At 40.1% G+C, this 144,179-nt stretch overlaps 2 protein-coding genes across 11 annotated transcripts; both read left to right on the forward strand.

Moving 5' to 3' along the window:
- The first annotated feature begins 426 nt into the window (after positions 1–426).
- TACSTD2 (tumor associated calcium signal transducer 2) lies at positions 427–2,308 on the forward strand. The gene has a single exon (XM_026497991.4). It carries the CDS (start codon positions 595–597, stop codon positions 1,564–1,566), a length of 972 nt encoding a protein of 323 aa, XP_026353776.1. The 5' UTR covers positions 427–594; the 3' UTR covers positions 1,567–2,308.
- Positions 2,309–17,918: 15,610 nt separating this feature from the next.
- On the forward strand, positions 17,919–108,090 carry OMA1 (OMA1 zinc metallopeptidase). 10 transcript variants are annotated; one of them, XM_026497992.4, is made up of 9 exons: positions 17,919–18,002; positions 26,087–26,602; positions 29,266–29,494; positions 31,880–32,053; positions 32,155–32,262; positions 35,137–35,265; positions 39,569–39,643; positions 76,303–76,452; positions 95,256–95,709. In XM_026497992.4, the coding sequence occupies exons 2-9, from the start codon at positions 26,103–26,105 to the stop codon at positions 95,466–95,468; spliced, it is 1,578 nt and encodes a 525-aa protein (XP_026353777.1). In that variant the 5' UTR covers positions 17,919–18,002; positions 26,087–26,102; the 3' UTR covers positions 95,469–95,709. The 10 variants fall into 10 exon arrangements, with proteins under 10 accessions (XP_026353777.1, XP_048076328.1, XP_048076329.1 ...); XM_048220371.2 differs by lacking the exon at positions 95,256–95,709 and adding an exon at positions 96,089–108,090 and having other exon boundaries at positions 17,924–18,002; XM_048220372.2 differs by lacking the exon at positions 95,256–95,709 and adding an exon at positions 85,464–86,918 and having other exon boundaries at positions 17,924–18,002.
- The last annotated feature ends 36,089 nt before the right edge of the window (positions 108,091–144,179 follow it).

A 144,179-nucleotide genomic window follows, 5' to 3' on the forward strand; every position in this document is an offset into this window, starting at 1 on the left:
AATGCTTGTGAACTGTAAACTATGTAACTGCTACTAGGAGAACTAGCGGGTAGAGAAGGGATAGCAGTGGGAAAGGGAACTTGAAACGGAGGGGGTAGGGGACAAAAGCCTGGCGATCTCACGCGCCTTACTTTTCAATGATATTCTTAAGAATTCCAGCTCAGGACAGCAGATACCAGGCCACCCACGGTCCTCAAGCTGGCGGCCGCCGGGGGCTGCTCCTCCCCAGGTGAGGCCGGGCGGGCCGGGGGCGGGGCCCCGCAGCCCGCAGGTCAGTATCGGTTTTCTTCTCCCGGGCTTTCGGTCTGGAGGAGGCGGGAGCAGCTCCGCTCCCCCGATCCTATCGCGGGCGGCGCAGAGCGGGCTGTGCCTTCCGTGGGACGGTGACGGGGCGGGGGGTGGGGACCGCGGGATGTGTCACCCAAATACCAGAGGGTGAGTCCGCCCAACCAGCCGGGCAGGTCCGGCGGAGTATAAGAGCGAAGGGAGCGGCCAGCGGCAGACTCCCGAGACTGTCCCAGCGCGGAGCCGGAGCCCCGCAGAGTCCCCAGCGCCTGGTCTGCCCGCGTCCCGTCTGCGCTCCGCGTCCCCACCATGGCCCGGGGTCCTGGCCTCGCGCTGCCGTCTCCCCCGCTGCCACTGCTGCTGCTGCTCCTGGCGGCGACGATCGGCCCCGCCGGCGCACAGGACAACTGCACGTGCGCCACCAATAAGATGACCCTGTGCCGCGCGGACGGCCCCGGCGGCCGCTGCCAGTGCCGCGTGCTCGGTTTGGACTTCCCGGTGGACTGCTCCACGCTGACCTCCAAGTGCCTGCTGCTCAAGGCGCGCATGAGAGCCCCCAAGAGCGGCCGCGCGCTCGTGCGGCCCAGCGAGCACGCGCTCTTGGACAACGACGGCCTGTATGACCCCGACTGCGACCACGAGGGCCGCTTCAAGGCCCGCCAGTGCAACCAGACGTCGGTGTGCTGGTGCGTGAACTCGGTGGGCGTGCGCCGCACCGACAAGGGCGACCTGAGCCTGCGCTGCGACGAGCTGGTGCGCACCCACCACATCCTCATCGACCTGCGCCACCGCCCGGCCGCCCGCGCCTTCAACCACTCGGACCTGGACGCCGAGCTGCGGCGGCTGTTCCGCGAGCGCTACCGGCTGCACCCCAGGTTCGTGGCGGCCGTGCACTACGAGCGGCCCACCATCCAGATCGAGCTGCGGCAGAACGCGTCGGAGAAGGCCCCCGGCGACGTGGACATCGCGGACGCCGCCTACTACTTCGAGAGGGACGTCAAGGGCGAGTCGCTGTTCCCGGGCCGCGGCGGCCTCGACGTGCGCGTGCGCGGCGAGCCCCTGCTGGTGGAGCGGACGCTCATCTACTACCTGGACGAGAAGCCCCCCCAGTTCTCCATGAAGCGCCTCACGGCCGGCCTCATCGCCGTCATCGTGGTGGTCGTGGTGGCCCTCGTCGCCGGCGTGGCGGTCCTGGTGATCACCAACCGGAGGAAGTCGGGGAAGTACAAGAAGGTGGAGGTCAAGGAACTGGGGGAGTTGAGAAAGGAACCGAGCTTGTAGGTGACGGTGGGGCAGAGGGTGGGGCGGGGTACCGGATTTCAGCCCGGCCCCAGACCGAAGTGAGCCGTGCTCCTTGACTCTTGGCCTACAGGAGAACTTGCTCTTTCCCAGTCCCTGCCTCTCCCCACCCCCACCAAGTTTAATAGATCCTGGGCTCAGGGTCACCTCTCTTTCTGACTTCTGGCTTCAGAGGAAGCATTTCTAAAATTCCTTCCCTTTCGGTCCAACAAGAAACCTGACTGAAGAGTTAAGGAAAGTTTGGCTCAGGGTTATATGTAAGAATCACCTGTCTGTATTACAATCCCGCATCGTTTGCCATTGACGCCATCGGTGTTGCAGGCTTACAGGCGCTTAGATGGAGGGGGGGGCAGCGCTTTTACCGTCTTGGGTTAAGTTATTTGATTACCTCCATCTGTATCCTGGCCTTGCTGGTGAGAAGAGGAGTTCGCCAGCTGAGCCCGCGTAGTGTCCGCATTTGCTGTCGTTTGTATTACCAACCACATATGCTTGTCACCGGGAAAGAAGCCTGTTTGAGCTGCCTGAACACATTTGAGATGTCTTTGTTTGAGGGCGGACTGTGCCCTGGAAACTCAGCGTCTGTTCTTCAGCCTGCCCTTATTATAGCTGATATTAGTAATGTTTCTTTTGTAAAATGTTTGTACATATTTTGTCTTTGATAATGCTGCTGTGATTTTTTTTAAAACACGAATTTAATAAAATATGGAAAAGGTACAGACCAAAAGATGGAGTTTGTGAAAACTCACTCCAGATTTATATCTCTTGGGTTTCCTCTCATTTCCCATGACTCAGATTTCTTATTTCAAATTCTAACACTTTTTTTTTTTCCCTTGCAGGAGCGGGCATTTCATTTTGCCACTCCAGTTTTTCCTGAGATGACTTATACAGGCTGGTATAAATACTGGTCTTTCTAAATAAGATTGTTTGGAAACTTCCCCCAGAGTGCAGGAGGGTGGGTCTGGGGGAGGAGGCTAGAACTAGGTGCTGGTGTAGGGAAAGGGTACCAGTTTCAGGTTCACTGAAGAATCTCCAGTGGAGAAAAAAAGCACTACCCTTGTTTCGGGAGCTGTGTCTCCTTTGACTCCCAGCCCTACTTGGAAGCAGTGCTGTTATTCCCATGTAGCCCCTGGCGATTTACTTCATGTCAAGTATCGCGGTTCCCCAGACAGGTTCAAGGACTTTCCCATGTAGTTACAACTAGTCTGTAGTAGGCCCGATGCCCTGGCATGTGTGTGTGGGGGGGGGGGGGGCAGCACGCACCCAAGTTGTTTTCCTAAAATTTCACTAGTAATACGCTTAAAAGCTTTTACTTCCTATTAGCTGTAAAAACTGGCAACCTATCGCTTCCTGGCCTCTTGGCTAAGATCAAGTATAAAACTGGCAACCTGCCTTCTTCGTGCTTCTTTCCTCATTTTCACTCCTTTGGTTCATTTATGTGGAGTGTGCTAGAAGGTCTCTCTTGGGTAGCCTACAGGTAAAGAAGTTTCGGCAATTACCGGGAAATTGATGCAACAATGGGTGTGCACAAAGGAGGGAGTGGTTGGTACACCTGATGTCAAATAGCTAAACGCAGGGCTTCAGTTTCTTCCCCTGGAATCCATCTCTTGTTCCTCCTCCCACTCCTACTCTGTACTTTATGCCTACCCCTCAAAGGCTGAAACACCAGTTAAGAACCAGGGAGGTGGCTTTCAGCTGTGGCTTTCCCATCTTGGGGTGGATCCCTAAGTATATAAGCCGTCCTGCTAGGGCACCACTCCCTTCAGCCACCCCCCCAACCCCCCAAAGTCTTCTGGTTCAAATGGGGCTTAAGGAGGGGAGTGGTGTAGGCTGGCTTTCCCAAAGTACAAGTGCCCGAGGCCAGAATGGGAGCTGTAAAAGTGTGAGACTCCACTCTCGTTCAGTCCCCTCGAGTCCCTGAAGTGCCTTAGCTAACAGGACCTTGGGCATCACCTCTAGCCCAGGCCCTCATTTTACAGACAGCACAGGTGAGTGATTGCTAGAGACGAATGTTCCTGTGGCACAGCTGGAACTAGACAGTCTCACATTCCCTAGTCCAGGATTCTTTTCACAACCCCCAGGCTGCCATTGTTTCAAGAGTCCCTTCAAAAAGCTGGCACTTGACTGCCTACAAAATAAACAGATTAAGGATTGAGTGGGCAGCTGAGCACTGGGAAAGGCCCTGAAAAAGCCTGTTTCTCCACAGAGCATCACTTCCGGATACCTTGTAAATTCTTGCATTAATTTGGGCCTAAGAGTCTTTGCACTTTATTACACTTAATACTTCACAAAAGCATTTTTTACACCTGTCATCTTGGCGACATTGACTTACTGGAAATAACCCCAGTGATGACAAACCTGAGTTCAAATCCTACCCCACTAGGCAAGCAAGTCGCTTACCTCTGTGCCGTTTCCCCATCTGTTGAATGAAGCTTTCAGATCTTTTTCATCAATGCAAAGGTTAAATGAAGTAACTGGTAAAAGTGCCTGGAATGACCTGGGCACTTAGAGTTCAGGATATCTTAAATTTCCTCCTCTCTTATAGATGGTATCCATTTCACATGTCAGAAAACTGAGGTCCAAAGAGATGGGGTAACTCAGGATCATATAACCTCCATGTGCCAAAGCCTGGGTTTAGAACCTTTGTCCTTGGCTCCCTAGCTCAGGTCGCTATTCTGCGCACCAAGCAGGCTGAAACACTTGTCTTAGCCACTTCCTCCAAGGAAGAACCCTTCACCTGTGTGTTTCGAGACTCAGCTTGCATTTGCTGAGGGCAGTATTAACCAGAACTAGCTCTCTCCAGGGGCTTAGCCTCTACCTCCAGGATTTCCCCTAGAACACCCATTCACTGTCTTGGGCACAGTCCTGGGACTGCCCTCAGAAGGAATGTGAGGACCAGGTGTGGCTCACCAAGCAGGTCGCGGCTTGTCTTCTGAGCCCTGTGGGAGGCTCATCTGATTTCCTTGTTTCGGTCACTGGGGCTTTCTCCACTCTTGCTGTTTCCTTAAATGGAGCAATTAAAAAAAAAAAAAATCACATTATTCCCCCCCTCCCTCGCTCACATTTTTTGGCTTCGCTGTTTTCCAAATAGAATCACAGAATGTCAGAGGTGGAAAAAAGATCATCGAATCCGTGACTCCATTTTGCTGATGAAGAAATGGAGGCCCAGAAGGGAGAATGGGTTTACTCGAGTCAGGCACAGAGTGGTAGTGTTAGTAGAGCGCCAATACCCTGATTCCTCTCTTGTCTAATGTTTGCTCCACTTGTCTCCCTGGTTAGTCTCCTGCTTGTTTTTATTTTTAACTTGATCATTTCTGCTCTTAAATTGCGTGGTGAGGACCTTTGTGTGAAGAACACGGGGCCCCCTCCTCCCTGATGACACAGCCTCACCCCCACACCAGACAAGAGCATAGGGAAATCATTGAAAAAAATATCATATTTTTCAGAGGATGACATAATCACATTGTGTTCTAAAAAGACCACTGGATGAGATATGGAGAACAGACTACAAAGGAGTGAGAGTAGAGGAAAGGAAACAGTAGAAGACCAGAAGAAGAAGAATTTCAGGTGAGAGATAAAGGTAATTTGGACCAAGAGCAGTTGTATAGGATAGTGGTTGTGATGGAGAGAAGTGGGTGTATTGGAGGGATGGTTAGGATATAAAATCAATAGGACTTGGGGATGGATTCAGTATGGGGGTGGTAAGGAGGAGGGAGGTGTCAAGAATGGTTCCTAGGTTTCTGGCTTTCATGACTGATTGGTGGTACCAATCATTCCCTGTGGCAGAGAACACGGGAGTGAGAACATCTTTGGTGAGAGTGGAATGATGAGTATAGTTTTCAGACATGTTGGATTCAGCTAGGAGTTGGATATAGATGTCTGGTGTTTTATGGGCTGGAGCTGGGAATTCGGGAGGCACTGGCATATGGGTTTTGAAAGGCACTGGAGTATAGGTAGTAGTTCAAAACCGTGAACTGGGATGCGATTGCCTATGGAAAAGTAAAAGACTGAAAAGGGAAAAGAACTAACACCATGCCTCAAAAGGCTCCAGCACTTCAGGGGCAGAAAGAGGAGAAGGAATTGTAGAGGAAATCAGGAAGGGTCAAACCTAGGAATGGAGACAGAAGGACAAGTCCAGATTAGTACCAGGAGACAAGACCAAGTCAGAAGTTGGGGGCCACTGACCACATTGAGAGGAGAGTGTTGGTAGGAGCAAAGCCCCAGACCAAGACAGACTTGACTGTCTGCCATTTATGATTACTGTCCACTCACTGCCTGCTGTTTGGGGGCAACTATCTGGGGACAAGGAGAGGGTTGGCGTAGGCAGCTCAAGTGACCAATCTGTGAGCGCTGTGGGAAGGCAAGTGGCTGAGACTGTCTGGGTGCAACTTCTGGCAAAGCTACCTGTCAGTGTGTGATCTTGGATCCAGTTATTTAAACTTCTCATGCCTCAGTTTCCTTACTTATAAAATGGGGACAATAGTATACCTACCTCCTCAAAGGGTTGGTGAGATAAGTAAATATGCTAGTACACGTGGGTGCTTAGACCAGGGCCTGACTCACTGTGAGCGCTGTAATGTCAGCTGCTGTTGCTAGCTACGTTAAACTTGAATACGCATGTCTAGTGCAAGCTCGTGAAGGAAGGGGCTGTTTGTTTTTATGCACCTCTGCATTTTCAAACCCTAGCATAGTTCCTGGAACATAGCAGGTGCTTGATAATTAATGCTGATTAAACGGATGGATAGATGAAGTGGATACAGATATCTCCCCGCATGGCTAGCTCTGCCTGGGAGTTCAAACAGAGCCAAATACGTCCCTGTGACAACTGGGGTTAACCATTGAAGCAGGTAAATTCCTATGCTTCTATTCATATCTCACCACTCAAAATAATATTCAGAAGCAAAAGGAAGAGAAAGAAAGCCACTTAGAATTCCATGAAGGTTTTATTAATGAAAAGCAGTGTGGAATGCATTTAAATAATTTATGAGTGGAACAAACACAAAACAATAAGCAAGGAAAATACAGCAGGAAATGATATGCAGAAAGTTAATAGCTTTACTATATAAAGAACCGAGACAAATGGATTAGAAAAACAATGCTCTAATCAAGGCCTTAGCTAGGTACCTTGGCGCAAATGAGAAAGGGCGCCCCCCTCTGGGCAGATAAATTAGAAAAAGGCCCCCCATGTAGTTGGACCCAGTCTTGCAGTGCAGGCTTGCCAAGCTCACAGGCATGCCGGTAGCTTCGTAGGAAGAAAAATGTGCCCCTCCTCAGCTGAGGGTGCATAGGGAGATGACTGCAGTCAGACCTGATTTTGACCACTGTATGCCCTTGACCTGGGTGCAGCTCATACACAGAACAACCTTACGAGGTGGTCCTGACGTCAGTAGAAAATGGACAGAGGTCACAAATAGACGACTTCGAAAGAGGAACTAGAAATGATAATAAGTATCTTTTTTTTAAAGTTTTCTTTCTTAAGTAATCTCATCACCCAACACGGGGGCTTGAACTCACGACCCCGAGATCAAGAGTTGCATGCTCCTCCGACTGGGCCAGCCAGATGCCCTGATAATAAACATTTTTAAAAAATATATCTAACATCACCAGTAATTACAGCAGTTCAAAGCAAAGCGGGACAAAAATTTTCCCCTGTGAAATGAACGCAACTGGTAGTATTCAGTGCCGATGAGGGGGGTGTGCATTGGTATAACCTTTCTGGAAAACAAGTTGACAATATCCACCAAGGACCTTAGAAGTGTTTATTTTCTTTGATTTCCTAATTCCATGTCAAAGAATTTGCGTTAAGGAAATAAAACAGTAATGCACACAAAGGTTCACATATGAGACGTGTTCCCTGCAGCGATTTTATCATAGCAAAACGCTCGAAGCAACCTGTTATCCAACGACACGGAGATGGTTATACAGGTCCACAGCTCCTTGGGAGAGAGTTTCAGAATTCAGAATTCTGGAATTTTAGGACAATTTGGGGCATGTTATTTAGCCCCCTCTGTGGGTCTGTGGCAGCATTGTCCACAGGTCTAGGTTTCTGCCATAAAACTTATTTATAGTCACACTAATTGGTATAAATAGACCAGAAATAGCCCTAGGCCACTTCAGGTCAACTTTGCTGCCAAATGAGCTGGCGCTGAACTTTTAAAACAGCTTTTGGTTTTCCGAGCGATTTGGACTTGTAAGTAAGGGATTGTGGATCTGTGTACGTTATAGTATAATTTTTGAGGACTTTCTAATATGGGGTGGGGTAAGCGTCACAAAACTGTATAATAATCCCGCTCCATTTTAAAAAAGAAAAATGGGAACACATTTGTTATTTTAAATGCACCATTTGCTGTTTTGCATCTAAGCCGACCACATCTGCTTTCTTTTCCCTCTTTTTCTGTTCTCCCCGCCCCCTTTTTTTTTAAATCTTCAAGCGGAAAGGTATAATTTTTTATCAGGGTAGGACTCAATCTTTGGCCCACTCAGCTTTCTCTGAACAGCCTGCTGAGGGAGGCAGAAGAAAGGGAAGGCCTCCTAGGCCACCTCCCACCTCCCCGTTTGGTGAAGCTGAGAGTGAGCCTTTGCGTATGCAGAGGGAGGGCCCCTTGCTTGGGGGAGGAGCAAAAGAACCTAAATCGCTTTGTGTAAAGAAACCAGAGGGAATTTTTTGGGTGGAAGCTGGGGGATAGGGGAAAGGAAGGATCACCTCGTAGGGGGTTGGAGCCTCTCTTAGTTTCCTGGAGCTACCACGATCAAGCACCACAAACTTGGTGGCTTAAAATAACAGAAAACAATTTCTCAGGGTTCTGGAGGTGAGACGTTCAGAATCAAGGTGTCAGCAGGGCCATGTCCTCCCCCGAAAGCCCTGCGGAAGCATCCTTTGCATCCTGTAGCTTGTGGTGGTTGCAAAGCAGTCCTTGGTCTTCCCTGCCTGTGGCAGCATAATCTCAGTCTCTGCCTCCTTCCTCAGTGTGTGTCTGTGTCCAAGTTCCCCTCTTCTTATAAGCAAGAGTCATTGGATTAGGACCCATGTTAATCTAGTAAAACCTCCTCTTAACTTGACTATATTTGCAAAGACCTTATTTCCAAATAAGGTCACATTTACAGGTTCCAGGTGGACATGGATTGGGGGGGGATACTGTTCAATCCAGTACAAACCCCTAGTGTGAGACTTGACTGAGAAAGGAAGTCTAATATTCCATTTTTTTAAAGAGAAGGTGAAGGGGGAGGGGCAGAGGGAGAGAGAGAATCTTAAGCAGCTTCCACATCCAGCAGGGAGCCCTACTCAGGCAAGATCTTACAACCCTGAGATCATGACCTGAGCCAAAATCAAGAGTGGGACACTTAACTGACTCAGCCACCCAGGAGCCCCTTATTATTCCATTTTTTTTAAAGGCCCTTTCTGCCGAATGAAAGAATGATGTATATGGACCTGTGAAATGAATTTCCTCCTTGCCTTGACCCCCAAATTTTCAGTATAAGTTGGCTATGCAAGTGTGCCGTATGGGCAATGTCATTTGTATGGAAATCAAGAAAAAAGTATTTCTTTGTATCTGTGAGATAAGAAGGCAACAACCATGAGAAGTGAAATCAGGAACCCCACGGGAGCCTAAGGTAAGAGCAGGAGCATCCCTGGGGGTGAGAGCCAGGATCTGAGCTGGTATCTGGTTATGGACGCACACAGAAATAAAATGCAAAGATTCACCGATGGAGAGAATAGGGCTTTCTGTTGTTTCCAACTATGCTTTTATGTATTTCCAAATTTTCCATAATGATATAATTTATTTTAATAATCAGGAAAAAAACCCCAAAAATTATTTAAAAGAAGAACAGTTCATGGTGATCTATTATTTAGACTTTAATCCAGATTTTCAGAAAATGCTTAAAGACCTGGTAAACTGGGTTCTTCCTTTGTTTAGTCTAATCAGACCACTAAATACTATTAAAGCAATAATTTTCATCCTTCATGAGTATAATTATCCTCTTTGATCAGCGTGGGGAGTTTAAAAAAATTATTCTCATTATTTCATTAAGAAATCCTAAGTAAAAGCAATTACTAGCTTTTATACTAAAAATTAATCAGCTCGTATTACAACTGTCTAGTAGCCACACAAAAACACTTATACTTGGTCATCGTTTATTCTATACTTTTGAAAAACAAATGAAGATTCAAGATTGTGAATGAATAGACATTAGGCACTTGCTGTGTTGCATCACTGTGCTAGAAACAGGAGTAGAGCAATAAACAATTTCTGCCCTCAAAGATCTTACGTGTCAATGCAGTAGTGGTGTTGGGATTGGAGGATCAATTAAACAGGTAGTTGCAATAGTGTGGGGCACGTGTTACTGATATGGGAAACGGAAGCAAAGGAAAAAATTGCATTTCCTTCCTGCCTACAGCCCATTGACAAGCCCTTGAAACGGGTAGAGTGACCTTCCTCCCAGAGCTCAGCTGCCTGGATGTTGACACTTTGCTAAGGGCAAAAGGCAATCTTAGCTTAAAATTATCCTGACCCTCCTCCCCACCTCAGGACCCTTTGAATCTAGTTTCACATATAAAAATTCCTTTGGAAACTTCCTTTATATTTATCTCCCCTGAAATATATGTTAGCAATTATCCTCCAAGCATATGGCCCACTGATACACATCTGAAGGGTCTCATGACTAAGGTTTTATTAGGCAGTAATAAATAACCTTTCCCCAACAATGGCTAGCCCTGTCAAGGTCCTGGAAACCTTGCTTCCAAAATACCTTAGAAACTTAAGCTATTCCTAACCCCCTTGCCACCTGAAAGTATATAATGGGCCACTCCTCATGACCCCAGTGCGGCTCTTTCTGCCCACGGTCCTGTCCCTGTGCTTTAATAAAAACCACCTTTTTGCACCAAAGACCTCTCAAAAATTCTTTCTTGGCCATCAGCTGCACACCCCATTTCCACATCATTACAATGAGGGAGTACTGGGCTCTGACGACATACATCAGGGAGAACTGATGAAATCTGAGGTGGAGGTGGGTATCATCTTAGGGAAGATTGCTCGAGGAAGTTCTATTTGAACTGAGACCCCAGGATAAATTGGGATTCATCAGGTTTGAGAAGAAGAGGAAGAGGAAATGGATTGAGGACGAAAACAATAATGCAATACTTGAGTCCATCAGTGAGGACTGTTTCCGTTCCAAGTGTTAACAATTCAACTCAAACCAGTTTAGGCAAAAGAAATTTGTTAACTTGTAAGTGGAAAGTGAAGGGGAGATGTTCGCTTCAATCATGGCTGGATGCAAGGGCTCAAACAATGTCAGGTTTCCATTCCTCTCATCGTATCTTTATTCTGGTTTTGGTTTGGTCTCATTCTTTAGTCCAACTTTCTCCTCATCATGGGCAAGATGGCTGCCAGCAGTTCCAATCCCATATTCTCCTAATTTAAGGGCCACTGAAGAATGTTATCTCCTTTAACTTTCCTTTGGAAATAGAGTCATTGTAGATGTTAATTAAGTTAAAGATCTTGAGAGGAGATCATCCTGGACCTAGGGTGGGCCCCCGATTCAATGACTGGTGTCCTTATTACAAAGAGAGGACACACAGAAACACAGAGCAGATTGTGACATGAAGCAGAGGCAGAGATTGGAGGGATACATCTACCAGTCAAGGAGCTCACTTGTATGGAAGCATGTTGGTGATTTTGACCCCGGGGTTTTGTGTGAGGCCACCCTGGGTCTCAGAGCCACTATTTACAATCTCTTAGTAGGAATGACACAAGCACGAAGTGCTGCTGGTGCACAGAAAGTGGGGCAACTTGCCAGGCCTGGTGCAGATGCAAGACTGTCCCCGTGAGTGATTTCTGCCCTGTGTTTTGAAGAATAAATCAGGCAGGTGACAGTAGAAAAGGCATTCATAGCAGTTGCCACCTGTGCCCACTCATATCTCCCGGCATGTTGGTGCCTGGCCCATATTTCTGCACATGCTGGTCCAACTGGCAACTGCCAGCATCTGAATCCTTTTGCTTGAGGCTTTCTCTGAGCTCCCAGGAGCACATGAAGGAGGCTGGAAGTGCTAGAGAATTAATCATCCCCAGGACAGCCCTCAACCAATGACTAGCTGCAATTAGTAGATAAATAAATAGACCAGCAACTTCAGCCTTCACTTTGGAAACTCTGAGGTGTGTGTTACATGGTCTTCCCATGTTCTTCAGAGGGATTCCTCTCCATCAGCCCCCATTTGTAACTAGTTTGTTAATGCATCATTTACTGGCTTCCTTTCCTTCACTGTCTCACTTCCTTACTCCCCAGCTGGTGCTTCCTGGGATCACCTCCCAAATGAATGTCTTGCATTTGAATCCTTGTCTCAGGGTATCCCTCTGAAGGAACACCAATTTACACAGCAGCTCATACAGAGAAAATGGCTTGTCCAAGAGCCTGGGGATGGAAGCATGGAGATCTCATGACACATTTAAGCAACTGTCCAAATTATTTGAGAATCTGCTGTCCTGGTCTCTTGTCTACTATGTGGACTTGTCTGGGGCTTAGAAATCAGTGGGTACCATGTTGTAACAACTCCTGTTTTATCTTGGGAATTGTTGGAGTTTAGAACAGCAGAGGATTGTTAATTTTCCCACGACTTCTCAGACCAACACCGTGCTGGACGTGTAGTGTGCACTCCATAAGTGTTTTCGAATTAATGAACTTGTTTGTTTATTTATTTATTTATTTATTTATTTTAAAGATTTTATTTATTTATTTAACAGAGACAGCCAGCGAGAGAGGGAACACAAGCAGAGGGAGTGGGAGAGGAAGAAGCAGGCTCATAGCGGAAGAGCCTGATGTGGGGCTCGATCCCATAACGCCGGGACCACGCCCTGAGCCGAAGGCAGGCGCTTAACCGCTGTGCCACCCAGGTGCCCCGATGAACTTGTTTATTTTATTGAAATTAGTATATAAAAAAATTCCAGTGCCTACTATATAATGCATGTTCAATAAATGTTTATTGAATAGAACCAAAGGACCCTGGAAAGTCAGACTTTTTTTGAACAGGCATTGTGCCACCTAGTGGTGATTTTGAGGAGGGGGCTTTGCAGGCACTGGTCTTGTGTTCTATTATTTTGGGGACTTTGATTTTACTTAGGGTTCAAGGTTGGCAGCTGACTTATTTGTAACAGCAAAATGACAGAAATAGCTTGAATGTCCAGGGACAGGGGGATGATAAATCAAATGATGCGATATCATCTTCATAAAACACCATGCAGTGATCAAAATGGATTAAGTTGATGCGTATTCACTGATACAGAACTTTTTCCAAGACCTGTTGTTCGAGTGATAAACTGGAAATCACAGAAAATACTTATAGTGTGATGTCATCATGTTGAAACAAACACGAAATACCCCATATATCTTTGGTTGTTTGAGAGGTGGGCTCAGCAACAGACTGGGTAGGGTGACAAGATGGTTTTCCAGTCCCTTCCAGTTCTGAGATACTGTAATCCTATGAAGTCAAAGTTTATAGTTCCTTTAAAAAATATACTGCTTTGACCCATGTAAGAAAACTGTAAAACTTTATGGAGGGACATAAAAGAAGACCTGGCTAAATGGAGACACATGTCAAGTTTCCTGGATTGATAGAGTCAACCTTGTGGAAGCATAAAATTCCTCAAAATTAATCCAAGTTTAAAAACAGCAATAACAAGATTAACATCCCAGTGCATTTTTGGGTAGGGAGGACTTGAAAAATTGTTCTAAACTTCATCCTGAAGGTCAAATGTATTAAGAAGAGCCAGAAAGTATTTGAAAATGAAATCTATATTGTAAAGTTAGAATAGTAAGCCTCATGCACGAGTGCCAGAACAGACAAAGGAACAGAAGAGAAAACCCCAGAAGCAGAGAATTTAGTATATACCAAAGTGACCCTTCAAGACAGTCAGGAAAAGATGGGTTATTCGATAAACTGTTGGGACAGCAGTAGCTTGGTGGTGCTTCCCACGGGCACAGTACCCGCACGTGTCTTTTGTAAAAGCTCCAGTAACCTGATCATTCAGGAAATATTTTAGGTTGTATTTTTCTGTCTGACCTTGTACTGAAATAAACTCCTTTTTTTCCCCATTTGAAATGAACTCCTGATAAATTAAAGATTTAAGAAAGAACAAAGTCATTAAATACCAGAAGAAAATATTGATAAATATATAATGTTGGGCTTTGGATAGAGTATAAATATAATCTCAAAGGCAGAAACCACAATGAAAAGGTGGATAGATTTGTTTCTATCAAAAATTTTTTAAAGTTTGTGTCTCTGCATACATAAATTAACAAAGTTGAAAGACAAATGCCAAACAGGGGAAAAGTTCATTACATAAACGACAGAAAATTCTTAAATATATAAAGTACTTTCATAAGATAATAAGAAGGAAAGGAATATTAGGTAGAAAAATGTGTAAAGCGCACAGACAAGTATTTGCCAAAGAAGAAATCCAAACAGCACATAAGCATGGAAAAATGTTTACATCATTGAGGAATCAAAGGAATGTACATTAAAAGGACAGTGAGAAACCTTTCATCCCGTCAAAGTTTTAAATATTTAAAGTAATTTTAATCTTGCCTTTCAAGGGGGTTGCATATCAGAGTGTTAACAGTGATTAATTATCTGTGGGTAGTGGATTAAGGGTACTTTTCTCTTTTTTGTTTTTCTTGGTATTAATAGTTTACTTTTCTGACCCTTACAAAAGTGCTAAGCTGAGATCTCTGGAGAACTCATCTCTGGGGAATGACCGGAAGGATGTGTCAAAGCAGTGGCCTTCTTCTCTGGCCTGGCTTGCAGTTCGTGACCCATATTGCACCATCTGGACCCCCAACTTCTGGACCTGAGGCCAGGTGGTTGCTATTTAGACAAGAGGCATGAGACCAAAGCAAAGAGACCACTCAGCAAGCTGGAGCCTAACAATCCAGGTGGTAATTTATAAAAATAACACACTAGAACTTGGTGTGACTATGCTCTTCAAGCCAAAAAAAATAAATAAATAAATAAATAAAAAAATTAAAGGCATGCCTGTTCATGTTCCATGGGAAGAAAGGCTGGGTTGCCAGAGGAAAAGTAAATCTGTCAAGCCTGTGGATGAAGAAAATGCTGGGCTAGTATCTGTCGAAGTATAGCAGGCAAATGAACGTGTTGCAGTTGTCTATACTGGGGTGATTTCAGATGCAGAACCAAATGTTGAAACAGTCATGCCTGGCACATGTTCAAGAAAAATGGAAGGTCCCTTCAGTCAAGGTACCACCCATCCATTGCGGCCCACCCAATGTGTGACCCTTATCAAATCCTCTGGCCACCTTGCCCGGCTCTCAACCTGAATCGAGATCAGCAGAGTTGCCTTGACTGTTGAGCTTCTGTCTGCACCTGGCTGTTTTTGTTTTTGTTTAAAGATTTTACTTATTTATTTGACAGAGAGAGAGACAGCCAGCGAGAGAGGGAACACAGGCAGGGGGAGTGGGAGAGGAAAAAGCAGGCTCCCAGCGGAGGAGCCTGAGGTGGGGCTCGATCCCAGGACTCTGGGATCACGCTCTGAGCCGAAGGCAGACACTTAATGACTGAGCCACCCAGGCAGCCCTGCAGCTGGTTTTAAAAAAAGCTGAGCCTCACAATTCAGAGTTACTCTCCCTTTAACTCAGGATTCAGCTTCTGGTACTTCTGGGAGGTGTAGATGAAAGTCTTTCTAGAAGCCAGGCAGCTTCTACTTCTGGAGAAAACTGAGTTACCTTGGGTTGGGTTCCCTGGAAACAGACTCTGCGATACGTCTTTGTGTGCAAGGTTGTTGGGGTGTGGTGGAGGGGTCCTTGGGGACACCACCCATAACTAAGGGGCAGAGGACTGGGCAGATGGAGAAGTGTCAGCCAATCCTATGGAGAGTTCTGGAGCTGGGGTGGCCTTGAAGTGTCCTCAGTTGGGGGCCTTTGTATCTCCTAAATTAACCAGTCACTGGATGCTTGCTGTTCCCGGGGAGAAAGCACACTCTTGGATGAGGCAGGTTATATCAATTTCAGCCAAGGGAAGTCTCCAGGGAGGAAGGCATTGAATTGCCCTAGCAGACTGTTGAGGAAGAAAAGAAGGTCCCGAGAGAAGTGGGCTTGCTGGGATGATTTATCATGGAGCCAGAAGACCAGACAAGGGTTATGCTCCACAGGAGGCCCAAAGGACAGACCACACACAATGGCAATGGGAAATGCACTAGTGAGAGAAGTACCAGCATCACTAAGAAGTTCAGAGGGGGCTGTCTTCAGCAGGCCTGGCATGATGGGAAGAGAAGCAATCACAGGACTGGGTTGTAGTATCTTGGTTGGTAATGACAACATCCTGGAGCCATAGAAGCCAGGTGGTGGCTTTAACCACCAGAAGCCTGGAGGCTGTAATTACTAGATAGCTGGCAGTTTAAGAGAGTCCCCACAGGGGACCTGATCCTCAGGGGCTGTGAAGGTATTTAATAGTACAAGGTGTCCCTAGGGGAAAAATAGATGGTCAGCCAGCAGGGTGCTGCTTAATATTTATAACCAGAAGAAGGCAAGAATGGGGGAGCAGGAGTCTGAGTGTGGTTGCCCTAATAAAGAAGTCATGCTTTTTGCTCAATTCTCAGATCTGAGTCAATCTTCAGACCAAGACCACAGAACCCATTGACTGAAGAGGTGGTTGGGTCCTTAAGAAGGACCCTGCAACACTGAGACAAATATTTACTACAATGATTACTCTATGGCCTGTGACCACTTTCACAGCTAACTATATGTTGGGGAAAGAGAAACACCCAGAAATTTTGCAGGGTCTGAAAGGATTTTGTTACCCAGAAACTCAAAGTGTTATCATGGTCCCTCTCTAAGAGTGGGGATTTGGGGGGGGGGTCACATCGTAAGCAGGATCCTGGATGATATGCAGCTTACAATGAGTCAATGGGAGCATAGACCCATCCACTGGTTTTTCCTCCGTCCCTGAGTGTATCATTGGGACTATATATTGAGAGCAAGCTCCACATTAGGGCCTCGGCCTTGAGTTCTTGCAGTGGGGAAGACCAAGTGAAAGCCACTAAAACTGTCCCTTCCCTACCAAGTTAAGATAATAAATCAAAACCAATATTTCATCCAAGCGGATAGGATGATGACGGTAGAGATTAATGCCACCATTAAAGACCTGAAAGATACAGAGTAGTTGTCCCTGTCATATCTCCATTTAATTTGCCAGTCTGGCCGCTTCAGAAACCAGGAGAATGGTTTATAGACTGTAGATTTAACCATGCAGTAGCCCTGATGGTAGTCATTGTACCCTCTTGCTGATCTGTCCTAATATAGTCCGAAAGGATCTGAACACCTGGCTATCCCAGAGAACCCCACTCTGTTATATTGATAGCAGCAGGCTCACCAGGCATGCTGAGCAAGAGATAGCTAGTCCACTGCAACCCTCTGTAAGACACATGCACTTCAGATAAACCCATGAAGATTCAGGGTCCTGCCGCTTCAGGTTTTAGGGAACCAGTGGTCAGGGATCTGCCAGGATAGTTCCTTCAAAGTAAAAGGCAAATTAGAAAACGCAAATAAACAAGGCAAAAGAAAATATTGCTCATAATCTTGTAAAAGCTTATAATCCTCTAAAATTGTTTATAGTGTTTACATCTTTTAAGATGTTTTTCATCGTGCATAGAATTAAATCTAACAAACTAATATAGAATCGTACCACTACCTGATACCGTGCTTATTTACTTGTGTGCTTGCTTACTGCCTAGATTTCCTCACTGCGATGCAAGCAAGCTCCATGAAAGTCGTGTCTTTATCTGGTTCACTGCTGTATCCCTGGCACCTAGAATGCACTTGGTGCTGGATAAATATTTTTTGGTGGCATAAACGATAGGTACTAGACACACTGTTTTGTAGCTAGCTATTTTCAACTAACTTCCAGATGCTTCAGGTTTTCTCCACTTTTCTTAAAATGTGCCGTTCCAGAAGTCATGTAAAAGCAGAGAAGTCTCTCACTCCAAAGACTACTTCTATCAGTGCAACTTCAACACCAAGAAACCTTAGTCCTTTGGCAGCCCTCGATTCTCTTTCCCTTTGACCCGCACTGCCTTAGAATCTTGAGACCTCACAGCCTTGCTTGGATCGTTCTTTAGAGGTCTCAAATCCGTTTCCAAGGACGTAAGCGAAGACTTGCCAGGCAAACAGCCCAGCCCGCAGCCACGTCCCTCCTCCGGCCACGCGGGGGCGTGAGAGCGCCACCGTGTGCTCCGGGTCAGCCGCCCACCGGGAGGACGACTCTGGGCGGGAGTGGCGACTGCCCGCTGTGGGCGGAGCAAAAGGCGCCCGGGCACGGACAGAGGGCAGGAAGTGAGGAGGCGGGGCTTCTGCGATGGGGTATGCGCTTGCGCAAAGGTCCGACCGGAGGAGTCGTCTTCGTTTTCGCCACTGCTAGGGTCTGTCCTGGTGGGGAAGTCTTCACCCTTGTTTTACGAGTTGGGCCGGGCCCAGGGGCGGGGGCAGAGTGCGGGAGTTGGAGTGGAAGGACTTCGAGGGGCGCCGGGGTGAGGGGCTGGGCTCGTGAGCACCGCGGAGGAGGTTGGGGTGGCGGAGCCTGGGAGGAGGGACGCAGGGGCATCCGGGCGGGAGTGGGTAGGGCCGGCGTCTGCGGCCGGGGGAGAGGGGCGAGTGGAAAAGGAGTACGGGAGAGTGAAGCTTCAGCCCTCCTTCCCCTCCCGGCGTGAAGTGCAGGGACCCCAGAGTGCCCAGCCAGCCGGGGAGGTGCAAGTTGGCAGGTGAATGTGGTTTCCGGAAAGATAACCCTGCCTTTCCCCCGGCTCCTTTTTTTCGTTCTTTTTTTTTTTTTTTAAAGTAGTAGTATTAACGCAGCATGGTTGCGTCTCACATCTACAACACCTTAACCTGTGGCAAACCGCTTAGCCGCCTAAAGCACCTCGAGAGGCAGTCCCTCTCTTTCCTCCTCACTCTCAAAGTAGAGAACATAAAAGTTTTCCTACCTAAACCCTGCCATGAAGAACTGAACATTTCCTGTCTAAACAATTGTCGGGAGTTGTGATAATTTCTTCATAAACTTGTCTACAAAAATAACTTTTTATACTCTTTAAATAATGCCACTTGCCTGTGTAAAGCGGAGCAACAGTTTTACTGTGCTGTGCAGTCCTCAGTGAGAAATTTTAGTCCGGGGCGATGAAAAGAGCTCATTTGGAATTCAGGGATTGATCAGCTAAAGTGACTCCAACCAGTGCTGTTTAACCCTCACGAAAATGATGTGGGTTTATATCCATCATCTCAGCCATGGCGAAGGGGTGCAGGCTGGCATTTGGAAGCTTAAGAACCAAGTCTGTTGCCTTCCAATTTATTTTTTTTTTAAGTCTTCCATCATGGGTGTACTTTGCTTGAATGATTATTTTAAAGTACACGTCCTATTTTTGCCAATCTGACAGCTGTTTCCATAGAAACTAGAGAAGAAATAGTCACTTTCAGCAGAGTTGTTAAAACTGTCTTCCAGGCTTCAGCTGTGAGTGTCAGTGAGTGCTGTACTTGCTCATTCTGAGATGGTACTTAAAGAATTAAGGTTCTGAAATGTTGTTAGAGGCTAACAATCCAAATTGTTTAATTTTCTCACATTATTAATTTAGTAATCTTAAAAGTTTGCCAGCTATGTTTGTTGACCTGCTACAGTTCTTTGAAGAGGATTTGTCAGCCGTGATTGTTTCTTAGGTTCTGTGTTGTCTAGTGTTGGCTCTTTGAAAGTGTATAAATACATTTCCTCCCCAATTTTTTACCCGTTCTTAAGGATAAACCAGGCAAAATATCAGGCATTATTTCTGTTCTAAATGACACCTGATTGTCAATGATACAATTGATAATGTTTTTAGTTATGTTCATGTGATGTTTGGGGCTTTTGCCTATACCTTCTGTGTCAGAATATTTTTTAAAGATTTCACGTAAGTCATGAGAGATGAGCAAGAGTTTGCTTGCCATAATCACAGAGTTAAGCAGCGTAATAGAGGTGCACAGAAATAGAGATGAGAGCTTTTCTGAGGGGCGTAAGTAAATCAGTGGGTCTGGAGCTTTGGAATGGGTGAGAAAGGAGAGAAGGTGCCTGGAGAAATAGTGGGGGGTGGCATTATGGGAGGCCTGGTCTTCTATATGGAGGAGTTTATGGAAGCCTATGGAAACCATTGGAAATAGCAAAAATAGTTGCCTTTATTGGTTTTGGAGCTTACAAGAGTAATAATACATCCTGTAAAAATTTAAACAGCACAGAAATACATGAGATGAAAATACTAAATCACTTACATCCACCATTCTGCCTCCCAAAATAACCATAATGAATAGTTTGCTATGTTTTGCTTTAGATTTATTTATATTTATATATACTAGCATATTTTAGCATTAATATTTTTGCAAATTGGGCAAAGATTTTTGTCTGCTTTATTTTCTGTGGTATCTCCAGAATCCGGAATGCTCGGTGGTATGGCATGTAGGAGGCACTCATTAAATATTTAGTGAATGAATAACATCATTCAGAGATCAAAAGCTGAATAGGGTCTTGTGTATGTTTGGCCATGGTGGTTAAAAAGGGGTTTTTGTTTGTTTGTTTCTTGTTTTTTTAAGTTTGTTGCCAGCATTTTAAATCTGAAACTTTCACATAAAGTTTGAATTTCTGGCTTTTCTTGAAAATACTGAACTGTGGTAACGCTAAGCTCAAATTCCATTAAGCTTGTTGCACCTTCTTTGTATGGACATGAACCTGCATTTACATCAGTATGGCTTTGCCTGGACTCTACAAACTTGCTGTGTTGAATACAGTAGCCACTAGTCACCTATGGCCATTTTGTTTCAAATTAACTAAAATTAAGTTCATTAAGATTCCTATTCCTCAGTCACACCAGCCACATTTCAAGTGCTCAGCAGCCATAGGTAGGAGCTACCACATTGGACAATGCGGATATGTTTCCCTCATTGCAGAAATTTCTGTTGTGCAGTGCTGGTTTACACATCTGGGTTTGCCATTCCTGATCTAAGGAATTTTTGCAAGTAGCATTTGTTGTTATTTTTAAGATTTGTGTCTCTTTTTCTCATTACACAAATCTCCATTTTTTAAAATAGCTAAATAGTATTTAGCAAAGTAGGACTTTTTTGAGTTGTAGGATGTTGTCTTATTTGCATTTTAGAAAGATTGCTTTAGTTCTAGTTTGGGGGAGATGAACTGGAGGGGTAGGAATTGGTGGTTTAATAGGCAGAGAGATTGGAGGGTATATAGTAATCCACAACCTAGGCCACAGAACCCTGGAAAGGCTAGATTGAGATGTTGAGGAGGCAGAATTGACATGACCAATTTAATGTAGATTGAGATCTTTTGTCACTGCAGAGATTATCCAGAACTGATTATCTGGAACTGATTCAGTGCTGAAAATTGAGAATTTGGCTTAGCAAAGTCTAGAAGGAACTCTTAGCTAATTCTGACAAGCAGCACGTGTAATATTTAAATGTTATCAGCTTGTATATGAAACGTGTAACTTTTACACCATGTAACTTAAGTCAGAGATGACTTATTTACAAGGTAGAGAAACTCTTTGAAGAGAGGGAGTTGTTTTAGGAAGAAAGTAAAAGCTCGTGAAGCTCAGTTAATTTAGGAAGTACAGTGGACTCTTGGGAACCAGGACGGTATGAATCTTGCCCCCTCTCTCTTTTTCTGTCCCTGAGGCTTCATTATCTTTTACTTTTGGCACCTTGATTCCATTGTCCTTTCTGTCCATCACTTCTTTTGCAAAGGTTTTTGTTTGCAGTTCTTGCTTGCGTATTGCTCTGTGTTGCCATAGCACCAACTGTAACCCCAATTTATACACCCCCTTGCCCCTTTGCCTGATACTGTCTCACCAAAAGTCTTTTCTGTGTGAGATATCCACTCCTAGCTCTGTGACCAGTGGCAGGGGTCACTGGGAAAGATTGACAGTCTGGGCCTATCCCAGAAGTTGAGGCTGTAGGATGCCCTTGTAAAGGGAGTGTGATCAGGCAAGTGTCTGAAGCTTATCTCCTATAGTGAAGGATCTAAGAATGTAGGTTTGTGTTGTTTTTGCAGTTTGACTTCTAGCAAATGACTTTCTATTTTTAAACCTTAAGTATACTTTCCCATTTGAAACATTTTTTTTCTGGATCTGCCTAAATGGCATAAAAAATAATAGTTGCTTTGAACTCTTCTGCTATTCACGGATATCTTTTCTTTTTTAAAACTTCATATAGTGTATAACACTTAATGAGGAACTATATTTTATTATCTCTTAATAGTTTTACTTAGATACATTTTCCCCCGTCAACTCCATAACATCCGTGAGGGTAGAGACTAGATTTTATGCTGCATCTGTAACTCACAAGCCACCTAGCCGATGAGGAACCTTACTAGCTACTCAGATACTAATTTTGAATGATTTCTAGGCTTCAGTTATTTTATTACTTACAGCTTGGTTCAAAAAAGAAAAAAAAAATCTAGAAGTATCTTGTTGATACAGATTATTATGTATCAAGTCTGGACCTTGATTTAAAATGTATAGTAATTCCAAAAGGTTAACTTGGAGTTAATGTTTGCTTACCATGCCCTTTTTTTCCACATTATATGTTAGTAATGCAAGAGTGGAATGTATTAAGTATATAAAAATTTTGAGTGACTTTCAAATAGTTTGATATATACGTAATATGGTTTATTAAAGCTGATGTTCTGAAGCATCTTTCTAGATAATATTAGTCTAGTTTGAGTTAGATTTACATATTTTCCTCCAACTTTTATTATGAAGATTTTGAAGCAGAAAAATTGAAAAAATTTTAATGAACACATATATAACCATGACTTAGATAGGATTGTTAATATTTTACTGCACTGGCTTTATGCCGTCTGTGTGTGTGTGTGTGTGTGTGTGTGTGTGTGTATGTGTATGTATTTGTTATATGATTTGAAAGTAAGTTTTATTCATCATAAAGAGATACTTCAGCAAGTACTCAGGTAAAAGATATTCACCTATATAACCACATCATTATCATCTAATAAGCAGTACTTACGTAAGATAACCTAAAAGCAAATCCATATGCAAATTCCTCCAAGAGTCTCGGTTGTCTTCTAAAGCTGGTTTTTTCCTTTCAAACTAAGATCTAATCAGAATTCACACATTGCATTTGATTGTTGTCTCTTTTTAGTATCTTTTGGAAAAGAGCTTAACTGATGTATAATTGATATAAAATAAATTGTACATATTTAAGCTGTATAGTGTAGTTTTGACATATGTGTATACCTGTGAAACTAATACCACAGTCAAAATAGTGAACATATTCATTGCCTCCAAAACTTTTAATCCCTTTCCTGATTTTACCTTCCCATCCTCAGGCAATCATTGATCTCTCTGTAACTATACATTATTTTGCATTTTCTACAGTTTATATTATAGAGCTGGAATCATAGAGTATGTACTTTTTTGGAGGGAGTAGGGGCTGGCTTCTATCACTTGATAATATATAGAGATAACATCGTTTTTGTATATTGCTTTTGTATCCTGCCCCCTAACTAAACTCATTGGGATATCTTTGGATTTTTTATGTAGATGATCATGTTATGTAGGCATAAAGACCATTTAGCTTCTGTGTTTCTTGTCTGGATGCCATTTGTTTAGGCATTTATTCATTCTGTTGTGTTGACTAGGATCTCCAGTACAATATTGAATTTAAGTGATGAGAGTGGGCATCCTTGCCTCAGTCCTGATCTTTGGAGAAAAGTATAGTCTTTCACCAATAAATATGTCGTTGGTTGTATTTTTCTGTGGATGTCCTAGTTTACTTAGTTTTTTTTAATCAGGGTTGGATGTTGGATTTTATCAAATGCTTTTTCTGTATTGAGATGATCATGTGGTGTTTCTTTTTCAATAAATAGGGTGGATTACATTGATTTATGAATTTTTACTCAACCTTACCTTCCTGGGATACATCTCAGCTGGTCATGATGTAGTCTTTTTATATACTGTTGAATTCGATTTTCTAAAATATTGTTTCGTATCTATGTTCATGAGAGATATTACTGTATAGTCTTCCTATAATTTTTTTTTCTGGCTTTAGTATCACAGTAATGCAGATCTCATGCAATAAAATGCAAACTATTAATTTCTTTTCGATTTCCTGGAAGAGTTTGAATAGAATTATTGTTAATTCTTCCTTAAATGTTTGATAGAATTGCCCAGTGAAGCTGTTTGGGCCTGGAGCTTTCTTTGTGGGAAGGTTTTTAACTACAAGTTCAATTAAAAAAAATAGATATAGGGCTCTTAGATACATCCATTTTTTAGTTAGCTTTGGTAGTTCGTGTTTTTCAAGGAATTGGTCCATTTCATCAAACATGTCAAATTTAAGATTTTCTTATTGAACACTACAACAAAAACTTAGGATGTACTGTATGCTGGCTAACTGAATATAATAAAAATTTTAAAAATTTAAGATTTTCTCTTCCACTGGTTTTAAGAAATTTGATTAGGATATGTCTTGAAGTATGTTTCCTTTGTGTTTACTGTGTGTGTGGCTTTTTAAATTTCTTGGTTTTGTGGGTTTACAGTTTTCATGAAATTTGGAAAATGTTGGCCATTATTTTTTCAAGGGTTTTTTTTTGGGGGGGGGGTCTACCATCCCTCTCCTCTTTTCCGGTACTCCAGTTATACATATATTAGGCCACTTGAGTTATCCTACACCTCACTGATGCTCTGTGCCTTTTTTTCACCTTGGTTTTTTATTTTGGTTTTCTTGGTTTCTATTGATGGGTCAAGTTCACAAATCTTTATTTCACTGTTAAAAATCTAGTCTGCTGTTAGTGTCATTCAGTGTAATTTTCATCAAAGACATTCTACTTGTCTAGAAGTTCAGTGTAGGTCTTTTTAAAAAATGTTCCATGTCTCTACATAACATTCTCAGATTTTCTTTTAAGTTCTTAAACACATGGAATACAGTCGAAATAACTACTTTAATATCCTTATCTATCAATGCTGTCATTCCTGTAATTTAGGAGTGAGTTTTTATTAATATTTTTCCTAATTATGGTTCACAATCCTGCATCTTTGCTGTCTGGTAATTTTTAATTATAAATTATACTTTATTAAGTGGTGGATATTTTTATATTCTTACAGCAGCTGTTTTTGAGCTTTTTTCTAGAATGTGGTTAAGTTCCTTAGAAACAGTTTGATCTTCTTGAGTCTTGCTTTTAATCTTTGTTAGGTAGGGCCAGAGTAGCTTTTAGTCTACGACTAATTTTTCTCCAATGAGATAAAACGCTTCGGAGTACTCTCCCCAACGCCCCATGAATTCAAAGGTTTTCCACTTTGAAGTGTAGATAGAAATAGGCACTCTACTCTGCCCTCCATGAGCCCTGAATATTGGTCCTCTAATCCTGTCAGGTGATTCTTTCCCATCTCTAGGGACTTACCTCACATGAGTGCCCTGTTTAGAGCTCATCTGAGTACCAGGCAGATTTCCCTGCATAGCACCTTCTGGAATTCTTACTCCGCACAGTTGTCTTCTCTTGTACTCTGCGCGATCTAGTTACTGTGGTCTACTTGAACTCCCAGCTTCATCTCTCCAATTTAGGAACATTGTTGGGCTGTGCTAGGTTTCCCCTCTCTACATAGTGGCCTGGAAACTTTCCAGGCAGGAAGCTGGGGCAATTGTAGGGCTCATCACATTTGTTTCCCATCTCTTAGGGATCACTGGTCTTCATTGCCTAATGTCCAATGTATTAAAAGCATTGTTTTATTCTGTTTTTTTCAGTTGTTTTCAGTGGGAGGATAAGTCTGGTTCCTCTTATTCCATCTTGACCCCAATCAGTAGTACAAGGATTTTATTTGAAAGGATGAGATTTGTATTTTTAAAAATACATTTTAAAAGTTAGATTTTACTGTTCCATTACATGCTTCCTCCCTACTTACTGCCAGTTGTTAAAACCTGTTATTTTTGCTTAATCCACTTCTTATTCCCCAATAATTTAGCTATTAAAATAAAAACAGAGTTCCCCCAACTAAAACTAAAAAATGAACAGAAAAGGAAAATCCAAGTTTCTTCTTCTTCTTCTTTTTTTTTTTTAGATTTATTTATTTTGAGAGAGAAGGGGGTGGGGAGAGCACAAAGGGAGAGTGAGAAGGAGTAGCATACACCCTGCTGAGCTGGGAGCCCGCTGTGGGACTCAGTGCCAGGACCCTGAGATCATGACCTGAGCTGAAGGCAGATCCTTAACCAGCTGAGTCACCCAGGTGCCCCAAGATCCAGGTTTCTAAAGTATGTGTTACAGAGTAAAAAAAAAATGAGTAAAAGCTGTTTGGTTTGTATTGCTGAGGGGCATTGCTATGGGGGTGGTGGTAGAAACCTAAGGTATTCAGTCTGAGATGTGTCAAGGGGAAGAACAATTGACATACTTATTTCATAAGTGTTATGTTCCCAGTTTTGTAAGTAAGTATTTTCCAGAGATGTTTATAACTTATTTTTTTTGTGTGTGTTCCAGATAATCAAGAAGAAAGATGAACTTCATCAATGGACTGCAGTCTGCTACTAGAAACTGTGTTTTCTTCCGATTTCATTTGCTGGCCAGCTGGAGAAAATGTAACACACTAGCTGTAATCTCACCAGACTGTCATCAAGTACAAATTAATCATACAATTAATAAGTATCAGGGTCTGGGAGTAAATCAGTGTGATAGGTTGACTTTTCTGCCTGAAAATTTTTATTTCTCTAAGACTGTTAGTAGCAAAAGACCAGGATGCCTCTTGAACACGAGTTGTAAGGAAATTGGGATGGTTACCCCCAAATGTACTGTGTGGAATGACTCTTTTTCAAGACAGCTACTGTTGAAAGAAGTTACAGGAGTTCCTGCCCTTTCACAATTGCATCCTCTAAACTGTCTTCATGAAAGAGACATCAGGAGTTTCCACACTTCTCCTCGGTTTCAAGCTGCTCCAGTTCCTCTCTTGTTGATAATTCTTAAACCAGTGCAGAAACTATTTGCAATCATTGTAGGCAGGTAAAAAGTTTTTTTAAAAAAATAACCTTTTATATTAAAAGGTATTTGTAAAACTATACTTTTAATGAAAACTTGTTAGATTTCCTACCCATATTTAGCTCAAAATTAAGTTTCTAAATAGTTGGTTCTACACAGTTTTGTTAAGTATGATTTAGTAATCTTGGAATGATTTACTGCGTACTATTTTTTTAAGATTTTATTTATTTATTTATTGAGAGAGAGAGAGACAGTGACAGCGTGGGGGGAGGGGCAGAGGGAAAGGGAGAGAATCCTAAGTACACTCCGCACTAAGCATGGAGCCTGATGCAGGACTTGATTTCACAACCCTGAGATCATGACCTGGGCCGGAATCAAGACTTGAATGCTTAACTGACTGAGCCACCGAGGTGCCCCAATTTACTGCATATTATAGTATAAAAATATGATCTTTAAAAAATTAAATAGATACTTTTTAAAAGATCTTGCATTTATGATTAAAAGGATGAGAAATGTTGGTTACAGCTTGTGTATAAGAACAGTACTTACAAACATACGTGTTCAGTTTACAGAATCTGAGGCAATGGGTCATGAAACTGAAGAACTTCACTTACTTAAGAGTGGGCTCATGCCTAGCCAAGTTAACACTTAACTAGTATTTTATTCACTTTTCTATTCTATTTCCAACACATCTTTGTTATTTTCTCTTGGGTAGTCCTTCATAATAATTATGTTTTTATAGCTAAATAGTACCTTATGTTTAATTTAAACCTCCCTCCATATAATCTTGTTTTCTCTTATTTGCTCCATGAAGATTGAAAAAAGGTCAAGTTAGGCATTGTCTGCTCATTAAGCTTTCTTACCTTTGATGACTATGAAGGCCCTTCTAGCCCTCCTACTCCTATACTAACCAAACAAATTTTCTTTCTATCAGAAATTGAGAACTTGTACTCTCTAGTGTATTGTGTTCTTTATGCTTTCACATTGGCACCCAGAAAAAAATAACAGCTGTGTTAGCTCTTGATGTAAGTAACGGCTGTCAGAGAAAACCAGAGCTAGACAATAGTTAAAGCGGTAAACACAGATTTTAAGCAGGACTTTACAGTAGGGGAAGCGAGACCTAAGTATAGAACCAGAGTTAATTTTGAATACAGCATGGGCAAGTGGGAATTTATAGCTGAGCAGCAGGGTGAGGTTTGGTGGATGGAAAATTACTAAGAGGAAACATTAGGAGTAAGGGGGGAGTTCTCCCTAACCTGACCCTACTAGGCTTCTTGCTGAAGGCAGGTGAGGGTAATCAGACATCACTTTGGGGCTGGTGAATGGTGAGGAACCTAATCGGATACTGAGGGTGATCAGATATGGAAGATGGGGGATTCTGGCTAACCTGATTTAGCAGGATTCTTGCTGAAACTGGACAATGAAGAGAGAAATACAGAAGTCCAAAGGTGAGGCCTAGTTGAAAAAAGTTTAGGGGAGCCTGAGTAGAGTCTGGTAGAAGAGAAAATCTTTGTCACAACTCAGCCCAGGTTCTTAGGCCAATGGCTCTTTTTCATCCTTTTTAATCGTTATTTTTAACTTTTTGTTTTTGTTACTATTGTAACAACTTAACATTTTCTTTTAAACCGTGTTTTCATCATAATTTTAAGCAAAGAATAATAAGTCACGTAAAGTTTTAAATAGGAAGTAATCTGGCCTAAGTCTCTTCAGGTTGAAACACTTTGAGGCATTTTAGGTGGCACTTAATAAAATTAAGATAACTTAGTTATTTTATAAGAATAATTTTGTCAAGGGAATGATATATGTATCTTAAATTTTTGTTGTGATTTCACAGATGAACTTAGGAGGAAAAAATTTGTCCCAGTGTTGAAAACATTGTTTGTCACAATGTCTGTGAACCCTGATAACCAGCAGAGAGTATTGTTGCTTGGTAGAAAGTAGACCTCCTCATGTGCTAACCATACAGTCTCTCATTTCCTTATTTATGGTGTTTATGCTCTTATTACCTCTCCTTTTCATGTTCTTGAGGGGATAGCGGACTTTTTGCTAGTGAGCAATATTTACTTCTAACATCAGTGCCGAGGTGGTTTCCCTTGTACCTTGCCGAAGTGCTGGCAGGTTGTGCCAGCAGTTTGATGAGCGGTTGGGAGGATAACCCCCTCCCATGTTTATTGGGACAGTTCATCCCTACTAAGTGGTTAAATGTTCGGACCTGGGATCACACTGTCTTCCCTGCCTGGTTTTCCCTCATCACTTCTGCAACCTTGGGCAAGTTTCTTCACTTCTCTCTGTCTCAGTTCTCTGTCCTGTGACCCGGGGTTATTGTGACGGTTAAATGAGATGACGTATGTATAACGATTAAAATATTCGTTTGCATGTGGTAAACAGTCCATAATTGTTAATTAATAGAAGTTGTGTAAAATAACTTCTCATGTAGTGTTCACCTTTAAAATAACTGAAGAAAAAATTTAAATGAGCTTTAGAATTTTAAACTATAGTTCTATATATATAACTGATTACTTTTTCATCATTTAGTTAAGAATTTTATAAATTGAAAAACTTTGTCTATACAGAGAAATATACCACAAAAATTCCATGTTTGATGACATAAAATCCTAGCATAGATTAAGTTTTGGTGATACGTGCTGATACTATTGTCAGAACTTTGAATTTTCTTTTTGCTCTAGGGGCATAAGGAAATGGTGGCAGGCACTTCCTCCTAACAAGAAGGAACTATTTAAAGAAAGTTTAAGAAAGAATAAATGGAAGTTACTCCTTTGTTTCAGTAGTTTTGGATTGCTTTTTGTAGTGTTTTATTTTACTCACCTGGAAGTGAGTCCTGTCACAGGAAGGAGCAAGCTACTATTATTGGGGAAGGAACATTTCAGACTTTTATCAGAACTGGAATATGAAGCAGTAAGTAGTAAGAATTGTTTATAATCAGATTGCTTAATATAATACTCAAAGCAGGAAAGTTTCTTGCGTATGAAAGATACACTACTTTTTTATGTTAGTCTTTTTTCTTAATGTTTTTTTATTATATTGTTAGTCACCATACAGTACATCCCTGGTTTGTGATGTAAAGTTCGATGATTCATTAGTTGCAAATAACACCCAGTGCACCATGCAATACATGCCCTCCTTACTACCCATCACCAGTCTATCCCATTCCCCCACCCCCTCCCCTCTGAAGCCCTCAGTTTGTTTCTCAGAGTCCATAGTCTCTCATGCTTCATTCCCCCTTCTGATTACCCCCCCTTTCTTTATGTTAGTCTTTGATAGAAAATTAGCATTTTCCCAAAAGGCCTCCAACTTTTCATACTTAGTATTCCTACCGCCTATGTTGCTTTTCTCATTTACCCAACTAGTTCCTGCTCATCGGATGTCACCTTAAATGTCACTTTCTCAGGAAAGCCTTCCTTGATTATCTAGACTGGGTTAGGCAGGTTGGCTACATTAGGCTCTAGGAGGTATCCTTCATACAGACTAAATTATGAATGAGCTCATTTGTAATTGTGTCCATGTTTGGTTCTGTTGGGGTCAGGTCTCCTACTTTCATTTTCTCTTTGTATACTGTACTCTTCCTTTAAATCATTTATCATGAGGGTAACATAATAATTATTTGCATAATTATTTTTTTGCTGATCTGTCTCCTTTGTTAGACTAAGCTCTATGGGAACACAGAACCTGTCTGTTTTATCATTTTATCTTAAGTATTAGCACAATGTACAAAGTAGTGCTTAGTATATATATTTTTTGGATAAGTAGGTATGTAATAGAATTTTGTACCTGGAAAGTAATGTAGAGTAGGATTTTTCTTTTCTAAAACAAAATTTTTGGCAATTATATTTTTTGAATGCAAAATAAAGTTGGAATTCAGAAGCCTTAACTCCTTAGCAAGTATAAGGTAAGTTAAGCATTTTATACCACTAGTGAGTTTTTGAGGACAGATCCTCTTTTTCCAGGTCTTAGCACACACATAGTATGTACTCAGTTGGTATTTGTTGAATTAAAGTCTCATAGTCTCACTTGACAGCTTTGGCATGGCTAAATATATCTTTTATTTCAGTTAAGCTTCTGAGTTTATTGGTGGAAAGTTACCATTTAAAAAGAAGTAACAATGTTTTTTTTACTAAAAAGGTTGTTCTTAGTAAAGATAAGATGCGTCTCTTCTAGTAGAATTTATACAGAGATTGGAGGTGTTTCTTAGGATAATCTTGTCTGAAGCAAGTTTGAGGAAAATGTTCTGGAAAGATTGAGGCAGGTCTAGTGTTAAATTAGTATGTCTTCTACCATTCATATCACTTAGAATCTTTAAAAAATTATATGTATGTTCATATATATTCTTTTTATTTTTTAACCTACGAATGTAATAACCTGCTTGATACGAAAACTCAAGCACATGTTCTTATGGAGATATTATAAAGTGCTATTATTATATATAATTTTGCTTGTTTCATCTACTTCAGAAAGGTTAATAATGCTTTTTGTTGTTCCAGTTTATATTGGTGACTTGGGCTTTTTAAAAATGCTACTGATATTAAAGACTTTCAGATTTCAATTCTACAAAACATCTATTTTTAATATATCTCAGGGAAGGTTATAAGCTTCTTGATCCATATGTGAAAGAAGTTATACATTTTATGGAAATTAAAGTAATATTTTCAGAACATCCTTAATTTTCCTACACTTGAAAGGGTTTCTCATGAATATAGCTTCAGAAAGTGTCTTCATATGGTGGCTAGTCTTACTCAACATAGTGTAGAGAAAGTGACATGCCCCTTTGTTCTAAAATTTCAGTAATTTCCTTTGATTCTGTGTGAATAAAACACTAAAATTAATGAAATGTCCTCTTTTTGGTAGAAGTTTTTTTTCATTGAGTATAGGGTGTTTTTCTAGTCAGTGGATTATGAAAGTAATTTTCTTTTGTATTGTGCTTCCTTGTGTGAAATCTTTGTTCCCTAGGCAATCTTTTGTTTTCCAAAATATTTAGGAGAGTAGAAATCCTATTTAAGCATTTTATTTGTTTATAGGCTAATAGAAAAGATAAAAGTTTTATGTCAGCCAATTTACATGAAAAATCTTAGTTATTAGAATTCATTCCATTTGTGAGAAACCACATTGCCTTTGCATGAATAATTCAAATTTAAGGTTTTGAGTGTTTAGTATATGTAGATTTTTACATAATTAAAAATTAAAATGTTCAACAGTAAGTAGCCATATAACTTCTCATGAAGCAATATAAACACTTTGTAGAGCTACAACTCGCTTAAAATAAAGATGACTTTTTTAATCTTTCAGTGGATGGAAGAATTTAAAAATGATATGCTCACTGAGAAGGATGCCCGATACCTGATGGTTAAAGAGGTGGTTAATCATTTGATTGAATGCAATAAAGATATTCCAGGGATCTCTGAGATCAATTGGATTATTCATGTGGTCGATTCCCCGGATTTAAATGCCTTCGTGCTGCCAGTAAGTGAAAGTTCTCACACCTAATGTTTAATTGTTCAATTTAATGTCCTTGGTTTTTTTAAGGTGTTCCGCTTGCTTACATTATTTTCTTTATGGCGCAGAATGGACAAGTGTTTATCTTCACTGGGCTTTTAAATAGTGTGACTGATATCCATCAACTTTCCTTCCTTCTGGGCCATGAAATAGCACACGCGGTACTTGGGCATGCTGTAAGTACCTAAAATGAATGTTCAGTTCTTGCAATACTGCTTTGAAGTTAGCAAGTTACATCTTTTAAAACCTAATCTTTCCATTTTCTTTTTCTTTAAAAGATGGAATTTTAGTTTTTAGTAATTGATTTATTCTGTTAATTGAAAAAAATGTGATTGGCTAATTGTGAGAATTTTTATGGTCTTTAGTATTTGATACCTGAATAATTAGTGTTTCTCTTAAATACTATTTTTATCACCTGTGTCTTTTGCTAAAAAGTAATTATTCCCAACCTCTAATTATTTCAAATTAGATTTTAAACTTTCCATAATTATTAACACACTTGTAATCTGTTCAGAAAATTAACTGTATGAAAGTGATATTACTATTTAAGTGGGTAAATCAGTTTTCTTGCTTTTTTATTCATTCTCAGAGGATGGCTTGGAGCATCTCTGAAAATCTCTGGAATGATATGCCATATATAATTAATGCAGAGTAATAATAATGATACCTTGCCATTTTACAGTTTGCTGAGCTTTTAAATACATACCTTCTCAATTATAAATCTAATACCATCCTCATTAAGTATGTATGTAATATCCCTGTATTCTATATAAGGAAACTCATGTTTAAAAAGACTCTAAGTAACATGAGTAATGTGGCCAACTGGCAAATTGGGACTTTAACCCTGTTCTTTTGTTTGCAAATCCAACATTGCTTCCTTCTACCAATTACCTGATCACCGGCAGCACTTTTTTTAATGGATCATAGATTTCAGGTTGATTTATACTCCTGTGAATACACATCTGTTTGACTTGGTATGAGTCAAAAAAACTAATGTATTTGACTACTCATATATTTATTTTTATTCATTAAAAATAAGCAAGTCTCTTTTGTCCACGTTAATTGGAGAGACATATATTTTCTAATTGAAAACATGAAGGTAAATAGTGAAAGGATCGTGAAATGCTATGTTGGAAATGCAAGTAATGCTAATTTTAAATGGAAATGATAATGCTATTAATCTCTCTAAAAGTCATCTCAAATTCTGTCTCTTCCTTAAAGTATTAATAAATTCAAGTGGGCCACAGTTGTGCTTTTCTGAAGCACAGATAGTAATTATCTCCTTCATTTCTTCTGAGTTACAGAAAAATATAAAAAACATTTTCCTTGAACAGATATATACAAGAATAAATCTAAGCAATCGAAATAGATTGTCTTTCATAAAGGGCTTCGTAAATGCAAAATCAATCAATTTTGGTCATTTTTAGCATCTAAGAGATGTTCATATTCTGTGCCTTTACTTTTCTGGCCTCTAGTTCAGTGCCTCATTCAGCATGTTGTTGCCATCTCTGTCAGCACGGGAATGCTAATGAGATAAGATATAAAAAGAAAAAAGTCTTAAAAATTGAAAATAGTTATTAATATTTTTGTAGAGGTCTTACACATTATCAGCACTGTATTTTCTCTTTTAGCAGTCTCCGTTTTGATTTGATGTAGCCTTTAATGTTGCTTTCTTTGTTCCACAAATACATATTTAAAAAAATTTTCTAGTTTTCTAAAACTCTGTAATAGCAATTATATTCTATAATAATAACAAACATTTTCTTTTCAGTAATGACTTTCATTTGTAGTTTTACTCTTTTTTGCTAAAATAATTCCATTATTGTTTTGCATGATATACAGTTCGTATAATAAAGCAAAGAATGCTTTGTGAGGGCAGATTATATCGTTAAGAGAAGTGTTCTATGTGATTATTTTTAGTCGTCAGCCATGTTTCATACATTCAGGTAATGATTCCTATACTACCAGTGTCAGCATTACATTAACATTTATTGATCAGCTTTAGTAGTGAACAATGAACAATCCAGTGTGTTAAACTTGTACTTAGAAATTACTACCCATTGGGGCGCCTGGGTGGCACAGCGGTTAAGCGTCTGCCTTTGGCTCAGGGCGTGATCCTGGCGTTATGGGATCGAGCCCCACATCAGGCTCCTCTGCTATGAGCCTGCTTCTTCCTCTCCCACTCCCCCTGCTTGTGTTCCCTCTCTCGCTGGCTGCCTCTATCTTTGTCAAATAAGTAAATAAAAAATCTTTAAAAAAAAAAAAAAAAAAAAAAAAAAAAAAGAAATTACTACCCAAAACAACTATTTTATGTAAAGTTGGTTACTGCTATAAATAAATACAAAAATTTATAGAACTTGATTTCCTAGTGAGAAATACCAGAGTGATAAAATTGCAAACTTGCATAAATGAATCATACTTCATATATTCGGTCATAAAGCCCAAAAGACTTTCATTTAAAATAAATTTCCAGTCTTTTTCTGATTTTTCTGTGTTTTAACTATTTTAACTATTTCGTATGGTAGGTGGTATTTAGTTTGTCCAAAGGTATAAGCATAATGAGCACACTTTTTGCTTTAAAAATTAATGCCTACATTAGAAACTAAAACTTCCTGGGTTTGATTCCTTGTCATTTTACTAATAGCTCTGTGAATTTTGGCAACTCTCTTAGCTTTTCCCCATCTTAGTTACTTTATAAAATAGGGTAATTGTATCTATTTCACAAGATTATTATGCTTGTTACTATAAGAAGTGTAGGTTAATGAACTTAATTCGTATCTATGAACCTGTCATTGTGTCTAAATGATGTTAGTTGGCTCAGTGAATGAATGAATGTATATACACGTAAGCAAGTATGTAAGCAAGGGATGGAATGAATTAAAGCACACAGAAGAGAAAGAATATGCGATTTTAGTTGGTGAAGGTCAAACATGTAAAGTCTTTAATGTGATTACACATGAACTAGAAAATGTAGGTATACATTGTCTTTATTTTTTGGTATATACTCTTAATTTATTAAATGTAATTTTCATTATTTTGATTATTCTCAGGCAGAAAAGGCTAGCTTGGTTCATTTATTGGATTTCCTAGGTCTGATTTTTCTCACAATGATTTGGGCCATTTGTCCTCGAGATAGTTTGGCACTTTTGGGCCAGTGGATACAGTCTAAACTGCAGGAGGTAAGTGTGAGACAGTAAGTTGAATTTGTAATGGCCTGTGATGAGGATATTTTAAATATTACTGTAAAGTAACAGATACCAGAGATGTTTTCACATACCATGAAAAACAGCTACTTAATTTTAGGGTCTTAATGGTTTCTCATTTTTAGGAGATATTCTTTTTTTTTTTTTTTTTTAAGATTTATTTATTCCAGCGAGAGAGCACACGCACACATGCACACGCACACAGGCATCCACAGGGTGAGGGGGCAGAAGAAGAGGGAGAGAGAGAGAAGCAGATTCCCTACTGAGTGTGGAGCCGGCGGGGATTGACCTCACTACCCATGAGACCATGACTTGAGCTAAGACCAAGAGTCAGCTTAACCAACCGAACCACCCAGACATCCCTTTAAGGGATATTCTCAATAATGAGCACTCAAATGAGAAAATACTACATCTTCTAAATGATCGGGGATAGATGTGTTACGAGGGCTTAGCAACTTATTGTATGTGAGGGGATAGTTATTGGTCTTAGGAGAGAAAACCTGGTCACCAATCCTTTCCTTCCGTCACTTTATCTTCAGACTTTCAGTTTTGTCTCTCATAGTGACTGTGGTGTACTTACTATGACTCTCCCTTTCCCCAAAGATTTGCATTCTGATGGGGAACTTTTAAAACCTGTAAACTTTTATGGGCACAGTGTTCCTGAAGCTGCTTTACCACCCTTCTGTCCTTACTCCCAGTTAAACTAAAATTACCTGGAAAATACCAAAAGGATAATCTTATTAGGTGTTTGTTAACTTTCATTTTAGTACTTAGGTATAATGATAATCGTTGTAAAATTTATTGAGGTCCTCATTTTGTTCAGAACACTGCACTACTGAAAGTAGGTCTTGCAGTCTTGATAATTGTTTTGTTAACGATGATTAATCATTTTATTTTACATCTTTATTCACATATTTCCTCTTGTCCTGGGAGGTTTGGTTATTCAGAAACAATCTGTTATTTGTTTATTTAATGATTTGTGGAGCACCCATCATTGTGCCATCTGGGTGCTGTTTAAATCTAATGCGTAAAATTCTTTGAGACAAATTGCTTTTGAAGTTGGATAACTAAGTCTTTTATTCAGTGTTACCATATCGTCTGGCTGCATTTATATTGAAATAAAGGTTCTTAAAAGGAAAAAAAAAAAGAATGGTTATTCCATAGGTTACAGGATCTCATATTTTGAATTTTATTTCTGTTACTGATATGCTGGGAAGTCAAAGGAGTTAATGTAGTTTTTTCCCCATTTATCAGTACATAGCTTTTTTCTGCAATGTAATCTGAAGATTTTGTCATAAAAAAGATAACATGTAGCTGTTTCTCCCTTGAAATACTTGATGAATCCTGCACCTTCATATAATTCTTTAATAATTAAACTAAAAATAAAGTAGGGATTACTTCTCTTTGGAATCTTTTTCCCTAAATCAAGGCTCCCCAGTAATTTTGGTGTTGAGTAAATGTTTGTCTAGAAAGCCTTGCTCCTTATGATTGGAGGGGATACTGATAGTGAAGTCATAAATGAGGGGGAATTGCTGACATTCATTTGCCAGAGAAAAGAAGAAACAGGGGCCTTCACATAACCATTGGGGCATCCTGTTTTTGTAATCTTAAAAGATTTGGGTATAATGTAGCAGCCCTCATTGAGTGCTACCAGGTAGGGTTTTGAAACTATTAGTAATAATTATAGTAGCTAAGATTTATTGAGTACTTACAGTATGTTAAGCACTAGGATAAACACTGTACATTAATTATGTACAGGGGTTAAGATTACAAGCTGTGAACAGGTGGACCTATGTTTGAATTTAGGCTCTGTTAGACCTAAATTCTATAGAACTTGGGCAGATTACTTCACCAGTTATAGGTCTCAGTTTCTTCATCTGTAAATTGGCATAATACTGGCTAACTCAAAGCACTATTATGGGTTTAATGATGCATTTTAAACTAGGATCCCTCAATCTGAGCACTATTGACATCTTGGACTAGATAATTCTTTGTTGTGGGGAATTGTCTCATGCATTGCAGGATGTTTAGCCTCTAAGCATCTACTCTAAATATCCGACCTCTACACACTAGAGGCCAGTAGCACTTTCACCCCCATCTTCCCTCCCCCGCAGTTGTCACAGTCAAAAATGTCTCCAGGGGTGCCTGGCTGACTCAGTCAGTTGAGTGTCCAACTCTTGTCCTGATTGGTTCAGGTCATAATCTCGGCACAGGGCATGATCTCAGGGTTGTGAGGTTGAGCACCACATCAAGCTCCTTGCCGGGTGTGGACCCTGCTTAAGATTCTCTCTCCCTCTGCCCCTATACCTCCTGCACACGCTCGCTCTCTCTTAAAAAAAAAAAAAAAAAAAAGTCTCCAAACATTTCCAGATGTCCCTAGGGGACAAAATCATATCCAGTTGAGAACCAGTGATTATAAAGCATTTAGCACAGTACCTAGTACAAAGCAAGGACTCATTAAATAGGAGCTATGATTATTATTTGCTCATTTTATCCTGTCTGCAACCCTAGGAGATTGGTGCTCTTGCTACTCCATTTTACATTAAATAGGAGCTATTATTATTATTTGCTCATTTTATCCTGTCTGCAACCCTAGGAGATTGGTGCTCTTGCTACTCCATTTTACATATGATGCTACTGGGCTTAGAGGGGTTAAACAATTAGCCAAGGGTTCACAGTTAATAAGTGTCAGCATTTGAACTTGAGTTTAAGTTTTTGTCCTTTTAAAACCAATGTTTTTAACCAATTATGCTATCAGTAGACTTGATGGACCCCTGTAGACTGCTCATTGAGAGTGAAGACATGGTATAATACAGTGTAGCAACCTAGAAAGGATATGATCAAGAAGGAAGAAGGTCATATCTAGTAGTCATGTACTGTGGATCAGATTGATTATATTATTTCTAGACATCACTGACATGTAGCTACCTCTGAAACAGTGTTTCCTCTATTAATAACTCTGTTCTCAAAAGTCCTGCCTATTGATCCATCTCCTACAAATTTTAGTACTTACTGAAAATTAGAATTTAACTGGAAAGCATTCACATAAATACAAGTAATTAGGAAAGTTAAAATTACTATATCTATTTGTATTTTTTTAATTGAAGTTGGAAGAAAATTTCATTTCCCTAACTAATCAATACTTAGAAAAGAAAGATGGAATTAAGATAATTTATCAAAGGAAGAAAATTCTGCCCTATGGTTAATTTTCTAACTGAAATAAATTCTCACGTAGTGTCAGTGGTTATTATCTAGCTATATTTTTTCAATGTTCTTTTAAAACTACAAGATCAAAATGTTCCTTGGCTGTATTAAAAGCTTGCATTAATGAACTTTCTTAGGGGATCCTCTACACAGTAGGTAGAGATTGTAATTGGGAAAATAGAAGTGCAGGTATCCCCTGCTTTCTGAAAGTTTGTGTTATGTCACTTTGCTTTTAAGCTTTTTTCATAAAAGCAAGCATACGCTTTGGATTTCTTTTGGTTAGTGAAAACAGGTACTAATGTAGGTCTTTTGTAAAAGCAAAGTAGTATGAGGCGAATTTTTGGAAAGTGGGGGATACCTGTATAGTAGTACTCCTCCCCCATTATCCATGGGATGGGGGGAAGGTGGGATATATTCAGGACCCCTAGTGGATAGGCCTAAAGCCCCAGATAGTATCAAATCCTATATATACTGTGTTTTTTCCTGTACATACATATCTGTGATAAAGTTTGTAAGTTAAGCACAATAAGAGATTAACAACAATAATAAAATAGAACAATTATAACAACATACTTGTTATGTGAGTGTGGCCTCTCTCAGAATACCTTATTGTACTGTACTCACCTTTTTCTTGTGATAATGTGAGATGCTAAAATACCTATGTGACGGGATGAAGTGAGGTAAATGACGTAGGCGTTGTGGCGTAACGTTAGGCTGCTATAGACCTGACCATGTGTCAGAAGGACCATCTGCTCCCAGACCCCTGTTGCCTGCGGGTAATTCAGACCATGGAAAGTGAAACCATGGACAAGGGGGACTGCTGTACTCCATGTGATACTGTAGACTCTCCAGAAGTCTGTAGGCATAAGTTTTTTTAATATTATTTTTATGTTTTTAAAATAAAGGCTGCACTTAGTGTTTTATATGATGGTGTTCTTTAAATGTTAATCATGGAGAGCATAAAAACTTTATCCTAGATGCTCCATGATATTAATTTTAAAAATCGCACTTTGTTACTCCTTTTACTGTGAAATAAATACCCTTGATGGAGCTTCTCTTTCTTATTTCTTCTTAGTATATGTTTGATAGACCATACAGTAGAACACTGGAGGCTGAAGCTGACAAAATTGGACTACAGCTTGCTGCAAAGGTAAGATGCTTGGTAGTTGAGAAAACACAGTGCCCTTCACATAGTAAAAGATAAATGTACATTGTCTTAATGAACTGTGACATGGGTAGAGAATGAGAGTTGGACTGTATGAAATTTTTCATTAGTACCTTTTTACATTTGTGCACTCTAGAAGCTGATATACTCTCTTTATTTTACCCCTCTTTTTTGCTGATAAGGGGGCTTTTTTGAGTAAAATAAAGTGTAATTGTTTTTCCCCACTCAGAGAAAGGTTTGTTCTATTGTACCTATGATCCTAGATGAATCACCTGAATTTTTACAATTTAAATAAATGGAAGAATAGGCTTATTACTTCGTATCTTTGAGATTATCTTTGTTGCAGCAAATGACTGACCTTGGCTAGCCACCAAGAGCAGCTCTGGGCCTTTACTATGATTTAAGTTGGCTTTTGCTCATGTCTCCTTTACAGGGCACTGCATGCCTGCCTGATATTTTTATCATCTGTGATAATTGAGCATTTTTAGTAGAATTTAATATTAGAGGTAAAACTGCATTTTTTAAAATGAGTAAAAAACAACGGCACTTTGTACATAAAATTCAAATTGTACTTGATTCTTTGTTGGGTTTCCAGTAGTTATTAAAAGTCCTAGCTATTAGAAATCACTATTATTTGAAGTTCTTATTATGAGTTTTATGGGTTTAATCTCATAAATGAAGATATTGCTCATTCACAAAAACGAAAGTAGTTATGTGAATGTCACATAATGAGAATTGAGTGAATTATCTGACTGTAGATTGAGAGTTTCCCAAATAGTGGGCCACAGATTGGCACAGTTTCCTAATTTCAATATACTACAGTCTATGAAATTTTCCTTTTAATGTAAGTGTGTTTTGTGTTCTGGTTAAGAAATCTTTGCCTATTTCAATAAATGGTTACTGTTTTATTTCCAAGAAGCTTATTATTTTATTACCATTTAAAAATATAATACGAGGAAGAGGTCAAGGTAATTTTTTTCCCGTGTGGATATCTAATAGCCTCAGCACTATTTATTGAAGAATTATCTTTTCTCCACTATACTTCAGTGTGTCTTTGTCATAAATGTGGGAGGCTATAGAGAAGTCTATTTGTGGACTCCCTATTGTATTCTGTTGGCCTGTTATCTGTCTTTGAGCCAATACCACATTGTCACTGTAGCTTTGTAGTAAGCGGTGGTATCTAATAACTTCTGTCCTCCAGTTTGGTTCTGCAAGATTGACTTGGCTATTCTTAGTCCTTTTCCTTTCCACATAAATGTCAGAATCAGCTTATCAAATCATGCCTGAGAAAAACATGCTTGGGATTTTGATTGGAATTGCGTGAATTTAGGAACAGTTGACTACTGTCAATAATATTGAGTCTTCCAGCCGATGAGTGATTTATTTGTCCATTTATTAAGATGTTCTTATAATTTCAGTGTTGTTTTCAAATGTTTTTTTTGTGTGTGTGTGTATATAGGACTTACATATCTTTTGTTAAATGTACTGCTAAATGTTTGACATTTTTTGATGTTACCATATCATTTAAAAAGTAAACTTCCTCATATATAGAAGTGAAATTCGTTTTTTATAAATGACCTTGTATCCAACAACCTTGCTAAAGTCACTTAATTTTAATAGTGTGCAGATTCTTTTAGATTTTATATATACACGTTTGTGTCGCCTGTGAATAATGACAGCTTTAGTTCTTCCTTTCCAATCTGTGTACTTTCTTTTTTTACCTTATTGCAATGGCCAGAAACTTCAGTACAATGTTGAGGGTGGGCGGTGAGCACTTTTGTTTCTTTATGACCTTAGGGGGAAAATATTCAATATTTCACCATTCTGATGTCTGTTATGAAGGTTTTTTTTTTTTAAATCTGACTTGCTATAAGAATAGTTGCCCTTCTATTTCTAATATGGTAAGAGTTTTTTTTTAAATTATGAATAACTGCTAAATTTTATCAGATTCATTTTTTGTATTGATGAGTATATAATTTTTCTCCTTTAATCTGTTAATGTGGCAAACTACATTGATTTCTATTTTACACATTAGGACAACTTGTTATTTTTTAAATAAATCCACTTTTATCAGTTATATTATCCTTTCATTATATTATTGAAGTTGGTTTGCTAACGTTTAGCTTAGAATGTTTATGTCTATATTCATAAAAGATACCGCTTGGAATTTTCTTTTCTTGTAATGTCCGTCATGTTTTGGTATCAAGATTATGCTGGCCTCATAAAATGAGTTGGGAAGCATTTTTTTTCTTTTCTCTGGAAGAGTTTGTGTAATATTAGTGATATTTATATTTTAAATGTTTGAAGATTTCATGGGTAAAGCCATATGGGCCTATAGATTTCTTTGTGGGATGGTCTTTAGTTATGGATTCAGGCTTTTTAACAGATACAGAACTATTCACATTTTTCTGTTTTGTGTCAGGTTTTTTTTTTTTAAAGATTTATTTGAGAGAGAGTGAGTGAGGGGAGGGGCAGAGAGAGAGGGGGGCAAAGAAGCCGACTCCATGCTGAGCGCGGAGCCCGATGTGAGGCTGGATCTCATGGCCCTGAGATCATGACCCGAGCTGAAATTGAGCTTTGGAAGCTTAACCGACTGAGCCTCCCAGGCCACCCCAGTTTTGTGTCAATTTTTATAAGTTTTGTTTTTCTAGAAACGTATGTTTTGTTTAAATTCTCAATATTACTGGTATAAAGATTTTTAATATACATATATATCTATATTTGTATTTTGGGTTTTTTTATTGAAATATAGTTGACACACAATATTACAGTAGTTCCATGTGTACAAAACAGGGATTCGATAACTCCATATGTATGCTCACCGTAAACGTAGCTACCGTCACCGTACAACGCTGTGACGGTACCATTGACTGTATTCCCTATGCTGTAGCTTTCATCCTGTGGCTTATTCATTCCATAACCGGAAGCCTCTGTCTCCTGCTCCTTTATCTGTTTTGCCACCCCTTCATGCTCCTCTCTGCTGGCAATCATCAGTTTGTTACCTTTACTGTATTTTTAATGTCTGAGAGATCCTGCATTCTACAGATACATTGTTTATTTGTTGAAAAGTTAATACAGTTTTATTTAAGGAGTTTCACATGTTGTGATTCCTTCCACTGCTAATCACCTTAGTTATTCTAAAGTTTAAGTCATAATCTTCAAGGTAGCCCTTTTTTAAAAAAGTTTTGTGGGGTGCCTGGGTGGCTCAGTTTTTAAGCATCCTACCTTGACTTCAGCTCAGGTCATGATCTCAGGGTTGTGGGATCAAGCCCCATGCAGGGCTCAGTGGGGAGTTGGCTTGAGAGTCTCGCTCCCTCTCCCTCTCCCTTCCCCCGCCCCGGGCCTTCCCCCAACTGCTCATTCTCTCTGTCTCAAAATAAATGAATCTTTAAAAAAGTTTTGCTCAGTCCGCAGTTCTTTTGGTTTGGCTTCTTTGATCTCCACTTGAATATGGACATACTTCAGAAATTCACCAGCTGTAATATTTGGGATCCGGTTTCTTTAAGCAGTTTACTTTAGGGCCACGTTTAGGGTCTGAGTAGATGGATCTGCCTAGTTTTCAATTTCAGACACCCTCTAGACATGAGTAAGTTCAAACTGTATTCACGCCTCAACTCTCACACCCTAGAATAGTACAGATTATTGGGACATGCCAATACCTAAGATTAAAATAATTTGACTGTTAGTTCTTCCATGGTTTTAGCACATCTGACTTGTTCTTTCCCACAGATAACACACATTTCAGCGTGTATATTTTCTGTCACTGTCTCGTAGCTGTGTCCATTCTGCCATTAAACTCATCTTTCACTTTTAAATTTTAGTTATTGTATTTTCCATTCTAGAATTTCCATTTGATTCTCTTATAAATTTCAGTTCTCTGGTGAAATTCTCTGTTTTGTTATAATTTTATATATTCTTGATTGTGTTACTCATAATTTTTTTTTAAATATTCATGTTTGTTAACTCTGTTTTCACTATCTCTGGCTCTGTTTCTGCTGTCTGCTTTTTGCCTTTGGTCTTGTTTCTGTGCTTTTTTATTGAGTTCTGGACATTTCATTTAAACAGTACTATTGGCTCTGAATGATAATTTCTTCCATTTTAGGGGATTCTCCCTTTAGTCTGGAGGACAACTAGAATAGAGCAGATTATTTCAGTCAGTCAGAGCCTGAGCTGGGTCTTCATAAGTTTCAATTTACCTCTACTTCACCTTCATTCATAAGAGTATTGCTGTTCAGGGAAGTCTCTAAGTTCCTTCTCTGTAGTGGTTTTTGAACTTCAGTTTTTGATCTGCCAGCACCATGAGACTGTTGAAATCTCTATTCAGTTTTCATCCACTTTTTGTTTAAAAAAGTGCACTGTACAGCTTAAGAATCAATAAGATGCCTTGGTGAACTGGCATCCGGTGGTGTGTTTGCCCTCCTATCTTTCACATCTTAGCTTCTCAAATTTGGCTGCCTTGTCAAGCCTGACTTGTAAATTTTGGCTCTTTAGTCCTGCTAGACAGCTGAAAACTCTCCTTAGTCACCTCTTTCTGCTTGGGTTTCTTTTGAGTTCTGCTTGTATTCTCAGCCTCTGGCTCTTTAGTGCTTAGAATTTAACAGATTTCACTGAAAGCAAGAGCAACACACAGATCAGACTCACCTTCTTGAACTTTCCTTCTTCCTGGAATTTTGGCTTTTCTAGTCTTAGCTGACTCGGTAACTCTCCAGTACCTTTGAACAAATATTATTTATGTTTTATCCAGATTTTCTGATTTTTTTTGTTGAAGTATAATTGGCATACAATATCCTTTTAGTTTCAGGTGTATGATATTGATTCAGTATTTTTATACATTACGAAATAATCCCTATGATAAGTGTGGTTACCATCTGTCACCAAAGTTATTACAATATTATTGGCTATATTCCCTATGCTGTACATTACATCCCCATGACTTATTTATTGTATAACTGAAGGTTTTTACCTCTTAATCCCCTTCACCTATTAGATTTTCTAATTGTATTTGATAGGAACATTGTTCTGCTATAATTATTTACTCTGTCGCTGCTAGAAGAGGAAATCTCTAGCTTAGTCTTTTTAATAGCTACCTAATATTCTGTAATGCCAATAATTCATTTAATTATGTATCTATTATGTACTTTTGGGTTATTTCCAGAGTTTTTTGTCATTGTTTAAATTGCAAATAATTCCATAGTTGGAATCCTTAGTCACATATCTTTATGTTCCTTGCACTTTTATAACAGTAGGTTGGGATTGCTGGCATTGCCATGTTTATTTTTAAAAGATACTCCCAGTTATTACAGAATGTTATGGCAAATCTTAACCAATGACATATCAGAATACCCTTTTTAAATACTTACATCAGCACTGTTTTCAATATTTTTAATTTTTGTTAATTTGGACAAAAAAAGGGAATCTCATTGGTTTTAAAAATGTGAATTTTCTTGCCTAGTAGTAAAGTTGAGAATATTGTTTCATTTTTATTGAACTATTTTATTTCTTCTTTTGCAAATTGCCTTTTTAAAAATGTTTTTCTGGGTAGATTTTAAAAATACATATTCTAGGCCCCACGCTTGGAAATTCTGAGTCGGTAGTTAGATGACGAAACCCTGAATCTAAATATGTTTAGGAACTTCCAAGTTATTCTGCTCTCTAGGCAGGTTTGGGAATTACTACTTTGAGTGATCAAATGCCAATTTTATGTTTTTGGGTGACTTGGTAAATTAAATTCTCTATTTAAGAAAGAAGAATGAAATTAGAGAGGTTAGTAAATACTGATACTGCAAGCCATCTATTTTTTAAGAGAGTATATCTGGATAGATATAACTATGATTTCATTTACTAAAGCACATCTAAATATTGTGTTGTGGACGAGGTGACCTTTTGCCAGTTGTGGTATCATACTGGTTCAAAGGAGAAAACAATACTGCTACAGATATTAAGTCATGAATGCATAGTGATACAGGTAATATCTTTGTTATGGAGCACTTAGGATATAATGTTCTTTTTTTTTTTTTTTAAAGACTTTATTTATTTATTTGAGAGAGCTGGAGAGGGAGAGCATGAGCACAAGTGGGGGGAGGCAGAGGAAGAAGCAGACCCCCCACTGAGCAGTGAGCCTGATGCAGGACTTGATCCCAGGACCCTGAGATCATGACCCGAGCGAAGGCAGACACTTAACCAACTAAGCCACCCAGGCACCCTTGGAGCACTTAGGTTATAAAAATACCATGTCTGAATACACGTATTTATTTCCTACCAAAAGGGAGGAACACTGTAAGAACCTCAGATATTATATTGTTACTACCATTCATTCTGTGATATCACCTGTTTAGATGATAACGCCATTATCTGTCATTTAACACTGTATTCTAATATGGTGCTTAGTATGTTATCTGTATTGTCTGATTGAATCCTCTAGTAACTCTTTGAAGTAAAATTAGTATCATTATTGATAAAGGAACTAAAGCCCAGATAGGTTAAGTTACCTTCTTACAGGTATAAAATGGTAAACCCAAGTGTGTATGATTTCAAAGTCTGTTGCTCTAGTTTTGTTTCTGGTCTTATCCCTCTACCACAGTTACATTTCTCAAGATCAGCCTGTTGTCTCCATGTTGTCATATCCCAAGTGTGCTTTTCTACTTTTATCTTGTTCTTTCTCTTAGTAGCATTTAACACTATTAACCATACTGCCCTTTAAAAATATGTATATATTTGTGTGATTAGCTACACGTTTCATTATAGTATAGAAAGTTGTTTAGTATTGTAAACTCATAAGGGGAAATATCAGCCCTTACTGCCCCTGTGCCTTATACCCCAGAAGTGAAAGTCACCTTAACTTCTTTAGCTGTTTACCTCTGTATTTCCACATAGTGTGTTTATTTTGTAATTTCTTGACTCATTAGGTTTAGACGATTGATTTCTTGTTATAGCAGGTTTAAACTTTTATAATCTGACTAATGTTTTTATTTGCTTATTTGCTATTTGTATTCCTTCTTGGTTAAGTATTGTTCAGTTTTTTTCCCCCCTCCATACTCTAATAAAATTGTCTATTGGCTTTGGAGTGTTCTTTTGGAGTGTATTCTGGATACAGTCATTGTTGGATATGTGATTTGAAAATGCTTATACCTTATCTGTGGCTCATCTTTTCTTAACAAAGTTGTGTGCGTGTGTTTTGTTTTTTCGTTTTGTTTTGTTTTTGCAGAGCAAACATTTTTTAATTTTGATGAAATCTAGTTTAAGGTACCCCCAAGGAAACTGCCAATTTCTGGACTGAGCTGCTTTCTGATATCTTAACCAACAAATTCCAACTACCCCTTGCAGCCCTATACTGTTATCTTCTAACTCCTTAGCTTAGCTAAACTTGCCATGTTCTGCTTTGGTTCTACCCCCTTACATTGTGGTCAGGAAACTACCTCCAGGCAGAGAGCAGGAGCAAATCTGGGGATCGCACTGTGAGAGAAATGTTTCTCTCAAGAATCACAGTCTTATCTTGCTTTTTGTCCAGTACCTGAAAATGTATACCTCATGTAGTCTTCCAGTGTTATGGTTATTAGTGGTGGGAGGACAAATCCAGTACCAGTTACTCTCATAGATGGAAGTACATACATCCCCAAATTTGTAACTTACAATTGTCCATATTTTATAAGAAGGCACTAAGAAACTTTTCAGAAGCTCTGTATACCTAGGTTGGGATAGTGGACTCCACTGTAAAATGATAAGGCAGTGAGCTAGCTCTCTCTTTGAGAACTTCCACATGGAATATATGTAAGCCCTTTCTCTGTGCCTGTTCAGGTGTCTTTGCAGAAGAATCCTGTAAAACTGGCTGTTGTTGTTAAGGGTTGGAAAGGGAGAGGGAGGTGGGGTTATCCCATTCATTATGGAGACTCTTCTTTAATTCTCTATTTGAATCTTAAACCTCAGCCTTTTTTTCTTGAGTATCAAATGCAGAACCCTTTCTGGAGTGCCCATGCTGTGGGGGTATCAGTCGGCTGCCAAAGAAGCAGTGTAGTATAGTGATAATGAGCGAGCTCAGGAACTTGACTGCCTAAGTTTGAACAGCTGCTTTGCCAGCTCTAGAGTACTAGCTATGTGATCCTGTGTGAGTTTTTTATCCTTTCTTTGCCTCAGTTCTCCTCATCTATAGGATAGGAATAGTAATTGGACCTATATTATAGAATTAATACAATTAAAATCCTAAGAGCACTAATCTTCTAATCATTTATATTTAAATGTATGCCTGTGTTTCAGCTATAGTCAAAAAATTAAAAACAAAACAAAAACCAAATATCTGCCTGTTATTTCCTCTTTCAATTTCACAGATATCTCAAACCTAATATATTCAGTATATCCCTGATTTTCGCTCACATCTACTTCTCGTCTTCCTTTCCCCAGTGAATATACCACCTTCTATTCAGTTTCTTTTGGAAGAAATCTGGAGTCCTCCTTAGTACTTCCTTCTCAATCATTCACATGGAATCTTTCACTAAGTATCAGTAGTTATATCTGTAAAATATATCTCAATATGTTTCCATCTCTACCATTAGCATTTTACCTGAACTTCTGTGTCAGCCTCATTACAGCTTTCATTGGCTCCAATCATATTTCCCTCCACTTTGCCATAAATAATAATTAGGTCCAGTCAGCTAGGATAGTCACTTTCCCAAGGTAAGACTTAAGTGGACACTGGCCAGCATTTGTCATCAGATTTTTTCAGATTCTACTTTTGATTGGCACATTCTTTTTCATATTTGTTAATACACGCTGTTAGAGACATCTTTGAGACCTAGGTGACACTCTTTAAATTAATATACATAGCCCTTCTCTGACCTATTACATTGATTTCCATTTATTAATTCAATGTATATTTAATGTGTATTTATCATATTCCAGGATGTAGAGATACACAATACCTCTATGGAGGTCAGAATTTGAGTAACAAGCAGAGACAGTCAATAAACAATTTTCGTAGTTTAAAGCATTGTGATAGAGATACACAAGATCCCCTGAAAAAGGAGAGCAGAAATGTAACAGTAGCTACGGTTGAGAACTTGGCCTGGAGATTAGACTGAGAAAAAGATATTTACAGCAGACATCTGAAAGCTAAGTAGTAATTATCCTGATGAAGATGTTGATGGGGGTGTTTTTGGCATGGCGGACAGCATGTTCAAAAGCAAACTTAGTCCCGGAGTTAAAAATTCATGTGCTAAAATGTAGAGTTCAAGAGCACAAATGTCAGGAGATAAAACTGAAAGGGAGACTTGTTAGCAATTGTGCGGATTTTATATCTTACCCAGCATAGTGGTTGGGACCTTGGACTCCAGAGTCAGACTAACCTATGTTTGACCTCTCGTCTGTTTCCCATGATTGTAGGCAAATCACTTACCCTTTCTAAGTCTCTTTTCTAGTCTGAAAAATGGGAATAATGATAGTACCTACCTCAAAGGGTTATTTTGTATGTCCGCTACTTGATTCTTACCTGTGGCTTATATCCTCTTTTTGGACATTGATGCATCAGACTTTCTTGACTTACTGCCATTTAATATTCAAATCACAGAACATAATTATCTTATTCCTCATTCTGTCCTTATTAGGCAACCTCATTATAGCCTGGCTTCCTTTGGACCATGCCTAGAAGGGAAAGAGCATAATGATTTGAGGACGCAGATGCCCTGTGCCCTTGGTAGTTTTGGCAGTTACAGTTATTGCCACACATTAATAAGTTGATATTCTGCTTTTATATCAATTTTGTGAACTTGGTAAATGGGAACTGTTTCTGTGAGATGGATTTATTGGTCATGCGCTGTCCCGTTAGATTTATGAGATTTTAAGGCCAAGGACTAAACAGAATATGGAAAATTCTTTAAAATCAAGTTACTCAGGAGGCGTCTTTGAAAATAGGCAGGTTGCCTCCCTTAGAGTACTCTCTAGTTGCACTTTGTTATTGGGTGTGAGTTTATTTTGTATATTTACATTTTTATAGTTTTAATTTTTCATTTATAAGACATTTAGTTTATCATTATATAAATTGTCAGACTAATACAGGGTTGGTAAAAACTGGTTGGACTAAGGTGTGACTTACCCACAGAATAATAACTAGATGTCCAGTTACCAGCAGACAATCAAATTCAGTATTTGATTTGTGTGTGTGTGTGTGTGTGTGTGTGTGTGTATGTGTGTGTATTCATTTGTCACTGTAAAGATAATTTGACACTTTACAGTCATTTACATAAATGGCTGATTTTACTAACAGCTAAATCATTCTTATTTTTTAGTATCTGTTTCTTAAATATGAAAAAGGAAACTAATTTTGTTTCAGTGATTTTAATGCAGGAGCAGCCTTTTTTTTTTAGTAGGGCACTGTATATGATTGTAGTTGTCACAGTGATTAGGGTAGTAGAGATTACTGGTGTTTAATGGGCATGCGGGGGGTGGGGGATGGGGACAGAGATCTTAAATACCCTAGACTGGCCTGGAGAGTCAAAGTTTATTAGTGTTCCTGTTGAGAGATGTTGCCTGATGGTTTCTTAAAGTAGCCTGAATTACTATGTAGATAGCACCATCTAGTGACAGAAATAGGTAATAAACAATCTACTTTAATCAGAAATAAAATCAAAATTCTAAAATTTCTGTAAATAATAGGTTAAAATCATAGACTTTTGGAGCAGGAAGGAAAGTTGGAGATAATCCAATCCGCCTTCTCCTTTTACAGATAAGGAAATTAGGGTCCAAAGAGGTGAAGTGATTTGTCCCATAACATGCACCTCTAGTTAGGATGAGCTCATGTCCAGGTCTCAGAGTTTTCCAGGTTGGTAATCTGAGCCTTTGTCATAACAAACTGACTGTTTCTGTGTTCTATCTATATCTTAGGTGCTTTGCTTAATGATTTAAGAATAAAAAAACGGTAAGTGGGGAGAACATCTCATTTACTAGGTGCGTTATAATGTAAATTTTCATAAAGCATACATCATGTATTACATCTTACTTGAACCTCATTGTATCACTTAGATAAATGAGACAGGCTTTTGTGTTTTCACTTCATTTTTTAGTTGCAATGATTTTAGCTCTAAATGTTGAATCTTATAAAACTTTAGGATAGGGAAAATATGTACATGAAAGTTTATTAAAACTTCATTGTATTGATTAATGAACTGACATGTTGGCAATCAAAAGATGCAAAAAACTTTAAAATGAAATGAATATACAAAATGATGCAAGTCTTCTTATTTCTCTTTGTTAGGGCATATAAAATAGTTTTGGTAAGTCAAGGTTTTTTGTTTTATTTTGTTTTTAATGGGAGGGATTGGCAGATATTGAGAATGGTTTAGCTAAAACCATCTTGAGACTATGTCACATTCATTTGGGAAAGAGCGATTTTTAAGTATTGGCTAGAAAATGTTTAGACAAGAAATGGGTTCCACAGTAAAGTGAGCTTTAGTAAGCGATGCCATCAGAGGTAATGGGAAAATGAATATATGAAAGTGAGAGACTGGGAGAACCAGTTTCCTGGCAGATGATGGTTATAGTGATGACAGTAGTGCTGATAACACTGATGATGATATTGACAGCAATGACAATAATGTTAACTAACATCTGTATGTGCAGGGCACTGTTCTGTTTGCATGTGTTAACTCTGTAATTTTCATAACAACCCTGTGAAGTATAGGTGTTGTTATTATCATCCTCATCTTGTAGATGAAACTCAGGGATAGAGAAATTAAGTAACCTGCCAAAGGCCTCATAGATAGTAAGATTTTACCCTCCTATGATAAAGGTACATTTGTTTCTGAAGTGGAACTTTCTGTAATATCTTAATGCACCAGGAACAATTTTGGTTTTCTGCCACACTGCCCCTAAGATCACCATTTTTAAAAATCTGTTTGGTCCCTTTAAATTGTATCTTTAAAATAGCCTCAGTGTATTCTTCTACAGTGTATTCTAGGCGTCACACTACCCTTCAAAGGACTGCCATAGTCCTTCGTAGTATTATCTCAGATGACTATTTTACCCACCACTTGTCTGTGTGAAATACAGGAGAGGATGTCACAAGGACTGAGAGAAGTGTAGGCTGTTAATGGCATTCTGAAAAATGACTCAGAACTGCTAATGTCAGACTTTACCTCTTAGGGTTACGGCTGGCAGTTTTGTTGGAGAGTCTAGGTGAATAGAAAGCAAAATTCAGAGACACTATTATCGTTACATTTTTAATGAAATTTTGGCTACTGGTAGGATATACTAGGTCTGAATTTATACATTTTTTTTCTGGCATTGTTTTGGCATTGGAAAATGTTCAAATATAAGAATAGCTCTTCTGTTGTACTCTTATGAATATCATATCCCACTGAGTTTCTAATTGAATAGTAGCAAATTCTTTTTCGATTAATATGTCCCTTAATGCATATTCATGCATGCTGATATTATAGTCTGAATTAAACTAAATCCTTCTTTAGTTGTAAATTTGTGGTATCATCACTTACGACCAAACCTAACATCTTGCAATATTGGTTGCTCACCAGGGGAATGTAGGAGTAGAAATAGTATCCACTGTGTTCTGGATCTGGACTAACTACTTTACAAGAGTTATCACATTTAATCCTAATGATCCCCTGCTTTCATTTCATTTTTATAGATGAATCTGAGACTCCTGGAGACTAAGTTATTGGCCCAAGGTCACAAACACTTCACCCATTCTATTTGTGTTTAAATCCTGAATCTGTCACTTCCTAGTTATATTATTTTCAGCAAATTGCTTGACCTCTGTGGGCCTTGGTTTCTTCTTCTGATCTTTAAAATGAGTGTAATAATAGTACTTACTTTGAAAGTTTGTTATGTTGATTCAATGAGTTGATATTTGTCATACGCTTGGAATATTACCTGGCATTTAGTTCCATGTAAGTGATTATTAGTTAAATAAAATAAGTGGTATTTTGAATCCAGTCTTTCTATTTCTGCACCTCCCATTGTCCCAGTACAATGCCTCAAAAAGTATTCCAGGACCAATATATTTTGCTGAGACATATTTTCTTATATTTCCCTGGTCAACTCTGACCATTACTAGTTCTACTTTAAGAAGAAAACCTTGTCTGGAAATTATCGCACCTTTTCGTAGTGTACTTGCAGACACTTGGTAAACACAGGTTCCTTACTTTGCCATAATTGTTTAAAAAAGATTTTGTTAATTTTAGAGAGAGAGGGAGAAGAGAGCACGCAAGTAGGGGGAGGGGTAAAGAGAGAGGGAGAGAAGAATCTCAAGCAGACTCCATGCCAAGCGCAGAGCCCAACAGAGGGCTCAATCCCAGGACCTTGAGATGATGGCCTGAGCCAGAATCAAGAGTTGGACACTCAACCAACTGAGCCACCCAGGCACCCCTAGTATAATTCGTATTGAGGCAAGTGAGTTAGGCTTGTGATGGGCTGAATATTTATTTTCTAAATATGTCTGTTTTGATCTATAATTATTTTATCTTTTTTTAATGTGGCAAGAATATTTAACATGAGATCTACCATCTTAACAAATTTTTAAGTGTATAATACAGTACTATTAACTAGGCACAGTGTGGTACAGAAGATCATCTTTAGAATTTATTCATCTTGTATTACTGGAACTTTCTACCTTTTGAATAGCAACTTTGTGTCTCCCTATTCCCAGCCCCTGGCAACCACCATCTATCCTCTGCTTATGTGAGTTTGACTATTTTCAGTGCCTCACGTAAGTGGAATCATGCTGTATTTGTCCTTTTGTGACTACGTTCATTTCACTTACCATAATGTCCTCAAAGTTCATTCATGTTGTTGCATATGGCAGAGTTTCCTTCTTTTTAGAAACTAATATTTCATTGTATGTAAATACTACTTTTCTTTATCCACTTTTCCACTGATGGATGTTTACAATGATTCCACATCTTGGTTGTTATGAGTAATGCTGCAGTGAGCATAAGAGTGCTGATATCTCTGAGATCCTGCTTTCAATTCTTTTATAGAAGTCCCCATAAGTAGGAATGCTGGATCATGTAATAGTTGTATTTTTAATTTTTCGAGAAACCTACATACTGTTTTCTCTAGTGGCTGTATTTTACGTTCCCAATGACAGTGTACTAGGGTCCACTTTTCTCTGTGTTCTCACCAACACTTAACCCATTTATTTATTTATTTATTTATTTATTTATTTATTTATTTTTAAAATCATAGCCATCCTGACAGATATGTGGTGATCTCTCGTTGTGGTTTTGATTTCCTTTACCCTGATGGTTAGTGATGTCGAGGATTTCTTTTTTTTTTTTTTTAAAGGTTTTATTTATTTATTTGACAGAGATAGAGACAGCCAGCGAAAGAGGGAACACAAGCAGGGGGAGTGGGAGAGGAAGAAGCAGGCTCATAGCAGAGGAGCCTGATGTGGGGCTCGATCCCATAACGCCGGGATCACGCCCTGAGCCGAAGGCAGACGCTTAACCGCTGTGCCACCCAGGCGCCCCGATGTCGAGGATTTCTAAATATGCCTATTGGTCATTTGTATGTTGTTTTTGGGGGACTGTCTATTTAAGTTTTTTGCCCAGTTTTACTCGTTTTTTTTTTGTTGTTGTTATTGCGTTATAGGAGTTGTTTGTATTAAATATTAACGCCTTATTAGTTGTATGGTCTGCGGGTATTTTCTCCCATCCTGTCGGTTGCCTTTTCACTGTGTTAATTATTTCCTTTATTGTGCAGAAGCTTTTCAGTTTGATGTAGTCCCATGTGTCCGTTTTTGCTTTTGTTTCTTGTGCTTTGGGTGTCATATCCAAGAAATCATTGTCAAGACCAATGTTATGAAGCTTTTCCACCTATGTTTTCTTTGAGGAGTTTCACATGTTTTAGGTTCTATGTTTAAGGTTTTAATCCATTTTGATTTGATTTTTGTCCATGGTGTAAAGTGAGGGTCCAGTTTCATTGTTTTACATGTAGATATCCAGTTTTCCCAGCACCAGTTAATGAGGAGACTATCCTTTGCCCATTGTATATTTTTGGCACTTTTGTCAAAGATCACTTGACTGGATATGCTTATTTGTTGGCTCTCTAATTCTGTTCAGATGATCTGTATGTCTGTCTTTCTGCCAATATCATTCCGTTTTAATTATTGTAGCTTTGTGATATATTTTGAAATTAGGAAGTATGAAAGGAAGTACCTTTTCTTCTTCTTCCTTAAGATTATTTTGCCTTTTTGGGATCTTTTGTGGTTCTTTGTGAATTTTAGGATTTTTTAAAGAGAGATTTTATTTATTTATTTGAGGTAGTGAGAGAGCATGAGTGGGGGGCAGAGGGAGAGGGAGAAGCAGGTTCCCAGCTGAGCTGGGATCTTGATGTGGGGCTCGATCCCAGGACCCCAGGATCATGACCCAAGCCAAAGGTAACCACTTAACCAATGGAGCCACCCAGGTGCCCCTAAGATTGTTTTTTCTATTCCTGTAAAAAATGCTATTGGGATATTGATAGAAATTTTATTGAATCTGTAGATTGCTTTGAGTGCCATGGGAATTTTAACAACATTAGGTCTTCCAATCTATGAGCACAGTGTATCTTTCCATTTATTTGTATGTTCTTTAATTTCTTTGATCATTGTTTTATAGTTTGTAGTATCCAAGTCTTTGATACTTTTAGTTGAGTTTATTCCTAAGTATTTTATTGTTTTGATGCTAAGTGGGATTCTTTTCTTAATTTTCTTTTCAGACACTTTGTTGTTAGTGTATAGAAACACAACCGAATTTTATATGTTGATTTCGTAACTTGCAACTTTGGTGAATTCATTTATTCCAGCAGTTTTCTTTTGTGGCATCTTTAGTGTTCTCTACATATAAGATCATGCCATCTGCAAACTGAGATAATTTTACTTCTTTTTTCTTTTTGTGTAATTGCTCTTGCTAGTTCTGGTACTGTGTTGAATAGAAGTGACAAGAGTGTTCTTGATTTTAGAGGAAAAATTTTTTCACCATTGAGTGTGTTGTTTGCTAGGGTTTTTTTTCATATATGGCTCTTATTATGTTACAGTAATTGACTTCTATTCCTAGTTTGTTGGCGTTTTTCTTTTTTTATGAAAAGGTGTTGAAGTTTGTCAGATGCTTTTTCTGCATCTATTGAGATGATCATGTAGTTTTTATCCTTCATTTTGTTAATGTAGTATATTGTATTACTTGATTTTTGGGTGGTGAATCATCCTTGCATCCCAGAAGTAAATCTTAGTCATAGTGTATGATTTGTTTTTTCAGGCTGAGTACAATTTATTTTTAAAATTAAAAAAATTTTAACTGAAGTATAGTCGATATTAATTTCTGGCATACAACATAGTGATTCAGCGGTTGTATACATTACACAATGCTCATTGTGATAAGTATAATTACAATCTATCACCATACAAAGTTATTACACTATTATTGACTATATTCACTATGCTGTACTTTTCATCCTCGTGACTTACTTATTTCATAACTGGAATTTTATACCTATTCATCTATTTTTCCTATTCCTCCAACCCCTTTCCACTGGCAACCATCAGTTCTGTGTATTTATGAGTCTGTTTCTGTTTTTTATTGTTGTTGTTCATTCGTTTTGTTTTGTAGATTCCATGTTAAGTGAAATCATGGTATTTGTGTTTCTCTGTGTGACTAACTTCACTCAGCATAATATCCTCTAAGTCCAACCATGTTGCCATGAATGGCAAGATTTAATTCTTTTTCATGGTTGAGTAATATTCCACCATGTGTATGTATGTGTGTGTGTATAGATATACACGGTTCTTTTTTTTTTTAATTTTTATTTATTTATTTGACAGAGATAGAGACAGCCAGCGAGAGAGGGAACACAAGCAGGGGGAGTGGGAGAGGAAGAAGCAGGCTCCAGCGGAGGAGCCTGATGCAGGGCTCGATCCCAGAATGCCGGGATCATGCCCTGAGCCAAAGGCAGACGCTTAACGACTGAGCCACCCAGGCGCCACTACCCTGTTCTTTATTCATCTGTTGATGGACATTTAAGTTGCTTCTGTATCTTGTCTATTGTGAGTTAGTGTTTTCATTTTTTTTGAGTGAATCCCCAGAAGTGAAATTACTGAGTCATATGGTATTTCTATCTTTATTTTTTTGAGGCATCTTCATACTGTTTTTCATAGTAGTTGCACCAGTTTACATTCCCACCAAGAATGCACGAGGGTTTCCTTTTCTTCACATCTTTGCCAACATGTGTTATTTCTTACCTTTTTGATACTACCTATCTGACTGGTGTGAGGTTGTATCTTATAGTGGTTTTGATTTGCATTTCCCTGTTGATTAGTGATGTTGAGCATCTTTTCATGTGTCTGTTGACCATTTGTATATCTTCTTTGGAAAAATGTATATTCAGGTCCTCTGCTTTTTTGTTAATTGGATTTTTGTTGGTGTTGCACTGTATGAGTTCTTTATATATTTTGGATATTAACCCCTTATCAGTTATATCATTTGAAAATATCTTCTCCATTCAGTAGGTTACCTTTTCATTTTGTTGATGGTTTCCTATATTGTGAAAAGCTTTTCAATTTGATGTCATCTCAATAGTTTATTTTTGCCTTTGATTTCCTTGGAAGAGACATATCTGGAAAAATATTGCTAAGGAGATTACTGCCTATGTTTTCTTGTAGGAGTTTTATAGTTTCAAGTCTTATATTTAGGTCTTTAATCCATTTTGAGTTCATTTTTGTATATGCCGTAAGGAAATGGTCCAGTTTCCTTCTTTTGCATGTAGCTGTCCAGCATCATTTGTTGAAGAGACTATCTTTTCCCCACTCTGTATGTCCTGTGTTGAGTGCATAGGTATTTACAGTTGTTACATCCTCTTATTGGATTTATCCCTTTATCATTATGTAATGCCCTTCTTTGTCTGTTATTACAGTCTCTGTTTTAGAGTCTGTTTTGTCTGATATAAGTATTGGTAACCAGCTTTTTTTTTTTTTTTTTTTTTTTTTGCTTATCTTTGCATGGAGTATCTTTTCCATCCCTTTACTGTCAGCCTCTATGTGTCTTTAGGCATGAAGTGAGTCTCATAGGCAACATACAGATGTATGCTTATTAAGTATATGTTTATTTTTACCAGTAAAATTCTTTTCTTCCATAATTTCCTTCTAGTTGTGGCCTTTTGTTTTCCACTTAAAGAAGACTATTCAACATTTTTTGCAAGGCCTCTTTAGTGGTGATGAACTTTTGTTTGTTTGGGAAACTATCACTCCTTCATTTCTGAATGATAACCTTGCCAAGTAGAATATTCTTGGTTGTAGGTATTTTCTTTTTAGCATTTAGAATATATAATACTACTTTCTTCTGGCCTACTTCTTCTGAATAATCACTTCATAGCTATAGAGGTTTCCTTGTATGTAACTGTTTGCTTCGCTTTTGAAGCTTTTAAGATTCTCTATCTTTTAATTTTAATTATTATTTTTCTTGGTGGACCTCCTTGAGTTCATCTTGTTTGGGGCTCTCTTGGCTTTCTGTACCTGAATGTCTGTTTCCTTCCCTAGCTTAGGGAAGTTTTCAGCTATTATTTCTTCAAATAAGTTTTCTGCTCCTTTCTCTCTCTCTTCTTCTGGGATCCCTATAATTCAAATGTTAGTATGCCTGATGTTGTCCCAGAGGTGCCTTAACCTATCCTCATGTTAAAACTTTTTATTTTAATTTTTGATTTTTTAATTTGAGTGTAGTTGATGCACAATGTTATATTAGTTTTAGGTGTTCAACATAGTGATTCAGTTTCTATATGTTATGCCATGCCCACCACAAGTATAGCTACAATCTGTTATTTTACAGTACTCTTATAGTAGCATTGACTGTATTTCATGTGCTGTGCCTTTTATTCCTGTGACTTATTCGTTCCATAATTGGAAGTTATAACCCTCATTCTCCTTCACCTGCTTGTTTATTCCTCTGTCTGCTTTCCTCCAGCAACCATCAGTTTGTTCTCTGCATTTGCAGATCCGATTCTGCTTTTTGTTTATTTATTCATTTGTTTTAGATTCCACATTAAGTGAAATTGTATGGTATTTGTCTTTCTCAGTCTGACTTTTTTCACTTAGTGTAGTACCCTCTAGCCCTTTCTGGGTTGTCACAGATAGCAAGATCTCATCCTTTCTTATGGCTTTGTAATAGTCCATTGTGTATATATACCACATCTTCTTTATCCATTCATCTATCTATGGACATTTGGGCTGCAAACATAGGGTGCATATATCTTTTCAAATTAACATTTTTGTTTTCTTTGCATAAGTACCCAGTAGTGGAATTATTAGATAATATGGTATTTCTGTTTTTAATTTTTTGAGAAATCTTTGTACTGTTTTCCATAGTGGCTGCACCAATTTGCACTCCTACCAGCAGTGCATGAGGGTTGCTTTTACTCCACATCCTCACCAACACTTGTTATTTCTTGATTTTTTATTTTATCCTTTCTTAAAGGTGTGCAGTGATATTTTGTTGTGCTTTCTTTTTGTATTTCATTGATGATTAACGATGTTGAGCAGTTCTTCTTGTGTCTGTTGACCATTTGTATGTCTTCTTTGGATAAAGGTCTGTTCACGTCCTCTGCCCATTTTTTAATTGGATTGTTTGGGCTTTTTCTGGTGTTGAGTTGTAGAAGTTCTTTATGTATTTTGGATATTAACCCCTTATCAGGTATATCATTTGTAAATATCTTCTCCATTCAGTAGGTTGAGTTTTTGTTTTGTTGGTGGTTTCCTTCTCTATACAAAAGCTTTCTGTTTTAATGTAGTCCCAGTAGTTTATTTTTGCATTTATTTCCTTTGCCTTAGGAGACATATCTAGAAAAATATTGCTGTGGCCAATGTTAAATCACTGCTGTGTTCTAGTCTAGGATTTTTATGTTTTCAGGTCTCACATTTAGGTCTTTAATCCATTTTGAGTTTACTTTTGTGTATGGTATTAGAAAGTGGTCCAGTTTTATTCTTTTGCATCTTGCTGTCCAGTTTTCTCAGCACCATATATTGAAGACACTGTCTTTTCTCCATTGTATATTTTTTCCTCCCTTGTCATAGATTAATTGACTGTATAAACGTGGGTTTGTTTCTGGGCTTTCTATTATTTTCCGTTGATCTGTATGTCTATTTTTGTGCCATATCTTCATTTTTAAAATTCTTTTTTTTCTTTTTCCTGGTCTGTTCTTCTGCATCCTCTGATCTCCTTTTGGTTTCCTCTAGTGTATTTTTCATTTCAGTTATTGTATGCTTAGCTCTGATTGGCTCTTTATGTTTTCTATTTCTTTATTGAAGTTCTCACTGAATTTATCCATTTTTCTCTTAAGTGTGGTGAAATGTTTTTATGATCATTACTTTGAACTGTATCATGTAAGATAGATTACTTATCTCCATTTCATATAGCTCTTTTTCTGGGGTTTTGTTTTGTTCTTTTGTTTGGAACATATTCCTCTGTCTTCTCATTTTGTCTGACTCTGTGTGTTTGTTTCTTTGTATTAACTAGGTCAGATATGTCTCTTGGTCTTGAAAGTAGTAGTGTTATGTGAAAGGTGTCATGTAGTGCCCAGTAGCTCAATCCCCCGGTCACCAGAACCAGGTGCTCCATGGGTATCACCTGTGTGAGCTGCATGCACTCCCCTGTTGTGGCTTGGTTGTGAGTACTGAGGATGTCTTGGTGGCTGGAGCTGGCCTTTAGCCTGCCTGCCAACAATGACCAGCTGAAACTACTGTGGGCACACTGGTGGACATAGCTTGCCCCTGGTGCAGCTGGCTGAGGATTGGCTGTAGTCACCATGGGTATGCTGGTGGATAAGGCCAGCCCTCAGCCTAGCTGTCTGCTACGATTGCTGTGGGTGCATTGGTGGGCAGGGCTGTGGCTGAAAAACCTAGCTGTAGATACTCTACGCATGCTGGAGGGTGGCATTTGCTTCTACCCTCCCCTAGACAGTAGCCACTTTAGAGGAGCACTGCTCCTGGCCTGGCTGCTTACCATGTGGCAGGGCTTGTGCTGCTTTGGAGTGGTGCCTGCTGGTATGGGTCTATAGGGAAATGCTGCAATGGGGCAAATGGTGCTAGCAAGGTGATGGAGAGTATCAGAACTGGCTCCTGCAAGCATCCTGCTAGCTAGGCTAAAGGATGGCAAGAAGAATGGAGCCTGTTGTCACTTCTATTCCCAGAGAAATCTGCAGATTCCTGCCTCTCTGGCATACATCCTAAAATTAGACAGTAAATCTCCGTCATGTATATAAAAGACTTTTAAAATTGGTGCTTCTGTGCTGGGTCTCTGACTGAGTGATATAGTACACTGGCCTTTTAAGCACAGAGACTTGATTTCCTGTAGCCTTCTGGCTCCCTTGGAGTTAAGCCCCATTGATTCTCAAAGCTAGATATTATGGGGATTTGTCTTCTTGGTTCAGGTCCATAGGCTTGCAAATGCCCAGTGTTAGGCCTAACCACCTTCCTTTTCCATACTTGTTATTATTTCTCCTCTTTACTGGTTGCTGTGCCAGAGGTTTGGTTCCCTACGGTGTCTGTATCCCTCCTTTGCTTCTTGTTGTGGCCTTCTTTTTATGTCTTTAGCTGTGAAAGATCTGTTCTGCCAATCTTCAGGTCATTTTCACAGTGACTTGCAATACCTGTAGTTGTTGCCTTGATATATCCGTGGCAGGAGATAATCTTAGGATCTTCCTACTCTGCCATTTTCCCCCTACTCACCCTGTTGTACAATTCTTTCAATGTGCTATTGGGTTTGGTTTGCTAGTATTTTGTTGAGGGATTTTGAACCTGTTTATCAGGATATTGGGCGTGTAGTATTCTTAGTGCCTTTGTCTGGCTTTGGTATCAGGATAATGCTGACTTTGCAAAATGATTTTGGAAGTGTTCCCTCCTTGTCAACTTTTTTGTGTGAATTTGACAAGAATTGGTGTTAATTCTTCTTTAAATGTCTGGTAGAATTCATTTGTGAAGCCATCTGGTCTGGGCTTTTCTTTTTTGGTAGATGTTTTATTCCTGATTCAATCTTCTTTCTTGTTTTAGGTCTTGTCATGTTTTCTGTTTCTTCATGATTTGGTCTCAGTAGATTGTGTGATTCTAGGATTTATCCATTTCTTCGAGATTATCCAATTTTGGGGCATGTAACTGTTTGTAGTGGTCACTTACGATCCTGTTTATTTCTGTGACTTTAGTCGTAATGTCTGACTCTCATTTCTGATTTTGTTTGAGTATTTTCTCATTTTTTTCTTAGTCTAGCTAAAGGTTTATTAATTTAGTTTATCCTTTCAAAAAGTCCGCTTTTATTAGTTCATTGATTTCTTTTTCTGTAGCTTTTCTATTCTCTATTTTGTTTATTTCTGCTAGAATCTTTACTATTTCCTTCCTCCCGCTAACTTTGTACTTATTTGTTCTTCTTTTTATAGTTCCTTGAGGTGTAAAGTTCGGTTGTTTATTTGAGATCTTTTTTTAATGTAGACGTTTATTGCTATAAACTTCCCTTTTAATAATGCTTTTGTTGCATTGTGTAAGTTTTAATATGTTGTATTTTTGGTTTTGTTTGTCGCAGACTATTTTGTAATTTACCTTTTCATTTCCGATTTTACCCATTGGTTGTTTGGGAGTTGTTGTTTGATTTGTAGATATTCAGTTTTCCTTCAGCTATTGGATTCTAGTTTCACTTCATTGTGGCTGGAAAAGATATATGTTTTGTGACCGAATGTGATCTATCCTGAAGAATGTTCCATGTGTGCTTGAGAAAATGAGTATTTTCCTCATGTTGATTGGAATGTTTTGTAGATGTCTATTAGATCAATTTGGTCTATAGTGTTGAAGTCCACTGTTTCCATCTTGATTTTTCTGTCTGGAAGTTCTATGCATTATTTAAAGTAGGGTCTTGCAGTCTCATACTCTTATCATATTGTTGTCTGTTTCTCCCTTCAGTTCTATCAGTGTTTACTTTATATATTTAGATGCTGTGATGTTGGTGCATATATAGTTATAATTATTATACCTTCCATGTTTATTGATCCTTTTATCATTATATAATGTCCCTTTGCTTTTATGACAGTTTTTGTCTTAACATGTGTTTTGTCTGATTTAAGTATAGTCACCCCTGCTGTCTTTTGGTTACCAATTGCACAGAATATTTTTTTTTCTAGCCCTTCACTTTCAACCTATCTGTGTCCTTAAATTTAAATAAGTCTCAGGTAGACTGCATATAGTTGGATCTTATTTTTTCATTCTTTTAGATACTCTTTGTCTTTTGAGTGAGGAGTTTAATGCATTTACATTTAAAGAAATTGATAGAGAAGGAACTTACTGTTGCTATTTTGTTTTCTCTTTGTCTTACAGTTCTTTAGTCTTCTTCATCTGGTGCAGTTGCTGTATTTTGTTGATTTTTTTTGTGTTGACAGGCTTTGATTCCTTTTTCTTTTGTATATCTTATATAGGTACTTTCTTTGTGGTTACTATGGAACTTACATAAAATGTTTTATAGTTATAATAGTCTATTTTAAGCTGATAATAACTTCAGTTAATACAAAAAGTCTACACTTTATTTCCCCCATACACTTTGTTATTGATTTCATAGCTTACATATTTTTATATTGTATATCCACTAACATATTCTTGTAGTTATTTTTAATACTACTGACTTTAAACTAGAATTAAAATGATTTATCTACTACTATTACAATATTATAGTATTCTGTATTTGTCTATATATTTACCTTTACCAGTGAGTTTTAGGCTTTCAGTGCTTTCATATTGCTGTTTATGGTTATTTTCTTCATTTTGAAGAGTTCTCTTTAATGTTCTTGTAAGGCAGGTCAGGTGGCAATGAAATTTCTCAGGTTTTGTTTGAGAAAGTCCGTGTCCTTCATTTTTGAAGGACAGTTTTGATACATTATTCTTGGTTGGCAATTTTTTTCTTTCAGGACTTTAAATATAATGTCCCACTCCCATCTGGCCTGCAAGGAGTGTGCTGAGAAGACTTATGGAGATGCCCTTGTACATATTGATGCACTTTTCTTTCCTTTTTTTTCCCCCCCAAATTCTTTGTCTTTGACTTAAAAATTTGCTTATAATGTGTTTAGATAGTTGATTTCTATGAGTTCATCTTTCATGGTTTGTCTTTGGTTTTGTGGATCTGGATATCCATTTCCTTCCCCAGAAGTGGAAGGTTTTCAGCTATTATTTCTCTGAATAAACTTTCTGCTCCTTCTTTCTCTTTCCTTTCCTGGGACTTCTGTAATGCATATATTGGTCTATTGGATGGTGTTCTACAAATGCTTAAGTTTTCTTTACACTTTTATTTCTTTTCTTTTTACTTTTCTGGATAATTTCCAGTGACTTGTCTTTGAGTTCACTGAGCCTTTCTGGATCTAAGTCTGCTGTTGAACTCCTCTGGTATTAAATTTTTCAGTTCATTTATTTTTCAGTTCTAAGATTTCTGTTTGGTATTTTTTAATATTTCTATCTCTGTTATTCTCACCTTTGTTTATGTATTTCTTCTGACGTGGGTGACTTATCTTTATGAGGGTTACTTTGAATCTCTCAGGTAAATCATATATATGTTTCATTAGGGTCAGTTTCTGGAGATTTAAGTTTTTCCTTCGGGACATATTTCCCTGGCTGTTCATTTTCATTGACTCTGAGTTGGTTTCTTTACATTAGAAAAAACAACCAACTTTTCCGGTCTTTGTGGTTTGGCCTTGTCCAGGAGAAGATCCTTACTAATTAGCCCTGCCAGAGATTTTGTGGACCTCTCAAACCTTTGTGCCAGTCCAGCCCAGTCTTTGTTCTTAGTGGAACCCAGACATCTAACGTATGCCAGCTCCTTGGGGTGCCTGGGTGGCTCACTCAGGTTAAGTGTCCAACTCTTGATTTTGGCTCAGGTTATGATCTCAGGGTGGTGAGATCGAGCCCTGTGTTGGGCTGTGCACGGGGTTGGAGCCTGCTTAAATTTCTCTCTCTCTTTCTCTCTCTGCCCTCCCCCCCAAATAAATAAAGTATACCAGGTCCCATCATTGCTCTGAGATAGGTGAGATAGTAGGCAGTTTCTCAGGCATCTCCCAGATATACTGGAAAGTTAAACATATGGTTCACTTTCTTTCCTCCCCAGGGAGGAGAAGCTTGGATCTGGGGAATTTTGCCAATCTGTGTTGAGCTGGGGCAGGGGCTATTGCAGTTGTTTGTGTGCTAGTTCAGACTGCTATCCTTATTCTCACTGGCCTCCAGGCCTAGCGTGTGCTGCCTCTTGTCAGTGCTCTGAGACAAGAGAAAAACCAGTTCCTTGGGCTGTCCTGGAAAAGTTGGAATGTTGGATACATGCTCCAGTTCTTTCCCTCACTAGGGAGAAGCTGGGAACTGAGGTTTCCTTCCAATTTTATGGCACTGTGTTAAGGGTAGGGATTATGGCAAGGGGCTGTCCCGAATTTTCCTACTGGCTTTGATGTGTCTGGTTTCACAGTTGCCCAAGGTTGAGGAGCCTCTGAGCTAGTTTCTGGATTTCTCAGAAAGGGAATTTGTCTGTATATTGTTAAATCAGTGTGTTTGTGGTGGGAAGAAGGTTCCAGTGCTTCTTATTCCAATATCTTACTGATACCCTGTCACTTATTTTTTATAAGTTAGAAAAATATAAATAAAATACCCCTTTTGAAAACAAAGTTATCTTACATTAATGGTCCTTTGAATTGGGTTTTAGAAGTACAGACACACTTAGATACCTTTACCTTACTATTAAAGCAGATTTTTTCAGTCCTTTTGGAGTAGTTTTAAGTTTGGAATATTTTTCAGTCTGTGGGATAATTATTTTCTTCTATTTTTACATATCAAATATTACTTTAAAGATTGCCTTCTGTGTTTTTTTAAGAGATTAAAGAGGGAAGTACTTTATTTCTCTTTTGATTAACACTTTTATTTATCTTTATTTTATTTTAGAGAGAGCATGCCAGTATAGGGGAGGGGCAGAGGGAGAGAATCTTAAGCAGCTCCCTGCTCATTGTGGAGCCCGATGCGGGGCTCAGTCTCATGACTCTGAGATCATGACCACAATCAAGAGGTGGACACTTAATGGGCTGAGCCACCCAGGCGCCCCTGATTAACACTTTTGGTGTAAAAAAATATTGGATATTGTTTGGTATGTGTAGCAGAATACCTCATAGTAGATAATTCCTGAATTTGAAATGTCTATTAAAATGTTTGTCTTACAGTTTTCAGGGTTTTTTTTTTTTTTTGGTTTTGTTTTGTTTTTTGTTTTTTTAGCTGCTATATGTGCTGTGCTTTTTAAAATAGTAACTTATTATTTCAGTTCAAATTCTTTCAACTCATATTTTTATTAATTATCTTAGAAGAATATCTTGCTTGCTTGTCCCAGCTTGTATTTATATTATTATGAATATGTTGACCTGCTATCGAAGGACATATTTCTGTGTATGTTTAGAATTCAGTATCAAACAACTATTTATGTGTGGATATACACACACATACAACTCACACATATGTCACATATGTATTTTACACATACATAGATATACATGTATAGACATGGGTCACATTTATATTTTTGTCTTACATATATATTCCTATTTATAAACATGTATATGTGTCTGTCTATATATGTGCAATAGGGCAAAGTACCTTGGATTCTTTTTAATTTAGTGTATTCAGAGGTCTTAAAGAATTATGTTGCAATTTTGATGGTGGAGTAGGAAGCACCAGGCATTTGTCTCCTCAGATAGTCCACAATTACACTAACAAAGTCTGTCTGATTGTAACTATTTTGTAATTCTGGGGTTTGTTGAAGGCTTGTACCTCCCAGGGGAAGACTGGACAATGAATTGTGCTTAAGTTTGGTCAGTTTCACCCCTTATCGCATTAGCTGCTACCTGTCCTACCTCTGTCACATGGCAGTGCACATGTTTCTTGGAGCATGTCATAACACAGCTTGCCGGAGCCAGTGTAAGCAAAAAGGTCCCTGTCCTCCAAATATCAGTGATCTGTGTTCTGGTCACTGAATGCTGCTTTTGATCATTAGGTGCATACAGGTGGGCAGCCATTGTTTTGTACCTCTTCCTGTTATAGCAAGCCCTGCCCCTCTGGCTGAAGTGACTTCCAGGGGACGTAAACATCTGGTAACATTCCTCTCCAACCACCTCCCCACCTCATTTTTTTTTTTTTTTACTTTTTGGTGAGAGGAGCCAGATACTAAAGGCTAGGACTTTCAAAAACAACTGCATATTTGGGGAAAATTAGAAAGTGACTGCACATGCTCAGAAAAATCCTGAGGAAATGTTATATTTATGTCTCAGGCTAACCTTAGGCACAGAGACAGCAGTAGTAAAACAAACAAAACAAAACAAAACAAAACAAAAAAACCCAAACAAACAAAAACAGGCATGTAAGAAACTGGAAAGTATGGCCTATTCATAGGGAAAAAATTAAATAAGCAGAAACTGTCCCTTAAGAATATCTAATGGTAGATGTACTAGACAATGACTTTAAAACAATTGTCTCAAAGATGCTTAAAGAACTAAAGGAAAGTGTAAGTCAAGAAAGTGATTATTAATAAAATGGAAATATCAGTATAGAGGTAGAAAACCCTCCAAAAAACTAACAAATTTTGGAGCTGAAAAATACAACAAAAATCTAGACATTTTCAAAGAGAGATTTGACCGGCAGAAGAAAGAATGAGTGAACCTGATGTTAGGACGATGGAAATTACCAAAGCTGAGGAGCAGAAAAAAAAGATGAATTTAAGAGACGTGGGGGACATGATCAAGAGGACCAACATATCCAACATGGGAGTCCTGGAAAGAGAAGAGAGAGAGAAAGGGGCGGAGAGAATATTTCAAGAAATAATGGCTGAAAACTTCCCAAATTTGATGAGATACATAAATATAAACATCCAAGAAGCTCAGTGAGCTTCAAGAAAGGTGAAACAGGGAGGCCCACACTGAAATATGTTATAATCAACCTTTAAAAAGCCAAAGACATAGAGCAAATCCTGAAGTAGCAAGAGAGAAGTGAATCATCACATTCAAGGGATCTACACCAAGATTATCAACAGATTTCTCATCAAAAACGTTGTGGTCCAGAAGACCTGTGTTTGTTATATCCAAAGTGCTATAAAAGAATAAACCTGTCACCAAGAATCCTATGTCCAGAAAAACTGTTTTTCAAAAGTGAGGGAGAAATTAAGACATTCTCAGTTAAACTAAAGTCGAGGGAGTTCATGACCACCAGAACTGCTCTGCAAAAGATGCTCAAGGGAGTCCCACAGGTTAAATGAGTGGATACGAGACAGTAACTCAAATCTTTATGGAGAAAAAGATCTTAGTAAAGGTAAATATATGGACAGTTTCAAAAACTAGTATTATTGTAACAGTTGTTTGTAACTATACTTTTTTGTTTCTGCACAATTTAAGAAAAACCTTTAAAGGTGTACCTTTAAAGGAAATACCTTTAAAGAAAAAAAAAACTATTAGTATAAAAGCTAGTATTACTATAAGGGTTAGTTTGTAACTCCAAATCTTGTTTTCTATGTAATTTAGGAGACTTAATGCATTTAAAAGAATTATTTTAAAATTATTATTATTTTTTGGTTATACAATTTATCAAGATGTAATTTTGTTACATTAGAGACTGAAGAGAATGGGGACAGAGCTGTGAAGGAGCAGAGTTTTTATTTTTTATTTATTTATTTATTTATTTATTTATTATTTTTTAAAAGATTTTATTTATTTAACAGAGAGACAGCCAGCTAGAGAGGGAACACAAGCAGGGGGAGTAGGAGAGGAAGAAGCAGGCTCTCAGGGGAGGAGCCTGACGTGGGGCTTGATCCCAGGACCCCGGGATCACGCGGTGAGCTGAAGGCAGATGCTTAACAACTGAGCCACCCGGGCACCCCAGGAGCAGAGTTTTTATATGTTACTGAAGTTGAACTGGCAAAATTCAAAGTAGAGTGTTATAAACTTAGGTTGTTAAATGTAATCCCCATGGTAATTACAGAGAAAATAGCTATAGAATATTCACACAAGGAAATGAGAAAGGAATTTAAACATTTCACTAGAAAAAAATCAACTAAACAAAGAAGACAGTGATGTAGGAAATGCGGGCAAAAAAGGTAGAGGGCATATAGAAAACAATTAGCACAGTCATACAAGTCCCTCTCTATCATTAATCACTTTAAATATAAATGGATTAACTTTCCAGTCAAAAGACAGAAATTGCTAGAATGGATAAAAATACATGACCCAACTATGTGCTGTCTATAGTAGACTAATTTGTGACCCCTGGACATATGCAGGTTGAGAGTGATGGGATGGAAAAAGATATTCCATGCAAATAGTAACCATTAGAGAGTAGGAGTGGCTGTACTAATGTCAGACAAAATAGACTTTTATTAAGAAAGATTACAAGAGACAAATAATGGTATTATATAGTAATAAAGGTTTCAAACAACAAGAAGACATACCATTTATAAAGATTTATGTACCTAACTGCATACTATCAAAATATATGAAGCAAAAACTGACAGGACTGAAGGAAGAAATAGATAGTTCTGTAATAGTAGTTGGAGACGTGAGTAGCTTTACCCAGAATAATGGATAAAACAACCAGATAGAAGGTAAAGAAATAAAGGACTTAATATACAGAATTCTCTATTCCAAAACAACAGAATGTATACATTCTTCTCAAGGGCATATGGGACATTTTCCAAAAATGACCCTATGTTAGGTCACAAATTCTCGTAGATTAAAGTATATATCATTCAGTGTATCTTCTCTGACCACAGTGGGATGAAGTTAGAAATAAATAATGAAAGTAAAACTGGAAAATTCACAAAATTGTGGAAATTAAACAGTATACTTTATTTTTTATTTTTTTAAGATTTTTATTTTTTTAAGTAATCTCTACGCCTAATGTGGGGCTCAAACCTACAGCCCCAAGATCAAGAGTCTCATGCTCTTCTGACTGAGCCAGCCAGGTGCCCCCAAACAGTATACTTTTAAATAACCAATGGATTGAAGAAGAAATTACAAGGAATTGAATAAAAACTAGAAATGAACAAAAACAACGTATAGAAAGTTATGAGATGCAGTGAAAGCAGTGCTGAGTATGAAATTTATAGCTATGTCTTCATTGGAAAAGTGTTCATATCTTCTGCCCATTTTATGATTTGTTTATTCCTTGTGTATTGAGTTTGAGAAGTTCTTTGTAGATCTTGGATACCAGTCTTTTATCTGTATTGTCATTTGCAAATATATTCTCCCATTCCGTGGGCTGCCTCTTATTTTTTTTGACTGTTTCCTTGGCTGTGCAGAAGCTTTTTATCTTGATGAAGTCCCACAAGTTCATTTTTTCTTTTGTTTCTCTTGCGTTTGGAGATGTGTCATGAAAAAGGTTGCTGTGGCCGATGTCGTAGAGGTTGCTGCCTATGTTCTCCCCTAGCATTTTGATGGATTCCTGTCTCACATCGAGGTCTTTCATCCATTTGGAGTTTATCTTTGTGTATGGTGTGAGAGAGTGGTCAAGTTTCATTCTTTTGCATGTAACTGTCCAATTTTCCCAGCACCATTTATTGAAGAGATTGTCTCTAATGAAGACATACAAATGGCTAACAGACACATGAAAAAATGTTCAAAATCATTAGCTATCAGGTAGATTCAAATCAAAACCACACTGAGATACCACCTTACGCCAGTTAGAATGGCAAAAATTGACAAGGCAAGAAACAACAATTGTTGGAGAGGATGTGGAGAAAGGGGATCCCTCCTACATTGTTGGTGGGAATGCAAGTTGGTACAGCCACTCTGGAAACACAATATGGAGGTCCCTTAAAAAGTTAAAAATTGAGCTACCCTATGATCCAGCCATTGCACTACTGGGTATTTACCCCAAAGATACAGACGTAGTGAAGGGAGGGCCATATGCACCCCAATGTTCATAGCAGCATTGTCCACAATAGCTAAATCGTGGAAGGAGCCAAGATGCCCTTCAACAGATGACTGGATTAAGAAGATGTGCTCCATATATACAATGGAATATTACTCAGCTATCAAAAAGAACGATTTCTCAACATTTGCTGCAACATGGATGGCACTGGAGGAGATAATGCTAAGTGAAATAAGTCAAGCAGAAAAAGACAATTATCATATGGTTTCTCTCATCTATGGAACATAAGAACTAGGAAGATCGGTAGGAGAAGAAAGGGATAAAGAAAGGGGGGGTAATCAGAAGGGGGAATGAAGCATGAGAGACTATGGACTCTGAGAAACAAACTGAGGGCTTCAGAGGGAGGTGGGTGGGGGAATGGGATAGGCTGGTGATGGGTAGTAAGGAGGGCACGTATTGCATGGTGCACTGGGTGTTATACGCAACTAATGAATGATGGAACTTTACATCAAAAACCAGGGATGTCTTGTATGGTGACTAACATAATAAAAAAATACTATAAATAAAAAAATAATTTAAAAAATTTATATCTATAAATGCTTACATTAAAATACAAGAAAGATTTCAAATGAACAGCCTAACTTACAAATTAATGGATTAGAAAAAGAACTACACCCAAAGCTAGTAAAATGAAGGAAATAGTAAAGATTAGAGCAGAGATAAACGAAATAAAGAACAGAAAAACAATTAGAGGAGTATCATTAAAGTCAAATTTTGTTCTTTTAAAAGATCAACAAAATTGCCAAAACTTGAGCTAGCTGAACTAAGAAAAAAGTAAAGACGACTTAAATTATTGAAATCAGAAATCAAAGTGCAGAGATTACTAATGATTTTATAGAAATAAAGGGATCGTAAGAAAGTAGTATGAACAATTGCATACCAAACATTGGATAATCCAGATGAAATGGACAAATTCCTAGAAACACAAAACCTTACCAATACTAAATCATGAAGAAATAGAAAATTTAATAGACCTATAACTAGTAGTGAGATTGAATCAGTAATCAAAATCTAACTAAGAATTAAAGTCTGACAGCATCCCTGGGAGATTCTACCAACCATGTAAAGATGAACTAATAGCAATTCTCGAACTTTCCCAAAAGATTGAAAAGGAAGGAATATTTCCTAACTCATTCTTTGAAATCAGCATAACCCTGATACAAAGACAAAGACACTCCAAGCAAACTATAGACCAATATCCCTTAAAAACATTGATGCAGAAATCCCCAACAAAATACTAGCAAACAGAATTCAGTAGCATTTTAAAAGGATATGCACCATAACCAAGGGAGATTTATTCCTGGAATGCAAGAATGGTTCAGCATATAAAACTTGATCAATGTAATATGCCACATCTCAAAAAAGGAAGGGAAAAAAAACCCCACGTGATCATTTCAATTGATGTAGGAAAAAAAACCATTTGAGAATATTTAACACCCTTTCATGATTAAAACACTCAACAAAATAGGAATGGAAGGAAACTACAACATAATAAAAGTCATATGTGAAAAACCCACAGCAAACATCATACTCACTGGTAAAAGACTGAAAGCTTTTTCTATAAGTTCAGGGACAAGGCAAGGATGCCCACTCTCACTTCTGTTCAACATAGTACTGGAAGTTTGTAGTCAGAGCAAGAAAAAGAAGTAACAGTTATCCCAACTGGAGAGATAGCAGTTAAATTATCTGTGTTTGCAGACGATGTGCTCTTATATGTAGGAAACACTTTAAAGACTCAAAAAAAAAGCTGTTTGAACTTAATACATTAATTCAGCAAAGTATCAGAATACAGTGTCAATGCTCAAAAATTCATTTCTATACATGAACAATGAACAATCTGAAAAGGAAATGATAAAAACAATTCCATTTACAATAACCTCAGCAAGAATAAAAGATTTAGGAGTTAACCAAGGAGGTGAAAGACTTACACAGTGGTAACTAAAAATTCATTGCTGAAACAAGACATAAAGAAAGAGAAAGATCCTGTGCTCACTGACTGGAAAACTTAATAATTTAAAAATGTCAGTAGTACCCAAAGTAGTCTATAGATTCCACACAATCCCTATCAAAATCCCGGTGACTTTTTTTGTTTTTTTGGTAGAAATAGAAAATTCATATGCAATCTTAAAAGGACGTGAGTAGCCAAAAGAGCCTTGAAATCAAGAATAAAACTGGAGGACTCACACTTCAGATTTCAAAACTTGCTACACAGCTACAGTAATGAAAACTGTGGTATTGGCATAAAAGACATACAGACCAATGGAATAGAGTAGAGAGCCCAGAAATGAATCCTCATGTATATGGTCAAATAATTTTTGTCAAGGGTGGAAACTGGGCAAAGGACCGTCTTTTCACAAATAATGGTGGAAAACTGGATATCCAGAAGAAGAATGAAATTGGATCCTTACGTAATACCATATACAAAAAATAATTCAAAATGGATCAGGAACTTAAGTTTAAGACCTAAAACAATAAGACTCTTAGAAAAAATATATAGGACCAAAGCTTCACAACATTGGATTTGGTCATGATATCTTGGATGTGACACCAAAGACACAGGTAACAAAAGAAAAAATTAGGCAAATTTGACTTCATGAAAATTAAAAAAAAAAAGTTTTTGCATCAAAAGACACCATCCACAGGAAAAGACAACCCACAGAATGGGAGAAAATATTTGCAAATTATATATCTGATAAAGAATTAATATCCAGAATACAGAGGACTTTTAAAACCGAACAGTAACACAAAAGATTTGGTTGCAAAATGGACAAAGGACTTGAATAGACATTTCTCCAAAGGAGATAAATTAATGCCACTAAGCACACAAAAAGGTGCTCAACATCACTGATCATTAGATGATACAAATCAAAACTATAATGGGATACTACCTCATACTCATTAGGATGGCTACTATCAAAATAACAGAAATTAACAAATGGTGAAAATGTGAAGAAATTGGAACAATTGTGCATTGTTGGTGGGAATGTAAAATGGTAAGCCACTGTGAAAATGGTATGGTAGTTTCACAGAAAAATAAAATTTAATTACCATACGATCCAGCAGCTCCCCTTCTGGATTATATTCCTCAAAGAATTGAAAGCAGGGCCTCAAAAGATATTTGTATACCCATGTTCATAGCATTATTAGCAGTAGCTAAAATGTGAAAGCAACCCAAGTGTCCATTGACCAATGAATGAATAAGCAAAGTGTGATACAAGACATATGAGATATTATTCAGTCTTAAAAAGGAAGGGAATTCTGCAATATGCTGTAATACTGGATGAACCTTGAGGACATAATGCTAAGTGAAGTAAACCAGTCACAAGAAGACAAATACTGTATGATTTCACTTGTATGAGGTACTTAGAGTAGTTAAAATCATAAAGACGGAATTTGTTAGAGTGGTCACCCAGGAGGGGGTGAGAGGAGAATGGGTAATTGATTGTTTAATAGGTGTATATGAAATGAGCTGCAGGGATGGTTGGTGGTGGTGGCTGCATAACAATGTGAATGGATTTAATACCAGTGAGCTGTACACTTAAAAGTGGTTAAGATGGCAAATTTTACATGTATTTTACCACAATAAAAATAATTGTATTGTTTTAAACATTGAATAGAATTTACTTGGATTTCCAATTATTTTTTGTTTTCATTTTCCCAGCATTGGAAAATATTTTAATGGTGTTTGTTAAAAACAGAGAGACATGGATGTTGACTAGAATAGCATGATATTGTGTATTTGCCTTTTTGTGTGTCACAATCTCATTGTTTTAAGGCTGAAAGCACATTAAGGCTTTTTGATAGCACATTTTAGTCAGTACAGTGTAAGTTTTTTCCTTAATTGTCTTAGGGGTAAACTAATTGGGAAATATAATCACTTTATCCAGTCACTTCTTATTAGAAAAATTTAGAAATGTCAATAGATTGAACAGGCGTATAATAATATTTACTAAATCGACCTATATAGGATTTAGAAGTAATTATATTATAGAAATAATATACTTTATATAATTCAGAAATAAAAGTCCTCCTTCTCCATCATCAAACTTGTAATCTTAAGGTAGCTACTAATATTAACAGTTTCTTAAATTGCCTTCCAGAAATGTTGTTTGTGTTGATAAGTGTACGTGTATGAGTGTCTGATGGAATTACACACACATACAAGATGTATGTATCCTGTTTGTTAAAAAAAGGTATACTTTTATAAGGTATTTTGAATGACCTAAATATGTTCTCTAGCTCACACACCTAGGAAAAGTAGATAAATTAATATGCACATTAAAAATATAACAAAAAATATTTAAGTTTATTTGAAGTCTTATAATTATTCTAGTGGTCTAGATTAAGAATAAAATTTCTGTAGTACAGTTTAATAATGAGATTTTAAATCCTTATTTTTATGAAAACAAAATATTAATTCGTGTGGAAGATATTTGCCCTCAATACGTGTTCTTAATACCTGTCGTACTGAAAATAGTGGGCTATCTTTGGGAGTGGAATTATTTGTGAATGTTGTATAGGGGGTTTTGGGCTTCTCTAATACCATCTTATATGAGTTTTTTTTAAAGCAATGAGCAATTCTACTTTTATTAAAATGCTAGAAAATACTTTTTTTCATTGCAATCACTTTTATTTTTTTATTTCTTGCTGCTTTTTCATTTGGTTTTTTGTTCATTTGCTTTTATTTTTATTCCAGTTAACATACAGAGTTATATTGGTTTCAGGTGTACAATTTAGTGATTCAACAGTTCCATACAACACCCAGTGCTCATCATCATAAGTGCACTTCTTAATCCTCATCACCTATTTCACCCTTCCCCTCACCCTCCACCTCTGGTAACCATCAATTTGTTCTCTATAGTTAAGAGTCTGTTTCTGGCTTTGTCTTTCTCTTGTTTCTTAAATTGCAGATATGAGTAAAATCATATGGTGTTTGTCTTTCTCTGACTTATTTCGCTTAGTATTATGCTGTCTAGCTGCATCCATGTCACTGCAAATGGCAAGATTTCATTCTTTTTGATAGCTCAGTAATATTCCATTGAGAGAGAGAGAGTGTGTGTGTGTGTGTGTATTATACCACATCTTCTTTATCCATTCATTGATCAGTGGACTCTTGGTCTGCTTCCATATCTTAGCTATTATAAATAGTGCTGCTGTAAACATAGGGGTGCATATATCCCTTTGAATTAGTGTTCTTGTATTTTTTGGGTAAATACCCAGTAGTGCAATTGCAGGATTGTAGGGTAGTCTTATTTTTAACTCTTTGAGGAACCTCCATACTGTTTTCCACAGTGGCTGCACCACTTTGCATTCCCACCAATGATGCACGAGGGTTCCTTTTTCTCCACATCCTCGCCTGTTGTTTCTTGTGTTTTTGATTTTAGCCGTTCTCACAGGTATGAGGTGCTCTCTCATTGTAGTTTTGATTTCCATTTCCCTGATGATGTGATGATGAACATCTTTTTGTATGTCTGTTGGCCATCTGTATGTGTTCTTTGAAGAAATAAATCTCTGTTCATTTCTTCTGCCCATTTTTAATTGGATTATTTGTTTTTTGGATGTTGAGTTTTATAAGTTCTTTTTATACTTTGGATACTAGCCCTTTATCGGATATGTCATTTGCAACTAATGATAGAAAATATTTTTCAAACATAATGATGTAAATTTTTTAAAAATGTCATAACTAAGCTCTTTTTTTTTCTTTAATTAATTCTGGTTTTAGGCTTGTGTGGATGTCAGAGCCAGTTCAGTGTTTTGGCAGCAGATGGAATTTGCAGATAGCCTCCAAGGCCATCCCAAGTTGCCAGAATGGTTATCCACACACCCTTCTCATGGAAATCGAGCTGAGCACTTGGATAGACTCATACCTCAGGTGAGCTAACTCTGTATGAGGCAAGACATTGTTTTTACTGTATCATTTATTTTTAATGTAGTTGCTTCTTGTGCTTAGAAAAAGAAAGTTCTAGTGTAGCCTATCAAATATTTTGATCACTGTAATTATATATTATCAATTTTCAAAGGATTTGACTGAAAAGTAAAAATCCTGCTTGTACACAAGTCTTGGGGAATAAATTGCTGTTCAGTTGACTTTTCTTGATGGTGAAAGTTTAACCTTTTTAGAATCATACCTTTTAATTTTAACTGATTTGGCAAAAGTCTAAAACTCAAAGTATGTATTTTTCAACATATGGATCATAATTTAGTCTTTTCTTGGTGATTTAAGCTTTGTTAAAAAGCTTGTTAAAAATACCAGTTAGTGAACTGTGCAAAATTTTTGGGTCAATTAATTATTAATTTCAATAGCGATGCTGGAATTTGTTTTCTTAGGAAAAAAAATCTCTTTGTATTAGTTTGCTTTTTAGTTATTTTTTTGTTTATAAAGCATGTGCTGTGTGGCGTTCTTTCCTTTTTGGTAGAATTACTGAATGGATCAAGTCGAAGCAGCTTTCTGTCAAGTAGTTTTTACTATCTTCTGAAAATCTTTTGACCTAACATCATTGAAAATGTTTTCTGTAGTTACCACATCAGTACAAAATGGATGTCAGGCATCTCTAAGCCAGGCTACATCGCTCTTCTATTTCACTTGAATTAAATTTGCTGGTTGGTTTTAAAAGCAGAATATTCTTTAGGAATTTAAGAATTGGTATTGGTCTGTTTGCTAAAGGATAAAAAGAGATCCAGGTGTGTTATAAAAGTTATCTTTCAGTATGACTTCAAATTCAGCCTAAGGAATACTGGGTTCCTATTATAAGAAAGAAATGATGCAAGTAGGTGCAGGGGATACAAAGAGAAATGAGAAATGGTTCTTGATACTTTCATGCTAAGTACAAACTGATGCTTAATACAACAGGGAATATGACTTATAAAAGTAGAATTGTAGTGGTATGCAATTTGAAGGAATAATAGCGGGCATCTAGTTTGGAATAAGAAATAAGCACAAGATTCATTCATTCATTCATTTCTGTGATCGGTATTTGTTGATACTCATTTCTAATCTATTCTGTGTTCTGTTGCCAGGGAATGAGCAAGGACAAAACAAAACAGTCTTTGCTTTCTTGGAGCTAACATTTTAATTAGATAATTCAAATAATAAACGAACAAACATACATGTAGTATGTCAAGTAGTGATAAGCATGAGGGGGAATTATAAAGCAGGTTTAATGTAGTAGAGAGGGCTAGGCAGCAGAGAAGGTTTACTAGTCTGTGGTCCTGTGTCAAGGAGGGCCTCACTGAATAGAGCCTGGAAAAGCCCTGGAGCAAATCCTGTGAATATATGGAGGGAATCTTTTAGGCTGAGAAAGTAGCAAATGCACAGGACCTCAAGTGAGAGTATGCTTGGTATGTCCAGGGAATAACCAGAAAGACACGGAGGCCGAATGGAGTAAAGGAGGTGCGAAGAATGGTTGATATGTAGGGGGAACCAAACCATGAAGGGTCTTCTAAACTGTTGTAAGAACTTTATTTCAAGTGATGAGGAAAGCTAGTAGAGGGTTAGCAGAGGAGTGAATCGACCTGACTCAGGTGTTTTATGGTGATCACTGGGGCTCCTCAGTGGAGAGTGGACTGTAGTGGGGCAAGGGTGGAATCAGGGATGCTATTTAGGAGGCTCTTGGAATAATCCTAGTAAAACATTATGGAGGCAGAAGAGAGTGAGAGACGTGGTCAGATTTCAGATATATTTTGAGAGGAATGATGACAGAATTTGTTGACAGCTAGGGCATACTTTGTACCTTTCGTGAGCATTGGGGACAGCCAGACATGGGTTCTTAAGTCCTTTCCTAAATATATTTCATTTATACTCCTAATTCAAAGAAAAAATATTTGAGAAAGAAACAGCAGTGAAATTTACTTGATATAATATATAGTAATCATTCATCTTAAAATGGCAACATAAGACTGGGATCATACGTGTTTCATTAATAATTTATGTGTACTGAAGCTCCCTAGCTCTGTGAGTCTTCTCAGTGATACCTACCTCCCAGGGACCTTGTACTGCCCTGGAAAGTTTAGCCTATCTCTAAAGTCATAATAACCACATGGTTTTCTTTTAGAATTTCTTTTCTTTGCATTTTTGCTCGTGAAATTCTAAAAATATATGGCTTGCTTAAACTGAATAATGAACTCTAGCCAACTTTCATTTGAAGCCTGTCCTAAATTCTATAAAAAATGTGCTTTAGAGAAGTCTTTAAAATAATGAATTGATTAGTGAGTATGAGGAAAAAGTGGTTGGAGAAACAAATATGTTATTTGGGAACCAATGATGAAAAACACTGGAAGATTTTTTTTTCTTCTAAAAATAAACTATCCTAGTTCAGAAACTTAATTTGAAAACCTCGTATAATTTCTTATATTTTCCCCCCAAGTGATTAAATTCAATTTGAAAGTAATAAAACTCTACTACAATATTGGGAATAATTCAGTGGTTGTAGCGAAGCTGATAGTGCAAGAGTATACTGTTAATTAGAATACATAGTCATAATCCAGAAATTGGAATGCCCTACCATTGTAAGTCTAATTTCTATAATGAAACAAAGCGATTCCTCAGGCAATATACAGAATTATGTGAGTCTATACTACTAAGGACTACTTTTTTTTGCTGTTGTAGTTAAATTTTATTTAGTTTTGCTTTGTTTTGTTTTTTACTTACGTGAGTACAGTGTTATATTCTACCCAAAGCTCTTGTCCTTTGACATTCCTGACAGTATGCCCAAAGTGATGTACATCTCAAAGGTAGTTTGGAATGCAGCACCAGAACACAGAGAAATCTAGGCAAGAGATGAGGATTTCAGAGTCATCTGAAAAAGGTGACAGTGAAGCAGGTAGATGAGTTCACTTAACGAAGTAAACAGAGAAAACGATCCCAGATAGAGTTAACTGTATAAAGTAGTTTACATATTTAACTGGTAGGAAGAAGATTGAGCCTGTAGCAAATCAGATTCATAGGAGGAGAAAAGATCAAGAAAATCAGGAAATTAAGATTCTTTGGTTCTGTAAGAACACAAAGCCTAATAATTTTGATTTTTTTAAGAAAAATTAACTTGTTAAAGATTGTGTATTTTTTATTTCTTACTGGATTCCCTGAATATCATCAAAGAAATATATTATTTCCTACCATAGCATATCAAGATTTAAGATATTTTAAATTTATACTTTGTGCATTTGACAAATATTTGTTGATTATGTGTTATCCCAGACCACAGGTGTTCCAAGTCTTATGAACAAAATACACCAGAATCCCTGCCCTCATGAAGCTTATGCAGTAAAGGGAGACAGACAATAAACAGCGTTAATTAGTAACGTATAGAATAGATCACTGATATATTGTATAATAGTTAGTAATGAGTGTTAATGAGGAAGGTAAAGGAAGAACAATGCATTAGTCAGCTTGGGCTGCCATAACAAAATACCAGAGACTGGGTGGCTTAAGCAACAGAAATTTATTTCTTCACAGTTCTGAAGGGTAGAAGTCCAAGATTAAGGTTCTAGCTTAAGCAATAGCAATTAATTTTTTCATAATTCTGAAGGCTAGAAGTCCAATAATTTTCCGCCAGATTCCGTTTCTGGTGAGGTCTTTCTGGCTTGCAGATGGCTGCCTTCTAGAACATTGTGTCCTCATCCGGTGGAGAGAGTGATCATGTTAGTGTCTCTTCCTTTTCTAATAAGGGCATGTTAATCTCTTCATGAGGGCTCCACCCTCATGACCTCATCTAACCTAAATTACCTCCCAAAGCCCCATCTCCAAATATTGTCATCACATTGGAGGTTAAGGCTTCAGCCTAAGAATCTGGGGTGGGGGGAACAGTTCAGTCCATAGTGGGTAGGTGATGTGTGAGCAGAGGTGGTCGAGGTTCTGGAATAGCTGTTTGAAATGGCATCAGTCAGAGAAGGTTTCACTGAGAAGGTGGTATTTGAAGGAAGAAATGAAATAAATGAAAGAATGAGCCATGTGGCTCCCTAGGCTAACACCCTTCCAGGTAGAAGAAATAGTAAGTACCAGGCCCTAAGGTAGTAGTGAGCCTGGTGTATTTGAGGGACAGCAGAGAGACCAATGTGACTGCATGGGGTAAGCAAGGGAAAGTGGAGAGTGTGGGTTTTGAAGCCAGTGTAAGGACTTTGGCTTTGCTCACAGATGGGACACCAGTGGAAAGTTTTGAGCACTAGAGGAATAACAGGATTGACTTGTGTTTGGAAAGAACGTGATCTACATTTCCTACAAAGCACTAAAATCATATAACTTTGAAGTATTTTAATATAGTATATTGTTCAGAAAATAGATTAGTTCCTTGTTTTGTTTTGCTTTTAAAATCAAGAAATGCCCCCAAGTTAGAAAAAAATATACCTTTGCTATTTTTTAATGTGTATTCTGAGATAAAGCATGCATAAATGTCTAGTTAAATATAATCCTGTAATCCACCAGCATTTAAAAATGATAAATATAGGGTTATAGTATTAATAATATTTGTAGTTAATAAGATGATATGCTATAATTTTATTTACTTGAAATAATCAGTTAAATTTAGGAAACAAATATTCCACGCATTTTGGTTACCATAACAACTTGGGTGAAAAATTGAAGAACAGATGTTAAATCAACCTGTTGCTGTTTAATGGTTTGACAGTTTTAAAATTCTGTTTAACACTGTTCAGGTTTTAAATTTATGTATAACATAAGTTGTCCTTGAAAGAGATCCCTTATTTAACTTTCTTTCTATAAAGATTGTTATAAAATATGGATGAATAGATGTGAATAAAGAAAATGGTATGATAACCCAGGATAGAAATGTACTTGAAAGATTTATTTTACAACCGAAAGCATTTAGACTGAATTTTTTATTTTCTGTTTCTCTCACTGACTTACTCTCTGCCATCCTTTTCTTAGTTGGGGGAAGGAGATGGAGAATGATAGAATGTATAAGAAAAACATTTAATTTGGCCTTAGGGTTATGTTATTATAATTTTGAAGAGGATTTATTTTTTAATGACTCTTAGAACTTTCAGTGTCAGCCTTATTTGTAAACTGTTTTTTAAATCTTGATGTTCAAATTTACTGCATTCAGTTTTTATAGATACTGGCAGGCTATAAATGCATTCATTTTAATCTCATTTTATCTCGAATTCTTTAAACTTTCAGGAAGCTGGGGGTAGAGATCTTGTAAATCATTCTTATGCATTTATAATTGGACAAAGTAAATGCATAAATCATTAATATTATACATCTCATGAGTAGAATATATGAGTGTTTAACATTGAAGTGAAATGTCGTTGTTGGCCAGTGTACACAAACATACACTGTTCACCTTACAGAATTTCATTTTGTCTGACATGGAGAGTGTTGAGGAAAAGGCAAATATCATAGCAGCTACTGTAATTGAATTGGCCTCTGAATCATATAAAGCCAGGAAGCCTGACAGTAACATTGTCTAAAACCTTAAAAAAATATTATGGTGCATGTGACGTGTATCTACTTGAGGCTGAAGTGAATGGGCTATTAGAAAAAATTGCTTTTAGGGGGAAAGAAAAGTATGATATTTTTTGAAAAATGTGTTTAAAAATGGAGGTGATTTTTTCTCTTGAAATGACTTGGTTTATACTTTAATCTAATTATGAAGCTTCTCTGGCCATTAATTTTTTTTCCTGTTTTTTTTTTCTTTTTCTAAACCTAATTATTGTGGTTTATTTTTTATGAGTAAGTGATGTTTTACTTGATAGGTAGTGCCTAGAAGAATCCTGATGTGTGCCAGCAGTTGTTTAATAAATATTTCAGTTGTTATTGGTAATAAATACAGCCATCTCATAGTATATCGCTCTCCTATGTCAGCAGTGGTTGATTACAAAATTTATTTGAGAACTTTTTCTTATTTATCATTAGAGGAAAATTGACCTGTGTCAAGGAGGCCTTAATTTTTAAATTTTTTGTATCTATTAAAATTTTTAGTTATTTATAACTAACTTCTTTAGACCACTTCAAAAACTAGTCAGACTCCAATTTCCATTTCAGTTTATGAAAGGAAATGAAATGAATTAGAGGGAAAACATTTTTAAAGGTAAAATCGTGACTTACACAAATATATGATGAGCAATATCTGAGATTTTCTTTAACTTATTATTACGGAGAGAGCCAGTAATGTGTTACAGCTAGCTCACAGGAGAATTTCAGAGCCATAGGTATATAGAAAATCAGGAATGGTGAACCGACTTTACAGACAGATGCAAAACTGATCTATTGATGAGGCAGTGATCAATTGCATTCCACCAGACAGTTCGCTTACATTTCTACAGGCAGGTATTATTTTCATTGTTACTGGTTTTCTACAGATTATGAAGTTGTAAAACAGCTTTAAGGCCTTGAAAGGCAGAGGTGACACTCAAGGATGCCCTTGATAGGGTATCCAGTGTTCTTTCTTGCCCATTTCAAAGTCTTTCACAGTTTCTTCTGTTTTTATTTTCTGTTTTCCTCGATTTGCCTTTCAAGTAAAGACACTAAATCAAATCATCCTGTCAGGCTAATATATAATAGAAATTTTTCTTTTGTTAATTTAAGTAGTCACATAGCCATTGTCCTTATTCTGTTTCTCTTCTATCTCTTAAAGTAACAAACCACTATTTTCATTCATTTCTGTTAAATTTGTTTCTAGTGAGTTTTTGATTGAGGTTATTGATGCTAAAATCCTAGGCTTTTTTTTTTTTTTTGAAGTATATGTTTGCATATAGAAATTAAGGGAGAGAGCTTGAAGTGGCATATAAAAGCATTGGTTTCATTTTTTCAAGTTGTTGGGGCAGTAACATTTTTATTTACCCTTTAGAGGTTCTTCTGGCTGGTCTAAATTAAATTGACATGAGAGATTAACAGAAGAAAAACAAATTTAATTTTGTACATATGGGAACCCCACATACGTGAGAGGTTCAAAGACAGGTAAAATGAAATATATATGCCATTCTGCGCTGAGGAATGGGATAAGGCCTTGGGGCTTCAAAGGGGAGGAGAGCAGTTCACAGGGCAATAAGGAGAAGAGCAGATATTTGGTAATGAGATGTTTGCCCTTTCATACACATGGGTCACCCAGATAAAATTTATTTCTGGTAATAACTCTTATTCTGGGAAAGACCCCCCCAATTTATATTCTTTTAGGTAGTTAAGAGAGGAGCAAAATCTTCTCTTGAGCCCACAGGGGTTTATTGCCTTCACCTCAAAATAGTCCATGTGCCAAAATGGAAAACATTTAAACCTTTCATGAGTTATTTTGAACTAAAGGTATAGATATAAAATCAAGAATGAAGTCAGAAAAATGCAGGAATGACAGGAGAATGGAGAATAGAGAGGAAAAACATCTTTAAAATTGTTTTTATTATAAATCTTAAAAACACATGTAAAGATAGAGAATAATTTGAATAATTTAATGAACCCCCATTTTCCACTCGCGTTCATTACTATCAACCTTTTGGTCACTTGCTTCATTTGAATCTTCTCTTATTTTTTTTCCCATTAGTATTTTAATGTAAATGCCAGACATGAGGTCTTTCTTCCCAGTTACTCCCATATGTATTTTAGAAAGTAGTACCATTTTCATCCACAATTATACTATTATTCCTAAGAAGATTTATAGTAATTTCTTATTAAAAATAAATATCCTGTCCATATGCAGATTTCTCTGTCTCAAAATATAGTTTTACCATTGGTTTATTCAAATCCTGATCCATCAAATCCATGTTTTGCATTTGGTTGTTTTGTCCCTTAAGTCTCTTTGACTTCAGAACAGTGGCCCCCCTTTTGTTTTGTTTGTTTTTGAACATGCCATTGACTTGTTGAATATATGTAGCCTCATGTTCTAGATTTATGTGATTGCTTTTTTGTGATATCATCTAACTTGTGTTAAAAAACAAAATTCAACTGAGTGACGTAAAGACCAAATTGGCTTTATTCAGCAATTCATGAATTGAACAGCATCCTTCTAGCAATAAAAAGGAGCTCCAAACAATCAAATAAAATGGGAGACTTTTGTAAGCAGAAAGGGGCAGGGACAAGGAAAGAGGAGCTATCTGGCAGTGGTCTATCTGGCAGATTACCTCACTAAATGCTAACTGGGAAATTCCAGATTCACTGGTTTAAGATTCCATTTTGGAAGAGGTTGAAACTGCAGTTAGATTAGCTGTAAATCTTTGTTTGCTGATGTGGGGCTTACCACAAGTGAGTCTATTTTGGGTCTATTGTCTCTCTCTCTCTCTCTCTTTTTTTTAACACTTGTTTCTCTGTATATCTGTAAACAGATGTTAAATTTTGACAAGAATATTTTATAGGCAGTGCAGCTATGTTTCATATTGTTTCACATCAGGTTTCTCTTAATCTGGCTGCTCCACATTTAGTGATGCTACATTTGATCAGAGGTTTGGATGGTGATGGCCTGGCCCTTCCTTTGTCAACATGGTTTTCCCTCATATGGCCAGCAAGTGATTGTAGGGTAATGATTTAGCACCCCATAAATAACCAGTTTTTCAGCAACCTGAGAAGTTTTTTTGATTGAGGGGAATTATCATTGTCCTCTGTCTCAAAAGGCTAACCTATGTGTGCGTCTTCAGGAGGAATCTATATAGAACAGTGAAGAAGGAACTCAGACCAGCCAAATCAAATTTAATGGAAGAAAAGGTGTTGCAGCTACTTTTTTCTCCTGTTCAAGAGTAGATTTAAGAGGTAGATGGGAGAGATTTTTTAAAAATCAGAATGATGATGAGTACATTAGAGTTGAAAAGAAAGATGATCATAGGTAATTGTATTTAAAGGACATGTTGTGTGTGAGTGTCCTCAACTAATAACACCGCAAGGACCCTCATCTAAACTAAGTCTAACAATAACAACAAAAAGCCTCTGAAATGCCCATTTTCTTCCAGTAGATGAGCTTCAAAGAGTTGAAAAATCTAAAAAAAACGAAAACAAAACACACAAAAACAAAAAACAAAACAAATCTCGGATGTAACTTAAAAGCTTTCCTACGTTGGAAAGGACAGCCTAGGTGCCCCCTGAAGCTGGCATGAGAAGGCTGATTTGACTACGTTGAAAGTGACAGAAGAAGAAAGAATGACTACAAATGTAAGATACATCCGTTCCAGAAAATTGCTAAACTTGTGAATACAGCAGACAAGCTGTAAAACTTTCAGTGGAGGCTGTGAGGAGCAGAATTGATGCCCCAGAGCAAAGACTCATTGATGCTGGGGATAAAGAAACACAGCACAACCAAATTAAAACACCCAAAGCTAAAGAACGTCTGAAAAATGGAAGAACACTGAAAAGACATGAAATCAAGCTACATAGAACAGTAGAAAACGCCAGTCCTTCATTTATGTCTTAATTTCTTTGCCTGTGGTTTTTATAACATGTTTGATTTAGATAACATTTCTCAGGGTGGGTATTTAGAACCCCAGAGCATCATGCCCGAGATGTCCTGAAATGACAATGCCTAGATATTTGCCAAGTGTTTAATTTTCATCGCAAAGATAGGATTTTATAAGCTGCCAAGTATAAAAGGAAAATATAAAGGCACACAGAAGTAAGAATGACTTTAGATCTTACCTTTTAGATTTTGGAGAAGTGTAAGAATTTAGGGGAAAAGAAATAAAAAACAGTGGAAATAATACATTTTGGTATGCTATCTAGTCAAACCGACTTTTCTTTCTTTTAAGATAGAAGATGCCTTAATACATGGAACACTTAGAACAATCTATCAGTGAAGTACTTAGTAGCTGGAGTTCTCTTTCCAGAATCTACAGATGATCAAGGATTAGATAGAGTTTATCATTTAGTCTGTTTATATATGATTGTGATTTTCGCTTGCACCCTGCTATTCTTAGAAAACCATAGATAAAGTAAGGAACTAATAAAGAATTGAGTTGAAAGTATGATAAGTAAGATTCAATTGACACAAAAAACTAAATGCCAGGAAAAGGATGTATTTTTTTTCCCGAATGTACATACATCTTTCAGAAAAATATTGGTTATTAACTTGGACAAAATATGTATACATAATATAATATAAAAATGTTATGGTTCAAATTATCAGAACATAGTACATTAAAATTAATATGACAAAAATTAAAATAGGGCAGCCACATGAAAATTAAAATTCTTGTATGTATAAGACAAGAAATCCATAACCATAAGAGCACTCCTTAGAATAAACAAAAAAAAATTTGTAATGGTTGTAGTTGTATTTTCATGGATTGCTGTCAAACCTGTATGTAAAAAAAAAATTACCAATTTAAATGCCTATATTAGAAAAAGAGAAGGGAAATCAAGACATATAGCGTGCCCCAGACAGGGAAAATAAAATTAAGCAGAAATAAACAAAATTATAATAGTTGATTGTTTCAGAAATTTTGTCAAAGTGAAAATTATCGAATCAGTTAGTTAGACAAAGAGTAAAAGGTAAATAGGATCAGGAGAAGAGCTACGATAATTAACATGTAGGAAAACCAAAATACTTGAGAGAATGTTATTTTTAGGTAGATGATGTTAATTAATGGCTCAGGTCAGAATCAGAAGTAATTAAAGTGTAAAGAGTGTGTGTGTGTGAGAGAGAGAACTGCCAAAGTGGATACAGCTAGAAGTAGAAATTGTAACTAGAATGTACCTCCTCAAATTAATTTCTGAAGGAAGAGGTAACGTATAATTAAATAAAATAAATAAAAACAGCTGTATCCGAAACCCACAGTCATAACAAAGTAGCAAAGAAAAGAGCACTTAGCCCTGATGGGGATTTATTTTGGAGAATTTTTCGAAAGTTTAAAGAGAAGTTATTCAGTGAATAATTTTAACTCTAGCTTCAAAATATAGAAAGGGACATTGTTAATTATCTGATCCATTTTATGAACATTTTGTTTTGACAAACTGATAAAAAATACCACCTTTAAAAGTATAGACTGGGGTCATTAACCAGCAAACAGTACAGTACTAGGTAACAATAATTATTTACTCAGAGCAAGTAGATTATCCTCACATACATGGGTAGTGTAAAAAAAGCAGTGCTGTTAACACAGAGGAAGGAACTCAGGACTCGTTTTTGATTCCTTCTCTATATCCTACCACAAGAAGGTCTTGTCTTCTGCGCCTTCTCCACCACCATCATCCTTCACCTGGATTAACTGCCGTCATCTCCTATTGTAATCTTCCTGTTCGGTTTTTCACCTAATCGCCTAACAATAGCCTGTTTGCATGCAGTACAGTAGCCAGAATGATCTTTTAAACGTCATTTCCCTGCGTAAAACCTTTTAGTGGTATCTCTTGAATTTAGGATAAAAATCCAAATTCCTAGCTGTCTTTAAGTTAGGTAATTTGGCCACTGCTTCTTTCTCCAACTTTTCCACATGTCCCTCTCCCCCAGGTTTTCCTTGATTCCAGTTATTTCACACTGAGCTTGTTTCCTCCTCACCGCTCCTCTACTTGCTGACTTCTCTACCTGAAATATTCTTCCCTCAGCTCTTGTTACACAAACGCCATCTCCCTTCAGAGGCTCTCCTTGATTCCCCCAGTCTCAAATAGCCCTTCTTCTGCGCAGTCGTTGTCTAACAGAGTTCAGTTTTGTCTCTTTGTGTACTTAACCAAAATGATTTTGTTTACTTGTTTGTTGTCTGTCTCCTCCTCTAAGAACATAAGGCCCTTGCTCACTGCTGTCTCCCTAGTGCCTGTGACAGTTTCTGAGATGCTTAATGAATATTTTTTACATGATTGCATGATGGGTCATAATAGGCAAGAGAAGTAAAATAATATTGGGTTAAAAATAGAAAAATTGGGGGCGCCTGGGTGGCTCAGTCATTAAGCATCTGCCTTTGGCTCAGGGCGTGATCCTGTCGTTCTGGGATCGAGCCCCACATCCTGCTCCGCTGGGAGCCTGCTTCTTCCTCTCCTGCTCCCCCTGCTTGTGTTCCCTCTCTCACTGGCTGTCTCTTGCTCTGTTAAATAAATAAATAAAATCTTAAAAAAAAAAATAGAAAAATTGGGCAATGAATGCGGTTGAATAGCGGTTACATTCCCTCATGGAAATTTAGCATGTAGCAAACTAATAGTTGGTAACGGAAAAAGGATGCTTATGGGAGATAGTTTAAAAATAGCAGTGGTCTTGGGAGCTTTGGGTTTTAATTCTGATCCACCCTCCTGACTTTGCAGAAGTTCCCTAATCTAACCTTTAGGTTCTTCATCTATAAAATTGTGATACCAGTATCTCCTGACTGATGTACATACTTGAGTATTTGTGTGGGTAAGGTCCTGCCTCCTTCCCTCTTTCCTTCCCTCCCTATCTTACAAGACACTTTAATGTTAAATATTCTGCATTGGGCCCAAGATTTCAAAGGTGCTTCATACCATAACACCAATTGAGATAACATAAGTAAAATACCTGGCACAGTTGAAGGCACATAGAAAGTGAACAGTATATGTTCATTTCTTTCACTTCAAGTGGGAATCTGTAGGCTGGCCAATTCCGTATTTAACTCCAGTCTTCCCTGGGATTCTTAGAACTGTATATTTTTCTTATTAGAGTACATTCTTGCTTTCTCCTAGACTCTCAACTCTTTAAGACTGTTTTCCCTATGACATTTATCATAATGATTTATTCAGAGCTTGTGTTCTATAGGTGTTCTTTAAAATTCAGCATGCATTTATTACGTACCTGTTATGTGCAGTGCATAAAGTTAAATGCAGAAAACAAAGTAAAGGCAACAGAAAGACATATTCTAGTTGTACAGTGGGAAAATGTTGCTTACTTATAAAGAGATATTTAATAAGTTTATTTTTTTTTCACCTGGTTAAAAAGTATCATTTATTTGCTAGCATCTTTTTTTTTTAATTCAATAACCAACATGTAGTACATCATTAGTTTTTGATGTAGTGTTCAATGATTCATTATTTGTGTATAACACCCGGTGCTTATCACATTAAGTGCCCTTCTTATTGCCCATCACCCGGTCACCCCATCCCCCCTCTGACCTCCCTTTCTACAACCCTCAGTTTGTTTCCTGGAGTAAAGAATCACCGAGGGTTTGTCTCCCTCTCTGATTTCTTCCCATTCAGTTTTTGCTCCCTTCCCCTATGAACCTCTGCGCTATTTCTTGTATTCCACATATGAGTGAAACTGTATGATAATTGTCTTTCTCTGATTGACTTACTTCACTTAGCATAATACCCTAATAAGTGCATTTAATAAGATAGATTTGAATTTATAAAAATAAAAGATGTTGACACCCTGAAATGTAATAAAATAAATGTGGAAAGGAAAGTAAAAAATAAAAATTTTATCAACATATGTGATAAAATCTTACTGTGCAAAGTAGATGAAGATTTGATAGAAATGTGTATGGTCTGTAATAGGATTTTGTTTTGATAGTTGGAGGAGAGAAACAATTCACACATGTAGAAATATTAAGAGAAAACCTTTATGAAGAATATATAGTTTTTCTAGCAATGAAGCATAGCTTAGACATCTCAAAAAGACTTTTTTTTAGTAAAAGATTTACTTAAGAAACAAAATGTGGTGCAAAAAAAATTAGTACAAAAGCATCATAGTGTAAAAGCATCAAAAACAACAGAAGTGGGTTCTAATCCCTTTTTTTCTAAGCCTTTTTACTTCTATGCCACCGTCATTTTTTTCTAATTAGACATTTTTAAGAGCAGTTTTAGGTTCACAGCAAAATTTCATGGAGGGTACAGGAGAAATATCTCATATACCCCTTGCCTCTGCTTAGTTTCCCCTACTATCAAAGTCCTGCACCAGAGTGGTGCATTTATTACAAAAGATGAACCTACATTGACCCGTCTTTATGACCCAAAGTCCCTAGTTTATATTAGGGGTAACTCTTGGTGTATACTTTGTGGGTTTTGACAAATATAATGACTTGTATTCACCATCGCAGTGTCACACAGTGTAGTTTCATTGCCCTAAAAATACTCTGCCTATTTGTCCCTCTCTCCCTGCTTAGCCCCAGCAATCATGGATCTTTTTAGTATCTCCATAGTTTGCCTTTTCCAAAATGCTATGTGTGTAGTAGGAATCATACACTATATAGCTTTTTTTTAGGTAGATTTTTTCTTTTGCTTAAAAATATGCATTTAAGTTTCCTTCATGTGTTTTCATGGCTTGATAGATCATTTCTTCTTAGCACTCAATAATATTCCACTGTCTAGATGTAACACAGATTATTTACCCATTCACCTACTGAAGGACATTTGGTTTCCCCAAGTTTGGGCAGTTATGAATAAAGCTGCCGTAAACATTTGCCAAGCAATTTTTTGTTCCCTGCCAGTCACAACCTCTCTGGGGTTCAATTTCCTCAATCTGTAAACTGCAGCTGATGATTTCTAAGGATTCTGAGGTTTGAAATGATATGGTTATCTAGATAAAAATCATGAAATTTTATGTAATGCTGATTATGAATAACTTAGGTAGGCCTGTATGCTGAAGACATTATAAGTTGGTAAAACCTTTCTGATAGAAAGCAATCTGGTCCTATATAAACTAAAATTATACTCTGTTCAGATCATTCTGTTTTGGGGGGTGTACTTCAAGTAAACCCAAATGGAAGTTACAACATTTTTTCTTTAAGCAAAGATTTTCATAGGGTAATTAATTAAAAAAATTTTTTTTAAAGATTTTATTTATTTGAGAGAGAGAGAGGGAGTGGTGGGGAGGGGCAGAGGGAGAGGGAGAAACAGGCTTCCCGCTGAGCAGGAAGCCTGATGCGGGGCTTGATCCCAGGATCCTGAGATCATGACCTGAGATCAAGGCAGACGCTTAACCAGCTGAGCCACCCAGGCTCCCCCATAGGGTCATTTATTAAAGCCAAATAAAACAAAACAAAACGATGGAAACAATTCAAATGCCCAGTAATGGAGAAATGCAAAGTAAATTGTGTGAGGGCAGGGATCATGACTGTTTATTCAGACTGATGTGTGCATAGCACCTCACTCAGTGTGGTGTTCTAAATATTGGCTGAGTGTAAAAATACTGAAAAAGAACTTAGGGGAGAGAGAAGAGCTTGTGCTGAATATAAAAGATTAGATGGGATTCTGCTTTCCCGTTCATTTGCTGCTTGGCATCTCTCTTTGCTACATTCCGCTGTGCCAGCTGTTACCTGCTGGACTCCACACTTGCCCCTTTACTGACTCCAGTGAACGTCTTCGGCATGTGAGGTAGCAGCCGTCACATAGCAGCCTCTGCTTGGAAAAGGATATCACAGTGGCTGTAAAGGAGTTAAAGCAAGAGTAGACTCTGCCCTCATTTTGCTAGGGCAGTCTCAGCCTGTGCTTGATGTCTCAGTGTCAAGTTTAATAGCAGCTTCCACTCTCAAAGGTAGCTGGGTTCGGACGGAAGGGTGCCATTTAGCTGAGGCTCTGACTTGCTGTTTACTTCAGTGCTGTAGTTGTGAAACATTTTCTTGATTTTTCAGTTCAGTTTACTTTAATGAACTTTTTTTTTTTTAATGCTCAATGGATGATTGTGAGATACAAAGAAAGTCAGATAAGGCCCTGTCACCACAGAATTTCACTTTAATGCTTTTTCCTCGTTAGTATATTTTGGTAACTCATCGCCTCCTTCAGAATCAGAAGTGTTCCTAGATCCAAGCTCCTTCCATGGCCTCATCCATTTAGAAGACCTTTTTCTGGTTTGCTTCTGGCTGCATGCCTTCCTCTCCTGTGGAACATGAAGGAATATTCCTAAGAACCTGTGCCCCTACCACGTGGCACTCTGGTATTTGGGATAATGGAATTCCTTGCCCAAACACTTTTGAGCCTGCTTCTGGGGCCTGTGTGGATCTCTTCCCTTGGATGCACGCACACAAGGCCCTTCACAGTGCCCACTGAGCCAGGGATGGGAGGAGAAGGGAGTGGACAGCAGGTCAGTGGCAGGAGGTGGGCAGGCTCCTGCAACCTTTCACATTGCAGAATTCAAGAATTCTAATTTTATACCTGGCCTTCGGGGTCATTTTGAATGTGTATTCCTCAAAGTAGGAGAATAGAACATATTTTTTGCAGTAGTTTATTAGCTTGAATTACTGCTTTTAGATATTTAAACACATGGTATCTGAGCCTCCAATTACATTCTTGCCATGGACCCCACAAATATCAGGGGTAGGCCCACTCATGGTAAAACCTGAAATCCTTACTATAATACATGAGATCCTACATAATCTGCTTCTGCCCCTACCCTGCTCAGCTCCAGCTGAGCTAGCTTCCTCACTGTTCCAGAACTGTCCAGGCATGCTTCCATTGCAGGTCCTTGCACACTCCCTGCTGCTTCTTGGAATGCTGTTCTTCCAGGTATCCATGTGACCTCTTCCCTCATGTCCTTCAGGTCTCCTCGCCTTCCTCTCTCCTTCCCGTACCTCCCTCCAAGCAGTACCCCTTCCCCACTGCCATCATTATTTTATCAGTGAGACCTCGATGGGCTAATCTTTCCAAAATTTTACTATCCTCACAAACACTGACTGTTTCCTTCCCTGCTTTACTTACTTAACGTGCATCACTATAAAAAAGTTAGAAGTAATAAAAAATTAAAGTAGGTCCCTTCCCTAAATTTCTTTCTTTTAAGCCCTCCTTAGATAAAAAATGTTTTTTCCTTAAAATTTTTCTGTTTTAGTTTTTGTGTCTTAAAGTCATTTATGTAGCCACTTTAGAGAATCACCTAGATCTCCAAGTCTGCTTATTTAAAGCTGCAGTCCCCCTACCCTGCCCTCAATTTTTTAAGGGTAACCATCTTCAGCTCTCTTCAATGGTTCTTTAAGTATTTCCCACTGTATCTACATAACACACATACTTACTACTTCTTAACTTTTCAATTTTAGGCATTACCAATTTACTTTCCCCTGTAGAGGATGAGAACTAAGGTTCCCCTTATCGTTGGCACACCCTGTGCACGCACACACATGATCCAACTCTCCGTCTTCCCAGTATTGAGTTGTGATTTGGGGTAGATCAAGATTTAGTGTTTTTATTTTATTATTTATTTATTTTATTTTTTAAATATTTTTTTATTATATTATGTTAGTCACCATACAGTACATCCCTGGTTTTTGATGTAAAGTTCCATCATTCATTAGTTGCGTATAACACCCAGTGCACCATGCAATTCCTGCCCTCCTTACTACCCATCACCAGCCTATCCCATTCCCCCACCCACCTCACCTCTGAAGCCCGCAGTTTGTTTCTCAGAGTCCGTAGTCGCTCATGCTTCATTCCCCCTTCTGATTACCCCCCCTTTCTTTATCCCTTTCTTCTTCTACCGATCTTCCTAGTTCTTATGTTCCATAGATGAGAGAAACCATATGATAATTGTCTTTCTCTGCTTGACTTATTTCACTTAGCATTATCTCCTCCAGTGCCGTCCATGTTGCAGCAAATGTTGAGAAATCGTTCTTTTTGATAGCTGAGTAATATTCCATTGTATATATGGACCACAGCTTCTTAATCCAGTCATCTGTTGAAGGGCATCTCGGCTCCTTCCACGATTTAGCTATTGTGGACAATGCTGCTATGAACATTGGGGTGCATATGGCCTTCCCTTCACTATGTCTGTATCTTTGGGGTAAATACCCAGTAGTGCAATGGCTGGATCATAGGGTAGCTCAATTTTTAACTTTTTAAGGGACCTCCACACGGTTTTCCAGAGTGGCTGTACCAACTTGCATTCCCACCAACAATGTAGGAGGGATCCCCTTTCTCCACATCCTCTCCAACAATTGTTGTTTCTTGCCTTGTCAATTTTTGCCATTCTAACTGGCGTAAGGTGGTATCTCAGTGTGGTTTTGATTTGAATTTCCCTGATGGCTAATGATTTTGAACATTTTTTCATGTGTCTGTTAGCCATTTTTGTATGTCTTCATTGGAAAAGTGTCAGTTCATATCTTTTGCCCATTTTATGATTTATTTGTTTCTTGCATATTGAGTTTGAGAAGTTCTTTGTAGATCTTGGATACCTGTCTTTTATCTGTAGTATCATTTGCAAATATATTCTCCCATTCCGTGGGCTGCCTCTTAGTTTTTTAGTGTTTTTAAAACTGTAAACACCAGTCACAGCTGAGCCATGTTGTAGACTGTGATTACTTTTCCTATAGCATTTTGTTTTTCATGGAATTAAAAATTATGATGGTTTTGCTTTGCTTACTTTTCTAGGTTATTAGCATCAGTACTCCCTCCGACTGCCCTAGTTATGTGTGTCTTCTTTCAGTATGTTCACACTTCTGTATGCTATTGTTCTCATTTCTTGAGTCTTCAGATCTTTTTAAATCTGGATGGGTGTTCTCACGGTCAGGCCTCGTTTGACTGAAATCATAGAGACACCTCTAAGAAGTCTTGTTTATCCCCAATAGGACATCAGGCAGTCACTGCAGATAGAGTTGTTTGTTTCAAATACATTACTGTGTGAACAAATAATGAAAATGTAACTATGTACCATGAATTTCTGTATGGTTCTCTTTCATGTGTTATAATTAAGATACCTTTTATTCCAAAAATACAGCATGTATTCTTATATTTCATTGTTTTATGAAGAGCATATTAAGAATTACTGGAATAATTTTAATAAATTTAAATTTATAAATAAATACATTTAAAAATATTTTGTATGTACATTTTGTTTATAAATAAATAAATTTAAATAAATAAATATATATATATAGTATCGTATTCTTTATTTATAGGCTCTTAAAATTAGAGAGATCTGTAATTGCCCACCACTTTCTGGACCAGACCCTCGATTACTATTCAAACTCAGCATGAAGCATTTCCTGGAAGAATCGGAGAAGGAAGACCTAAAAATCACTGCTGAGAAACAGAAAATGGATACTGTCACCATTCAACAACAGAAGCAAATACCCTTAACATATATAGTTGAGAAGAGAACTGGCAGTTGAATTAAAATTTATGAGACATGGGATATATGAAGAATGCCGCAATCCTTACCATTTTTATGTTATTTTTTAAAAAATGATGTTTGAAATTTAAAAAATGTATATTCAGGGTTAAATCATGTATATTACAAGTATTATCTAAATTCTTCTAGGTATTTTCATGAAATATTGATATATTTTAATCTATTTTAAAGTATCTTCAATGAGGAAAATGTCACGGAATAAATTTATATTACACATTTTACTCTGTCTCATACTTGCTTTTCATTTGGAAGGCAGACCTCTAGTGGATGAGAAATCAGAATGTGCAGTAATTCTTAATGTGGAGAGAATTCCAGCTGAGCCTAAACTGGGGTTCAGAGTCTGTGTGGTTATGATGAACTGGGAAACTGACAGTCTGAAGCATCTGTTTGCAGAAATTGATTTGCCCTGGGATAGGATTATGTGGAATAGGGGACCTTGAGATGGAGAATTTCCTGGTCCTCGCTTATGGACTCTGAGGAGAAAAGGGCTACATAGGCAGAAGCTTAAAGAAGTTGTTTTCATAGGCAAAAGTAGTGCTTGTTGTGGTCCAGGTGACAAAGTGCGAAACAAAATGGTAAGAGAGGGTCATTTCCTTGCAGACCCAGTGTGCCGCTCATGTTCTGAAGTCCTAACAGAAAGTTGTATCATCTTGGCTCCTTCACATACTAAGATCTGGGAATCTCGGCAGTTCTCAGAGAAGGCAACCACCCTGTTCCCACTGAGGGAATCACCAAGAGGGGCAAGAGAAGGTGCCGCCCCCAAGTGGATCTCCCTGGGCAGCAGACATCTGCAAAGGGCTGGAAGAAGATGGGACAGGGAGCACAAGGCACATCCCTGGTGATACTCAGAAGTTACTGTATTATATTAGTCTGGAAATAAACTTCTAAAATTTATTATTTGTGTAAATTATTTGTACTCCCAAACTTGTGAAGTCTAGTGACGTTGAGGTTCTATTCCTGAGAGGGACGTTTTTCTTGAAACACATTATATTACATAGTTTCTTAGAGAATTAAAGGGGAAAGAACGATCTTTTATGGAGTGTCTGCTCTGAGCTAGGCCTGTTTATTCCCAGACCCCATGAAGTAGGTTGCAGCCATCTCCTTTCACAGTGAGAACAGGATTGGCGAGGTTACGTGGTGCACCCAGTACCTCTCAGCTAGAAAGAGCAAACCTAGATCGGTGTGACTGCACATCTGTCCATCTTCACAACTCGCAAGTATCTAAAGCAGAGCTATCAGAGGGGAACAAACACCATCCTCAGGTGTGTGTGCATGTCCTCATGTATGGCTACAGTACAGGTAAAAATCTAATTATAAAATCAGGATCACTTACCTGCAGGATGGGTTTCCTCCTCTCAGACCCTTCTCTCACAAAGAGCATGAAAAGCCTGGGTGAGGCAGGTTAGGACAGTAGAACCTCCCCCGGGCTATGAAAGCTGGTGACTTCTCATTTGGGATGTGTCCTGATGCATTTCCTTAGACACAGTATGTACCTAGTTGTTAAGAGAATTTCAGGGGCTCTTTAAATTTTCAGGCTTACTGGAGATTGCTGGTAAGGAATTTCTTGATCTGCACACAAGACAACACTTGTAAGGAGGAGGTTCAGATTAACTGTTCTGCTAGTCGTCATTCACACTCCTAGTTCTGTCAGAGGCACTCCATAACATGTAAAGACATTTGGAGAATGTCACCTAGAGGTAAACAGTAAAGCACACCGTTAGATTTCCCTGTAGATTTCCTAAGAAAATAGTGTGGTGGAGGCCCTGGTCTATTTTTCCTTCCATCCCATTATCACATCTAATTGTGCTGTTCAGACTTCCTAGGAAACATATACAAGCTGACACGTCAGAAAGAGCAGAGAAGATATAGAGAGAATACCTTTGTAGTGCATATGAAAAAAATATTTTTTAACCCATGAGATAATAAATGTAAAAGAAATGTTACGTGTTCAGTTCAGAGTTTTAGGGGAAATTAAATAGCAGTTGGAATGTAATATGTATACATGTGCTCTAAGTTGTATATGGAAAAGACCTCCCTAAATTCTGCATTTAGTTGCATACCATACTGTCAGGGCTTTTCATGTGCCCAGAGGATTTAGGTGTCATTGGCTAGTTGCTCAGTGGTTTAGGAGCATGATGCCAATAAATACAAGGCACAAATTCAATCAAATCCCTCCCATAATCTGGGTAGTTGTAGGACTGTCCTCTAAAACTAAACTCAAAGAGAATATGTATATTTACTGCTTTGTCTCTAGTACCTAATAATTTTTGGCACCGTATGGATATTCAGTTAGTATTTTACTGATACTGTACACTCAACATCATCTGGTCAAAGGATAATAAATAAGAAAGAAAGACACTTTATGAAATCTCTACCTCTTTGTAGCCATGGGACCCTGGGCAAGTCACTTCAGCTCTCTAACCTTTATTTATTCATTTGTAAAATGGGGATAAGAAATCCTACCTTATAGGTTGACATGATGATTAAGGCAAATGACGTACTGAAAGCATTTAGCATAATATGTAGCACTCCAAACATAATAAAAATAATAAATATAGTATAGTATAATACATAGTATAATAAAAATAGCCACAATTTGTTGAATGCTTACTTTGTACCAAGCACTGTGCTAAGCATTTTTCAAGCACTGTTGGACCTCACTGCAGCCCTGGATGTGATAGGTATTCTATTACTCCCCATTATAGACCAGGAAACTGAAGTTTAGAGGGTTAATGAAACTTACACAATGTTACGTGATGTATTTCTTAAGATTATTTTACTTGCAAGAACAACAACAACGACAACAAAAAAACCCTGAAACTCAAGAAAATTTATTGCCTCACCAAACAAAAAAGCCCAGAAGTACACTAGCTTTGGACATGATTTAGTCCAGAGGATCATGATATCATCAGAGCAGTGGTTCTTTGTCTCTGTGATTTTTCTTAGCTGTGGTTTCACTCTTCCCTGCTCATGTCAAGATGGCTGCCAGCAGCTGCCAGAGTTACGTACTTCATTCGCATCCAGATGGGAAGAGTGGCTCACCTCACAACTATTGAAACAGAACCTTCAATACTAACTGGACCCTCTAAAGAGCAACCCAGAAGCAATCACCACCACAGGGGATGGGATAATCCTGACTGGCTGGGGCTAAGGATGGTCACAGTCAGCACCATTCAAACAGAGTGGCTAGCATAGAGCCACAGGGTCTACTAAATAACCGGAATACAAACCTATTCCATTTATCCTCTTTCAGGAGGCAAAGAAACAAGATGATTCTTTGTAGATTTGGTCCAAAATGATATTTAAGCTGAGCAAAAACAATGTAACGTAAGTTTTATGTTGATGTGGTAGTAAATTTGCATTAGTATATTGGCTTTACCATTTACAACCTGAAGTATCTCCTGTCCTCAAAACCAACCTATGAGACTGGAAGGACAATGTGGTGTTATTTACTCATAAAGGAGAAGACTAAGCCTTGGAGGGATTAGGCAAGTTATTCAAGGATGCACTTCAACTAATTGGCAAACTGGGGTGAGAAGGAAAGGATTCCTGATTTGTAACCCAGTGCTCCTTCAGCAATACCACATTCTTTGGAGAGGGAGGTATTACCTACATTTTTCGTCTGGAAACCGAAGCTCAAAGATATTAAGCAACTGTGTGCCCAGCACTACTCAGCTCATAATGGCAGAACTGAGATTCAGACCCTCATCTTCTGACTCCAAAGTCTGTGCTCTTCATCCAGTTACTGCCACTTCAGTTGGCAGATCTCATAAAGGAAGTGGCAATGAAAGCTGCTCATCTCCCTTCACCCCTCACTTGTGAACAGCAGGGCCAATACCCTCCTTTCTCTTAAAAGCATTCGTTTTAATACTCTATGACAGGTGGTAAAAATATTCATTTTAAGTGTATTCATATACATGAGGGTTAAAATTCTTGTTAATCATCTTATAACGTAAACGCGTTATTAGAGCCTTGAGAGTTCTTTACTCTGTGTTGAGAAGTATCTCTCTCTTCATTACTGGGAAGAACCCTAGCAGTGTATATTCCTTCACAGCTACCCCCGAACTTCTCTCAGAAAACCAATAGCCTCCAAAGGTAGGCCAGTGACTCCCAGCCTCTTAGTCATCAAGGACTCCTTTTACATGGTCTGACTGTGTGCATGGACTTTGACAGCAGAGTTCTGTCTTGAAGGGGTGGAGGGTCCAGGCTCATGACCAGGGCTTCTTGCTGTGCCGGCTGTTTAGGAGTCGAGTTTGTAGGGCATGGGGCGGAAGTCACAGTGTGGTCCTGCTCCCATGTTTCAGAATTTCTGTGATATCACCAAAGACCAATCAGGACCTCTGATCATCATGTGATCTCTGGTATTATCAAAATTTCAGCCAAAAGAAAAATTTGTGATTTTACTTAGTCTGGGTGGCCTAATTATATGAGCGAAAATATAAAATTTTTAGTTCGGCACTTTGAAATATTAAGCATGGCTGGCAGATGCCCAGTACTGTCTTTGCGGACCATGAGGGGCCTGGGACCTCATGCTGGGCAACATAGGTCTGATGTCAGATTGCTTTGTTTTTCTCTTCAGACTATAAAAGAAGGTAAAATTGACATGTATTAATTTTGACCAATATATCAAAGTAGATGATGGATGATCACCTTAAAGGTTCTGTTGTTCTATATTTAAAGTAATTATGACAGTTTTTGTACAGAAACAAACAAGTTGAATTTATTTTTTCTACCAGTATTCCTCTGATGCTATGGTAGCCTTGAGAGAATCAAAGTCAATATGGCTAGTCTTATTTTGTGTGTGGGGGGGAACATGGGATAGTAACATCTGCCCTGATTACTTCCCAGCATTATTATGGGTTTTGAATATAGTAATGTGTATATGCTTTGTACAGCATCCAAACTGCTATACCGTTGCTGGTTCTTATATTCTAGCATTGTCTTAGTCTGCGCTGTAAGATTATTAGTTAGGAGAGGTCATTTCCAAAAGGACGGCCATTTGCCTGATCTAGAATTGAAGATATGTAAGACAAAGGGAAGCCTATTTGTACCAAATTTTGTTTTAGTCTGATTTATTAGAGAGCGAGTGTGTGTGTATTTATCCCAGTTATTCTATTAATCCTATAATGACCTTGGTCTAGAGAGTATACCTGGTTTCCACCAATTTCTACTTTCTGATGCTTACGTCAGTCTCTTCCTGGCCAGCGCATTCTCCAGAGGATGGACTGAAAGAATGGGAATTCATGTTTGGTGAGCCCTGCTAAAGACAAGACACCACATCCTCTCTCTGTGTGTAATCCTCACAGCGCCTCCTCAAGACACGGGTTATTTCCCAGTTGACGGGGAAATGGAGGATCACAGGACTGTGTAACTTAGCCAAGGGCACACGGATAGTCTAGGGGTTCAACTCGTTTTGTGATACTCAAGCTTTTACTGACTTTCACATGCTTTGTTTCACACACAGCAAATGAGAGCAACTGTCAGGACAATGTGGGAAACATTTATTCGGGGTCCTCCTTTGTTCTAGGGCCCAAGCCTTTTCTCCTGCTCCATGATCCCTGACACTTTCCATGGTCTCCCCCCCTTAACACCATCTAACCAGCTAAATGACACGAGTTCATGACAAGGGCCCAGCAGCCCTCAGGGACACGAATCAGCACATAGTAAGTGCTCACTGACTTCAAGTGCAAAGACTGAAAGAATGAATACATATGAATGAATACAAACAAGTGAGCAAAAGGAGTTATGTGAATGCTTGAGGTAGTTTTGGGGTGCACTTTATAATGCAGTGAGGGGAAAGCCTCACCCATATACCAGGGGATGTTTATATCACCTCCTCCCAGTTCCCAAGGTCCTGTAAACCTCAGCACTACCCACAAACACTCCATGGCAGGTACAGAAAATCCTGCCAGTTCTGTATCCTCCACTCACTGACCCTATTCTCTGCTTTATTTATCTTCATAGCAGTTATCCCCATCTGAAACGGTAGACTTGACTACGACGACCCAAAGCCATTTGGATCACTAGCTTTGACCTGAGCTGATCACAAAAATCCAACTCGTTCTCATAAAGGGAACTAGTTTAGGAAACCGCTGAGCATTTGAGGTCTGAAGATCGGACTTCAGATCCTGCTTTCCTCACCGGCTGCGTGACAGAATATGCCACTCGGCCTCTCAGAGCCTCAGTTCATCCTCCCCTGAATGTTATGGAGACAAATCACGCCTGCCGCATTGCACTGTGAGCCCGCCCTCGGCCTGGGAGTGACCTGGGGGCCGGAGGTCTGTGGCAATCATCTTTCTTACTCTTGATCCAAAGTACTGCTCGAAATGGGTCTCTTCCATCAGCGTAAGAATAGAGTCGTGACTAGCATCGCCTCTCAGAGTTGTCAGGAAACTCCTCAGGGTGCCAGTGTTGCCGGTCTGTCACACAGGCTAATGTTCTTCTTAGGCTTGCCCTTAAGAGCTCAGCATCTGCAGTGAGACAGAGCCGGATTTGGGGCTGGCTCATTCTGAGTAAGTCACTTTACTCTGTAAGATTCAGTTTTCTTCCTCTGGAAAATGGAGGTAGTAATGGTTGAGGCTTCATGGGGGTGGGTGGGAGGCCCAAATGTATACCGGGGGCTCAGCTGTTCCCCAGCATGTAGGATGTCTGTGCATCAAGAGTGTGTCAGGACCACCCTGTCCCCTCAGCCCACCTGAGCTCACCTGCAGCCAGGGCTGGGGGAAGAGTTTTCCAGCACTGTTCTCATCCGGCTGCTTCCTTCTCTGCTGAGGGGTTTCTCTGGCCCCACATGATTTTGCTCCACCACCAGCAGGGGTACTCCAGAAGAACTGGGGTTTTAACTCCTTCAGGGTGTCTCACATCCAGGGGATCAGCATCACTGGACAAATGTCTCATCCTTTTGGGATGATTCTAGGGTGTGGTCCACAGTTTGTCAGCGGACGAGACGGGGCCCCCATTGCCCAAAACTTTAACCCACTTATTAATACAGACTCTATAGGCTTCTCTCCCTTCCCTCTCTCTTCATCCACTTCTTTGCGTGTGCTTCCCTGAGATCGCTGCCAAATGACCTGGTACCCACCTACCCTACCTTAGTGCCTGCCTCGGGACCTGCTTCGAGGGGAAACCAAACTGTGAAGTTCACTATCAAACTTGTTATTACTGACTCCCCATAACAACCCCGCTTACCAGGTGAAGAAACTGAAGTTCAGAGAGGTGGAGTGGCCCATGATTGCATTGCAAATGGTTCTAATAGTCCCTATCTCTGGGGATCGTTTTGAGGAAGTCATAAGTCAATTATCAGATATAAATGGGCCCTGTCAACGGTCGTACTGGGCACGAGTTGCTTATTGTCCCTTTATAGTGTTACCTCTTCTAATGATGGTGACATGGACAGTGATCCTCAGATGCCCAGAGTAGCCATAAACTTGCCCAAGTACAATAGCTAATCATCCCTCCTTCAGGCCACACAGTCAATTCCCAGAGCAGCCTCTCAGTTTGAACCTATTATCTGTGATTCATGGGCCCTGGATCTAGAGTGACCCTAATAGCCACCCACGCAGTGGGAGTTCTGACTTGGAAATCATAGTCCAGGCATAAAGTGGTATTTACACACATGTGACAGCTTGTCCGGGAGCAGGAGAAGTTTATATAACAGCCGGGACAGATTGCAGAGTTACCACTCAACGGCCTCGTCCAGAGCACAGAAATCTGTCAGGAGTCGAAATGTGAAGGAAAGACAGGCTGGGGAGACAAGCCAGTCTTGGGGAGGCCTGCTTAGCAGCACTCAGACTTACTCTGCAGAGGACTTTTGGGTTGGATTGTTCTGGAGATGTGGTCATTAGGGCTCAAGCAAGATCAAGTTACAATAAGATCAGTAAGCAGAGCACTAATGGGAGTCGCCGCTCATTACCGAGGCCTCGTTCCAACCAGGCCCCCAAAGCACTTGACATAGTTGATTCCTGCAACAATTCTGAGAGGTGGCTATGATTGTCCCACTTTATATAGGAATGAAGAAATCAGAGCCCAGAGAGCCTCGGTGACCTCCTGTAGACATCACGGTTTGGACTACCTAGCCCTTCCAAGCTTCTGGGCCTCAGATTAATGCCATCTGGAGGTGTTAGGTGGTAGTGCGTTGGCTCTTTGGCTGGTTTGTTGGCATACAGTGCACAGAAATACAGTGCGATGTAGAGAAATGTCTTTCGAACCAGATAGACCTTAGATGAATCATTTCACTTTCCCAGGACTAATGTCACTCCTACCAAATATTTGTAATATTTGCCTCCCAGAGCACCTGTGAGAAGGCAGTGGGTTTGTGCATGTAGATGCTTGGCACTTGGTAACTGATCACTCCTTGCTATTTCTCTTTCCCTCTCAACTTTGTGGCTTATAGTCCATTTACTTCCAAAGATGATTTACAAAAGGAAGTTTGGGGCCAAAATCTGAGAGGAGATTCATTTCTTTGAGGCCAGGCCTCAAGTTAAGAGATTTTTTTTTGTAAGGCAGAGAATGTCAAGAGACAAATATAAGAGTAGTTTTCAACACAGTTGTTTGTTTTCTACTCAAGATAACATTAGGTATTATTCAGGCATTCCCTGTTCTGGTTTCTCTGCCCTCTGCTGGCAAGATCTCTCTCCTTGAACTATTTCAGATGTCCTAGCAGAGCCAGAGAGCCCTCCTCACCCTAGGGCCCATTGACATATGAAGGGCAGATAGAGTTCCCATGGGCAAGCTCAATGACCATGACTGGTCACTGACTTTCTCCCTCGAAGGGAACTGCCTCTTTTTACCCAAGATGTTGACAAGATGTTGATTCACACTAATTTTTGAAGTGAGATTTAGAAAAAGCAATTATGATAAAAATAAAACAAAACAAGTAAAAAAGCTAAAAATTAAAACTAAAAAACAAAACAAAATCCTAAAACTAAAGGTTATGTTGGGACCAAATATATCAAGGACAGGAGGGGACCGCTTCTGGGGAAGATGGTATGGTGAATACAAATGACACAGAAATAATTATTTTACTCCTATTAGGACTGAGTCTAATGGTCACACAAGGTATAAACCGCACACCTCCAGGGGCGCCATCCACCCACAGAACAATGTAGATAACACCCAATATAGTTGTGCAACAAGGCAGCCCTATCTATTATGACCCCTTGATCCTTTCTGCCAGGGAGCATGATCAAGGTAGAACATAATTTATAGTGAACTCAAGTTCTAGGTGGGAGAGGAGATGGTCAGACAGAAGTTGGATACTTCCATTAACCTTTACAACAATGGCAGACAATTACAGTTAACAGAGTAAAATGTGTCAGAGACTCTACTAAACACTTCGTATGTTCTTCCCTTTTACCCTCAACTCCAATACTGTTGCTGCCCAGCCAACATCCATTCTTCCTCTTCCTTTCCAGCAAAACTTTGTTCTGTTTAGGTGGCTGTGCCCTGCCCAAGGGGGTAAATCATGATCATTTAAGTCAATCAAGGCAACGTTATCCCCTGAAGACCGTGATTGATCTAGGAGTTAGGCATGTGACTGGATCTGGTCAATGAGGAATAAAGGAACATGTAATATTTTCCAGAGATGGCAAATATTTCCCTCCCTGATAAGAAAGAGGACACATAAAGGCTATCCTTTTTCCTTTTTCCTTCCTTTTCTTTTCTTTTTTTATCCTTCTCTTTTCTTTTTCCTTTTTTTTTTTGGTAACTTGTGTCTTCTATTTCTGTTTTGTAACTACTGTGTTAAGATACGATATTTGTTGCTGCTGTGGCCTTCTCACGAATCTGAGAATCATGACAATGCCAACCAAGAACCCTAATACCACCTTGTTGCTGAGCCAACACTGGCACTGCCTCCCTTGAAACTTTCTGAGAAGTGAGATAATTAAATGTCTTAATAGTTTATGCCACTATTAATTATTTTCTTACTTGTACCCAAAAGAATTCCTGCTGATAAAATATTACTGGTTCCATTTTCCATTTTCCTTTTTACGAGTTAAATAATACATTTTACAAGTTAAATAACAATGTCACAGAGTTAGTAAGTGGACTGGCTGTGCTTTAAGCCAGGTCTGCCTGAGCCTAAGCTTTTCACTGCTACTATTCTGCCTGGAGCCAAGTCTAGCTAAGGTTCAGGGAATTACATTCCAGGGCAAAATATAAACCCAGTCAACTGAGAGGAGCTCTCAACAGTGGACAGCTCCACTGGGTGGGGAGCTCTCTGTCACTGGAGATGTTGAAGCTAAGATGACTATAAGCATTGTTGGGGAGGACAGTCAAGCTCTGAGCAGACAAAGTAAGGAAGGTGGACTCTAAGAGGCAAGTGTTCCATCTGCAACAGAACCAAATGAACCCAAAGACCAGGTGAAAAAGAAGTTGCAGCCTTGGCTGACCAGGTTTTCACTCTGAGGAAGTGTCTCAGTCATTTGTGCTGAGAGGATGGGCCCGATAGCTCTGCTCCTGGACTGTTGGGTGGTGACTGGTAAAGTTCAGGTCTGGGTCTGGGTCAGAGTCCTAGCTGTGCTGTTCCTTAGCTGTGAAATTCAGCCTCCTCCTTTGCCAAATGGGAAGAATGGACTTGGTGTACTTCACAGGGCCACTGTGAGGATTAAAGGAGATGACGAGGGGCGCCTGGGTGACTCAGTCATTAAGCGTCTGCCTTCGGCTCAGGGCGTGATCCTAGAGTCCTGGGATTGAGCCCCACATCCGGCTTCTGTGCTGGGAGCCTGCTTCTTCCTCTCCCATTCCCCCTGCTTGTGTTCCCTCTCTCGCTGGCTGTCTCTCTCTCTCCCTGTCAAATAAATAAATAAAATCTTAAAAATAAAGGAGATGATACACTTTCACAAACATTTATTGTGGACCTACTATGTGCCTAGCCTTCTGTTGAATCCTGATGTCTGTGTAAGCTGTAAAGAGCTTTCCAAATTTAAAATATTAAGTATTATTCTTTATTTTTAAAATTTGTGCAACTTCTCTGTCCTTCCTACCCCACCAAGGGAGCAAAAAAAGGACTCCATTCATCCATTTTGAAATAAATTGAGCTCTTATCCAGGAAAATAGAAGAAATGGCTCCAACGAACAGAGTTTCCAGCAAGACAAATCCCCCAGTGGCCTCTCTGTGCCACCGCTCAATAATGGTGTTTGCTATAAATCAGAGAGCTTCTTTATCAAGTGCCTTGGAAACACTTGGGACCGATTTAGCCCTAGAGTGAGATTAATCACAAATGCTGCTATAGGAAGAGTGATGGGTATGAATAAGAAGGTTCAGTGGACATCATTTCGATTCATCCCGATTGCTGTAGTTAGCTGGAGTTTGTAGAACTAGGGTTCTAAGTTTTTAAACATTTCTCAGTTTGAGAAAATGTATTGCACCCAAAAATTACCCCAACAATGACCTAGAGGAAGAAACTAACAGTTTTGAAAGCTCCTACCATGTGTATCAAACACTATGCTTATTTATATCATCTCTTTTAGTCTCCATAACAAGTCTGTGAGATAGGTCTGGTTATCCTCATTTTACAGATGAGAAGAGTGAGACCTAGAGCAGTGAAGTGGCTTGTGTAAATGACCAGGTGGCAGGGAGGAGAATGAAATGCAGAGGTTTGTTCGACTCTAGAACCTTAACACAGAGCCTCTTGGAACCTTAACTGTAGTTCCCTGGCAGCCGAGCTCCAGGTAGTCACCGAGAAATCAGTGGAAGTGGCTTATTGAGATTGCTGACTCCAGCAGTGATGCTTGAAACAGTCCTTCAGGACCCATCATTAAGGACCCTTTCTATGATGGCCTTTCGAACATCTCACTTTTTTTTCAAAGGTAGTGGATGAGTGCGTGAGTGAATGAATGAATGAATGAAAGTCTGCCAGACAGAGTAAGAATCTACTTCCTCTTGCTCATTCACAGTAGGGTGGTCATGGAAAGTGTGGCATCACTCAGACCCCTGAACTGCCCCCAGCTGGTGATTGAGCATGACAGGGGCACCAGGGCTGACCTGGACCACTCCTGCCTTGCGAGAGGTACCTGTAATGGTCGATGTTTGCTTAGGGACTTCATGTGGGCCTTGCTGAGCCTCTTAGAACTGGGCTACAGTCAGAAGCTCTTCTGAGTCTATCCTCCTTCCTCCCCAGTCCCCTGCACCGTGGACTGAAGGCTGTCCCTGCCTACTCCTGCCTGCCCCACCCCTTGTCACTCATGTGTTTCCCTCATGACTCTCTTGCACATCTGATCCCATCTCCATGTCTGCTTCTTGGAGAACTCTAAGGGACAGACTTAGTGATTCTATTTCCCCAACCCACCATCTGCTGCCAGGAAAACAGATCAATAGGCGATATTGTCATGGAAGGGAACACTATAGAGCAGGGAAATTGGTATTAAAGATATAGGTATCAACACGGAGACATCTCTAAAACATAATGCTGAGCAAAAACCAAAAAATGGTGCAGAGTGATACATGCAGTACGTAACGTTTATATGAATTTTTAAAAATGTGTAGGAGAACTTCATGTGAAAAAAGGCAAGAGGATGGGAATAAATACCTGGAGGGCAAAAAAGAAAATGTGTAAAACAAGGTGATACCTTGTTTGGAGGCACCCACGTATGTAATACAAGTATAAAAGACACACCAGGGAATGATAAGCACCAAATTCAGGAGAGAGGCGACCACTGGGGATAGAGAGAAAGGAGAAGGCAGTCAGGTTTTCTCTTTTAAGCTAGGTAGTGGGCACACGGTCGTGCGTTGTACTCATGCTTTTTATATGCCTGAAGTAGTCCATAAAAAATTAATACATATTGAATCATATCCAACTAAGTGCCTCTTTTGAAAAAATATTAAAATGGGAACTGGCGTTGGTGGAAAATCTCGGATCCGCGTGGTCACGTGCCAGCAGCTGGGGCTTCGTCGATCGTGGCTGTTCCCGCCCTGAGCAGCACTACTTATCTTTCTGCTTGTTTCTACTCTCTCCCCCTCCCAACCCCTCCCTGGATCACAAGCTCTAAGAAAGAAGACTCTCCTTATTTCTGAATCCCCAGTGGCTACGACAGGAGCAGGGAGCACTGTGTCTACTACTGTGTGTTTAATAATCAGGAGATAAGAAACGGGATGGTCAAGAGAGAAGGCAGGCAGGTAGGGAGGCGGCAGAGCCTACATCCCTAAGTCCTTCCGCGTAGCCAGGCGGGCAGAGTCTGCGCCCTGGTCTGAGCCCCACTGCGTGTGTGCGTGTGTGCAATGACATGCCTCTGGGGCCAGGTTCAGTCGGACATACTTGAGTTCCTGTTACTCTACCAGCCACTTTATCAAAGGCTTTATGTGTTTTATTTTCAATCTTCCCCACTCGGAGAGTTGGCATCATCGCCCCTTCATACAGACAAAGAGTGCAGCTTGGCAAAGAGGGGTGCCGCCAGAGCCACCCAAAGTCTTGGTGGTCTCAGTTGTGCACCGTGGGGCTCTGCATCCAGGTCATGTGTCTGTTTTGCAGAAGGCATGACGTGTCTATCTGCTGGGAGGCCGCTCTTCCACGTATGTATGAATGCGTCCATTTATTCAACGCTCCTATGTTGGAGGTGCTTCTGCTCCAGACCCCAGAATACACCTAGCAGGGCGGACAGAGGCATAAGCAGGTTGCCAGGGCTGTGGGGTGAGTTGCATGATAGGGGGAGGTCAGAGGGCAGTGACAGAATGAAGACATGGCACATCACCCAGAGAAGATGTCAAGTCTTCCTAGAAACAGGACCTCCAGATGGGACCCAGGTAAAGCCACGTGCAGGAAAAAGAGGGTGTGTGGCAGGGGAGGGAAATGGTTCCTTTAAGAAAGAATAGCCTCCCTGAGGTCTGAAGATGGGAAAATAAAGCGTCAGCGCTTTACATGACTACCATGTGGGCATCTTCCCCGAGTAACCCTCTCAGCTGCCCTCCAGGTTCAGGATCCTAGGCTTCAGGGACCTTTCCTGGGCACCCACTTTGCTTCTACTCTGATCTACCCACGCCAGCCGTGTGAGGCCAGGTCCTCCGAGAAAGCAGAGAGCAGAAACTGAGACAGGATCACACGTGCAGGCATCCAGAAGGGTAACCACCTGTGAGAGAAAATGAGGAGGAGGCCAGGGAAGGCCAGGAGATCTGTAGTCTGTGATGCCAGTCTGACCCCGGGCGAGGGAGAGAGGGAAGGAAGGTTGGGAGGAAATGTCTTAGGGCTAGGTTTGGCAAAGCCGCCCGGGAGTTCTTGAGATGCAGTTGACCATGAGAGAGCTGAGTCTCCCAGGAGTGGCCCTGCATGAGTGGCCCTCCCTGGCTCTGCCACTGGCTGGGAGAGAGGTCAGGGGCAAGCATGGTGCAAAGGCGGTGCCAGCTTTCAGAGAACGGTTGATGGGACCATTGGTCAGCGACATTCTCTGAAGTTGGACATCCAAGAGTCACGTTCTTGAGGCCGCTGTGCTGCCCTTGGTCTTTCATCCCAAAGCCCAGCTCTCCTTTGGTCCCTGTTCCTGAGCTGCAACAGGGGAAACACATCTGGCCAGAGGTGGTGTAAGGTGGCAGTAAAGAGGGCAGTTTGGAGCCCTCCTGCCAGCTCTGCCACTTACCTGGCCGGGCTGGGTACCTGACCCCCCAGTTTCCTCATCTGAAAATGTGGATGATAGCACTTCCTATCTCATAGGATTGTTGTAAGATTAAATGAATTAAAATAGATGGTGAATGCTTAATAAGCATTATTCGTTTATGATTGTAATGGAGGCATTTTGAGTCAGAGTCTGTTTGAATGCGTCCGTTTTGACAGGGCTGCATCACAATGTAAAAACCCTTTATGTACCTCTACTAACGTGCGCCATACTCGCTCGAGCCTCACCCTGTCCTTGACCTTTTGTCCATGTTTCTGCAAAGCTTCTCCTGACCCCAAGGCTTGTTTTGGGGCCCTCTGATTCTGCAGTGTCCTTTCCCATGGAACTTTTCACAATGACTGGTTGCAATTTTGTCATTACTGTCATTCCCTCTACTAAACTGAGAGCTCCTATGGGGTGGGGACATGTGTCCCGTTCACTGCTGCATCTTCAGAACTTGGCATGCTGGCTGGTCCCAGCCCTTGCGAGGCTCAGACACAGGGCCATCCTGCCTGTTTTCGCAGGGCGGTCTAGCTGAGAGGGGAGTGAGGCTGCCATCTTGCTCATGCTCTGGGTGCCGAACACTGTGCTCAGGGACTCTGTTTCTGCCTGAAGGAGGCACAGTGTTCTAATTTGCATTCACACAACGTTGCTGACAGCTCACTAAGGTGGGCACCACTGAGCTGCACCTACCCAGAGGAGTGCTCTTTTCTTATTTGCAAAAGGTGCTATGTCAGCCAACAGAAGCTCTGCCAATCAGCAGGGTCAGAACGTGTGCAAGAGCCTGCCGCAGTGCCTCATAGTGTGATAGCTCTCCTTCTAGAAACTTCTGGACAAACCCGAGTCTCCTTCTGCCTGTGTAACATGAGGGGTTCCATTTGTGTTCCTCTAAGGAACTCTTCTGCCCTGACATTTAAGGCTTTTCTAGAACAGGTACTTGGATCCTACTACGGTGTGGGAAATTAGGATCACCCATGACCTCTCTTGGGCAAGGGTGAGCCTTGCTCATCCCCCTGGTCAGCTCCTTCCTCCTCCAGGCAGCCTGCCTGACCAAGCCCACATGTACCACATTTGCTTTGTACTGTATAGTTTATTAGTTGACTTTATATACATTACTTCCTGTAATTCTCACAACAGCCTAGTGATGTTGGTGTTACCATCTCCTCTTATCGATGAGGGAAATGAAACTCAGAGAGGTTAAATAACTTTCCCAAGACCACACAGCTAGTAAAAGGCAGAGTTCAGACTTGAACACAAATCTAGAAATTAGAATTCCTACCCACTTTTTTTATGTTGCTTGTATTTTTTCTCTGCATTGGATGTTTCATTCCTCCGCTTACAATATAAGAATGTGATTCCACTTCATTCTAGTTTCTCCCAAACTCCTCATGTACACAGTAGGTGCTGTCTAAGTGCTGTCTGAGTAAAAGCCAGCATGCTTGAGATGCAATCCCATCATGTGTCAAACTCTGGAAAGCCCCTGTGCAAATACAGAGCCCTTGCGTGTATGACACCACTCAGGCTGATACCTTCTATGCCTGTGCTGGGTGCAGCTGGTATGACACTGTTAAGGAGACAACTCTGTTTAAAACAAAAGCCAGCTCTCCAGTCTTTCCTGCCAGTGGCTATGGATTTGTTAACCAACGCTCTGCTTCCCTGTTTCTATACTGTGTTCTTCCCTGTTCTCTCCTCCCCACAGTCCAGGCTCTGCCTCTCCTCTCACTTAGTATCCACACTTCCTTGACCCCTCCAGCTGCGAGCTCAGTTTCTCTCTTCTAAACCTGCTTCTTCCTAGCTTTGGGGCATCCACCCAGAATCTCCCAGAGCCCACTCCACAGATGTCCACAGCCCCACAGCCTGCCCTGTCTCAGATTCTTGGGCACAACTGAGACACACGGCAGGTGCAGGTAGAGGCTCATTTATACCTGTGAAGCCATGGACTTACACAGATGGGTCCACCTGGCCATACAGATCCACGGGCCAAGAGCAGACACAGAGGCACACACTTGTGCCCTTGGGGGCCAAGGGCCCATGTGCAAACCCGCTCATGTTTTAACACGACAGGCGTGCCCAGATGCACAGATACACGTACACATGACTTTCAAATGTTCACGTGACCATGTGCCGCTGAGACTGTGGTGCACATCCCCTTCCGCATGTGGATGCCAGTGTGTGCAAACACAGCTCCATGTGCATTTGCGTGGACACACACACAGGCATGGAAGGGCAAGGAAGGCAGCCCTCCCAAGGAAGATTCCATCACAGCGTGGAAGACACAGCCTCCCACCTTCTCTTTGGGGCCAGCTCTGCCTTTGCCAGGTTGTCTGGCCCTGGGAACAGAGCCAGAACTTGTGGTCCGGGATTCCCCAGGTGCCACACGCTGGCCTGTCACCTCCACATTCAGCCACTCCTCTCACCAGGCACTCTCTGCTCTCAGTGGGGAAGGCGCCAAGGCTTGAGGTAATTAAATCTCTCTCTTCGTTTCAGCAACATTGATCTATACAGGAGCACGCTCTGACTCCGAAGGAACAAAGCTTTTAATTTCCCGGCTGGAATATGCTGTTCTTAGACTTGTTTCATGTGTGAGTCATAAAAGTAAAAATTACAGCACGCACTCCCATCTTCAGAGCCTGCTCTCACTTTTAAGGCACTTGTGTACTGTTTCATTTGAGTCTCACAATAAGCCTATGGGAAAGGTGGTGTAAGTCCATTTTACAGATGAGGACAGCGAGGCCAAAACAGCAACAACAGCCGTCACTGACTTCCTACTGTGTGTCAGACCCTTGTTCTAAGTACTTCGCGTGTTTCAATTTTTAAAAATTCTTACGGTAATACTAAGAGGTAGGTCTGTCATCATCCCTATTTTACAGGAAGGAAACTGAAGCACAGTAAGGTCATGTGAACAGACTGAGGTCACCTACTTGGTAAGCTGAGAGGCTCCGTCAGATGCTGTATGCAGTTAAAGGGACTTGGCACAGGGTTTTTGTCTTTTGGGTAAAAATCTAAAGCAATGACTCCCTATGCTCTGACCACCAATGACCACATATAGGATTTTCATACATCGCTGACTCCACCCTTAAAAGATTTTATTCATTATAGTCATTAAGAAATAGCTTGTCTTAGGCAAGAAACAACAATTGTTGGAGAGGATGTGGAGAAAGGGGATCCCTCCTACATTGTTGGTGGGAATGCAAGTTGGTACAGCCACTCTGGAAAACAGTGTGGAGGTCCCTTAAAAAGTTAAAAATTGGACCCTATGATCCAGCCATTGCACTACTGGGTGTTTACCCCAAAGATACAGACGTAGTGAAGAGAAGGGCCATATGCACCCCAATGTTCATAGCAGCAATGTCCACAATAGCTAAATCGTGGAAGGAGCCTAGATGCCCTGCAACAGATGACTGGATTAAGAAGCTGTGGTCCATATATACAATGGAATATTACTCAGCAATCAGAAAGAACGAGTTCTCAACATTTGCTACAACATGGACGGCACTGGAGGAGATAATGCTTAGTGAAATAAGTCAAGCAGAGAAAGACAACTATCATATGATTTCTCTCATCTATGGAACATAAGAACTAGAATGATCAGTAGGGGAAGAAAGGGATAAAGAAAGGGGGGGTAATCAGAAGGGGGAATGAAACATGAGAGACTATGGACTATGAGAAACAAACTGAGGGCTACAGAGGGGAGGGGGGTGGGGGAATGGGATAGGCCGGTGATGGGTAGTAAGGAGGGCACATATTGCATGGTGCACTGGGTGTTATACACAACTAATGAATCATCGAGCCTTACATCGAAAACCGGGGATGTACTGTATGGTGACTAACATAATATAATAAAAAATCATTATTAAAAAAAAAAAAAAAGAAATAGCTTGTCTTGCGGTGCCCGAGTGGCTCAGTTGGTTAAGCCTCCAACTCTTGGTTGCATATCGGGTCATGATCTCAGGGCGTTGGATCGAGCCCCACATCGGTCTCTGTGCTCAGCATGGAGTCTACTTGAGCTTCTCTCTCCCTCTGCCCCCCCTTCAAATAAGTAAATAAATAAATCTTTTTTTTTTTTTTAAAGAAATAGCTTGTCTTGTGCCATTTCTATGAGGCTTTTGAAGTTTTGAAAAATAGCTTGAGGTACCCCGAACGTCCCAAACATTGCTACTGATTGAGATGCCCTGGGATCAAGGGGATCCAGGCTGGAGACACCTGAGATATGGAAGAGAATTTAGTTAAGGTACTTCCTAAGATTGACCTGGGTTCAATTCCTGCCTCTGCCATTTACCCTCATGTGTCCTTGGGCAAGTAGCATAGCTGTCTGAGTCTCGGTTCGCTTCCCTGCTGTGTCAGATGGAAATAGCACCTGTAACTATAGCATCAAGGCAGAGGAGAGTGATCACAGGTGCCCCCGCCGCACCTCCGAGTGAGGAAAGCAGTATCTGTAACTGTCAGAAACACGAGACAGCCAGCAGACGTAGATGAAACCGGTTGTGTAAATTGTGAACTGTATGTCAAAGTTCTGTTTGTCCTGAGACAGGGTGGAAATCAGCACATTTCTCATCAAGATAGAAAATAAGAACAGAGAAAAACCAGGAGCTCTTTGGAATAACTCACCTGCAGAGAGACTTCATTCCCTTCCTGGGCACTCTGTTGGGGCTCCCACAGGACCACCCTTGTCCATCTCGATGCTTGCCCTCCTCTGTGGCACTTGATGTATGCCTTCCGACTCTTTTAGCTAGTTAGTAGTTTAACAGGAGTCAGTTGTGGTTTTGTCCTTAGTTACTGCGCTTATGTGAAAATAACTTAAGAACAGATCTTGCTTTCTCCTTGCCAATCCCTGAGGAGCTCTGGCCTTCCAAAGCCTCCATCTGTGGCGTGTCTCCATTCTTGCTCTCTCCTTTCTCACCCATCTCACCTTTTTCTTATTTATAATTGTTTCGAGAGAATGAATGCAGGTCTCAACCATGTTAGGAGAAACAACTGGTTTCTAGGTTAATCTTTTTTGATCATGAGCCTCTATTGGCCTTGGAAATTTTGAGCATCTAGTGCCAATGTATGCTTATTTCTTTGTTTACAGATTATACTGTTACTTCTCTACTGGCGCTTTATTCATGAGGCATACACAAATGGAGATTTCTAAGATGGGGCTTTAAAAAAGGGTGAGATAAAAATAAACAATTTAAAAATAATTTATTAATGAGACAAAAATGTTTGCTCACACTAAAATATTATGTTTTTGAAAATCTTGGTTTAACACTTTCTGAAATAGTTATTCAAAGACCTAGTCCACTGTTCAATTTACACCAGAGGTTGGACTTAATCATTAAATCTTAGCTGTAAGAGACCACCGACAGACAGCTGGTTTCATCATAGAAAATGTTTGCAAAAATGTTGCAAACTCTTGACTTTTTGAAAAACAATTGCATATCTCATCTTTACTTTAGACACCTCCCTTAAGTACTTAGCTTTAGGATAACTAGTGAACCTCTATTTGGTATAGAAGGTTTTCATTATCTTTACCCAGCTCTACTAGTTCTGATAATGTAATCTGTAAATCCACTTAACTGCATATGCCAATTAAAATAAGCCGTGAAATATTGAAAACCAAAAATTGAATGAGGACTCCATAGGTAGCCCTTCTGCATTGTAAGACACAGTTGCCTCAGGATCCCTCACAGAGAGCAGGTAACAAATAGGATATCACAGCACCAGTGTCCATCTGTATGTCATACCTTAGTAAACCTTAATATTTTACTTATTTTACATTTAAATATATAAATAGAGGGCTAATATGTTGTCCCCCAAAGCTTCCATGAATCATTGTGCATGCTGTCTGGGTAGGTCAGCCTCATTTTGGAGACCACTGGGCTAGAGAACAATGAGATTCAGGACTATGGACAGCTACATACTCAAGTAGGAGGGTACCATATTTTAATAATCTGTCTTTGACACCTATCTGATGGGATAATTGTGAGAAATAAACAAAATGGCATAGTGAATGTTTAATGAATATTAATACCTTCCTTCCCCTTCTCTGCTACTCAACCTGCGGCCAAGTGAAAGAAAGGAGATGGATTCAGGGAAGATACTCTGACCAGAAATAAAACAGTGCAATTTTGGAAGTATTTCTGTGTTGGTCTTTCTGGTGGTTCTTCCCTGAACGCAGTGCCCCAATTAGGAGAAAAGCCTGCACAATAAGTTCATATCCTATTATAATACAGATGATATGCCCTTCCTAGCCTGCCCCACATAAACATATATACTGCTGGTCTTTCCCACTGGTGCCAGTTTCTTCATCTGATAAGGTCAGGCCTTTTGCTACCCTCCTAGATCTGACTCAAGCTTCTGGATGGTAAAGTGATGTTTATGTATGTAGATTTTGTGTCTTTAACTCTGGTTGATCCATCCATATATTATGCTTGAAGGGAGCTCTGGGCACTCAGCCCAGTTCATACTTGTGGTAGTTTTAACATATGTCCACAAATTCTTTGATATTTCTCTTTTTAAGAAGTGGAGCTTAGCTCAACTCTTGGTCCAATGTAGGCTGGATCTAGTGACTTGATTTTAATAAGCTAGAATATGGCAGAAAGTGACGGTATGTCATTCATGAGATTGGATTATTAAAAAAACAAAACAAAACTGTGATTCTCTCTCATTTGCTATCTCTCCCCCTTGGGTAATTGCCATGGGGAAAGACAGCTTCCATGTCTTAAGAACACTGAGGGAGGCTTGTGTAGAGGCCCACATGGCAAATATCCAACATGACCAGCCAACAGCCAGAGAGAAACCAAGGCCTTCTGCCAACAGCCTTGTGACTAAGTCTTTTTACAAGTCGATTCTCCTGCCCAAGTCGAGCCTTCAGATAATGCAGCCCAGCCAATGGCTTGGCTGCAACTTTGTAAGAGATCCGGAGCCAGAGCCACCCAGCTCAACTGCTTCCAAATTCATGACCCTCAGAAACTAGGAGAAAATAATATTTGTTCTTTTAAGGAACTGAGTTTTTGGGTAATTTGTTACACAGAAAAAGAGAAATAATAAAATGTTCAAAATCCTGGGCCCACTTTCTTTGTTCCTCACTGATTTTAATTTTTGCTTTCTTGAGTTTTCTAAAACAAATGATTTCTGAGTTTATTGCCTGTTTCTGGTGCCAAACCGCTATTGTTACCTCTCTTATTTAGAGCTCGTTTCCTCATCCAAAACAACAGCAATGGCTTCCGAATATTGAGCAGTCATCCCCCTCTAAGGATGTGTGCACCTGCACTGTCCTGCCACTCATCTCTACCGGCATATGAAGTGACCATATGATTATCCCCAACATGATGAGTAAACCAAGGCTCAGAGAGGTTAAAAAAAAAAACAACCTTGCCCACATTAGTATTTAGACATTGATAGGTCACACTGCAAGCTGTATGCTCTAAACTACTTTGCCTTTCTACCTGCGGCTTTGATCCTGGTTCCTCTCATTTACTTATAGGTTTTAGAGGAGGACAATCCCTGGCTCCCCAACTCATCAGGTGATCACTGTTCCCTCCTCTCTAAAATAAGGGAAACAACATTCACCTCAAAAGGTTCTATGAGGGCTAGATGCAAGAAGATATGCAAAGTGTCCACCTGCCCCACTAAACCAGTGCCGTCCAATAGAACTTTCTGTGATGGTGAAAGTGTTTCCTGTCTTTCCATTATGGTAGCCACTAGCCACATGTATCTGTTGAGCACTTGAAATGTGGTTCGTAGAAATGAAGAACTGAATTTTTCGTTGTATTTAATTAAGATCAGTTTAAATTTAAGTAGCCACCCATGGCGAGTGGCCACCGTACTGGGCGGCATAGTTCCCAACTGTAAGCTCCAGGAAGGCAGGGACCTGTTCGGCTCACCACAGCATACTCAGCACTTACCACAGAGCCTGGCCCAAAAGAGGCCCCTGTAGTTAATTGTTGAATGAAAGAATTGATGTGCAAATGAGTGAGCAGTCCATTCTGGGCATTCCATGAATGGTATCTATCCCCTGGGCAGAACATTGCTGTTTGGCAGACCCCTCCTGCCTGTGCGCGTCTCTCCTTTTCTCTCTGCATCAACAGCAACCAATTATGCTCTCCTGCAGAAATGTCATTGGAGCCAGGAATTGGACAGAGACTAGATTTCAGGTGACTGGGGGGACCGAGGGAGAGAAGCCCCTACATCTCTAATGGGCCACAGAGGACAGGAAGCCCTCTCCTCATCCCTCCAAGGCTGACTAGAAAGTTTGTCTGTAACAGAGATGGTTAAATTAATGATGAGGCTCGGTGACAGGGAGGCCAGAGCAGCCCCCTAAATGTCACCTTCGTTATTTTTCAAGCCAGCACGATGAACTGCCTTCCAGTCAGCTTCCGCGTTGTTAGTGTTCTGCCTCAGGGTGGAGGGATTTTTTCCCCTAATCCCTACAACATGAGTGGTGTAAGTTCAGCGAGGGCAGGAGACAAGATGGCACAGGCCGCTTAATAAGGGGTTTGGCTGTCACTGAGCAGGAGCTGTTGTGCAGACATGAAGAGGTGGTGGGGTGAGAGTGGCCTGGTGGGGCTCCCTTCCTGGTTACCTCCCTATTATGCAGTGTCTGTCTTTCCAGTCCTGGGAGCAAGAGAGTGCCATCTGACACTCTGACCCAGTACTGGGTGGTTGGTTTTTTCCCCCTCCTCCTTGCTACCTCTTCTCTAGGTCAGTATTCTAGTGTAAAACAGAATGAGTCATGGCTGGGAGCCCAGTGAGCTCCGGGCCAGGGGTCCGGAGACACAGGTAGTCCGGACCCTGACACCATGGGTGTGGCTGACCTCTGGCAATTCACTTTACATTCCTGAACCTCAGTTTTCTACTCCGCAAAATGGGAGGGGATTGGACATGGCAATCCTGAAAAGGTCTTTAAGCTCTAAGCTTACATAGTAGCTAAAAGTATGGCCTTTGAAGTTACATAAAGTAAGGTTTGAGCCCTGGCTCTGCTCCTTCTTAGCTGTTACTTAGCCTCTCTGGGACAATAAAAATAGAACCTCGGAGGGATGCCGTGAGGATTAGACGAGGTAATGAATTTCAGTAGCCTCAGCCCTGGCTGCATATTAGAATCACCTAGGGTGCTTTTAAAAAATAACAGTGCCTACAGCCTTACCCCAGAGATGGTGACTTAGTTGTCTGTGGTGAGGTCTAAGTGCTGGGATTGAAAAAGTCAGCTGCTCAGGTGCTTATGAATCATGCTTAAGGCCTACTGTGGGGGAGGGGTTCATATATAGCAGGAACTTAGCATTTGGTGATTCAATAGATATTTTTAAGATAATTTGCGTCACATCTTTTTCCAAACCTGGCTGTCTGGCCCTAAATTTCACGTGCTGAAAACCAGCCCCAGGCTTGTGAACTATAAATCCCCATCAACCCCTCCTTCTCCTTTCCTCTTCCCTCGTCCTCAGACTTCTCCATCCCCAGCCCCGCCTTCAGTGCTCTGGCCCACCATTAATGTACTTCTGGATTCTTCACTAGCCTATTAAATTATCTCCCTGCTTCCAGCGTTCCTTCTCGGATGGATCAGGAAGACACTATGATAATGAACATAGACTGTGGAGCCACACTGGGTTCTAATCCCAGCTGAGCTCTTTACTAGCTGTGTGGCCTTGGATGCTTTTTAAAACCTTTCTGTGCTCAGTTCCCTCATCTGATTATGAGGGACCCAAGGATCCCAATCTTTGTTTGAAATCAGTTTTTCTTCTCTATATGACCCTCTTACAGTGTTGCCCTTATTAGGAGAAGGAAAGAAAATTGAACAATAGAGGTACTAAGCATAACATGGAATATTTTCCATACCTATGTCATTTCATCCCCCCAGAAGCAAGCAAGATACATATGCTTGTTTTGCAGAAGACAGATGTGAGGCACAGAAAAGTTATTTAGCCTGCCCAAAGTCATGTAGCGAATAGAGGCAGAGCCAGGTCCCCCTGCCCAAGACTGTCTGACTCCAGAATCCATGCTGTGGGCTTCTGATATAAGAAGAAGTCCTCTGCTTTGATTGACAGTCCTTTTGGGGACAGTCCTCTGCTTTGATTGACCTCATAACACTGGGAGGGATGCCTGGGGTGTGGAGCAGGGAGGAAGGAGACACCCACGCCCACCCTCTTATTTGACCACGGCTTCTAAACCAACTCTCTATTGGGTGACAGATATCAAATTACGGGACATATTTGTGGCTTTTTTTTTTTTTTTTTTTTTTTGAGGAAGGACAGGTAGGAGGGAATAGAATGTTTGAATAATCAGCCTGAGATTTCCCAGCAAACTCATGAAGAATTAAATAGAATTGCATTCCTTCCTTCTTTTTTTGTACCAGTTTTTTATATCATATTGTAGAGATCGTGAGGTGGTGGGGAAGGAAAGGAATTTGAGTTTTATAGAATAAACGAGTATTTGAAGACAGGAAGAGTCCTTTCCTCAGAAAGGAGGATGGTACCTTACTGTCACAAACTGGGTCTGGAGGATCGTGGTGGCTGGGAGCAGGCAGAATGAAGTCTCAGAAAGGTCTGTACCAGAGGTGACAAGGCAGCAGCCTCTCCATCAGGATATGGGTGAGAAGGGAGGGTCCTGAGGTCGTGGGGAGGAGGACGCTGTCACTCAGAAAGCAGGAGGTGTGCCCCTCAAACTCCGGTTTCCTCTCCTTTCCTGCCCTGGCACCTGCTTGCCCTTCACAGATCCGCCCTCCCGCTCCCTCCCCTAGCCTGCCCCTTCATCTGTCAGCAAAGCTGTTCTGTGTTGCTGTGGCCGCCTTTGCTCAAGGTGAACTCTGAGTCTGGGTCAGTGACTCCTGCAGCAGGCCTGGGCTCACCGTCCCTGAATCCTCGTCTGGCTCTGGCTCCTCTGAAAGGTGTTTCTGGTCACTGTGTCTTAATACTGAGGCTTCCTTGGCTTCCACTACGCTGCACTTGTCCCTGCAGCTGGATGCATGGTTTTGACTTTGTGCCCACGGGGCTGTTGTGTATCGATAGCTCAGTTTTTGTGAGTGACTTCAAGGGGGACTTTTCACAGTGCCTGCCCTTGCCACTGTCTGTGGAAGGAGTAGCTCATGGTCCATTTGACCCTCCACTTCACCCCACTGCTTCCTGAGCCAGCAGTGGGCACGGCACCCCAGAATTGTGTGGCAGACTTAAAAAGTTGAGTGGAGCCAATCGATTTATTTCCCCCAAGTTTGGAGTGGGAACTTAGAGAGACCGCTGCTAGTATGTGGTAGGCCCCGGAGCAGGAAGGTCCTATGGACCCACAGCTGGAGGATTGAGGGGACACTTACCAGCATACGTGCAAGCAGAAGAAAGAAGGAAGGGTCTGGATAATGGGCAGGCCCAGAGAGAAAAGCAGAGACCTGTTGGTCCTGTGAGCTGGCGGCCACACCTCAGCTCCTCTGGGGACTGGCTGTGCTTGATTTCCTAGAAGGGTCTCTGAGACCCCTGAGCACAATCCTCCAGACCCTTTTGCCCTAGCTGGCCCCTGTGCATTTCTCTTTCTTGATGGAAATAGAGCAGGAGGGAAGCTGCCACACTGACATGCAGTCGTCCTGGAGGCCACCTGAGGGAGGTGAGAAGAGCTGGTTCCAGGCTGGCTTACTGCACCAGCTCTTCCTAAAGTCTCTGCTGCATGCCTCGGGTGGCCAGGGACAGCTGAGAGGTGCAAGGACAGGAATCTTGAGGGGTGAGATTGCAGGTGATTAGTGGAAATGGCTGTAGATTCAGATAGGCTGAGAGGAGGGGAAAAGTCCTTTCCGAGAGAGGACAGTGGGAGCGAACACTTGGAAAGATGAATACATTTAGTAGTAGTAGTAGTAGTAGTAGTAGTAGTAGTAGTAGTAGTAGTAGTAATTATTATGTAAGTTTACATATAGTCAAACTGACTTTCTTTTTCTGGTGTTACAGTTCTAGGAGTTTTAATACATGTATAGATTTATGTAACCACGCTCACAGTCCAAACACAGAGCAGTTCATCCCCCCAGAAACTCCCTCATGTCCCTCTGTGGGCAAGCCTTCCTCCTGCCCCTAACCCGAGGGTTCTCTGTCACTGCAGTTTTGCCTTTTTCAGAATGGAATCATACAGGATGTAGCCTTTTGACATTCATCCCTGCCGTGTGTTTTTCGCTGCTGAGCTGTATCCCCTGTATGGATATACCACTGACTGTGTATCCTTCCCACGTGCTTTCCTGGCTTGGGCAATGATGGATAGAGTTGTGATAACATGTGTGTGCACGTCTTTGTAGGAGCGTGTTTTTATTTCTCCATCGTAAATACCTGGGAGCGGCACTCCTGGAGCACGTGGTCATTGTAGGCTCAACCTTGGAAGAAACCCCGACTGTTTTGCAGAGTGGCGGGACCATTCTGCATTTCCACCAGCAATCAGAGAAAATTCCAGTTGCTCTATGTCCTTGTCAACACCTGGTTTTGTCATTTATTTTTAAGAAAAGATGGAGCCATTTGCTATGGTCTGTATGTTTATGTTCCTCCAAATTCATATGTTGAAATCCTAATGCCTGATGTGATATTAGTAGGTAGGATCTCTGAGAGATGATTAGGTCATGAGGGCACAGTTCTCGTGAATGAGATTAATGCCCTTATAAAAGTGACCCCAGAAAGCTCCCTTTGTCCCTGTCCATCATGTGAGAACTCAGAGGGGAGGTGTCAGCTATCAACTAGGGAGAGGGCCCTCATCCAAACTATGCTGGTACCCTGATCTTGGACTTCCAGCCTCCAGAGCTGTCAGGAATGAATTTCTGTTGTTTATAAGTCACTTAGTATATATATATTTTGTTACAGCAGCCCAAATAGACTAAGGTACCATTCTCATAGGGCTGTAGTAGTATCTCATTGTGGTTTTAATTTGCATTTTCCTAAAGGCTGATGATGTTTTATGTGCTTATTTGCTGTATAGATAGCTTCTTTGGTGAAGTGCATTCAAATTTATACGTACACACATACACACACACACACACACCACAACACACATACATATGTACAAATACACACATATATATTTATATATATTATATAAATATATATATTATTATATTAAATAAATACATATATGTATTTAAGGATTCGATTTTTTAAAGCAGTTTTAGATTTAAAATAAAATTGAGAGAAAGGTAGAGATTTCTCGTATACTCCCGCCCCACACAGGCACAGCCCGTCCTGTTATCCTCATCCCCCGCCAGAGAGGTGCGTCTGTTACAGTGAATGAAGCTACGCTGACACATCACAATCACCCAGAGTTGGTAGTCTACCTTAGGGTTCAATCCTGGTGTAGAAAGCCACCTCTCTGACCCAGTGTTTTGTTCATTTTTTAATTGGGCATTTGTTTTCTTACTCTTGAGGTGTAAGACTTCTTTATATATTCTGAATGCAAGTCCTTTTTGGATATGTGAGTTGCAAATATTTTCTTCCAGACGTTAGTTTATCTTTTGCTTTTTATTGCCCCCTTTTATCGTCACTATCTCTATCTCTGGTAGTTTTTCTTATCCATGTTTCTACTTTAATATGAATCTATCCCCTCCAGCTTTCTCATGATTAATATTTGTATGGTGTGTCTTTTTTTCATTTTTTTTAATTAAAAAAGTACTTTTTATTTTGGGATAATTTTAGATTTTCAGAGATTTCTCATATATCCTTCACTCAGCTTTCCTTTACGTTAACTTCATACAATACCATCGTACATTTGTCAAAACTACGAAATTATCACTGGAAAATGCCATTAACCAAATTACAAACTATTTGGATCCACCCGTTTCTCCACTAGTGTCTTTTTTCTGTTCTAGGATCCAATTCAGGATCCCAAATTACATTAGTGATCACACTTCTTTGGTTTTCTCTGATTTGTACAGTTTCCCAGGCTTTCCTTGTTTTTCCTGACCTCGATGAGTGCTAGTCTAGGTCCTTTGTAAAATATCTCTCAGTTTGGCTTTGCCTGGTGTTTTCTGGTGGTAGACTGGGGATGCACAGGTGAAGGTCCTTCTCATGGTATTATATCAGGGGTACAGGACTCTTGCCTGACTTAACCACTGCCCATGTTAGCCTGGATCACTTGCTTACAGTATTGTCTGCCAGATTCCTCCACTGTCATGTTACCTCCCCCCCCCTTTCTATAGTCTGTTTTTTGGAAATAAGTCACTAAAGCCAGCCCACCCTTACCCTTGAGGGGAGAGGAATTAAGCTCTAGCTCCTGCCGTGGGAAACCACTCTTTGAACCAGAATTGGACGGAGGTTCTTCTGTGTTTATCCTGTGCATGGTTCTAGATTTTGGACGCCTTTTAGTCTGGGCAGGGCAAGACTGGAGGAAAAATCAACAGCAAATTCGGCACCAGTTTGGTGTTCCTTTGCAGATTTGCCTACTAGCATTTACTTTTCAGAGTCCTCAGAGAGCTGCCCCATGCTTGCTGTCCAGTGTTTCAGTTACTTTCACCTGGAGTGGGGCAGAGTGGAGGGTGCTCCCTCCATCTTGACGAACCAGAAACCACTCATTTACTTTTTATTCACTAATTCCTTCACTCCCTCCCATTTACTCATTTGTTTATTTGCTTTCTTAATTCTTTCAATCATTATTACTTATTTGCTCATAAGTCATATGTGTTTGCATTAATACACCTGTTTGAGCACTTCTTTTACTCAAGTGCTATGAGAGTCACTGCAGATATGGATATGAAATAGATATCATTTCTGTCTGAAAATAATCTTGGGCTAGAGAGAAAGCAGATTATCAAGTAAATATAAATATAGTGGGGTGAGCTGTGGGAACAACCAACTGCCTTAAGTGTGGGCATCTGTAAGAAGGCAGCCGGGCCTCAGGAAGTTGTCTTTTTTAGCGACAGGTGAATTTGAGGTCTGCAGACATTTCACTTTGAAGGGACAGCATGAACTAAAGCATGAGATTGGGAGATGAAGGGGGCATGTTTGAAGAAGTGAAGTCCCTTGTCTTTGACCTTGGCATACCTAGGATTTCAGGACAGGAATATGACTGAAAACAAACCTAGGATGGAACACAAGCACTCCTTCAAGATAACACCTTAGTTTAGGAAATTAGTATTTGATGGTCTCTTCTGATTCTTACTCATCCTGGTGGGTCCCATCTGCTTGGTGTTCTATCATTTGAAAAAAATGTAGGCTTTGCTCCAAGGAGCCTGGCCAGTCTGTCACAGAGCTCACCTACCATCTGTAAAGGTCGGGAAGGCAGCAGAGCTTGCTTCTGCAGCTGCATCTGGAAAATGGGGGTAAGGCTGGGAGAGTAACCTGATTCTTCCTGATGTTCATATTCAAGAGGAGCCAAATGCTGAGCTTTACCATTCATCTTCAATGACCTTCCATCTCCTTGTTTGGATCCCACCCCTGGAGACTCAGAGCCCCCATATTCATCCTCTGATACATAGAGATCTTACATTTTGTCTGGCCTTTTTCCTATATTCGATCATTCATTCAATCGTTTCTTCACTCATGCATGCACTTTTCTACACTATTTTCTACACTATTTCTACACTATTCCTATTCTTTTTCGACCTAACCGTCACTTTCTGTTTCTTTTGATGGATTCTCTTTCTTTTTCTTTAGTGTACACACGGATGCTTCACCTTCGAACTGTTCTCATGATCGGCCCTGCTCCCTCCTCCTCTAGCCCTTTTGTCCTCACAGCTGAGGCAGCTGTGCATTCCAGTACTGAGATGGTGGAATTACACAGAGTTCTACTCAGGCACTGAGCTTGGCTGCTAGTGCCTCTGTTCTAATAGCTATGATTTAGCCTCATTTCTGAGACCCTATTATAGTAGTTTCTTCTGTTCGTGATTCCTGTCCCCAAGTTTCTACCATTAAAATGTGTCTGGCCATCCTGTTCCCAGCCTCTTGTCCCTTCCCATAATTGGGGTTCCTTCACCTACAGACTCAACACCAGGACCAGCCCCAGCCCCACATCTTAGGCACAGTGTTAGGCCTCCTATCCCCCCTTCCCTGGATCTGGTCTAGTCCTCACTGCATCTACTTTAAGATAGTGAAAAAATAAAACATGCGTTTGGGATCAGGTTTACCTGTGCTCCAATATAAAATATTGTGAGACAAATTGTTTAACTCTTCGATATCAATTTTCTAATTATAAAATTGATTATAGGCAAAATTCCTGTCTTCCACCTTGCTAATAGAGTCCTGTTTTTGTTCAGATGTTAAGCAATCACAAACTTCTAGGGAGAGAATTGAAGCCTCCAGTGGGTTAATGTTGGTTGAAGCTGATAGGGGTAATTCCTTTCCTCTTGCCAGCAGTTGTTTCAGGATAGGGCATGGGATGAAATTTTGGCCCATGAGGCATGAGGGGGATGTCCACTGGGGGCTTTGGGAATGGATTTCTTCAATGGAAAAGGAGCGCCAGAGAAAGAAACATGCATTTCTGCCTCAAAATATTGTCTCTCATGTGAAGCCTGGAGCTGGGATAGCCATTGTAGGAGGCTGCACTGTGTACAAAAGGACAAGCCCACACCCTGAGGAAGGTGGCAGTTCGGAAAGATAAGAAAGCCTAGTTCTGGACGACATTGTTAAGCCACTCCATTGAGCAACCCAGAAAGTGTGCTTCCTTCAGTTTACATATTGTTCAAGATACATTTCCTTTTGCTTGCCATTTTTAATTGAGTTTTCTGCTACTCACAGCCAAAATCATCCTGATATGTGGTATTATAGATCCTATTTTGCAAAGTTTAAATGAGAAACTTTTTGCTCACCCTTTAGATCTCAGCCCAAACGTCACCTCCTCAAGAAAGCCTTCCCTGATTGCTTATCACGCTGGTCATATCACCCTGTCATACATTAGTCACTAGCACCATGTATCTTTCTTTTCTTTATGACACTTGTCTCAGTTTGTTTACTTGATTATTTACACTTTTCTTCACTAATCTCTAGGCTCTGTGAAGGCAGAGGTGGTGTTCCTTTTTTGACCATTGTGTCTCCCGTGGCTAGCATAGTGCCCAACATATAATCAGTCTTCAATAAATATTTGTTGAATGAAAGAATAAATTAATACATGAACATATGCAGAACAGAACCTGCATATAGCAGGAAGGTCTACTTTCATGCCTGTTCTGAGATTGAAAAGTTGATCAACTCTCTCCTTATTTTTCATTTTAACAAATAACTTTGTACCCAGTCATTGGTTGATGTATTTCAAAACAGTTTTAAATGTACTTTGAAATGCACCATTATTTCATCCCCTCAGGAGCAGGTGGTACTCCTCCCCATCTCCCCTCTTGCTACTGGTTTTTTAGTATTCATGACAGCTCAGCAAACCCCTTCTTTGATTTTTCTCCTTCAGCAAGCTCTAGGAGACTGATCAGTCATTACTTGTGAATAATGACCAGGGAGGCTACTAAAGCATACAGGAATCTGGCTACCTTACACTGAGCATTCAGCTCTTAGCTAGTGAAATGAAGGCAGTTTTGTCACCAACAGCATCCTAACAGGATATCCGAAGAGTTGCCTTCCATTATCCAGTAGGGATCATGGGGCTTGTGATGGGGGGAGGGGGCGGATATGGGAGCTTTGGGAGAAGAAAGCTGGAATAGCTTTGTCAACCCTCATGAGTATTTTGGGGAAACAAGCTAGCACGGCATAGTGATTTATTTTTATGAAGTGTTAGTTTGCCTTGTAGGGTAAAAGTATGGGCGTTTGGAGAGTCAGAGCTCGTAGTGAGAGAGGCCGGGCTTATCCTCCGCTTTCTCTTAACCATGAGCAAGGAACGACAGTGTCACCAATGACAACAGTAACAACTGCAGTCTCAGAGGAGACTAGAATTGGAGTTGGCAGCAAGTATCCATGCTTAGTTATCTAGTCTAGCATTTCTCAAAAGAGGTTCTGCAGAGCCTAAGTCCCCCGATTGCTCTTTGCTAAAAGGGTTCACGGTTAAACTATTTGGAAAACATAGTATGTACTTCACTCAGTAAATGCACAGGTCCCGGAAAAATAAGAAAACCTGATTAAGTTGGTTTAACCCAGAATTCTGATGCTTATTTCACCCAGGAAACCATTATTTTTTGTAACTATTCTTAACAACTCCTGGAAGGAAGACATGTTGGGAAATGCCAATCTGAACAAGGGTGGTTACTAGCTATTCTTACTAACATTATTAAATATCATCATAATATTTACTGAGCAATTAATTCATTTATTTATTCAGGTAATCATTTATTTGGGAAAGATCTATTGAGAAACTACTCTGCATAACGTAATGGGCTAGGAGCAAGGGGTGCAGATTTGATTCATGCCTGCCTAAAGCTATAGTCCTGTGGACAAGACAAAATTAAATCACAAATTTCCCAGTTGATCGCTTAATTACAGCTGCGATGAGTGCTACAAAAGGGAAGCACAGGTTGCATATAAATTTACATAACAGGATAAGGGAAGTCCTTTGGGGCACTCAGGGCAGCTGTGGACCAACCATCCTGGTTTGCCCAGGCCTGGGGCGTCCTGTGATTGGTGACTTTAACTGCCAAAACTGGGACAGTCTCAGGCAAATCAGGATGGTTGGTCCCCCTAGCAGAATGTGACTTCTGGGTGCCATCTGAGGATCTGAGTTTGTGAGAACTCTGGTAGGGTGGAGATGTGTTTTTTGGAGTCACTTTACCTCCTGGGCCTGACCTTCCCTATCCGGAATGAAGGGGGTGGTGGCTCTTCTGCCTCCTCATGGGTTGTTGGGGATAGCCGTGGAATGATTACGATGGAAGGCCTTTGCAAGGCACCTGGGCTTCCTAAGCGCGAGGGATGACCCTTCCTTCCGGGGGAAATATAACTCATCACTACCTGGAGGAAAGTGCCCATTCCTCTGGGAGAAGTTTTTCAGAGAAGTCACTACCGGCACACCCAGGTTTCTAAATTTAACAGCAAGAGGCATTTCCCATAGATGTGAGAATAAGAGCACATGTGCAAGCTTCCCGTGGGAGGTGTGAATCACGAATCACAGAGTGCGAGACCATCAGGATGCCACAGGATAACACTTCCCCCTGGGGTCTGGAAGGGCTTGAACCCAAGAACATCTTCCTGCTGGCAGGACCTTGGCAGGGCATGCTGGAGGGCAGTGCCTGGTCCTAGAGCCCAAAGGGCAAGCTTGCATGTGCACTTGTGCACCTTGAGTGACTAGATTCCTGCTGGGGGTTCAGTGTCTTCATCCATAAAGCAGAAAGAATGACATGTATTTCAACCAGCTGTTGGGAGTTTAACAACAACAACCATCACAAAAATAATATCACCAGAAAGTAATGAATTTACTATGCACAAAGAATATGTAGGGAATATATCTTTACATATACAGACTTGATTATTATCTTCCATATTACAAATGTAAAAAATGGGCTGAGAGAGGTTAAGAGACTTGTCAAAGGTAGGATAACCAAGTGTCCTGATTTGCCCGGGACTTTTCTGATTTCAGCATGCCAAGTCCTGTCTTTGGAAACTCTCAGTCCTGGGCAACTTGGCATGGTTTCATGTTAGACAGTCACATAATTAATAAGTGATGGAACTTGTAGATATTTCAGGAAGAGGATTGTTAAAACTGTTAAAAATTATAGCAACAACTATTAATATAATTATTGTTTTTATATAATCATATAATCATTATTATATCGACTTCCAATATAAACCAAATGCTTCTAGACCGTTTTTTCATTTTATTTATTTATTCATTTTTCATATGATAAATGTACTCTTTAATCCCCATCCCCTATTTCCCCATCCCCCCACTCACCTCCCCTCTGGTAGCCATGAGTTTGTTCTCTATAGTTAAGAGTCTGTTTCTTGGGGCGGCTGGATGGCTCAGATGGTTGAGCGTCTGCCTTTGGCTCAGGTCATGATCTCCAGGTCCTGGGACGGAGCCCCATGTTGACCTCCCAGCTCAGCCGGGAGTCTGCTTCTCCTTCTCCCTCTGCCTCTCCCCCTGCTTGTGCTCTGTCTCTCTCTCTCGAGTGAATAAATAAAATATTTTTTAAAAAGTCTGTTTCTTGGTTTCTCTCTCTCTCTTTTTTCGTTTGCTGGTTTGTTTTGTTTTTTAAATTCCACATATGAGTGAGATCATATGGTATTTGTCTTTCTGTGACTTATTTTGCTTAGCATTATACTCTCTAGATCCATCCATGTTGTTATAAATGGCAAGATTTCATTTTTTTACAGCTGAATAATATTCCATTGTATATGTATACCACCTCTTATTTATCCATTCATCTGTCGATGGACACTTGGGCTGCTTCCATAGTTTGGCTACTGTAAATAATGCTGCTATAAACATAGGGGCACATATATCCCTTTGAATTCGTGTTTTTGTATTCTTGGGTTAAATACTGAGTAGTGTGATTTCTGGAACATAGGATAGTTCTATTTTTAGTTTTTTAAGGAACTTCCCTACTGTATTCCATAGTGACTGCACCAATTTGCATTCCCACTAATAGTGCAAGAAGGTTCCTTTTTCTCCATATCCTCTCCAGCACTTGTTTCTTGTATTTTTGATTTTAGCTGTTCTGACAGGTGTGAGGTGATCTCTCATTGTAGTTTGATTTGCATCTCCCTGATGATAAGTGATGTTGAACATCTTCTCATGTGTCTGTTGGCCATCTGCATGTCTTCTTTGCAGAAATGTCTGTTCATGTGTTCTGACCATTTTTAAATTGGATTCTTTGTTTTTTGGGTGTTGAGTTATATCAGTTCTTTATATATTTTGGATACTAGCCCTTTATCAGATATGTCATTTGCAAATATCTTCTCCCATTTGTAGGTTGCCTCTTAGTTTTATTGGTTGTTTCCTTTGCTGTGCAGAAGCTTTTCATTTTGATGTAGTCTCAATAGTTCATTTTTGCTTTTATTTCTCTTGCCTCAGAAGACATATCTAGAAAAATGTTGCTACAGCCAATGTCAGAGAAATTACTGCCTGTGCTCTCTTCTAGGATTTTTATGGTTTCAGGTTTCACATTTAGGTCTTTAATCCATTTTGAGGTTTTTTTTTTGTTGTTGTGGTGTAAGAAAGTAGTCCAGTTTCGTTCTTCTGCATGTGGCTGTCCAGTTTCCCCAGCACCATTTATTGAAGAGACTGTCTTTTTCCCAGTGGATATTCACTTATTCAGTTTTTGCTATAATAATTTTTGTATTTTTATATAATCATGTAATAATTATTTTATCAACTTCCATCTCAATATGAACCCAGCACTTCTAGACTTTTAAGAAGACCCTTTTCCCTTTACATTAATAATGCTTACCAGACATTGGTGCTACTCACCAGTATTTGTAGTTTTCTTTCTTCTGGACCAAGAAACTTTGATGTTAGATGTGGCCAAACAACTTGTTTTGACCAATGGAATGAGATCAGAAGTGATATGCATCACTTCAGGGCAGAAATATGTAAGGATCAGTATGCAGCTCTCCACATTCCTTGCAGTGGATGCTGGTAGGGCTTTTCCCAGGTCCTTTTTGCTGGCTGGTGCGCTCACGACAGCTGGAGTGCTAATAGCTCACAGCTGTCCCTACCTGGCAGGGCTAAGAGCACAAAATCTGAAGCCAGCCCACTTAGCCAAGCCCAACTCTGCCATGAATGACTGTGTGACCCTGGATGAGTTACTTTACCTCTCTGAATCTTAGTTCCCTCATCTTTAGAAGGTATAATGCCTACCTCATTGTGTTGTTGCGAGGATTAAATGAGTAATGCTTGTAAAGCTCTTGTAACAGTTTGGCACATGGTTAAGTGCCTGGTTGGCCATGTTTATGTCTCCTGCTTTACTCTGTCTCTATTGGAGTATGACAGCCCATGATCAAGGGTGCTAATGCTGCCACAAAAGAGTCACAGATGAGAATCAAAGTCCAGAGATACTGCACAGGTTTTTCGGAGTCCCATGGGGCTGCAGTGCTGGAGTGGGAGTAAAAGCTAATACAGAGGGGAGGATAACAACACCAAGTCAGCACTTACTGTTTGCCTGACATTTCATTATCTTACTTCCTCTTCACAATACATTTGGAAATTATGATGATCCTGATTTGGCAGATGTGGAAATAGAGGCAGGAGAGGTGAAATAAACTTTCCCAAGGAGTAAGTGGTAGCAGAGTTAGAAGAAAATAAAAATGAGATATTTCAGGATGAAATATTAGTTAACAATGAAAATGACAACTATAATTATTATGTGTAAACAATGGAAAATGGTGGTTACTAATTTTTTGGAAGACCAAACGAATGTTCATTTATTTACACAAGTGCTTGATACAACACCCACTATTCTATATTTTGCCTTTTGAAAAAATAAACTTTTTATTTTAGAACATCTTTAGATTTACAGAAAAGTTGCAGAGACAGTACAGGGAGTTCCCATATACCTTCATCTGGCTTTCCTTAATGTTAACATCTTATGTTACCGTGGTATGTTTGTCAAAACTTTTGGTACGTACATTACTGTTAACTAAACTCCAGACTTTTTTCAGATCTCACCAGTTATTTTTACTAATGTCCTTTATTCTAGGGTTTATTCTAGGGTATTCTAGGGTTATCAAGGGTTTACTGAATTTTAGATAAAGAAAAATGTGGCCAATGATGGAAAAGCTTATTTACTTATGGAATAAGGATTTGGTATTAGAGCAGTAGAATGATAAGTGACTTTTCTTCTGTGGTCAAAACTTTCACAGTCTTGTTACATTAACTATATAGGAAAAATTATCACAGGAAGGCTCTCCCACCATGGACGTTTGGTATTGTCCAGTGCAAATTAGGTTGTGGATTAGAAAAGCCCTTAAATTATCTGCTGGCTCCATGGAGTAAGGGAGAAGCATGTGTGTTTGTGTTGGGGGGAGCCAGGTGATAGGAAAGCTGAACCACCATCATTGTCACAAGGAGGAGGGAATGGAATCAGGGAGGGGCCGGATACTTTTAAATTCAGCCCTGGGGGTCCATAATCCAGTGGCTGGTCAGTCTAGGAAAGTGACTTCAAAGGTTTTTTGGTTTTTGTTTATATTTTTAATTTGAGCTTCTGTGATTCTTTGAGCAAAGATTTATTAATTATATATAGTGTGGCAGGCCCTCTGTTGGCTGCTTTACCTACACTCTCTATCCGTATAATCCTCAAAACAAGATGTCCTTATTCCCATTTTAAGGATCAAAAGGGTGAGATCAGAGAGGCTAAGTGATTTGCCCAGGGACACAGCTTGTCAGTGATAGGATTAGAACCCAGGTCAGTGTGACATGATTGTTCTTTTATGCCCTAAATTGTACTCCTTTGACATCCTCTCAAAAAAAGCCTCTTTGGAGTTTGGCATCAAAGGAGGACCCTTCTATTCTGCTGAGCATTTGGTTAAGGGGCTGAAAGAATACCAGGGAAAGGAGATAGAAGCTTCAGGAAGTTTAGTGGGGTTGTGTGCACACATGTTGCCAGTGGGGTTGCTGGGTGTAAACCATTGCCTGAAGTAGAGATATTAACCTCTCCTGCCTCTCTTCCTCAACTGAGCAATCACTAGGAATCTTGTGTCTGCTCTTGGTTAAAACTAGCATTTTGGAGGTTTCGGACGGGGGCCAGCATTGATGAATGAGCAGGGACCAGTCTCCAGATCCATCTGGGGTTCCCTTGGGACTGGCCAAGTTGAGTTTTCTGGGCCAGATGCTTGGGAAGCCTCCAACTTGGCTTTGGGGGTACACAGAACCAAAATAAACAAAGTGGAATAAAAAAGCTGGAGGCACCCCAGCATGCCCTATTTACAAACTGCTTTAGTTCCTTCTGGGTTGTATTTGATTTTCTCCTTCACTGAGAAATGGGGAGACATCAGAATGACTTATGTGCCAAAGAGAGGACTCCCTACCATCCTTCAGCCTCCCTCACCCCCTCGGTCCCTTTTGTGTGACAGGATGCCCTCAATTACTGTCTCTGGGGGGGGCCCAGTCAGAAGAAGATGGAGCCAACCATCTGTTACCGACTCCAGTGAGCAATTTAATTTTCTCTTGTTCCCAACGAGGAGGTTTTTGTAAGTACATAAATTACCGTCAGTCCTGGTTAATCAGGAGCTTGATGTCTGAAGGGGCGGGGATGGTCAAGTCAGAGACACCCACTGACCTGGACTTACCAAGAGGGCAGGCACCCTGCACTTTGGTGGGAAAGCCATTCAAGGGAAGTGAAGAATGTCAGACAGGGAAACTTCCTTAGAGATCATCTAATCTGACACTTCCTTTTATAAATGAGGAAATGAGGGCCAGAGAGGGGAAATATCTGTCTAGCTAGGCAGGGCACAGTTAGGGCTTGAACTAAGGAGCCCCAATTCCCAAACTCTATCTTTCCAACACAACACAAGGTAAAATGAATGACCTTACTACTTGCCCTTGTGTTTAATCTCTAAAGGTGAGACCAAAGGACAGTAATCATGACAATGACAACCACCACAGGAGCTATGCTTCATGCGACCAGCAGAGTTACTAGAATGGGCTCTGGAGCCAGATAGCCTGGTTCAAACCCCAATTCTGTCACTTACCAGCTGTGTGACCCTGGGCAAGTTACTTAACCTCTGGGACCTATAGCAGACATTGTCAGTTTTTGAGACCTATCCCTTCACATCCTCTTAACATCCCCACCCTTTCCAGTCCAACTTTCCATGCCCAGCGTCTGCATCTTTGTTGGAGGGCTCCCAGAATCCACTCTGTCAATGCGCTCCCAGAATCCACTCTGTCAATGCGCATTGCAGGCCCAGAGTCTCCTGGGGACAGCCTTTGACCAATGATTGACATAGGGGAGGTGATAAATGCCCCAGCTTCCTTACCTCTTGCTCAGGATAGTTCCCAGGCAAGTGTTTTGTACTGCTTACCAGAGTTCCCTGCAGGATTAAGTGCTGTTCACCCGCCATAGGAGCTGGCTTAAAAATGTGTGTGTTACTGCTGTCTTCCTTTCCCTCACCGGTACGGTACTATGTGTCCTTTGCATCTCTTCATTAACTGTTTGTGTCCAAACCCTTGTCTTAGGACCTGCGAATGGTTTGTTAATCCAAACTAAGACAGTGCCTCAGCTTTCTCATCTATAAAATGATGTCAGTGATAGTTTCTATATCAAAGAGTAGTTGTTAAGGTTAAATGGGCTAAAATTGCAAAGAACAGTGCCTGACCCCTAGTGAAAATTCAATAATAGCTATGTAGCTGACAAATACTCATCTCATTAATTATCTCATTAATTCCATACTGTACACACAATTACCCCCATTATACAAATAAGATAATCCAAGCTCAGAGAGGTTAAGTAATTTCCCCAAAGTCACGAAGCTTAATAAGGAGTAATGTCAAGACCCAAACACAAATGCATCTTCGAAGTTTCTTCCATTTTTACCTCTGTCAAGGGATTTTCCCTGATACTCCCAATCTGGGTCAAAGTCAAGGGTCCTTCCTCCTTTGCTCCTACTACCTCAGTCAAAGCACTTGTCCCAGTGTGTTGCTTGTCAGACTTTTCCTCTAGGCTTCTAGCTCCAGGAAGCCCAGGACTTTCTCTTAGGCATTTCTGTGAGCTCAGCATCTAGCCTGGTAACGCTGCACATAGTAGGCTTCCAGTGAGTGCTGAATAAATAAGCACGCAACCTGCAACCGAAGGAGGGAGCCAGCAAGGTGGAGAGGTGGTAAAGTCCAGGCTACAAGTCTGTGTATGGGTCTCACAGTCTTCAGATTTCAACTGGAAGCATCTTGGAAATCTTCCCAGGAAATACTCTTCTCCCATTCCTGCTGCAGACAGCATTTGTTAATGTGGTTGATGGGCCCCTTGGGTGTTCCAAAATGTTATCAAGGCATCTAGTCCCTCTTAAGATCTTGTCAGGGAGACAAGGATCTCACATGTTACCACGTAGAGATAAGTGAGCATCTGATCCCAGTAATTGTTCCATTGTGAGTTAACACTGGAGCAGCAGAGCTTGCAAGGACCGTTAAGGAGTGTGAGAAAAAGCAGGCAGGAGATGAACTATGGATCCACATGACTGGAAGGATGCCCACTGGGGAAGGAGGAGACCAAAATGGAGCTAGAATTGCAAGGATCTTATAATGATGGTGAGTGATAACTGATAATCATACCCACCTCTTTAGAGTGTCTGAGCTATATGTTGGCTTTGGCATAATGTTTAAGGACCTAAGTTCTGGAGTCAGTATTGCTTGAGTTTGAATCCTCTGTTACTTACTAGCTGTGTGATCTTGGGTGAATTGTTTAGTCTCTCTGTGCCTCGGTTATCTTATTTGTAACATGGGGATAAGACATACCTCTTTCACAGGACTGTCATAAATAGCATGTGATGTGCTTAAGACAGTGGTTTACCACATAGTAAGCAAGTAGGCAATTGTTAGTTTTTACTCAGCACTGAATAAGACTTTAAGGAGTAAAAAGTGGACTATTATTGTTCTCAGGAAGCTCAGAATCTAGAGTTGAGGTCGCTAAACTTTTTGATTACTTGCCCATGTATAGTAAAATGTTTGAGCAGGTTCCCCCAATTACTATTCATTTGTTGAAAGGAGCTGAATGACAAAAAATAGGAAGAGGATGCTGGGGGAACATAGAGAAGCAGCATCTAGTTCAGTGCTGGGTAGGGATGGTGCCTGGGGGAAGTTAGGGAAGGCTTCCTGGAGGAGGCAATACTTGAAGCGAGTCTCTTGGAATACATCAGAGTTATCTGAGAAGGTAGGAGAGCGCTTTCCGGGGAAAGGAAAACCCTGGGTCAACACTGACAGATGGGCTTTGAAAGGGCTGTTTGAGAAATGTTGAAAGGTTTGGGTGGATAGCACTGAATGGGAGAGTAAGGAAGGGTTCCTCTGCTACTCAGAATCCCTCAGTGGTATCCCATGGCTCTCGGGCTATAGACCAGGGTCTGTACATGACCCATGAAATCCGATGCACTGTCCCCGAACCCCCTTTCAATCCTACCTTCTCCCACCCTCCCCTACCTCACTTGCTTTAGCCACCTTGGCTGGCTTAGTTGGGCGCTCCACGAAACTGGCTCTGAGCCAAAGATTCAGATGCAGATGGTTTCTTCTCTGAGCGTTCCCAGGAGGAACCCATAAGGTAGCGGTAGAGGCCAAGGACAGCGTGATTTCAGGTGCAGTTCCAGACTGTTCCTGAACCCACAGGAAGCCTGGGAGTGTAAATTATACCTCAGACTTTTTCCAGCTTCCATTCATCCACACCAATCAGTTATTGGCTCTAGCACCTGAGGAGGACATAAACTCCCACGCACCACCGGCTTTCAGTACAGGTGAGGTGTCTCCAGCCTCTGAAGGTCACAGGTATAAGGTAAGCGGCTAGCAACAAATCACACCGGAACAGAAGAGATCCCAGGGCATGAGGGCAAGTGTGGAGCCCAAGTGCCCATTACACTGGCCTACTTTTGGTAACCTGAATGCTCCCAGCTCTCTCCCTTCCTTAATCTGGCTAACTTCTCATCCTGCAGACCACGGCTAAATGCCATTCCTCGAGGGGGCAGTCTGACCCTCAAGACTGGGTTAGGCACACCAGCTGTTCTCAATGCACCCTACATTTTTTGTCCTAGCACTTCAAAACAAGTTGTAATCAATTACGTATGCAATTCCTAGGCAAAACTGGGTCAATTGCAAATGACAGAAAAACAAGTCATACTAGCTGAAGCAAAAACAGGGGAGTGACTTCTGCAGCTGGAAAGGGCGTGAGGTGTGACTGGAGAACGGAAAGACAAACACTGCTCGCAGCCCCCAAGGATGCCGGGCTTGGACCTGCACCCTCCACACAGCCTGGCTCTTCTCCTCATTTCTAACTCGGCTTGTTTCTCTGGGCCTCCTTCTGCTATTGCAGATGTGGAGGAATGCAGGCACTGCCAGCTCCAGCTTCCCAACCTCATAACTACTATGAAACACACCAGCTGACCTGGGAGAGGCACGTGCCCACCTCTAGAACTATCGCCTCAGAGGAAATAGAAATGGGCTACTGTGATTGGCCAGGTCTTGGTCATGTGCTTGCCGAGCGCTGCAGAAAGCAGGGCACTGCCGGGGTAGGGCTCTCAGAGTCACATGACTCAAAAGGGCCGTGCTACTCCTCGAAGGAAGTGCAGGGGAGGGGCTTCGGGCATGATGTCTTGTCTTATTTGATGGTGTATCCCCTCCAAATATTTACAGATATTGTCAGCGCATGTCAGCCACTCTTGTAGATAATAAGAAATATGAAAGGAAATAAATATATTAAGGCCTTGCTCACACCACGGCTTTTACTGTGATGGGGAAAGACAGAAAATAAGCACCTTGATAATAGTAAATGTGTCAGGTAGTAAAATGTGTTCTGGAGAAAAAGCAGAGTGCAGAAGACAATGCATGCTAAGGAGACACTGTGTTCTACAGGGTGGTCGGAGACGGCAACTTGGAAGATGGTGCTGGCAGGTGCCAGATGGTGACGAATCTCCTATGCCATTCTGAGGGACGTGAACTAAGTCCCGATACCTGGACTGCTTGTCTGCCTGCCCGTCTTTCTTCCTCCCTCCCTGACTTTCTTTCTTCCTTCCTTTCTAGGTTTTCTTAAAATGTATTCTTTAGACTGCCCCAGTGGCAGCAGGGCATTTATTTAGAAATGCAGGTTCCCAGACCTCTCCGAAGACCCTCAGATTCAGAAGTCCCTGGGGTGATGCCTAAGAATCTATATTTTTAATAAGCTCTCCAGGGGATTCTTAGGCACATTCAAATTTGAAAACTCATATCTGAGGCAATAGAGAGGCTTTGAACAGGGAAGAAAAGACAATCTCATTTGTGTTACAGAAGGGTAAGTCTTGGAGGGTACTACATTGAGGATGGGCTGGAGGCTACACAGTTGTAAAGGTCTCAGAGACAGAGAGAGAACACGGAGCCAGAGGTGGTGGAACAGAAGAGAAAGTTTAGGTTGTGGTAGACCCACAGGGCTGGCGCCTGGTACAGTGTGGGAGTAGTAAAGGAGAGGGTTTAAATGCTCCCTGTGCTCTGATTGGGGTGCTGGGGAGTAGTGGGACCATTTACCTAGGAACAATGAACTGTGGGCATCACTGGCATTGCATTTCTTTCTTTAAATATTCTGTATCCAAGGAGTGATTTTATTTATTTATTTATTATTTTATTTATTTATTTATTTATTATTTATTTATAAAAGATTATTTATTTGAGAGAGAAAGAGAGTGCATACATGCGGGGGGAAGGGGCAGAGGGAGAAGGACAGGCAGACTCCCTGCAGGGAGTCCAATGCCGAGCTGGATTCCAGGACCCTGAGATCATGAACTGAAGTCAGATGCTTAACCACTGAGCCACCCAGGCACCCCCCAACCCCACTCCCTAGGAGTGATTTTAGACTCATATATTATAATGGTGTCATTTGATTATTCAACAGATGATTTAAAAATTCTTTATTGTTCCTTTTTCTCCTCTTCCTAGTAGTTCCTTTTATTGTTGTTGTCGTTGAGTTTCTGGATTTTTGCTTGAAAAGGGTTGATATCAACTGCTTGTCTTTCTAATTTTGTCTTGGGTATAGTTCATTTGCCAAGGGACACCATTAGGAAGGAGCTAGCTTCATCTTTGTGGCATGGAAGTGAGAGATAGTGAATGATATCGAAGAGCTGAGGCACATGGCGGGTTAAAAACATGGTGGCTAGAATGTTTGGTTGTTCCAATTGGATGTCTTGGGTGAAGCTGGTCACTCTACTGGGGGAATGGTTCCCATTTCCTCACCCCTGTTTAGAATCCTAAGGGATAAAGAATAAAATTATCTCCGTTGACTCTTCCGCAAATCTTCAGTGGGTGTGCTATAGCTGATGATTGGATATGAGGACTACATGAGATAATTCTGCTAAAATTCGTGGCACTCAGTATAATCCATGTATTTTCTCAATGAAGAGGGCTGGGCAGGTATTATTGGCTTCATTTTATATGTTCAGAGAAGTAAAGTGATGCCATTTGGATTCTACGATTTGTGTATTTTTCACCACTGGGCAGGTGAAGGTTGGGCAGGGTGTCAGGACTTCAGTTCAACTGGCTGGAATTGGGGATGTCCTCCGTCCCACGGGGAAGACCATATTAGTTTGAGAAGCTGAGGCAGCAGTCTGATCTTCTCCCTCATGGTGGCCCTGCCCAGGCCACAGATGGCAGATCTTATGCTCATCAGGGACCAAATCTAAATTCCCACTGATATTTGTTCAATAGCTCAGACATGCTAAGGTTAGCTGTCTTATAAATTATGGAACAGATTAACCGAGTTAGGCCTGAGACATAAATAACAAAGCCTCTCTACCCAGTGACAGGCCACAAGGCCAGAGGCAGCAAAAACACAAGAATTGTGGCAGAAAGGGAGACTATCTTCCTCTTTTAGGAGAAAGCTGATGGGGAAGAAGGTCAGGATGAAAATAGAGGTCAAGGGGCTAGGTACGAGGGAATTCCAGGCAAAAGCGATGATAGAACAAAGGAAAATAGGCCCTTGGGAGCAACCTTATAGACTCTTATGGTTTTGTGGAGGCAGAAGCCTGGTTCACCATCAGACATGATGACTCAGCGGTATCTGTGGGGCACCCCGTGGAGGTGGCCAGGGAGCAGCTGAGCACATGTGTTACCACTCCACTGGGAAGGTACGGGAAAGAGCTATAGCTGTGGTATTTAATAACATAAAAGACATGAGTGGTAGCTAAAACAATGGGATAACACCAGGCCAAAGCTTATGGAGGGAGGAAAGAAGAGAGTTGGTGAGGATGCAATGCTAGCATGTAGTCCACAGAGGAAGGACGACCCAGGCGTAGAGACTGAGACAGGAAGGTTAGAACCAGGGGAAGAACAAGCTGGACTAGAGATCCTTGAAGACTGAAATCTTGAAGGAGGAAGATGCAGCCATTGCTAGATGTGGGGAAAGAAAACAGGGAGAGAGCAGAGGAGAAAACAAACTCTGACTTCTCTGTCCTTGTGACCACCAATCTCGCATTGGATGAACCCAGTCTGAAGTCAACCAGCAAGGGGTCCCGAGTGATGTCCTCCACAGGGGCAAACTCTCAAAGATATGAGTCCTTGTGGCCATCGTTATTACCTACATATATTCTAGAGAAAGTATATATTTTGAGAAGATAGGAATGTTCATGAAACAGTGTCAGGAGATACTGAGGTTATGGTGGATCACAATATAGTGAGTGTGGGAGGAGAAAAGACTTTAGTTCTCAGTAGACAGCATCTTGGTCCTTCCTCTTGTTTTCTTCTGAAGACTTGGGGTCATCCACAGTATTTCTCCTTCTCTCATAACCTGTTTCCAATACCTCAGGAAGTCCTGTTGGCTCTACCCTCCATATCCAGAAGGCTACTACTTTGTACCGACTTCACTTCTATTACCCTCCTTCAAGCTGTCATCCTTGCTCTTCTTGCTTGGATTAGTTCAATAGCCTACACTACTGCTGCCTGTCCTTTGCCCTCTTGCAGTCCATTATCGACGCAGCGCAAGACTGATCCCTCAGAAATGCTAGTCAGATTATGTCACTTCTCTGCTTAAAACCCTGCCGCAGACCCTATTTCAGTCACTCAAAGCCAGAGTCCTTCAGTGGCCTGCATGATCTGCCAGCCCCCCAACTTCATCTCTGACATCACCTCCTGCTACCCTTGCCTACACTCCCTCCCTCCAACCTCACTAACCTCCTTGCTGTTCTTCGAAAACTCTAGAAGGCTCCCACCCTCGGGCTTTTGCATTGGCTCTCCCTTCTGCCTAGAATGTTTTTCCACCGGCTGTTTATGGGGTTGACACCCTTACTTCCTTGAAATCTCTTCTCAAATGTCACCTCCTCAGTGAGTACCCTGCTTACCACAATTAAAATCACAACCTATGCAAGCTTCTCCTTCCCCACGCTCCTGATCCACCTTATCCTCCCTCCTTTGTACTCATCGGGTTTGTTAAGACGAGTAGTTGAGACCACCCATGTGAAGTACCCGCCAAATGTGCAATTCTGCGCCTTCTGCACGGTCTGGTTGGCCCCCTGGGTGAGAATAGAAGAGGCGGGGGTGGGGGAGGCCCCCTTGACTGCTCATGCTCTGCTGCCTCACACAGCCTACAACCTCATTATCCTCGTGTGGGAGCACAGGCAGTCGCCTCAGGGTATGAGTCAGCTTGCGAAGAGGAGCGCCTGTGAGGCAGAAGGGATGCTGAGGCAGAGCTGGCAGCCAGCAGGAGGGACCAGCCCTCTTTCCCTGTGTCCTCAACCGGAAGGGAGCTGGGGCCACAGAGCAGGACCCCCTCTCCCACTGGGGCTATCTGGGGGGTGAGGTGTGTTTGGAGTGGCTGCCATTCAGGACTCACAGAAGTTCTTAGCTTACCCCTACTCCCCAGGAAAATGCTCCTGCAGTAGGGAAAAGTGTCCGTTCAATAGATGCTTGTGCCAGGTGCGAGGCAGGCACACTGATACCGTCCCTGCCTTGAGGGAGCTCTTGGTTGGGAGCAGTGGGCAGGCAAATAAGTGCTTTCAATTTTGTGCTATCAATAAGTGCTGTGATGAGGTGAGCTCAGGTACCAGGAAATGCACCTGGCAAAGGGCTACTCGTCTTCTGGACTTGGAGTGGCCTCTAAACTGAGTATGAACTCATTCGTGCCTTCGCGCAAACAATAGTGGTGGAGGACCAGCCTTAGGCAAAGAGGCACTTTTTCATGGGGGGGGGGGGTACAGTCATGAATCAAAAGAAGTTTCCTCTGATTTCAGGGAACTTAGAGTCCAGGAGAGAAGACAGAGATAACAAGTAAACTGAAAAATAAACGTCACATTAAAATAGTGTTTCAGCGAAAGACCAGGAAGAAAAATAGGAGAGACTTTCGATGGAGCGTTTATGGGAGGCTCTCTCCTGTCCCCAGGGAAGAGAGGTTCAAAGCAAGAGCTGTAGGATGCTGTTGTGCAGCCCTACAAGAAATGGGTGGGGGAGTAGAGGCCCTGAGACAGGAAGAGCCTGGGAGTTGGGAGGCTGGGGCAGCCTGGAGGAGGCATTCTGGGCACAGCAGGGTTCTGAGTGTAGAGTACAGGCCCTTCTACTCCTGTTCCAAACCACCCATCCAGAGCCTGTACCATGTTTAAGCCACACTCAGCTTGGCGTCTCCCTTCAGGCCACTGGCACATGTCCCACAGGTCAGACCTGACTTTATCCTTCAGGGCTATGCTCAGATATCACCCCTCAAGGCTCTTCCCTAAAGCCTGCAGGCCAGGGTGGTCACACTCACCTCTGAGTTCCCAGCCTGGGGGTGTAACTTATCTGTCTATATGTTTGTTTCCCCAGCCAGGCTGTCAGGCCTTCAGAGCCGGGGCTGGGCAGGCCCCATGTACAGAGCCCATGGCTTAGACCAGCTAGGGGCTCAGTTAATGTGTATGAAGAAGGGAGGAAAGTAGGAAGAGAAGAAGGAAGAAAGGAGGAGGAGGAGAGGAAGGAAGGAGCAAACTTTTAAAAAACAGTATAAATATTTAACCCTTACAATAGATATATTCAGAAACCCTTATAAATCCAGATATTTGCAAATGTCAATCTGGAATATATTGTTTTTGCCACAAAACTTTTCCCAAGAGCCACTGCTTTCTAGTCTTTATTACTTTTTCTTCACTTCCATCACCAGCATTAGCTCTTGGCTTTCTGTTTTAGAACTACGATTCACAGAGAAGTCATTTTTTGTACATTTTTACGATTCGGTTCATAAGCGTTACTTTGTAAACCTCAAAAGCCACGCTGAGATATGAATGCTGGGGTTCTCAAACCCACTCACTGGCAAAGCAAATGGCTCTCAGAAACCAAATTAATGATGCTGCAAAATGACAAATTACTACGTGTCGTAGACCTCAGGGATCCCCAGAGAATAGTGCAAACAGAGAAAGTTAAAGCTAGACTGCTAATGGTGACCGCGCTCACCTGGAAGGTATGCGGGGCGGGGGGGGGGTGCTCTGGGAAAGACTTGGCAACTAGTTCTCCTCTCCAGATGCGGCTCACTCTCACTCACACTGGGCCACGGGTTTAGCTAAGTACTTGGTTACTAAGGAAACCCAAGTTGTCAGTCCTGAGCCATATGGGAATAATGGTGATTTATTTAGGAAAAGCAAGGTTTGTCACTTTAAGCTTACTGCTACAAAATTGCTTTTTGATTACCTCCCTCCTTATTGCATTGTCTTGTCACAATAAA

This window comes from Ursus arctos, unplaced genomic scaffold (genome assembly GCF_023065955.2).
Source record: "Ursus arctos isolate Adak ecotype North America unplaced genomic scaffold, UrsArc2.0 scaffold_12, whole genome shotgun sequence".
NCBI classification, from domain to species: Eukaryota; Metazoa; Chordata; class Mammalia; order Carnivora; family Ursidae; genus Ursus; species Ursus arctos.

What these genes read in the sequence shown, in the direction of transcription:
- OMA1 (XM_026497992.4), top strand. Translation starts at nt 26,103, where the DNA reads ATGAACTTCATCAATGGACTGCAGTCTGCTACTAGAAACTGTGTTTTC. An exon ending in CAGAACTGGAATATGAAGCA is followed by an intron (nt 29,495 to 31,879) that starts GTAAGTAGTAAG and finishes TTAATCTTTCAG; the next exon opens with TGGATGGAAGAATTTAAAAA. An exon ending in TGGATAGACTCATACCTCAG is followed by an intron (nt 76,453 to 95,255) that starts GTGAGCTAACTC and finishes CTTTATTTATAG; the next exon opens with GCTCTTAAAATTAGAGAGAT.
- TACSTD2 (XM_026497991.4), top strand. Translation starts at nt 595, where the DNA reads ATGGCCCGGGGTCCTGGCCTCGCGCTGCCGTCTCCCCCGCTGCCACTG.